Consider the following 103,450-nt stretch of genomic DNA (forward strand, 5'->3'; position numbering starts at 1 on the left):
TAGACCAATCTTTGTAAGGCTAGTTCTTTTTTTTTTTTTTAAGATTTTTTATTTATTTATGTGACAGAGAGACAGCCAGCGAGAGAGGGAACACAAGCAGGGGGAGTGGGAGAGAAAGAAGCAGGCTCCTAGCCGAGGAGCCCGATGTGGGACTCGATCCCGGAACGCCGGGATCACGCCCTGAGCCGAAGGCAGACGCCCAACGACTGTGCTACCCAGGCGCCCCTGTAAGGCTAGTTCTAACACCTTGTTCTTTATTCTTTCAGAGGTATCGGTTATTCTTGGTTTTTGTTATTCCACAGAAAGTAGGACACACAAATACTTCTTCCTGTTTACAAAAGTAATATATTGGCGGGGGGGGGGGTGGCGCCTGGGTGGCTCAGTCAGTTAAGCATCCGACTCTTGACTTCAGCTCAGGTCATGATCTCAGGGTTGTGAAATCGAGCTCTGTGTTAGGTTCCACGCTCAGCATGAAGTCTGTTTAACGTTCTCTCTCTCCCTCTGCCCCCTGTCCCATTCTCTCTCTCAAAAAATAAGTAAAAATAATATGTTTAAAGAAATAATTTTTTAAATAGAGCATTACAAGAAAGTAAAAATTACCCCTGTTAACATTCTGATGTATAGCTTTATATTCTGATATTATGTGTGTATATATATACACATATGTAATGTGGGTTGTTTTTTTTTTTAAGATTTTATTTATTTATTTGACAGAGAGAGAGACAGCCAGCAAGAGAGGGAACACAAGCAGGGGGAGTGGGAGAGGAAGAAGCAGGCTCCCAGCAGAGGAGCCTGATGCGGGGCTCGATTCCAGAACGCCGGGATCACGCCCTGAGCCGAAGGCAGACGGTTAACCGCTGTGCCACCCAGGCGCCCCACACATATGTAATGTTAACCTCAAAAATAAAACTATCAGTTTTACGGGCAAAAATGGGCTTGAGAATAAGAGAATTGCATTTTGGGAATTGCAAGCTGTGATATAAGCCATAACCATAGGCAATTCTAGATAACAAAGGAGAGGTATGCTCTTTTATAGAGAAAAGGAAATTAGGACGGCTGTCACAAACCAAAAGTCCTTTGGAGTGAACTGGGAGTGAACTGGGAGTTCTAAGTGTAGTGGCTTTTCATTGGCTGAATTATCTGTCTCTCCAGGGCTGCGCTATTGCAGGGCTTGTTGGTGGGGGGAGAAAGTCTTCCTACTCCTGGGGTAGCAGTGTGCGCTTGCCAGGTACATCTCTTCCTGTCCATCTCTTCCTGTCCGGTCTGCAAAAAACTAGTGGTGGGGCTTGAGAGCTCCCCCTTCTGGCCTCCTGACTCCATTTTAGTGAGGTTTCCCTTTATTTTTCGCAATATACACGCATGTGTTCACATGCACACATATGCACAAAGTTTTATGTAACTATACACACACTTTTTTTTTTTAATTTTTATTTATTCGACAGAGATAGAGACAGCCAGCGAGAGAGGGAACACAAGCAGGGGGCGTGGGAGAGGAAGAAGCAGGCTCATAGCAGAGGAGCCTGATGTGGGGCTCGATCCCATAACGCCGGGGTCACGCCCTGAGCCGAAGGCAGACGCTTAACGACTGCGCCACCCAGGCCCCCCTATGTAATGATTTTCTGTGCTGAAATTTTATTCATTGTGTTTCACTCTAAGAAGCCTGACCACAGTGAACCTTCTTGCTGCTGTGTCTTCCTGTGCACATGCGATTCCTTAGGAATGATTTCCGGGAGAGGACTGGTTGGGTTACAGTGAGGGCTTCAGTTGTGAGAGGGTGGGATCACTTAGATGGAGGTGGAGGGCTGTGGGAGACAGTGGGACAAGACAGATAGAAAAGAGTAGCAGTGGCAAGGGCTTTGGTAGGAGAGTCCTGATGAAGTGAACATGATGTAAATGGCGGAGGGAGAAGCCAGCAGGGGCCTGTCATCACTGCTGGTTTCTATGATTGATGTTTGAAAGGGTAAGAGAAGAGCAGAATAAGCTGGTGGATGTTGTGGGAATGGAGGACTAGCCTCAGCATGGCTCCCCCAGGCCTTTCCAGGAGTTTGTGGGAGAGAGGAGGTTTTCTCAAGGACAGAGGGCCCCAGTGTCTTTAGTCTTTTGGGAGTCTAAAGAGAATCTTCTGTCGCTCTGCATTAAGGCCTTCCCACTCTGGACCGCCTTAATACTAGCTATGTGGGGACTGTTGGGGTGTGGCATGGTTAGTGGGCATGTCCTCTGGTGTGGGGAGCCAGATAGTCAGCCTCCTTTACTGGGTGCCGTGTGGGATGGGTAAGCAGTGATGGGGAGTGGGCAATTGCAGCTGAGTACGGACATCCCTAGAAGCAGCCCCTGGGATCAGAAGACCAAGATGGTGGCCTGGTCCAGCTCTCTTATTAGCTGAGTGAATGTTTGGACATTCTCTAACCTTCCTGGGCTTCTGCTTCCTCAGCCATAAAATGGGGCTAACACCTGCCTCATCTCATCATTGAAAGGCTTAAATTGGGGCATGGAAAACCTCTGCAGGATGCAGACCCTTTCAACTGCCTAGTAATCGTGTTGAGTAAGTCAGTCGCTCTAAATTCAGTTTCCTCATTTGATAAATAGGGATAATAATATATACCTTGTGATAATTAAATTAGATGAAATGTAGGAAAGGACTTTGAAGTGATAAATCTCAACAGAAATGTTACTGTTCGTGGGCATGTGCAGATGGTTGCCCCAGGTATGTACCACTACAGCCGCCTCAATGTCACAGGCATCCGGCACGGCAGATTTAGATTGTGCTAGCAGAGAAGCGTGTGTGCTGTGCTGGGGAGAGGAAGGGACACAGACGTGAAAGAGCTGGTCATGTTGTAGAATCTCATGCCGGGATTTGATTTCAGAATCAGAGCATGAAGTTAAAATCATATATAGTTAAATTTAATTATCCTTTAAAGTCCCCAGACTTGCTCACAGAGTGTCTCTCAGTAAGTCCAGAGCATCCGCTCCTCTTCCAGGATAGGAACAGATTGCCTTTTCTTGGGTCGGGTACCCAAGAAACCCTGAACTTAGGTTTCAGGACCATGCTAAATTAAACCTTAGCATTGCACAGTGAATGGCACATGGGAACTGAGAGCAGTGGAGGAAGTGGCAGATTCATAGTTCCCATCATTCGTAACTCATGTCTCAGGCTCACTCAGGTCTTATGTTCATTTCAGCTTTCCATCCTTTTACAAATATTTATTGATCACTTACTGTGTCTAATGCTGTGCTAGACACTGGGGAATAGCAATGAAAAAAACCAGACCGTTCTACATTACATTCTAGTCGTGGAGGGAGATAATAAGCCAAAAATTTCTTGGTTTGCTAGATAGGAGTGCTCTGGGAGACAAACAAAACAAGATGTATGGGTTAGGGGGTTCTGGAGTGGCCAATCGCAATTTAAATGGAGTGGCCCGGGAAACTCTGATTTTCAAAGTCCTGCGGGAGAATAAATGAATGCTATGGAATGGCCAGTGCAGGGGCTCTGAGGCAGGTGCTGCCTGCATGTTTGTGTATAGCGAGGAACCCAGTGTGGCAAGTGGAGGGAAGGAGGAGAGCCATGGGGATATCTGATGTTGTAGAGCCGTTATAGGTCATTGTAGGCTGTTGGGCTGACCCTTGGCCTTTTGTCTGGGCAAGAGAGGATTACATTGGAGAATTTTGAGCAGAGGAGGGACGAAATGCTTACCAAGATCATTCCGGTTTCTGTGTTGAGAAAAGCCCGAGGAGGGACAGGAAACTAGTTAGGGGACTGTTACAGTGGTCTTGGTAAGACAACAGTGGCTTGAACCAAGGTGGTGAGAACTAGTTTACTGTGGATATTTTGAAGTTAGAACTACCATTGCATTTACTGTCAGATTGGATGGGGTTTGAACAAGGACATAAGTACAAGGGAACCTCTGAGGGTTTTATTCTTGAGTCTCTGGATAGACTTGCTCTTAACTGAGGTGGGGGAGATTATGGGAGGAGCTTGGGGGGGGGCAGGTTTGGACAGGTTAAGTTTGAAGTCCTACCAGACACCCAGGGGAATGTGGAGTGGGTTAGTCAGATGTGTATGAATTTGGAGCTCGAGGGTAAAAGTTCAGGCTGGAGCTCTGTTTGGGAATCATCAGTTTATAGTTACTTAAAACCATGCTACAAGGCTGAGATCTCCCAGGGAATGAGTGTAGGTAGCTGGGCTCACCAATATTAAGAAGTGGGGAGATTGGAAGGAACCAGCTGCAGAGACTGGGAAGGAGTGGCTAGAGAGGTGGGAAGATAATTGGGGGAATATGGCATCCTGGATGCCGATGTTGAAGGCAGAGAGGCGTGGAGAGAGATGCTCGTGCTGTTTGAGTAGTCATTCCTCTCTCTCTCAGCACTGGAAGCTATATTGGAGAATGTGAAGTACACATGATGCAATTCCACCTTGTCATGTTTGAAAATGCAACATTGCAGGGGTGCCTGGGTGGCTTAGTCCGTTAAGCAGTTAAGCTTCTGCCTTTGGCTCAGGTCATGATCCTCAGGGGCCTGGGATTGGGCTCCCTGCTCAGTGGAGAGTCTGCTGCTCCCCACCTCCTGTGCGTGCTCTCTTTCAAATAAATAAAATCTTAAAAAAAAAGAAAAGAAAATGCACCATTCCAGCTGCCTGTGGGAGTCTAGGAACGGCTGTTGGAAGGAGACAGGCACAGCATACAGTTCCTCTGTTCTGCTCTAAATACAGCTTGAAGGGCCTCTGAGACTTGACATGGCAGTGGCCCGGCCCAGGGAAACTTGGGCATGCATCTAGGCATTGTAAACCAGTTTTCTCATCTGTATAATGGAGATCTGATAACCTCCACCCTAGAACATTTATGAGAATTCAAAGAGAAACTGCACCTGAAGTGTTCAGCCAGGCCCAGGAACTTAAAAAATTCTCTGTAAACGTTAGTGATGCTGTGACTCACCAGGCTTCTGCCGTGGGTTCGAAATGCTTCAGTGCAGGTACCTCACTGTGGCAGCCTCCTGGGGATACTTTGAGCAGATCCACTCACCCCTTTCTTACCCCCCAGTGAGTCACACCACTCTTGTCGTTCCAAGAAATCTTAATTTCTTTATTGTTTGATTTTTTTTTTGACTCAACAATTTTTTTTAAGCTTTTTGTTTTTTTCTGAAACGTTCTTGTTATGAGCCTTTTGTTTTGTTCTCGTTAAATGCACTCGACCCAAAATTGGTTTGGCATATCGAAAAGGAGACCAAGGAGGATTGGGGGGGGGGGGGGGAGGAAGGGATGGGAGAGAGGGGAGGAGGCCCAAATGGACACAGAGAAATTGAGGGTGAAAGAAGAGGAACACATCAACAGTGAGAAAGACACAGGGAAAAGGTGGAGACAGAGAAAGGAAGGCAAGGGAAACCAAAAAAAAAAAAAAGAAATAAAAGCCACCAAAAACACCCCCCCCCCCCAAAAAAACAGGAAAACATTAGATTTAAAAGCAAATGAACTCAGGAGCCCAAGGAAGGGAGTAGGAGAGGAAACCAAGACCCTTCCTTCTCTATACCGTCCCAGCTGGGGTGGGGTGTCAAGGCACCAGGTCTGGTTGGGGTGAGGGGTCACCTGGGCTCTTGGGGGTAGCTTTGCATTAGGCTGCAGTGGTGTCCAACCCCACCAGGGGGCCCTGCCATGCAGCTCTGAGGCCTGGGAGTCCACCTTGGTGATTTTGGCTGGAATGGGAACCTAGGGACCCACCCCGCTCTCTCTCCCCTTGATTGTCAGTGTCTGGAGAGAGAGGAGGAGGGCTGCTCAGGGGCGAGGAAGCCGATTCCTGGTATACCTTCAGTCCCCCAGGAAACTCTCCTGCCAAGCCTACTCTCCTAGCCCTCTTGCTGGTGTGAGAGGCAGCCTCTAGCTCTAGCTGGACTGATGCCAGGCCGACTCCATCATCCCTCCTCTCTTGCCAGCTCTTCACAGACCTCTGGCTGCCCCTTCCCACAGTGGAGTTCCTGGCCTAGTAATGCCAAGGAAGGCCACAGCTGTCTGGGCAAGACTGTCCCTTATCCTTATTTCTCTTCCCCATCCAGACTTACCCATGGTCTTCAGCCTTCTTACCTGAAAAAGCTAGAGATGGAACCCAACCCTGCCTTCTTCCCACACCTGTCTCCCTACATGGGACAAACCACCATCTTTGGTCTGACCCCTTCTCCCCTAACTGATGGGGACAAGCCAGCCCCAGCTCTCCAGAAGGGAGGGACTTTCTAGCAGCAAAAAGGGTTCCTCCAGATACCTACCTGTCCCTTTCCCCCAGTTCCTCCCTAGAGCCCCCCCCCCCCTTAACCCAAAGAAGTTTATGGCAGCAGCAGGCTGAGACCCGAAGATGTTTGAAAACTCATGGCACTTGTGAGAAAAGAGGGAGGGACAAAAGAGACAAGAAGGGGTCAGAGAAGAGGTGGAGGGCCACCCCTGGGAGAATGGCAATGACAGGGCTGGGCTGCTGTGGTGATGGGACTACCCTACTCTCAAAGAGTTGGGGGGCAGGGTGGGAAGGCCAGGGTGAGCGGCTGGAGGAGGGTGCTGGAAGAGGTACTCAGGAGACATCCCCAGCCCAGAGCTTCCGGAGTCTAAGGTTTGGGGTAGAGTGCCTGGTACAGGGGTGTCCTGACTGCAGGCCCTGGTACCTGGCTTTGCCTCCCCCACAGAAGGGTATAGGGTAGGGAAGATGATCTCTCACCTTTGGGGCCCCCCTCCCCCCAAGAAGACAACTGCATCACTCCCAGCCTCCCTGTCACACCTACTACCTGCTGCCTTCCCTTTTTTCCCCCCATCACCCACTCTAGGTGGGAAGTCAGTCCCTTCCTCCTCAGCCGAGTCCCAGAAGCAATATACAAGAAGCAGGAACTCAAAGGGACAGCGCAGCCATCTTGGCAAAAGCATCTTTGGGTGTGAGGGTGCCTTCCCCGGGCCAGTGGGGAGGGGAGGGGGAGACAGGCCCCGGTCCTGGGGCAGGCAGTGAGGTACACGCCCCAGGAGGGCTGACTGATGCCAGGGAACAGGCGGAGCAGGGAAAGAGGCGACAGAAACGGTGCCGGGAAGGAAACAGGTTCTTTGTTTCGCTGTTGCTTCTAGATTTTGTTTTCTGTCTCTGGATTGTAAAAAGCTGCTCTGGCGGCCCGCCCACCCCGGCTGGGGATGCACACATACACGGAGAAGTCCTGGCTGCCAGGGCCCGGCGGCGCCACTCTGCTCCGGAGAAAGCCCCGGGCTGGCTGGGCCACAGGCTCCCGGTGGCTTCAAGTGATGAGATTTTCTTTCTTTTTTTTTTTTTTTTTTTGTCTTTTTTTTTTTTCTTTTCCGTTTCGTTGAAATATTTACAGCAATGGGGGAGGAGGAGGAGAGAGGAAGGGGTAAGATGGCCCCCTAGGGAAAGATCCAAGCCCAGGACCCACTCCCCAGGGAGATCCAGACCCAAAATCTGCTCCCCAGATAGCCGAGCCCACAGGACTGGGAACTGCCCAAATATGGCCACCCCTGTGGGCTGGGGGCCCTGCGGGGAGTTGTGCTTCATCAGGAGTCACCCCAAGGGAGGGGGTCACTGGGTGCACTTGAGGAGGCTGATGGGCAGGCTTGCTGGGGAGGCAAGGACGAAGAGCAGAGGGAAGGAGCTTCAGAGAAAGTTCCACCTTTAAACCAGCAGCAACAACTGCCCATTCCTCTTGCCCCTGGGGCTTTCTCTCGGGCCAGAGAGGCCCCAGTCTCCAGGAGTAGGGAACTGTAGTGTAGGTGGAACCTGTCTGTCTGTCTGCTCCCACTGCTCCTTCCTGGTGCAGCTGGCAGCATTTTTGGCTGCAGAGAGAGGAGCAGCTGACAGGTTCCGTTCAGCAGGGCCCTTGGCCCAGGGAACCCAAAGCCCTCATTTCCCTCTAGGGGGAAGAAAGGTAGGGGACACGGGGAAGTAAAGAGTGGGCTGCACCCATCCACTTTCTCCTTCCTTACTCCCTTGGGGACCTCTTGGCTCCTCCTTACTGCACTTCCCCCAAATCGAGCTGGTGCATGTGGCTGGTAGGAAACCCTGTCTGTGAACCCTGCACCACAGGCCCCCATGGCAGAGCTCCTGAGGGGCCTAGAGGGCCCACGGCTGAAGGGCACCTGGAGAGAGTGGCCCACCAGCCACTGCCTCCATGAGTCTCCCTCTCCCACCGGAGCCCCACCCAGGGTTCCCTCCCTGGCCTGGGCCACCAGCCCCTGGTCCATGAGGTCCCTCAGAGACTGGTGACCAGCTGCATCTGCCCATCCCCATCGGGCCCTGGCCCCTCGAGGCCCGGGGCCGCCAGGTAGCCCTCGTGGCTGGGCCGCCGCACCTGGTAGTAGCCCTGCAGGGGGTTCCGGGCCACCAGGGCCGGTGGGCGCGAGGTGTAGTAGATTTCAGGGGGACCGGGGGGTGCAGGCGGGGGTGGGGGCAGGGCCTCACTGGGCCCCTCGGGGCTGCTGTCCGGGTAGGAGGGCGAGTCCCGCAGGTTGGCCCCACTGGCGTAGAGGGAGTCCCGACCCGGAGGGGAGGATAGGGGCCGGCTGGTGGCCCCATCCTCCGCAGTGCAGCTCTCTGACTCATCCAGATCGCTCTGGTACAGCACCGACTGGGCCCGGGGCAGCAGCAGTGGCTCCTCCAGGGCCTTGTAGAGAAGTTCGATCTCTGCCCGGTCAGCACCCCCGGGCCCGCCTGCTTCTTCCTCGCCACCACCCCCTGGCACAGGTGGCACGGGGGGTTCGGGTGGTGGGGGGCCCTTGGCCCCGCTGCTGCTGCCCCGCAGGTTGTTGTGTACCAGCTCTGAGATGATCATCTTCTCGAAGGCAGCAGCATCGGCCAGGTTCCGGCCTCGGGGTGGCTCAGAGGCCCCGTCCCCTGGAGGGAAATCCCCGCTTCGCAAGGAGTAACTGTTGTTGAAGTTGCCGTTGAGGGGCAGTGTGTCCATGCCGCAGGCTTCCCGGCCTCCCAGAGGGTGCTCTGCAGGCAAAAAGGGGCCAGCTCAGGAGAAGGGTGGGCAGTGACGGGGCTGTGGGCACATGGGAGAGGGGGTGCCTGCTTTCCCCGGGGCTGGGATCTCCTATTCCCATTCTTCCTCACTGGTAGTGGGGACACCAGCCCAGCAGCAAGTTGGAGGAACAGGGGTGGGGACCAGTTCCCTCTAGGTCTCCTCCCACCTGGAGGCTCAGAATCTCAGCAGTGTGAAGAGCCCTAGTGACCAGTTGCATTTCCTGTGCTCTGACCATCACCACCTTCGTTGCCTACCTATGGGCCAAACATAACCCCCTCCGGCTGTATGTGTGTGGGGTCTGGGGGGGCACCCGAATTCTCCTCCCTGATTGAAGTCATCCCAGGAAGCCACTATCACATTCCCCTCCTGGCCTCGGAAACGTTACCAGGCAAGTCACACTTACTGGGTTCCCGGTAGCTCCCTGTAGATGCCGGCCAGGAGGGAAAAGAGAGAAGGTGAGAGTATGCTTGGAAAGTCAAGCCCAGGCTCCAATTCAGGAAGCACTAGGATACCCCAAGCAGAGACCCTCGGGATGCAGACCCCACCACACTCCCTGACCGGGGCTGTCACCCTCTTCCTATACCAGAGTGCTCTCACCTGGGGAGTTGAAGACAGGGGGTGAGGAGGGATTAAAGCCCACCGACTCGGCGATGAGGGTGTTATAGGGGCTGGTGCCCCCACGGGGCTGCAACACGGGATTGGTCAGCAGGTGGTTCCCCATGGTACCTGTCCAGAACATCAGAGGTCACAAGGTGGCCCAGAGACACTGGTCCAGGAATCTTGAGGGATAGAGTCAAGGGCAAGGGACGCGCAGTCTCACCTCGGTTCAGGGTGGGGGTGCTGTTGATGTCGCCTGCCATGAAGGAGGACTCCGTCTGTTTCCTCACGGTGTCATTCCACATCCTCCGGATTCGGCTCTGGGGACACAGCCTGGATGTGAGCCCCTTACCCCCAGGCTACCCATCCTCCAGGATCTTTCTGAGGCCAGTCGCCTGCTGAGCACCACCAGGGACCTGGGCTGAGCGCTGCCCTGCCTCTTGGGCCCTTGGGTCCAACACTCAGCCCCAGGGAGCCCTGCCTGGAGCCCTGGCCCCTGCCTAGGTACCTGGGTCCCTGTGTAGTAGCGGGTGTTGCTCCGCATGGCTGAGGTCTTGAGTGAGCCGTGAGCGCCCCCGGGTGGGGAGCGGATGCAGCAGTAGGAGTGACGCAGGCACTTGCTGTACTCCTTGTGCACCTGGGGGAGGGGGACACGCAGCTGGCAGTGGGTGCCCCTGCAAGCCTCAGAAACCTCGTTGTCTCCTGTCCCCCAGCAACCAGCCAGTTAGGCAGGCACTCTCCCTGCTCAGGCTCATCCTCCTTTCTCTACTTCCACTGAGTTTCTCATTCATTCACTCAACAGATCTTTAATGAGCATCTACTATGTTCCAGGCATAGCTTAGGCCCTAGGGATGGTACAGAACAAATCATTCACACAGCCCTACCTCCAAGAGCTAATATTTTGGTAGACCGAGCCATATGTACGTGCAAACAACAGCACACTGTAGGATGTCTGATGCTGCTGGGCGCTACGCAGACCAATATGGCCAGGAAGGGGGTCAGGCAGTGCTGGTGGGTTGGGGGATGTGGTGGGGGTTTGTGAATTCAAATAGACCAGGGGAAGTCTCACTGAGGAAACATCCCAGCAAAGATCTGAAGGAAACAGGGGAGCAGGCCTTATAGATATCTGGGGAGTAACGGAAACAAGCCCTGAGGAGGGTCCTGTCTAGGTGGTGGTGGTGTTTTTTTCCCAAGATTTTATTTATCAGAGCACACAAGCAGGGGAGAGGCAGAGAGAGAAGCAGGCTCCCCGCTAAGCAAGGAGCCTGAGGCAGGACTCGATCCCAGGACCCTGGAATCATGACCTGAGCTGAAAGAAGACGCTTAACTGAATGAGCCACCCAGGTGTCCCCTCTCCAGGTGTTTGAGAGAAAGCAGAGGAAAGAATGGCTGGAGGGGAGGAAGGGAAGGGAGGGCAGGGCAGGAATCTGTGAGCCTGGGGGCTCCTGTAAGCATGTTGGAAAGGAAACTTTATTACCACAGAATTTGCAGTTTATCTTGTAACTACTGAATAGAAACCTTCTGTCTGGGTGGTACTCAGTCCTCTCCCATCCACACACCTGATTCGTGCCCCCACATCGTAGGTGGGTGGGTGGTCCTCTATTACCACAACCCTGCCCTGTGCTCTCCCAACTCCCCAAATCCATCCTCTCTCGCTCCCCCAGGTTGCCATATCTTGCTCTGTTCCAGAACCCTCTTTACCCCTGCCTAAATCCTCACTGACCCCAAGCCCATGCTCCCCTCACAGCACGCACAGGTCCCACTGCAGAAGGCAGGCACTTGGACCCCTTCCCTGACCTCACCTTCTTCTGTAAGGCGCAGTGAAAGACAAAGATGAAGACCCCCTGGAAGGCGTTGAAGGTGGTGAAGAGATAGGCCATGACCACTGACTCCTTATTGATGAAGAGCAGGCCGAACGCCCAGGTGAGGCCCAGCAGGAAGAGCAGTGCGATGGCCCCCAGGGCCCAGGATCTGGGGGAGGGGACAGGAATGTCAACGTCCTTGCCAGTGGAGAAACCTCCCCCGCTGCTCGGTGTCCCTCTTCAGGTAGGTCTGGATGCTAGCTGCACAGGCCCACCTGGGGTGAGTAGGCCTTCTGGGGGAGGGGAGGTGGGCATTGCTTACACACTGGTACTTCCACCCAGCCTGGGCCTGAGGTTGGGGTTTGGGGTTTTGCAAAGGTCAGTCATTTGCCTTCAGCCTTAGGCCATATTTCCAGACCCTTCAACTATCTTTTGCTGCCAATTTCTCTTTAAGTTGCCTTGAATTGGACTTACCTTTTCAACTTGCCCTTGCCCTAAGAAGTTATGTCCCCAAAAGCACAGACTGGATGTCTTAATGCCATGTTTTCTAATACTTGTTAAGTAACTATACAACAAGCACAATAAAACACCATGTTTGTCCTTAAAATCACATCTTGTGGTAAAATCACATTTCAGGGAGCGTTGGGAGAGACCAGGCCTGGTACGGAGCCGGCAGGGGGAAGTGGGGAAGGGGTGCTCACTTAATGTTGTCCAGGCGACTGGAGTCGGGTTTGAGCACGGATGAGCTCCGGATCATCTTGTGCAGGGTCACCATGAGGAACACCAAATTCACCTGGGGGGTGGGACAAGGGGAAGGGCTAGTCTGGGGGGTCCTTTGGGGTCCCTCCACCTCCCAGTGCAAACTCCTGGCCAAGTCTCCACCTCAACGCCCCCTTCCTCGGGGCCTCCTCTGCAGATGTACCTGCCCTCAGGTGCCCGCTGACCGGTAACAACTGTGTTAATGTGGCTCCTGGTGGTGGGAGGACAGGGCCCACAGCCTGACACAAGGCAGGGGCTCAAACCACAGTTCCTGGATGGATGGGCTTTGGTGCCGGAGCTTTACAGACCCGCTCTGTTCTTGTCCTCTTAGCTGGCTGCTCAATTTCGATGGTTTTCAAACCAGCCCTTTCAGGGCTTGGGGAAAGTGGGGGCGAGGGTCCAGGCTAGTTTGCGTCAAGGACGGAGACGTAGCACTGGGGGTACCACCTTCCCACTTACCACGATAACAAAAGAGACAGGTCCAATGAAGCTCCAGATGAAGTAATTGTCAACTCGGAGCCAGCAGCTGTAAAGGAAGTGGGGCTGGGGTAGACAGAAGCGGGACTGCCCTTCCCTCCCATCCTGGCCCCCGGGGATTCCGCAGATTGTGGCCTTAGATCTCGGGAGCAGGAAGGCCACTGCCCTGAGGGTCCTGGCCCCAGGGATTCTGCTGAGCAGAGCCAGGCAGGAGAGACCCCGGGGGATGAGAGGAGGGACACTCACGCCTTCTCGGTGCCATAGCTGCGGTAGTCGATGGCCGCCGCGATGCCTACCACCAGGGCCGGGAAGCAGTAGCCGCCCAGGTAGTAGTACTTGGTGCGAGAGTACTCGCTCTCAAACACTTCCACCAGCAGCAGGTAGAGGTGCACGCCCTCCAGGCACAGCCAGGAGAAGGCGGCCAGGAAGAAGTAGTGCAGCAAGCCGGCGAAGATGGGGCAAGCGATCTGGGGGCAGCAGGGAGGGGTACCACAGGTGAGGGGCTTCCTGTGCCAGCGCTGGCTCTCCTCCCACCTGCCTCTGCCCCCGACCCCCGGCCCACCTCATACTGAGTCTTGTCTATCCCGACCAGGAAGAGCAGCTCGGCCAGAAAGAGGTTGATGCACAGGTTCTTGTGGATGGTGTTGCGGTCGGTCTGCAACCCCCGCAAGAAGCAGAAGGTGGAGATACAGATGGCCAGGCAGACGAGGGAGATCACGATGCCCACCCAGGTGATGACCGACAGCAGCAGCTCATTGATGCGGCCCTGGTACTGGGGGACAGGAGCACGGATTCGCTTAGCACTTCTGACCTTGCAGCTTGGCCAGGCTCACCCTGGGCTCAGCCAGGTGCCGGTGGCGGACAAGGCCACAGGCCGTGAGCACCACCAGTGCTGCCCGTCTGGCCTTCTGCCCCCTGGCCAGCTTGCTGGCCCCCGCCCTTCTGTAGGTGGCACGCTCACGTCCTCATGCTCTGGGAAACTTGAGGAGAGATGACAAAGGTGACACCAACTTGCTTCTCCAGAGTGCCTTGGGAGAAGGTTGGGACCATGACCAGAAAGAACCAGACATGTGGCCTCCTGCCCCCGGGCAAGACTGGTGCCACCCCCCCATGCCCACGAAGCTGGTCTTCCCTGGCACTGCCCATGCAGCGCTCTCTAGGATGCCATGCAAAGCCAGGCCAGCAAATGGGCCTGCCCAGAGGAGCGGAGCGCCGGCCAGCTTACGATCTCGCGGTGAGCCATTAGCACGGCAAAGTTGGTGAGGTGGCTGCAGGCACACGTGGTATGGGTCTTGTTGGACTCCACCAGGCGGCAGCCCTGGGTTGACCAGTAGCCCAGCATGGAACGCTCCGAGTAGTTCCAGAAGGAGCAGTTAGCATTGAAGTGGTTCTTGGCCTGTTGTGTGGTGGTGGCCGGGCAGTCAGATCCAGGGAGTCCCGTTCCAGCCCCCACACCCAGCTATGGGGATGGTGACAAGCATGAGAAAAGTGCCTGGGGCTCCAGGTGACAGTCTGGGATCTCTGGGGGCAAATGGCCCAAGCTGTTGCGGTGGGAGTTGGGGGGCTGGTGCCCCAGGGAGGGGTCGTAACTTGCTCTTGGGGTGGGTGAACGCACAGTGGGGAGAATATACAGCCTGGGGACACGGAAGATGGTGGGACCCCCAGGGGGGGTGGGGACGCCTCAGTCACCTCCAGGTGGGCCACGGTGAAGATGACAGGGTCCATGAGAAAGACGCGACTGGACTCCTTGTTGATGGACGCTGCGATGACCTGGGAGTTCACCACCAGGGAGGCGCCACCTGGGCCACCGGAACCCGCTTCACCCGCTAGCTTCACCGTGGCATTCTCGGTGGACAAGAAGAGGCCCAGGTTGTTGTAGAGGATGAAGACAACTTTGACCACACCTGGGGGGACAGGCACGGCGGGGTGTGCCATCAGTCCTGAGCGAGCACACCTTCAGCCACACTGGCCACTGGGACCTCTTGAAGCCAGGCTGTGGCCCAGGTGAGGGGGGCTTGGGGAGCCCTGCCATGTACCATCAATCAGTTGTAGGCAGTTCCAAATGGCAAGGCAGTATGCCAGGATACATAGGGACTGTGTCCCCAGCCCCCACCTCACTTGCTGTGTGACCTCCGGCAAATCCCCAACCTCTCCGAGCCTTAGTCTCAAACGGGATAGACCTCCCTGTGCTAGGAGATTCGAGTGCCACTGCACAGGAGTGAACCCTGCAAACTACAAAGTGTCCTGTGCTCTGGGGCTTTGGGGGGACCCCACAAATCCCCTGAAATGTACTGCTTGCTTGAATGGAGAACAACTCTGTGTGTTGTTATGAGTCCCACCCTTCTCTCGGATTCTTCAACCCAATGCAATGTAAGATGTGATGCTCTTCGTGAGGCAGGGATGCCAGCCCAGGGCTTGGGCACTGACCGTTGCGGCTGTTCTGCTTGATGGTATTGGCGGACAGCTGGATGGAGTTCTCGCTTGGGTATTCCTGGGGGAACACCAGCTCCTGCACTTGGCCCTCTGTGTTTAGGACTGTCACCTCCAGAACTGTGGGGACAGGGGACAGCAGGGCAGATGTGGTTAATGTCTGTCCCCAGTCCAGGGGCCCAGCTATGGCAAGAGGCCCAAGGCTAGGGTGTCCCTAGTTGGCAGGCCCCACAGTTCAAGATTTGCACCGGATCATGATCTCAGGGTTGCGAGACTGAGCCCTGCATCGGGCTCCACGCTCATCACGGAGTCTGCTTGAGATTCTCTCCCTTTCCTCCCACTCATGCACATGCTTGCTCACTCGCTCCCTCTCTCAAATAAATAAAACCTTGGGGGAAAAAAGGATTTGCACCTGAACTTGCCCTGGGCACCACGGCAGCACTCACCCACATTCTGTTTGGCAGCCAGGAAGCGGGCGGGCTCCCTGACATTGTCGGCCAGCAGGAAGGCACCCTCCTCCAGCACATCCAAGAGCATGGTGGCTGTATGCACCTGCTCCGTGGCATTCATGTCCTTCCAGGACTCCAGGGCCTCTGGCCGCAGCAGGTTGTCCACTGTCTCCACCACAGCCTACGCAGGCGAGGGGGTGGTACTGTGATTCCCCCCACATCCTCCAGTTCCCTGGGCTGGACTCTGACTCTACATACCCTCCTCTCGAGCTCCATCCCCAGGGTTGCCTGGGGCGTGCCCAAGGGATGAGGGCTGCCTCACCCCCTACATGGCCAGCAGGAACCCTCTGGGCCTCACCTTGATGTAGTCTTTGCAAGTTCTCTCCCGCTTGTGCATCTGGGAAAAGAGAGCGAGGTGCCGTCAGATTCCCTAATGCCAACACTGTCACATCTGGGCCCTGGAGAGCTGGCTTTTCTGCAGCTGCCACCAACCCATGGCTGGGTGTGAGCAGGACCTGTTCCTAAGGGACCCTCAACTCTAAGGACAGTCCAAGGGCAGCTCAGGAGGAAGATCCAGTATGCCTGGGATCAGTCCTCTGCTCTCTGGCCGCCTAGCTTGGAGGTACCAGGCTGGACTCTTCTTGAGCCCTCAGGGCAGTCCCCCCCCCTTTGGCCCCACTGCCAGGCCCCACCTTGTTGTAGTTTTTGCCCGCCGACTCGCGCTCAATGGGCCGCAAGGCCTGTAACTGGGCATCCAGAATATCCAGCAGCTGCTCCATCAGCTTCACGGAGGAGGACACGTCACCCGCGTAGATGGAGCCTCGGGTGTGACGGGCGAGCTCGCTGGCAATGTTGGCTGCATTCTCCCCACTCTTGATCTGTGTGAGGTGGGAGTGGGGCCCCCGGCTATCTCAGAGACCACCTTGCTTCTCACATGTTCCCTTTTCACCTGCCCAGCCTGCTTGGCCCCTCTCCTCCCTCCCTCTTGACCCCTTCTCCCTCCCCATCTGTCTCTGTTCCCTCTGTAGGCCAGGGAGGGGACCCACTCAGTCACGGCTCCCAGACCTGCCCGTTTGTCTTCCCAGTTGCTCTACTGCCCCAGTGTGCCTTGTGCCCGGCCACCCAGGGCCCAGTGTGCAAGCAAATGTGCCAGTCTGGGAGGGACAGCTGCTGCTGGTACCTTCTGGGCCACCTGGTTGACCCAGGGGGAGGTGCAGTTGCTGAGGTCAGGGCCCCGGGGGTTCCAGAGCCCCAGGGCTGGTAGACACTGGAAGGAGGCAATTCCTGCAGGGACAGACAGGAACAGAAAAGGGAGCCACAGGGAAGGAGAGAAAAAGGGGCCATAGCAGGGAAACAAGATGACAGGGGAACAGGTAGGTGAGGAGAGAGGTGAAGGAAACACGGAAGACCGGACATGAAGAGGGCCGGACAGTCAAGAGAGGTGTCACTCTGAGGTGACATAAGCTACCCCTCACTTCTAAGCTCTCCCCTCTTGGTTCTTCTTCCTTCCATCTTTGCCTACCAGAAATGAAACTTTCTAGCGAAGTCCATTTTGGAAGCCTCTTCTCCCTTAAGCCTCTTCAGACTCTCCCTTTTGATCGCTCCACTTGGGAGCACATGGTCCTGGCCCCACCCCGCCTGGCACTTCAGCTGCTTTCTGGACTGCCACTGGCTGCATCGGGGCCTGGTCCAACTCAGCCTGAAGCCGGGGGGCCCAAGTCACCTCCTCTGGGCTCCCTTCCTGGTCTGCCTGGCACTGCAAGAGGGGACAGGGCAGGGAGACTCACTGAGCTGATCCTGTACCCTGAGAGCTCTGCTGGGCTCTGGGAACACAGCTGCAGACCCCTGCCCTCATAAAGCCCATATTCTGGCAGGGGAGACGGACAAGTGCGTCTGGGCTAAGCTGAGGGGTGGGATCTTCCCTGGCCAGACCAGGTGTGGCCACGCCCCAAGCCAGCCACAGTGAGGTGACTGCAGCCTCCGTACTCACCTCGGGTCCCCTTAGGGCAGGGCCTCTCAACCAGCATGCCCTGCTGGGTGGCTGGCCATTGGACCCGCCGGACCTCTCGAGGTTCACAGAAGAGCTCTGGGGACACGTGCAGATTGGGGGCTGGGGGCCGTCGGGTGCTGGGAGCCGGGGCTGTGGCTGGAGGCAGGTCAGGTCCCAGCTGGTTGATGGCGCCCACGGGGTGCGTGGTGAGGGGCACTCGGCGGAGCGGGGTGGTGGCTGCGGGTGAGGCCGTGCTGGTGAGAGGTGTGGGTCGAGCCGTGGTGGTTGTGCTGAGAGGCGGGGAAGTGGCTGGGCCTGGAAGGGACGATGGTATACAAGACAAGGTCATCCCAGACCCGGGGGCCTGCCATGGTGTGCTCAGGCATGGGGTCCTTGGCATTCTAGCATCTTCTCCGAAGTGGGAGGATATCCTGGTCCCCACTGGGTCTGGGAGATCTCCCCTGGCCTCTCTCTGCCCCCAAGACCATCTAAAGCATCAAAAGGCAGTAAAAATTCAATTGAGTGTAGCCTGAGGTCTGAGTATAACCAAAGAGAACGGGCCAGGAAGAGGATGTCTGAACACAGCCACCTCCCATCCTCATTCCACTCTCACTCTGGTCCCTGTAACCTGGCGGAGTCCCTTCCCTGTGCCCCTTCCCTGTGCGGGCCTTAGCTCCCCATTATGCAAACGAGGTTGGACTGGATCAGGCTCCCCAGCGCTCTGGGGCTGCTCAGAGCTGGCTGAGGGCAGCTGAAAGGGCAGATAGAGACTGCAGAGGGGCCCTTGCCCTCAATACTGGCAGCCGGACTTTGTTCTGTTTCACAGGCACAGGCTTCCACCCAGGTTGTGCTGATGAGGGTTCCAGGGCTAAAAGTGCACCGGCCCCTGGGAGAGGCGGTACAACTTAATGGTTAGGAACGCGGGGTCCAGAGTATTCCTCGGAGGAGGAAACTAACACCCTCCCCCCAGCCCTCCCAGGGCCTTAGTTTCTCCATCTGTAAAATGGCAGTAGTGCTCCCTACCTCATAAACTGTGAAAACGAAACGAGTTCACTGAACGGCTTAGGCCAGCCTCCGTCGCGTGCTGCGGGGATCCCCGGGGCCCCCTCCAGATCCCAGCTCTTAGCGCACTGCGTGCTCCCCCCACCCTGGGGCCGAGGGAGGGGGAGCCCATCCCTACCGGCACTGGGGTCGGGCGGTCCGAACTCCAGGCTGTAGCGCACCACGAAATAGTTGTTCCAGACGTAGAGCTGGTTGTCGCGAGGGTTGTAGTCCACGGAGGAGACGAACTGGTAGGGGTTGGGGAAGGCCAGGCTGACCGGCTCCTCGCGGTTGGCGTTGGTGTTGAAGGCGTAGTCCACGCGGTTGCCGGCCGCCTCGCTGTCGTCGTCCACGTACACGGAGCGCAGCACGTACAGGACTCCGCACACCATGAAGGCGTTGGACGCCGAGCGCTTGTCGTAGCCCGTCTCCCACGTGCCCTCGAAGCGCAGCGTGTAGGGGTTGAGCTGGCTCACCACCAGGCGCCCGTTGTTGCCCTCGGTGGCGTAGATGACCCACAGCCCGTTCTCGTCCACAGCCAGGTCGATGTCCGTCTTGCCCCCCCAGCGGTAGGGCGACGTGTCGTGGTAGTTGGCCGTGTTGATGACCGTCTCCCCGCTCTTGATGCGTGTGCGCAGATCGTACTTGACGATGTTGCGCGTGCGCTCCTTGTTGTAGAAGACCGCGCCGTCGTAGACCACAAAGCCCGTGCCGTCCACGCGGTTGGGCAGGCGGTAGGTGGTGGTGTGGCGCGCGGCCACGTAGTCTTCCCACGAGGCGTACTCCGTCAGCGTGTCCGTGCGGTAGGGGATCCAGGGCATGACGTAGATACGGTCACCCGCCTGCAGCGGGTCCTTGCACCACGCGCCAGACTGGTGTTCCGACTCGTGCGTGGAGGTGGGCTCCAACACCTTCTGCAGGGTCCCTGGGCACACGAAGACTGGGCCGGGTGGGTGGGCGGGCAGGGAGGACACGGGGAGAGGAGGAGCAGAGGCGAGGGAGGGGGAGAGAAAGAGGCAAGTTGGTCACGCGCCCGGGGTAGCCAGGCTGTCCCCTCCTGCTGCTGCAGTCACGGTTGCTTGGTAGGGCTGGTGATGGGAAGGGGGTTTCCGGGCTGGGACCCCTGCCCTGCCCAGCTGCCCCTCTCCCTGGAGATGTCAACCCTGGAGGCCATTAAGAGCAGGGTTAGTAGGGGGAGGGGAGGAGGTGGTGCCCCTCTTTCCTTCCCTGGCTGCTAGAGACCCCACAGGCTGGGGATAAAGGGTTTGGCAAGAGCCCTCCCAGACTTCCTTGTGTGCCTTAAGTGGGGGCGGAAAGATCTCCTCACTGCAGCCACTTCTGGCTTTGAAGTTCCAGGGACTCAGTGCCCTGCTCCTTCGCCATCGTCACAGCCCCCTATGGAAGAGCTACGGTCGAGGGTCCCATCCTTCACCAACCACACCAGGACACAGGTTTTGTTTGTCTCCACCTCCCCCCCTGCAAAAATTGCACAGTAGAGTGATGTTTCCGTACCCACTATGGGTGTCAGGAATCCCCCCCTATTCCAGGATAGAGGAGGCACCCAAAGTTCCTGATGCAGCCTGTGGCCCCCCCACACCCAGTACCCACACAATCAATAGGTGAGGAGGGGCTTTTGGAGAAGCCCAGCCCCTCCCCCAGGGTGCCCAGCCCTGCCCCCAGCCGGCAAGGTCTCTCATGGGGTGTGCTCAGCAGCAGACACTACAGTGGTGCACAGGGCGGGGGGGGGGGGGGAGTTGGGGGACATGGGGAAGGATGGGGCTCCCTGGGAGAGTTGGGGAAGGGGAGAGGAGAGCTGCGTGGAGGGAAGAGAGACAAAGTGGGGGGCCTCGGCGAGGTCCTGGCTCCAAGGGAGGCACGCTGGAGACCACCTGGGAAGAAAGGGTTAGTGCTGGCGAGGAGAGAGGGGTGAGCAGAGAATTCACTCCAAGGCCCAGGCCCGACTGAGGGTCCCTCGGGGGGGCAGTCCCAGGTCCAGCTCAGAGGGGGCAAGGGAGGGAACCAGGAGCTAGGATAAAGACCCAGCCCGCCCCAGCCAGGCCCCCCACCCTCCCCTGCCCCGGACCCCGATTTACCTGTGACCATCCCCGGCTCGGGAGGAGGGACCAAGGCAGCGCTGATGTCAGAAAGGTGGGGGGCCCCGCCCCACCCCCCCATTCCCTGAAAAGGAGGAAAACCTCAACTGCATCTCGTTGGCCACCGCTGGCCTGCCCACCCTTGCCCCGTCACATCCCAGTGCCACCTGCTCCTAGCCTCCCCTTACTGACCCAGTAGGGGTCTGGACTTGGGAGTGGTGATGTCCAGAGATACCCCTCCATCCAGGATGGCTGGGCCTCCCTCTCACCTCCCTGCTAGCTGAACCCACAGACAGGCCAGGGTGAGGGTCTGCAGTGAATTCTCTGCTCCTGCTTGGTCTGTCACCAAAGCAGCTGGCCCCAAGGGAACAGGGAGGGCTGGGACCTGGTGTGGGCTTGGGGGGCAGCCCCAGTGGCAAAAGGGTCATGGACAGGCACCACTCCTCATTCCCCCACTTCCAGCCTCACTCTTTGACAGGCTTAGGTGGGGGGATATCTAGCCCTCCCTTCACAGCATCAGGGACAAGGGGCCCCGGGTGCAAGCAGCCAGGAGCACACCCTGTTTTAGGAAGGGGAAGGGAGTCTGGGATCCAGAAGTGAGCAGGAACCAGAGGGATCCTGGCTTGCATCCTGGGCTCCACCATCTCCTTGTCCCCTGTGCCCTTAGGGGTTGGCTTGCACCATGTCCAGCACACCTGGCGTCCACCTTTTCCTCTGTGCCCAGGTCTCCCCTCTCCCCAAGCCAGGACCCCTGCCAGCTCTGTGGCCCCTGAGCAGATATGTCTGTGTGTGTGAGGGGGCGGTGGGAGGTCTCAGAGCCTGACCTGGTCAAAAGGGTGTGGAGGAGGAAAATGTGGTTAGAGGTTACCCTGGGAAAGGGGGAGAAGATGAGGAAGGGTCTGCCTGGGGCCTTTGACAGTAAGGACCCCTCCCCAGCACCAAGCTCCCAACACCTCCTCTTCCCTCCCCCTCCCTCCCCCCTTGAAGAGAAAAGATCCAGGGCTGCGGTATCCAAACCACCACCGGGCCTGTAAGAAGAGTGTCTGGTGCTGGGTGCGAGAGAGACTCAGGGAGAGAGAGAGGGAGAGAGTGGCGGGGCAGTGAGGGTTGGGGCCTGGGCTAGTTGCCCAGGCCTCTCTGAGATGGGGGAGGGCAGGGGGAGGGGAGCAGCTTGGAGGGACCCCGCCCCACCTTCCTCGAAGGGGATGCTCCACAGACCACCGTAATTTCAAGGTAAGAGCATCCTGCAAGGATGGCTCACCCGGGCCCTGCCCCCATGGCCAGCCTCAGGGCTGTCAATGTCCCCGAAATTTCAGGGGAGGACTGGACCTTCCCCAATATCCCACCCTCCAAGTTCCTCCGCTCTATCCCCTCCCCTCTCCAAATGCTGGGAAGAGCTCCACCCACCATGGAGTTTTCCCCTGCTGAAGGTTAACCCTGCAAGAAATTACGGTGCTCGTGAAAGTCCCCTGACCCGGCCTATACCTCCCCCAACCCCCCTCTCCCTGGTCCTCTAACCAAAACAGCCCAGAAGAAACCCTGACTGCAGCTTCGCAAGTGTTTCAGAACCAGAGAAAACGCTCCCCCACCCAGCGCTCCCCCCACCATAAGGCCCACCCCCGCCCTTTGGCCCCCAATTTGGCAGACTGCCCTCCCAGGGCTGGGGACAGCTTTACATCCCTCCCCAGGGCTGGGCCCCCCTGGCCGGTCAAGGATGGGGGTTGGGGGTGGGGGAAACTGGTGCTCCGTGCTCCAAAACAGCTCTGGGCCTTGGAAACGCCAAACCAGAAGGAACTTATGCCACCAGGAGCCCGAGAGATAGAAGGAATCTGCTCCCCAAAAGGAAAACAAAGGTGTCCCCTCCATCCCGCCTCCCCGAGCCAGACACGTGGTACAGAAGTGGGGGCAGGAAGAAGAGGAGAAAGACCGCTCGCCTGGCTCACCCGGTGCACTCCGCCCCCAGTCGGGAGCCAGAGAAGGGGGTCCCTCCCTCCCCTCCCACCCTGGATGCTTACACACTTCTCCTGAAGGAGGCAAAATAAGTATGAGAGAAGGCCAGGTCCCCCCCGCAAGGGCTGGGACTAGGAAGGAGGGACAGCGAGAAAAAGGCAGAGAGAGAGAGAGAGACAGAAGGTCCTGCCCGTGCTCAGAGAGGAGCTTCCTCGGGTGGAGTCGCCCGCCCGTGGCGGCACCAGGGCTGGCCCCACCGGGAGGACACCCGGGGTGGGGGATACCAACTGGACCCAGTTGGGGTGGGGAGAAGAAGGGGCCGAGTGGGGAGGGTGGGTCACATAAGTACGGTACAGGCGAGAGCAAAGTGTGAGTTAGGGGTTAGCATTGGTAACAGTGCGTTTACCTTTCTGCTCCACTTCTACTTTAAGCATCGGAAGAGAGAGAGAAAACAAATTGAAAAAAAATGTGCAAGAAAAAAAGAGAAAAAAAAAGATTAAATTGCTTTCGTTTCTTATCTGGCAACATGCCCCCTTTTCCTTTCTTTCCTCATCCTGGTTCCCCAACCCCGAACGTATCATCAGCTCAGCCCCCGCCCCCAAGTCCCTTCCTCTGGGGAGAGTGTCCGGGAGACAGTCACAGGGAGGGGAAGACACGCGAGGACAGAGACCAAGAGAGACGGGGGGGGGGGGGGGGGGGGAGGTGTACAAACAGGCAGGTGGACGGAGCCCTCAGATGGGTGGGGGCACCCTCAGTGCAGTGGGGGTTGGGGAGGGGGAGCTTCAGCTGGAAGGTGGGCTCTGGTGAGGGGAGCACCAGGGAGGACGTGGCAGGGGTGGAAGAGCCACACAGGTTCCCCCCCTCCGCACAACCCTCCTGCTGCCCTCCTGCTAGAACCAGGGGCCAAGGGGGAAGGGGTTCAGTGCCTTCAGGGGCCTGGGCGCCCCCAGCTGAGAGAACACGCTGAACTCCTTCCCTCTCTGTGCTGGCCTTGCTAGGATCCAGCTGAGCTCCCCCAAGCCCTCACAACCCAGAAAAAGCCAACACAGAGAGAGAGGGCGGCGGAGTGGAACACAGGATGATGGGCGGCGGCGAGGCAGACAGGCAGAGCCCCTGGGCCTCAGAGAGCCGGGCGGGGGAGACAGAGGCAGAGAAGGAAGAGGCTGGGGTAGGGGGACATCACAGACAGCAGGTGGGGGCACAGACACGCTCCCACGCTCCCATGCTCCCCCGGGACAAGCCTGTGGCTCCGTGTTTCTGCCCAGCCCCCCACTGGGGGCCCAGGAGCCAGGAGCTCCCTGCCTGCTGCCCGGCGGGCGGGCGGGCGCACCTGGGGGAGGAAGGGGGCACGGTTAGAATGTGCTCAGCTGCAAGGCAAATCCAGCGTTAGTCGGGCCTGTCTGGCTGTGTGTTTGTGTGTGTGTGGGGGGGGAGTCCCACACACCCACTGCCCCCTCCCTGTGGTGGGCCCCTGCACCCACCCCTGACTCGCCCACACCAGCACTGGGGTCACCCCAGCCTCTGAAGCCCAGCGCAAGATGGCTGCCCAGGCTGCTCCCCCTTCAGGCTCTGTGTCCCTGGCCCCTCAGGAACCTCTGACCAGGGCCTCGCTCTCCTGCCACCTCTCTAGAGGCCCAAGCAGGGAGTTCCACAGGGGAGAGTTTGGCTTCCTTCCCAGCGCCTCGTCCAGGGCCTGGCACACAGGAAGTGCTCAGCGAACACGAACAGTGGGGGACAAGTGAGTGCCCCGCCTCCCTGTTCTCCAGCCTAGCTTCCCTCACCCTTGGAACTCCAGTCCCTCTTCTGCAACCAGGAGCTACACCCCCTCACCCCTGGGTTCTGCCTGCGGAGGGCACACGTGGCCCCACCGTGTCCCAGACACATTCACGGTGTGTCCCACCTCCCCCAGGGCTCAGGCTGGCTGTCTCAGTCCGACTGGGGCTGCCCATGCCCTGGGCCAGCCTGCTCTCCCTGGGCCAGCCTGCTCTCCCAGGGTCATGCCCTGGCCCACACTCCGTGGGAGGGGGGATCAGCTTCAGGAGGTCCCTATGCCTCTTTCCTCCCTATGTCCTCTTTTTTCCTGCTTCTTTGCCCGCATGGTGCCCACTTGCTTTGGCCTCCACTTGGACCAAGGGACGTGTTTCCTGTCCTTTCTCTCGCCTGCCTCAAGAGGCCTGTGCTCATCATGTGTCATTGGTTTGATTTTTCATCACCAACAGCAATAACTGGGCAAAATCACTACGAGTAGTCACAACAAAGGCAATGACTACCAAGTGCCTCCTGCTTCCTCAGCGACTAAGCGCTGGAACCATGCTAGGTCCTTCCCAGGCAGTCTTTCCAGAACCCTGTCTACAGATGGGAAACTGAGGCTCCGTGCAGTTGGCAAAAGTAGGCACCGTTTCTTTCGTAGATGCCTATGGCATGGGGCGCGTGAAGAGCTTTACCCACGTTCTCTCTGTTCCTGGCAGCATGCCCCGGAAGGGACCCCCTTCCACCATCATAGATGAAAACGCGGGCTAAGCTGACCTGGAAGGGCACCCGCACCCTTACTGAGCACACCCTGAACCAGGCTCGGGTCTGGGCGCTGGGGGGTGAGGACGAAGCCACTGCCCTGGGGGGAGTTTACATCCAGCACTCTGCCACACAGCAGGCTCCGTGGCCAGCCCTGGGCCAGGTGCTTCACACGCATGCTCTCCTGGCCTCTTGCCTCCTTTTGCAGCAACTCAGAGAAGTTTAAGTCATTTGCTCAAGTTTCAGAGCCAGGCTGAGCCTCAAACCCAGCCTGATTTCCCTGCTGTGCAATGCTCCCAGCCTCCCGCCTCCCTTCCCTGCTGCCCCAGCCACGGGGGGTGGGTGGAGAGTGTCCCCAGTGCTGTGGGGAGGCTTCAAGGATCAGATGGGTGTCCCCCTCAGGTGGCGGCTGGAGGCCTCAGTTGCTGAAAGGAAAGGGTGAGGAGTAAAAGAAGGTTATGGAAGCACATAAGTGATCCTGTTTTCCCCAGCACGTAGGTCATCACCTGCGAGGAGAAATCAAAGGTTGAGGGGGGAGGCTGGGGTGGGAGGGCAGAGGAGGGAGAGTCACAGGGCCTCCTGCTCCCCTGCCCCTGCCCCCCACACTCAGACACTCTGGTGGCCCTGCCTCCTCCCCCATCTGCCCAGAGGCCCTACCTCCAGGTTGGCTACATGAAGCTGGCAGGGAGAGGAGGGGAATGGATGATGGGGAGAAGGGAAGGGACAGTGAGGGCAGGAAAGAAGGGCCATGTTAAGAGCGGAGTGCTGAGGAGGAGAGACCCTGTCTTTGTGGGCTCCCCTTGGCCAGTTGCAAGAAAGCCAGGTCCCTGGCTCCCCAGATTACTCTCCTCAGGCTTCCTGGGGGCCATCTTAGTCCAACATGGCAGCACTTCCCTTGCAGACAGGAAGTGCTATCATGATCATGGGCACACTAACCAGGAGATAGGTATCTGTGGAAGATGCCCCTAGCCCTTCACACCAGATCTGCCACCAGGCCTCAGAGGGCAGTCTGCCTCTCTACAGGTTTGGAACACAGCTTCTAAGACTGAGAAGGGGCAGGACTGGGAGTACGTGAGAGGTGAGGGGGACAAGAGAAAGGAGAGGGAGTTGAGAAAAGAAGGGGAGTGAGTAAGAGGGAAGAGCGGGCTTGTAAAGGGGTGATCAGAAACGGAAGAGATGTGAGAAGAGAAGGGAGGCAGAGATGTTGGAGGGCAGCAAGGTCCAGGTCCAGGGAACCAGGAGACAGGTAGATGCACCAAGAAGAGTTCTGGGGTGTGGCTTTTTACATGGGAAGGGGCAGGGCTAGTGCGCTGTGGTAACAAGAATGGAAGAAGGTGCCCTACAGATGGGGATAGAGCCTGTGGGGCTGGGGGAGGGGCAGGGACTGACTAGGGGGGGCAGGTCTGGGAGGAAAGAATGTGTGAGGGAGGGAGCAGGCCCATCTGTGCCCCAAATGCCTGGTCCTGCCTTGGCCGTGTGTGTGTGTGTGTGTGTGTGTGTGTGTGTGTGTGTGGTCAAGGTGTCTCCTCCTCGCTTGCTTCTGGGAGGGGGAAGGGCCCATGTCCGCACAAGGAACAAGATGACTCACTGTAGGGGACACAGTCGTACTGCACCTCCAGGTACTTGTAGGTCCCAGGACAGGGGTCGGGAAAGGCGTCAGAGCCGGCAACCACCACGCACTGGGTGCGGTTGTTACACCTGCAGAGAAGAGATGAGAAGCTGGCAAAAGACCGGCCTAGAACTGGCAGGGGAAGCATTCAGGGTCAGGAGAGGAACGAGCACCCCCAAACGGAGAAGGAACTGGGGCAACCAAGGCCAGGGGCCTTGTGGGGGCATCATCTTCTGTGTCCTGCCTGCTCTCTCTTTCGCACCAGAGAGGCTTCTACGCTCGGCCCCAGCAGGGCAGCAAGCTCAGGGCTGCGCCAGAGACCCTGCCCCATGAACTGCTTCCCCAGCTCCCCGTCCTCACATCCCATCTGCGTGTCACTGATGCCATTATGCCCTTGGCATTTTTCCTAAATAGGCTGGAAAGCCCCTGCCTGTTCAGCGAAGAGGAAGACGTGAGGCCGTGCGTACGAGGCGGTGTCCTGGCTAGCACGCCACTTATGAGACGCTCATGGTGCCCGTATGTGTCCACCCCAGGCCGGGTCTCAGGCGGGTGCCGCGCTCTGGAAACACTGCTGTGAGATCTGCACTTAGGACACAGGCAGTCTCTTCACCTCACGCCCAAGCCATCGTCAGGTCCCCCTGGGGAGTCAGAGTCCCCACCAACTTCCAGGAGCCTGGCTTACGTACAAACAAAAACACGCTTCTCCCCCGCCTTCTCCCCCCGCCATCGATCTCTCCAGCCCAGGTCTCTGGGCCCTACCCCAGGCCAGGTCTCGGCAGGGCAGGAATTAGTTAATGAGGATCTGCTCCCCACCCCCTCCAGCCCCTTCTTTTAAACCTGAGCCCTGGCCTCTGAAGGTTAAGCAGAGAGTGGCCTGTGACCCAGGAGCTGCACCCCTACCTCTGTTCCCCAAGGACCCGGAAGCAGGGGCTCAAACAACTGGTTGTACGTGAATGTTCTCAGTGACATCATTTACACAATTGCCCAAAGGCAGGAACGACCCACGTGTCCACTGACAGAGGAAAGGCTAAGCAAAACGCAGTCCATCCACACAGTGGAATATTATTTGGCCATAAAAAGGAAAGCTCTGATGTGCCACGACGTGGAAAAACCCTGACGACACTGCTGAGCACAAGAAGTCAGGCACAGAAGGCCACGTTTCATGATCCTATCTATATGAAATGTCCGGGACGGGCCAGTCTGCAGCCACAGAAAGCAGATTAGTGGCTGCCAGGGGCCGGGGGAGGGGAGGGTGGCTGTTGTAGCTCATGGGGACGGTGTTTCCCGTTGGGAACTAGAGAGACGTGGTGGTTACGCCACACTGCGAATGTACTAACCACCGCTGAATTGTTCACTTTCAAATGACTAATATGTTATGTGACTCTCACCTCAATATCCAGGAGAGACAACGGCTGGGCCCCGCGCGTCCCAGCCTCCCCAGCGGCGGCCAGCACTCGTGACCGCATTCTGGCCAAGGAGGTGAGAATGGGCCCGAGGGGCCTTTAAAAGGACTGGGTGCGGGAGCCTCTGAGACAGAGGGAAGCGAGGGCTGAGGGTCTCTCTCCTCCGATCTGGTTTAAGGTCACTCTAGCTATTCTGGTGTTTCTCCGTCAGAGCAGCAGAGCCGTCCCGAACTAATAGGATGAGCCTCGCCTCCAGGCTAAGATGGCAGAGCGGTGGCCTCTCACTTCTTGAGCCCTCGGAACCACACTGTTCAGTGTTCCCCCTTTTGGAACCGAGAACCCACGAATGCCAGAACTGGGCCAGTTGCCGTGCTGGGCACTGCTGAAGGCAGGTGGGGGGCAGGGAGAAAGCTGGAGGCAGGAGGTGGGAGGAAAGGGATTCCCGAGGAGGGCAGGGCACAGCCTAAGCAAAGACTGGGAAGCTGGATTAGGGCTGCTCATGCTGGGGCGGGGTGTCAGACAGGGAAGGGGGAGGTGGGGGAGGACTGCTGGAAGGGTACACACTGAGGGAGAAAAGGTGGGGGGCAGGGAATGAGGTAGCTCCAGCCTGTCCACTGGTCTGAGCCAAATGATCACCCCCGTCCCCTGCCCGAAACTCTCTGGAGGCTCTCCATGATCCTGCCCAGTGACTTATTCTAGAAACCTCTGCCAACACTTCAGGAGCTGCAGAGCTGGCTCCAGCCCTCCTTTCCTTCTTCCGTTCTATGCTCTGGATCCCGGAGGAAACCTTGCCCTCTCTCAGGCATTTAGCAAAAACTCAGTGAGCGCCTGCTATGTATCTGGCTGGGGACACAGCAGTGAGAGACACAGCACCTTGTCCCCATGGGGCTGACAGCCCAGTGAGGAAAGACAAGCATGATAAAGAGGCAAAATATTCCACAGAACTATGGATAGTAGTCAGGGCTAGAAGATAAAGCAGGGAAGGGGCTAGAAGTCATGGTGGGGGGCTGGGATTTTAGAGAGGGTGGTCAGACAGGCCTCGCTGAGATAGGTAAGAAAATCCATGGGAAGGGGAAGGGATGAGCCATGTGGGTGTCAGGGAACAGCATTCCAGGCAGGGGGAATGGCCGGTGCAAAGAGTCAGAGGAGTCCTGTGGCAGATGGTGCCTGATGTGAGTAAGGAACAGGCAGGGTGGCTAGAGCGTGGAGACGGGGAGGGCCCGGAGCAGAGCACAAGGCAGGGCACGCAGGGCCTTGTAGGTCTCAGGGAAGACAGGCTTTTGGTCTGAGTGAGGGGGGTGCCCCGGCTCAGGTGTTTGCAGGCACCCCCTGGCTGCTGAGGTGGGAACAGCCTGCGGCACGCTGGACGGCAGGAGATTGTGCGGCAACCCCAGGGGGCACTGGCAGCGGGAGGGGCGGAAGGGGCGGTTAAATCCGGGTGTCACGTGAAGGGCTGACCCGCTGTGAGGGGCTGGCGGTGCTGTGAGGAAGGGTTCTGCAGCTCCACACTCGAGGTGCCTCCGCCTGGCAGCACCCCCCCCCCGCCCCGCACTCGCACACAGCCTTGCACGCTCAGGCGCTCACTTCTTCTCTCACGCACACATGCACTTCTGCCATCTGTGTTCATATGTCCCCTCCTCAGGGAAGCCTGTGCGACCTCCAGCTCTCCCTCAGCTCCGGTGATGCTCTCACCCTGTCCTGCTATGGCTTTTACACGGCGAGACCTCCACTCCCTCCCCCGTGAATCCTGGAATGAGCTTCTGGGGTGCCTGGTGGGTGCAGGCTGCCAGGGAAGGGGGCTGGGTCTCCCTGGCCGTTTGCAGGGGCCTGGCACCCAGTAGGTGCTCAGGAAACAGCACCTAGACACATCGTAGGAAGACGGAGGGGGAACAGGGCGCCAGGGCCAGGGAGCACACGGAGGACAGGCATGTACCCAGGGCCCCCTGGAACTGCCTCCAGCCCTCCTCCTAGGAGCCCAGTTTGGGGGGGGGCTCACCTCTGTGACATGATCTTGAAGGCGTCGGGCAGGTAGCACTGCACGTTCTCCATCTGGAAAGGGTCGGCGTCGCAGATCTTGTCGTCTGTGCGCCCATAGTTGGCGTTCTCCACCATGATGACGTCGCTGCCTGGGCACCGCAGCTCAATGGGGTAGCCTTCGCATGCCAGCTCCCGGCGCATCAGCCCGAACGGGAGCCCGGCCCGGCTCAGGCCTACAAGGAGGGAAGACCCCGCTGAGGAGATGCCCCCCCCCCCCAGCTTGGCTGTATCCAGGACGTGGGCTATACGGACCGCAGTTCTTTCATCTGTAAAATGGGCTTCTTGTTGTGCCCACGTGTACGGCAAGGTCTTTGCCCTCAGCTCCTGGGAGGTGCCTCTAAGCACTGGGGGTGTCCTGCGTGGGGAGCGTCTTTGTCTACCTGGGGGCCTTGGGCCAGGCCGGATGGGTTGATGGGTTGAATTGTGTCCTCCCCACCTCAAACTCATATGCTGAAGTTCCAATCCCTTGTACCTCAGAGTGGGACCAAATTTGAAACCGAGGTGATCAAGTTAAAATGAGGCCGGTAAGGTAGGCCCTAATCCAATATGACCAGTGTCCTTATAAAAAGGGGAAATTGGGACACAGAGACACACACAAAGGGAAGGCAGTGTGGAGACACAGGGAAAAGATGGCCAGCTGCAAGCCCAGGAGAGGGCCTGGAACAGCAACTTCCCTCATGGCCCTCAGAAGGAGCCAACCCTGCTGACACCTTGATCTTGAACTCCCAGCCCCCAGAACTATAAGATGATACTATTCTGTTGTCGAAGCCCCCCAGTCTGTGGCCCTCCGTGACAGTGGCCCTAGCAAATGAGCACACGAACAACGTGAGTAGGACTTCTGGGTATCAGTTGACCTCCGGAAGGGCTGGGGACCGAGGTCAGTCATGTGGGTGGTCACCCATGTCTCTACGACCGAGTCCCAGTGAAGGCTCTGGACCCCGGGGCTCAGGGGAGTGTCCCAGGTTGGCAGTACACCATGCATGTTGTCCACAGCGTTGCTGGGAGGGGCGATGCTGCCCCACGCACCCCTCCCCTCAGCTGATTTTCTCTCTAACTGTTCACTGGAATAAACTGTAACCGTGAGTATAACAGCGTGGGGAATTCTGTGAACGCTTCTAGGGAGTCATCAAATCTGAAGGTGGTCTAAAGGACTCCTGAACTTGCAACCGGTGCAGAAGCGAGGGTGGTCTTGGGCACTTCCCTAACTGCACGCCACCCCACGCAAGGGGGAGAGATGGCATGGGCGGAAACGCTCTCCTGTTCGGAAAGAAACCACAGCGCCTGGCTTTGCCAGTCCTTGGCTGACAGGCCAGGCACGTCCGTGGGGCCAGAGCTTCTCGGTGTGGCCTCGGGATCGGCGGCACCAGCATCATGTGGCGGCTGGTTAAGAATGCAGCTTCTGGCTCCCCAGCCCCTGGCCTGCTGACTCAGGATCTCCAGGGTGAAACCAGGCACCTCGGGCCGATGTGCCCGCCAGCGACTCTGACGCAAACTCAGTTGGGACAGCCAGTGCTTTAGCCTCCTCGGGCCTCCGTTTCCAGTCTGTAAGATCAGCACCAACAGCCCAGGGCTATGCCTCAAGGATTCCACGCACTACAGAACGTTCCCGAAGGAAGCACTGAGTATGGCGCCCTGCGTGGTGAGGGTCAGCGTGACAATGAAAGAAAATGCCCAGTGGGGTTGCACGGTCATGATGCTGTGTGAGGGCCGACAGCTTCGGCTCAGGAGCCAGACGACCGGGGTTCAAAGCCCTGGCTGGTGGCCTCGTCCAGTAACCGACCATTTCTGTGGCCCCAGTTCCTTCTCCAAGGAGCTGCCACTCCCACCTCACAGCACCGGGAGGGCTGCAGTAGGTGCGAGTAAGCCTAAATAGTAACATTTGAACAAAGGCCTAAAGGAGGCAGTGAGGTGATGGGTGCTAAGAACTATCGTTGTGATTATTGAGGGGCGCCTGGGTGGCTCAGGCAGCTGAGTGTCTGCCTTCGGCTCAGGTCATGATCTTGGGGTCCTGGGATCAAGCCCCACGTTGGGCTCTGCACAGAGCAGGGAGTCTGCTTGAGATTCTCTCCCTCTCCCTCTCCCGCTGGTGCTCGTTCACTCTCGCAAATAAATAAAATCTTTAAAAAAACCTACTGAGGGAGCCAGTCTCTTCAGGACAGAGTGGGCTCCACGTGGTCCCCACCTGCCGGGTCAGCCACCTTGTCAGACACCGGCCCCAGCCAGGCCTCGCAGGTTGCTGGAGGGAAGTGGGGACACGCAGTGGCTCACAGGCTCTGATGTGCAGACTGGAGCGTGTGGGTGAAGAGAAGGAGCGGTGCCCGAGGGCAGCAGAGCCATGCAGACCCCCTTTGGGGGTCTGCTCCCTCCACTGTCAGGTGGGGGGCCCCCGGGGGATGGCAGCAAGGCCCCTGAGGTTTTTTGGGGTGAGTTGAGTCTCACTTGGGGGAAAGTATTACATGTGTTCCTCCAGCACCATCTGCTTCCCCAGCTAATTTTAGTCCTTCCCGGGCCTAGGAGGGAGGTCGGGGGTGGAGGGCTGGCTCAGATGGGTCTGGGGGTGGAGTGGCCCCTCCTAGGCCAGCTGGGGCGGTGGGGCAGGACCTGGATGGGAAGAGAACGTGGGCGCTGGGGGAGCAGAGGGTGCCGGCTGACCAGAGCAGTGCCAAGGCCCTGGGGCCTGGCTGAATGATGTCCCCTCCACCTTTGCGGCTTTTGGAGTACTGGGCTACAGGAAGGGACAGGGAAGCAGAGTCCACCAACAGGACTCTCCAGACAGAGCTGGGGGGTGCCGGCTGGGGGCATGCCCAGGGCTAGGGGCAAGGCCAGCAGGCCCCTTTTTCCTGCCTCTCCTCTTGCTCTGCCCTTGCCCCCGCCTGGGCCCTCCACGGGGACCATAATTGAGTAATTGGTGGAGGTGGGCGGGCGGGCCCGGGGCACTAATTGCTGCGTGTGCGGGATCCCGGGGCCGGCATAGGGCCGAGCCGGGTAATGAGTTGTTTTTAAATAAACGTCAGCGGGCATGCTTTAATTAAGCCTTCTTCCCAGCGAGAGCCACAGAGATGTAATCACAGAGAGAGACACACACAAGACAGGGGCGCACCGGCTCACCGGGAAGGCCGGTCCTGGTCCCAGGAGGCCACGGCCCGCATCCCAGGCTCTGGGACCCCTGCCAGGCTGGGCCCCGCTGCCCGGGGACCCCTCAGCGGCGCTGGGGGGGGCGGTGCGATTACTGAGTCTTCTTCTGGCTTGGCTCGGCGGCCGTCTGGGACGAGCTGGGGACTCGGTTCTTCACCAAGTGGCTGGGAGGTATTTCAACATTCTCTCTGCCCTCCCAGCCGCCCTTGCAAGGCGCGGCTCCCCCCGCCCCAGCAGCACCTACCTTGGGTGGCCGAGGTGACCAGGACGGCGGTGACGCACACACTCCAGAGCGCGGCGGCCAGGCGGGCCATGGCGGTGGCCGGGGGCGTGTTGGGGGCGCTCAGCGTCCTGTGCCGGGGGCCTGGCCCCGCATCAGCAGGTGGGCGCCGTGGCCTGGCCCACCAGCCTGAGGAGAACAGGGAGAGTGAGGCGGCGGCAAGGCCCGGCAGGCCCAGGAGGAGGGGCGTTCGGGCCGGTCCCCTCTCCGCCTGCTGGTGGCCGAGGGCTTCCCCGCCACGGTCCCCGAGAGGGGCCAGTCAAGGCCTCCCTCGAGCCCGCTGTACGGGACTGAAGCTGCACCCCTGGGCCGGAGGCTGGCCGCCCCTCCAGGCCCTCGGGCTTCCACGGCTCACTCCCAGCCCGGCCGGCAGACAGGCCCACCCATGTGGGCACGTTGGACCAAAGGGGACCTCCCGGAAGCTCCTCCCGTGGTCTCGCAGCCCCCCCTCGGGTGGCAGGGGCAGCTAACTGGGATGCCATGGCTGTCAAGGGCCCACCTGCACCCAGGCAAGCCTCAGATCGTCCATCAAGGGAGATAAAGGCCTTCTGGAAGCCCCTTCTCCATCCCCAAATCCCAACCCTGCCCACTTGTCTCCCTGACCCGGCTTCCTCACTCAGTCCTGCAGGGGGGTGGGGGGGCAGGGGAGGAGGTACCCAGGCATCCTGGCCTTGACTGGCAGCCTCTCAGTCTTGGGCAGGAGTCCAGGCCCCGCCCCCAGCCCTTGCTTCCTGTCTCTCCCGCTCTGGTAGCTAATTAAAATCCAGCTGGCTGGCGCCACAGATCAGGGACCAGGGACAACTGAGTCCCCTCTTTCCCCTCTGGGGGACCCTCGAGGTAAGATGGAGACAGGCAGGCGGGTGTAAGGGAGGGGTGTGCGGTCCCCTAGGGGGCCAGGGGGGCTGGCATTGTGTGCCCTCCCCTGCAATCCTCCCACACATCTGCCCGTCCCTGGGCACTGCAACTCTGCGGGCACAGGGCTCCCGTTCTGACCCATGTCCTCTCCTCTTGGCCGCTCCTCCCTTCTCCTTCCAGTCTCCTCCGGATGCTCTCAAAATTGCAAACCCAGATCTCTACTCCCGGTCCTGTCCTTTATCTGCGCCGTGGTTCTCAAGGGTGGCCCTGGCCCAGTGGCACCAGCCTGGCCATGAACTTCTACAAACACACATTCTCTGGGGAGGGCCAGCACCCGTGTTTTTACCAGCCCTCCAGCGTGTGAACACCCACTCACTCTGTCTTCCCCCGCCATCACCCCAGCCTGTCCCACAGTTTCAATGCCATTGACCAATGAATACCTTCCATATCTATTTTCTGTTTGGAATCTCTCAACAGAGCCCTGATTACTGTTTTCCCCCACCAAACGAAACCCCTCCACCAACCAGTCAGCTCCGCGATCCCATTTCTGCTCAGGCCACTCCTGCCTCCTGCTGTTCCTTGACCACACCAACCCCTGCCCCAGGGCCTTTGCACTTGCCAGTTCCTCCACATGTATCTTCTGCCCACCAGTTACCCACAACGTTGCTGCCCCTTGCCTCCTTTTGGCCTTTGTTCAAATGTAACTACTTAGGGGCGCCTGGGTGGCTCAGTTAAGTGTCAGTCAGTTAAGCATCTGCCGTAGGCTCAGGTCATGATCCCAGAGTCCTGGGATCAAGCTCCCTGTCCGGCTCCCAGCTCAGCACGGAGTCTGCTTCTCCCTCTCCCTACCCCCCTGCTCATGCGCTCTCTCTCTCTCTCGTTCACTCTCTCTGTCAAATAAATAAAATCTTAAAAAAGAAAAAAAGTAGCTATTTATTTCTCGCATGGAATGGCCCCTGCACAGACACGGATCATTGGACTGCTTTGCTCACAGCTAGCCCCGGCTTCTGGAACAGGCCTGGCACACAGCAATGCGTTTGTTGCATCTCAGACCCCAAACCTAGGAATCCACCTCGACTCCCCACCCTTTCCCACCCCTCCCCTTCATAAGCTCCATCAGCAAGTCCTGGCAGCTCTGCCTCCAAAGCACCTCGCCAACCCATCCACTTGTGGCCCCCAGTGCCGCCATCCAGGACCAAGCCGCCATCCTGCTGGATGCTGGTCCCAGCCTCCCTGCCTCCTCCTCTCTGCCTCCCTACCGCCACGCCTGCTGTCCACTCAGTGCTAAGGGATCACTGAATGACGCACAGCCGAGTGTCAGCCTTCCCCTCAGCTCTCCACTGGGGTCTGCGCTCCGCACCAGGGCCTAGAGCTGCCGGTGATCCGGCGCCACCCTGCTCTGTAAGGGCCCCTCCAGTTCCTAGGACGCTGTAGCTTGCTCCCCCAAACCCTCGCCCACTGCTCTCTCTGCCTGGAATGCTCTCCCAGGATCCCCTACACCTGATATGGCTTCTCACCGTTCAGGGCTCAACTCCAAGGCCATGCCAGCAGGGGAACCAATGCTGTCCACCCCAAATATTCCCGCTGCTCCCACTTGCCATCCTGTTGCCCCGTTTTTGACTTACAGCTTTCAACCCCACCTGAAGTTACCTGTAGGACATTACCAGGTCTGGGGCCAACCTTCCCTACTAGACCATGAGCTCCTTGAGGCTTGGACAGCTTCTCAAGAAATAAAGGTGGGAGCAGCACACTCCTGGGCAGGACACCCCCTCCCAGGCCTCAGACTCCTCTTGCAAAATGAAAAGTGATTTGACAATGCGGCCCGGCATGCCTGCGCCCTCCCCAGCCCCAGCCTTCAGGAAGCCCCCCTCTACTGCTGACCCCACAACCCTGACCAGACACGGCCTGTGGCACTTTGCGCTCCTTTCCCAGCATTTTACAATGTTACCTTGGGGGGGGGCAGGGGCTTTCTCTCAGCCCCCCAGCCCCCCACTTCAGCTCCCAGCCGCGGTCAGGCTCCGGAGAGGCACTGACCCCACACTAATAGACACTCCCCTCCCCGGCTCTCCCTGGGGGCACTCAAACTAGTTAGCGGCTGGTTAATGCTGGAAAGGCCACCGATGCCAGGCTCTGGGGGCAGCCAACCCACATGGGTCTGGATCTGACTCCGCCATTCACAGGTGGCGTGAACTGGAGCCATCTCCCTGCACCCAACCCCAGCTCCCTCCGTGCCTCGAACCTGCGGGGTTCTGGTAAGGACAGTAGTCTGCACAGGCGACAGGCCAGCCCGGGACCCATCCGAGGGTGCTGTCCACGGCGTGGCGCGGGTCAGGGCACAGGCAGCACACGTTTGAGTGCGGTGGCTCCCCTCCCCTCTCCGGGCTGCACCCGGACCCAGGACGCTGACACCCCAGGTAAAGTCCCCAGGCCTCCTCCTTCCCCCCCTCACCCCGCACTCCTTCCCGGGGGGTCTAACTGGCCTCATGGCTTTAGACACCGTCTATACTGTGATGACTGCCACACTGGGGTACCAGGCCTGCTTCTCTCTCACCATCTACACCTCCCTCGGGTCTCCAAGGCACCTTCGTCCTGACCAAACCCCCCCCCATATTAGTCCATGGGTCCAGCACCCCCCAGGTCCTTGGGCTGCAAGAAGTCAAAATCCCTGGCTCCCGTTTCCCTCGCCCTGACATCCTGTTCAGGACTAAGTCCTGGGTCTGGACCTCCATGACACCCCAGCGTCTGTCTGTCCCCCGCAACCGCCCTCCAGATAGCCCTGACCTCCTCCCAGCAGCCCCCACCCTTCTTGCTCCCACACTCCGGGCTCCCACCGGCAGCCAGAGAGGCCTTTAAAAAATTATGGTATAATAAATATGTAACATAAAATGTGTCACTTTAACCGTTTTTACGTGTATTATCCACTGGCATTAATTACATTCTCCGTGCTGTGCCGGCCGCTGCCCTGGTCTATTTCCAAAACTTTGTTAGCACCCCAGAGACTCTGTCCTCCGGAGCAGTCCCTCCTGTTCCCCCGCCCCAGCCCCTGGCAATGACCGATCTCCTCTAGGGACCTCATCTACACGGAATCAGGCAGTATTTATCCCTTTATGGCTGGCTTCTCTCACTCGAGGCCTGTCGACACTGCAGCCTGGGGCGGCTCGCCATTCCTCTTCCCGGCTGAGTCATATTCCCCTACAAGGTCCCCTACAAGGCCAGACCGCACCTTGTTCACCATTCATTGTTCAGGGACACTTGGGCTGTTTCGGGGGGGGGGGGCGCTTTTAAAGACATCTCGACATGCCATCGCCTATACAAGCCCCTGCCATGGCTCCTCCTCCCCGGTCTGTGAGGCCACGCAGAATCCCACCACGTGGCCCCAGCCTGTGTCCCCATCTCTGTGGTCCTTAGGTCTCAGCTCAGATGTGCCTTCCCCGGAGATGCAGGCGGGCCTCCCCCGCCTGTTTCAGCCTCTGCTGTGGTCAGTGCCTGCCTGTCCAGCCCCCCTGCCCCGATCCCAGAACCTCCTCCTGGTAAAATGGGGGTACCGCACAGACAGCTGCATGACAAGATGAACTCACACACGTGAGACACTCAGGGCCGTGACTGGCACGTGGTGACTACAAAGTGTCCCCTGCAGCAGCTGTCACTACCATCACCACCCATCACGTCACTGCCTTGTGACTTGACTTGTCCACTTGGGGATTTCCTTTGTAGCCCCAGATCCCCAGGAAAATGCACGCTCCCGAGGCCATCTCCTGGCACCTAGATACACAGTAGGTCCTCAGACAAATATTTACTGAACGATGCAAGGTGACAGTGGGGGGGGGGGCAGGTGGAGACAGATGTTTGGGACCTGCGGGCCAAGCCCGACCCACACAGCCCAGGCACCATTGCCTCAGGGGTGCAGACGGCGTTCCCCTCGGGCTGCCCACTGCTCTCTGAAGGCCAGTCCCCAGAGCAGCTCTCCCCAGAAAGCCCCAGGCACCCCCAGACCTGGCCTCAGCTCCGGGCTGGAGTACGAGGAGCCGGATACTGTGACATCCGCTCCCTCCCCTCTCTTCCAGGCCAGACTGTGTGCCCACCAGCCCCGGACGGTTCTGCCTGCCACCTGGTGCCCACCTGAGTGGGGAGGCAAGGCCAGATGTGGGTAGGCAGGAGCCGTATCCTGGGAGGCCTAAGCCTGACCATCCCTGAGGCCTTGGGAGGGGGTGTTATGGACTAAACTGCCCCTCCACCAAAAAAAAAGACATATTGGAGCCCTATTCTCCAGCACCTCAGAATGGGACCTTGTTTGGTCTTTAACAAGGTAATCAAGTTAAAATGCGGTCATTAGGGTGAACCTTAGTCCAGCAGGACTGGTGTCTCTAGATCAGGGATGTTTCCACACAGACGCACAGGGAGTGCGCCGTGTGAAGATGGACGCAGAGGTGGGGCGGTGCATTTACAAGCCTAGGATCGCCAGCGAGCCCCCAGAGGCCTGCGAGGGGCACGGGGCTGACTCTCCCGGAGCCTCCAGAAGGAACCAGCCACACTTTGATCTTGGACTTCGGCCTCCAGAACTAGGACAATAAGTTTCTGATAAAGCCGTGCAGTCCGGAGTGCTTTGTCGCAGGAGCCCTAGGAAACTCCCACGGGGGTCGGCTGCGAGGCAGAGATGCGGGCAGGGCTGAGCCGCGAAACCTTGGGGAGCCTTTCACAAACCAGGGAGTGGGAGGCTTGCTGGATCTCCAGTCCCAGAACCTCCTGTGATCCCAGGGACAGCAGCTGACACCTCTGTGCCCCATTCCAAGCATGTATACACACAGCTCATTTAACCCACAGGAACTCAGTACATGGGGGGAGGGAGGAGGGGAAGGGAGCAGGGGGAAAGCACATACCTGCGTCTTACAGATGAGGACTGTGAGGACCCAGGGGCACCTAACCGATAAGAGGACTTTGAATCCAGGCAGGCTGGCCCTGCCGGTTGGGCTGGGGAGCCCCCGGTGGTGGCCGGGAGAGTCCCCTCCTCCAGCCTCCCCCCCCCGCCCCCCATGTGTGATAGCATCCTCAGAGCTGGGCACACACAGAGGTGCTGCACCCACAGGGCCAGCTGAACCTGCGTCTGTCCCTACCTCGAGCCTCAGCTTGGCTGACCCTAATTTAATGCATGGGAAATTGGGCTTACTGCCCTCACATGGAAGGGGACTAGACCCCAGGCATGTCTAACCCCCAGGTCATGTGGGCAGTCCACCAGCCCCACCCACACCTGCCTCTGTTTGCTCCTGAGCCCCACGTCAGTGTCAAGTCGAGGCGGCATGTAGCAGGGGTCCTGGAGGTGGGTGACACGGCCCAGGCTCTGTCCTCAGGTGCCCTGAAATGGGGCAGGGGAAGCTGACAGGAGGAGAACCAGCTGCTGGAGGAGAGGGGGCGCCTCTAGTCTGCCCTAGAGTGCAGTTGCCATGGCGACCCTCTGCTCGAGTGGGTGGGAGCCTGAATGCCTGGGGGGGCACCCACAGAGGGGGCTCTGGGCCCCTCATGGCCCTGCCCCTTCACAGAAGAGTCTCTTGCTTCTAGCCCCAAAGCCAGCAGCCTGAGAGCCCAGCTCCACAAGCCTGCCTCCTCCAGGAAGCCCCCAGGCATGGCAGAGTAAGGAAGCAGCAGGCCGGGGCACCTGGGTGGCTCAGTCAATTAAGCATCTGCCTTCGGCTCAGGTCATGATCCTGGGGCTCTGGGATCAAGCCCCTCATTGGAGCAGGGAGCCTGCTTCTCCCCCTCCCTCTGCCTGCCACTCCCCCTGCTTGCGCTTTCTCTTGCGGTCAAATAAATAAATAAAATCTTAAAAAAGAAAAAAAAAAAAAAGGATGCAGCAGGCCCCAGGGGAAGGTACAAGGCCTAGGCTCCCGGGCTGAATCTGTGTGTGGCCTCAGGCTTAGCTCGTTGTCTCTCTCAGTCCATTTCCCCATCGCCCTCGGAGACTAACAGATAAACCTTGCAGACATGGACCAAGTGCCCAGGCAGTGCCCTGCAGGCAGCGCTCCTCTGGGGGGGCACTGTGGGTGGGCTCAGAGAGGGCAGGTCCCCCCCCAAACCTTCCACTCCAGCCCCTTCTTCCCCACCTCCCCCAGAGGGCAGCCCAGTCCTCCCAAGTACTCCTCCTGGACCCCTCTTTTCTTTTCACCCCCACATCCAACCCCAGCAACTCCTGCCGCCCCTCCCGCAGAATCTGCTCACCTCCCACTCCTCCACCCTCTCTGGTCCAGCCCCATCACCTGCTCCCAGGTCAGACCTGCCCCCTCCTCTCATGTCTCTGGTCCTCTCCGCCCGCAGCCTGTTCCTTCCATAGCAGCCAGAGGGTGCCAGTGAGCACCTGGGTCAGGGCACCTTCCTCCTCTGCTCAGAACCTTCTATGATTCCCACCTCACTCAGAGCAAAAGCCCAAGTCCTCCCTGGGGCCTACACAGCCCTGCACACTCTGTCCCATCCCTGCCCTCAGCTCCTCCCACTCTTCTCCTTGCTCACTCAGCCCCTGGTTCCTGGAGGAAACCATCAGGCATAGTCCCGTCTCAGGGCCTTTGCACAGGTTGTTCCCTCCTCTCCAGTTACCCGCAGATTTCTCCCTTGCCTCCTTGAGGTCTTCGCTCCAACATCGCCTGCTCAGGGAGGCCCTGCTGGTCCCAGCACGTCTACATCCTATCCTGGCTGTTTTCTCCATGGCACCCATCGCTAGCACGCCGGCCGTGCATTTTATTGAAGTGTTTGTTGTCTTTCTCCCACTAGATGTCAGTGCCACAGGGTGGGGTTTGATTCGTCAGTTTTAAAAGGTCACTCTGGCTGCCCAGTGGCACTGGACCACAGAGCGGTGGGGGCCATTTCTCCCAAGGCCTCCTCCCTGGTCTCCCCCATCTATCTGCCACTCCCACCCCATCTGCTCTCTACCCAGCCCAAGTGATCTTTGTAAAATGAAAACCCAATCATGTCCCTCCCAGCCTACCACCTTCCATGGCTATTGTCTCAGGTGCCCTAGCACGGCATCTCAGGCTCTGGTCTCCGGCCACCTCGTCAACCCCTTCCCTGCTCTAGCTTCCCAAGGTGCCTGCCCCCCCCCCCATACCTCTCTCTCTCCCTCTCACAGGCACACAGTGCCAGGGCTCCTGTCCCTGCCCCCACTCTTCCTTCAAAAGGTTCTGCCCCCAGACCGCCTGTGTTGGTCTCTCCTACACCCACATTCATGGCACGCTGGGCCTCCCTAATTGGACTTGGGCTTTGCTGTTGAACGTCTATCTTTCCCACCAGCTGGGGACTCCCCAGGGAAAGTTCCATTGTGGGTCAGTCTGGCTCTCTGTTGCGTGCCCAGTCCTGGGCAAGAGCAAGCGCTTATTAATTTGCTTAACGAACAGAGACAAAACAGACCCAGAGAACAGGTCATCCACTCAGCAGATAGTTACCTAGTTCCCAATGGGTCACAAGTACTTTGGAGGCAAAAAGGCCTGAAGGGGCGTGTGTGTGGGGGTGTATCTGTGGGTACAAATGTAATGGTCAGGGAACACCTCTCCTAGAGGGAGACATTTTAGCAAAAGTGTCAAGGAGGTGAGCCATCTAGGTACCTAGGGAAAGAACATCCCAGGCCGACGGAATAGCACATGCAAAGGCCCCGAGGTAGAATCTGCTGGAATGTGGCTGTGGCCCAGTGAGCAAGGGAGAGTGGGAAGAGGTGAGGGCAAGGAGAGGTTAAAGGACAGAGCTAGCAGGGTCTTGTGAGTCAAGGGTAGGACACAGGCTTTTTCTCCAGGTGAGGTGGGAGCCAAGGAGGGTTCTGTGCAGAGGAGGGGCATGGCCTGACTCAGAAGTTCAGAGACTCCTTCTGCTGCCAAGGGAGATTAGACTGAGGGGAGGTGGGGGCTGCTGAGAGCAATGGGTGAGCCCCGCCCCCACCCCTTTTTTCTCCCTGTCCCCTCAGCCGTCAAAGCCAGAATCCTGCTGTTTAGCCCCTGCTTCCTTTCTTCACCCTCCTACCAATCTCCCGGCAAACCATGTCAACTCCTGCCTTTGAGAACCCCCACACCAGCCCATCTCTAATGTCTCAAGGCCCTTTCCAGAGCCTTCGCTTTGACAGCCCACGGTGGCTTCCTCTTCCTGCTGGCTTCCTGGCCCCCCTTCTTCCCTCTGTGGTTCTCTCCCACCCAGGAGCCAGAGAGAACTCATGCTGAATATTCCTATCCTGTCTGGTGGGCCTTGACCCCTCCAAAGGCCTTCCCAGCCCCATGGACACACCTCATGGCACAAACTCAATCCTTCCGCCCCCAAGATGAGCCTCCAGCCTCCTTTCCACAGGCCTGGCTGTTGTAAAACCTCTTACCTTTTCCCCTTTGAGCCACCACCTTCTTTCTGACCTCAGGGCAGGCCTCTCCTCACATTCTCTCTCTCTCCTCCACTTTATCCCTCTTTCCTCCTCCAGGCTGCTGCTGGGAGGCCCCCTCCCCCAGGAAGCCCTCCCTGACTTACAGACTGGCCGGGTGCCTCCTCTAAGCTCCTTACCACAGGAGGCGGGTACGACGGAGGCCTGTGGTCCATTCCACTTCATACTGTTCACTGCCCATCCCACAGCCTTGCACTTTGACCACGACAGAGCACAGCTGAAAGAAGTCGTAGGAGCCACGGCCCAACACAGAGGGTAGGAGGTGGTAGGAGTCTCTGGGCCTCCAGACGCTGGCAGTGAAGGGGCAGGGTGGGGGTACAGAGACCAGAGGGAGGCGGAGAGGATGCCCAGCAGGGCAAGAGGGAAGAGTCCCAGGGTCCTACGTTTGAATCCCAGCTCCACCCACTTCAGGCTGTGTGACGAGGCCCCACGTTCTTCCCCTGAATTCTGTCTCTCCCCAGGGAAATGGGATGAAAGCCTTCCACATTGGCCACAGGGCTTAGAAATAACATATGGCAACCCCACACACCCTTTTTAGAGCACCTGGGTACCAGGCACTGACCAGGAGCTGGACAGATATCCACGGATGGGCCAGACACAAAGAGCACTAAAGAAGCCAATTCTATGATGTACTAGTTTTGTGGAGGAACAGGGGCTGCCTCTGGTGTGTGTGTGTGTGTGTGTGTGTGTGTGTACGTACAATTTAAAATAGGGTGATCTAGAAAGACCAGACACTTCAGCAAAACCCCTCGAAGGTAAGAGAGAAGCCAGACAGGTGTCCAAGGAAGAGAAAAGAGTTCCTGTCAGAGGGCACAGCCTGTGCAAAGGTCCTGGGGCTGGCTGGTGCATGTGTGAGGACAAGTGAGGAAGCCAGTGTGACCAGTGGAGTGAGCGTGGGGGAGGAGGAAGAGGTGAGGGCAGGGAGGTGACAGGGACAGACTGTACCAGACTTGCCATGTCCTCAAGTGCACAACTGTGCCCCAAATGGGGCTGCTCCTCTGCAGAGGAGGGCGCATTCACGCGTGCCCCAACTTCCACCACAAGGGCAGCTGGGGGGCTCTCTGGGGCAGGGGCTGTCCACCTGGGGCCCAGAGACTGTGTCTGCACAGCCAGTGGACTAAGCATGCTCTGGCCACGTCGGAAAGGTTGCGAAGAGGCAGGGGGAAAACATGCATGCGAGCAGCGAAGCCACCTGCCTGGCTCCGGACTTACTGGCCGGCTCTTCATGGACAAAGTCTGCCCACCCCGGTCCTGAGCAGTGGTCCTCAATGAGGGACAATTTTGTCCTCTACCCCAGGCTGTCTGGCAACGTCTGGGGTCCTTTTTAGGTCTCACCCGGGGGTGGGAGGGGTGCTGCTGGCATTTAGGGGGCACAGAGCAGGGATGCTGCCCAAAGTCCTATGGTACCTGGGACAGCCCCCACGAAGAATGACCGGCCCCAGTATCCATACGGCCATGTCTGGGACCCTGGCCTAGAGAGCCGGCCCCGGGCCCCGGGCCTGCCTGCCCCACCTCCCTGGTGGCTGGACACGGGCACCCACTTGGCTTCCTGGCTTGCTCATTCCTGACTTCCAGGGTATTTTGAGCCACTGAGGGAAGGGCCCCGGCTATTTGGCTATTTTTAGCTTTGGGGGGCAGAGCGATTTTTAGCCTCAGCATCTATTTATTGAAATTTTTATCTTCCCCCAATTTTGGAGTTGGGGGTGGGGAAGCAGAGGACTTCTGCTCCACGCAGGGCCCACGTAGGCTGAAACAAGCGTGAGGGTCTCACCCCACGAGGGGGGGGGAGGGGGCTGGGTCAGTGCCCCAGGAGGAGGGGCTGCTCAGGCCTTGACCCTGGGTTTCCTATCCCCCGCATGAGCAGAGGGCCCCTCCGTTTCCCACCCCAAGCTCTAAAGCCCACAGCGCCCACACAGCTCTACGGGCAGGTGGCTCCGTACATACGCCCTCACCCACGGGGCACCCACGAGCCGCCTGAGAGAGGAGGACTCGCCGGTGGCCACGGCAGACAGACGCAAGGCTGGCCTGGTCAGGCCCCCAGTGGGAGCCCTCAATCCCCCCAGAGGGGCAGGGTTAATGGGAGTCCTTGCTAGGCACGGCTGGAGGACTCACCTGGGAGTCTCCAGTCCTTTGGCAGACCCCCTCCCATTCACTCAGGTAAGATTTCTGGAACGCCTACTGTGGGCCAGGTATGAGTCTAGGCACCTTGGGTCCAAAAGCAAACCGAGCGACAAACTCCCTGAGCACCTGGATCCTGGCTGGGGAGACAAGTGATAAATACAGGCACAATAAATCAAGAAACTACAGTGTGAGAGAAGCCATCCGTGCTAGGAACAGTCAGGAGGTAGGTGGGAGGCTGCAATTTTAAACAGGCCGCATGGGGTAAAGGTTACTTGAGGGGGGAAGGTGACATTTGAAGCAGGTAAAGGAGCAAAAGCCTTGCAAATATGTCTGGGTGAGAGTCCCAGGTGGAAGAACAGCCAGTGCAAAGGCCCTGGGGTGGAATCGTGCTTAGCATGTTTGGTGGAGCCCAAGGAAAGAGGGAGTGAAGGGGATGAGGTAATGGGGAAGATCATGCGGGGCCTAACCCCAAGATGCCCCACCGCCTGAACCTGCTGGACGCAGTGCCTGGACGCAGGGGCCGCCCCCTCCCCAGCTGGGACCCTGGCCACTCCAGAAAGGAGACACAAGCTTTCTCCCGAAGCCCTGTGATACCAGCCTCCTGACTGAAATCTCTGTGGGCTGCCAAACTATGAGTTCCATGAGGACAGGACCAGGGCACGGTCCCCATGGCATCGCCAGCACAGCGCCTGGTAGAGAAGGCGCTTGGCCTGTGCTCACGGACTGCACGAAGGGGCGCACCCAGCACGTACACACCCTAGGCACACGGCCGCAAGTGCACGTAAGAGGCAAACCCTGCTCCTGTGCAGACCGCAGACACGCGCAGGGCCGCCGGCTCTGCCAAACTCACAGCACAGCACACAGGAGACCCCTACCAACACAAGGCTAGCCTGCTGGACACATGGCCACACACAGGCGTAGCCGGGTCGCCATCCAAATCACACACAGAACACATACAGACATCTGGCGGAGGACTGGATTCGGGGGTGGTGGAGCCCCCTCCCCCATGGCTCTGCTCAGCAGCAGCCTCCCATCCTGGGACCCTGCTTTCCTCTTTCATGGGGGTGGCCAAGACCCAGCCCAAAAGGAAGGCTGGCTTGCTGAGGCACCAGGTCAGGTTCCAGACCCAGGGAACCCCCCCCTGTCCCCCAAAGAGGGGTCTGGAAGAGGGGAAGTGTCTGGCGTCTGGAAATCGGATCCTTGAGAGGAGCCCACATAGAAACCAGAGCCTTGTCCTTGGCCGCACAGCTGGCTGGAGAGGCAGGAGGAAGCAGAGACCTGGAGCTCCAGCGCCCCACAGCCCCCCCCCCAGCCCCCCAGCCAGCGGGTGGGGACCACAGGGATCCCCCTCCTCCTCTTCTAGCTGAGCAGCACAACCTCCTGAGAGCAGCACCCCACCCCCACCAGATGCCCACGCTGGGGCCCCTCATGCTCTCCCACCAGCCAGGGCAGGGTGGGTGGCGGGGTGGGCACAGGGGGCTGCAAACTCCAGACGCAGTGGCTCTCACAGGTGGAGGCACCGGGCCCAGAGTCCAGACCACTTGATGCAGACTCCAGAGCAGCCAGGGAGCCTGCCAGCTCCTCCCCCACATGTCTGGAGGGTTCTCCTAGATCCCCCAGGAGAAAAGGGGCTCCCCAGGGTATGCTGGGAATAGAAACAGGGCTTCATGAGTCTCCCTTCCACCTGCTCCCTACAGGCACCAGGGCCCAGGTACGCTGGTCCCCAGCTCCCCACCCTCCCCAAGCCTGGGTAGCCTCCAAGCCCAAGATCAGGCATTAGCAGGGGTGAGCGTGCCTTAAGCCAGCTCTCCAAGAGTGGGGGCTGGGCTGGGTGCCCTGTGGAGGGACGGCCTAGTGGGGCATCGGAGGGCAGGAGCAACAAGCATGGGGCGGACTAAGGCCCTGCGGGAGGTCACTGAGGGAGAGGAGGAAGGTGGCCATACCAGCGGGGGGGGGGGGGGGGGCTGGCGCTCACATGTGAGTGTACACGTATGTGGCTCGGTGCATGGGTGCCACTGCCGCCAGCCAGGGATCGAATTAGTTCCCTTTTCCGCTTTCCAGATGATTTTTCATCTCTGTAATTAATGGGCAAGTCAGTTCTGAACGGCATGGCAGGCAAATTGCTAGTTAGGAAAATCACGGATAATTTTCTCGATATGATAATGAAGGTTGTATTCCTTCTCTTATTCTCCCTGTTTTCATCCTACTTTTAAGTAATAAATTTGGCATTAGTGGGTGGGGAGAGGGGAAGAAGGAGAAGTCACCTGCCCCCACAGCTGGGGCCTGACCCAGGCCCACCCTGAGTCCTGAGCCCCCGGCCGTGGGGCAGATGGAAAGGATGAGCGATGGGGTCCCTCCATGGGGCACCACAACACCCCAAACGATCAATTCTGGGTGTCAGGCGATCAGTTCAGGGTGTCAGGCGTAGAAGAGCAGGTTGGAGGGCAGGGAGCCCCCAAGCTGTTAGCTGGACTGAAGGGGTTGAGTCTAGGGTCAGGTTACAAGCTCTTGCCGGCCCCTGGGGTGCTGGAAAGAAGAGCAGAGAGAGACCAACGGCCTCTCTTCAAGAAGCAAGCAGCATCGAGGTCAACAGGCCTAGAGCAGACATCACCCCTAGGAGTCCCCCACACCTGTTCCCACACTGTCCAAACCCTTCTCTGCGGTGACTCCTGTAGCAGCTAAGGGAACAGAACAAGCAGAAAAGGGAGAGAAAGAGAGAAACAGAGAGAGGCGGAGAGGCGACCAGCCATCTTGGCAGCCATTTTGAACCCCTCCCCCTGCTCCCCCAGGCACACCACATGTTTGGATGTGGGCAGACAAACCTAGGCTCTGGGTCCTTCAGAAGCCGGGAGGAAAGGGGGCCCTGCCTCAAGACTGGGACGGCGGGACACCACGCAGCTGCCACGGCTGGGGAGGGTCATGGGGGGCGGTGGTTATGGCCCAGGAACGTACAGTGAGGTGCTGGGCGAGGATGGGGCTGGGTGCTGACCTAGACCGGACGGGTAGGGACGGGCTGTGTGTGGGGGGCTGTGCAGGCAGGATGCTGTCTTCAGATGGGTGCCAGGGGTGCACTGGAGCAATGCCTGCAGGGGCATTTTCTGGCCGAGGCTGAAGCACGCACGGCACTCTCCACCCTCTTCTGGTCCGGACTTCTGTCCTAGGACCCTCAGGTGCGAGGATGACAGCCGAAACCCCATAGCTCTACCCGATGAACACCTGGGGGAGAGGGAGGGCTCTCCCCCTCAAAGCCCGAATCGGGGTGGATCAAACCCAACAGCTTCCCATGCTTAACCGGGTATCACGGGAGAGAGAGAAGACGCCGCCGGGCTGCACACCTCCTGACGGCGGTGCCCCCCGAGCTGCACCCGGCCGGACACCCAGACAGACCCCTCCCCATCCACCGCGTCTCTGCCTCCGGGAGAAAAACAATCCCCGGCCCAGCATCCTGCGGTGCCAGCCCCCGACGCAGCTCCTCCGGGGGCCGGGGCCCGCGCGCGGCGCGCACACGCACCCTCTCCGCTCACACCCAGACACCTACACAAACAGGGCGCCAAGCACCCGCGCGCACACGCACCGGGGACACGCAGGCACCGCCGCGCCGCTTCCCCACAAAGGCTGGCGCGCGCGCGGGCACACGCAGCCACGCGCGGGCACACTCGCGGTCCCCTCCCCCCGCCGGCACCCCGCGGCCGCCCATCCGCACCCCCGCGTCCCCAGCGCTCCGTGGGGGCCGCCCCTCTTGACCCCTAAGCCGGTGGGTATGAAGTGTAGGCAGTCCCCGACTCCCCTCCCGCTCAGGTGCGGGGAGTCACGGCTCCAGCATCCCCTCCCCCTTCGCGGCCCGAACAGGCCTCGGCTCCAGTCCTCCCCCATCCGCCTCGGCCCGCACACCTGGCCCAGGTGCGGCGTCCGCCTCGTCCTGGGCCCGCAGACACTCACCTGTCCAGCGCCGCTCTGGGGTCGGCCCTGCGCGTCTCTCCTGCGGCTCCGCGAACCCCGGCCCCCCGCCCGGCACATCTCCCGGAACCGGGGCGGGGGGAAAAAGGGTGAGGGGTGGCGGGGCAAGGGTGGCCTCCGTGTCCCCTCCTTCCCCCGGCCCAGCACCGCCGCCACTAACCAAAAATTAAAAAAAAAAAAAAAAAAATTAAAAAAGAAGCGGATTACACAGCTCCAAAGGCGGCCCCCTCGCGGCAGCGGAGGCTCGGGACTGGGGGCGAGCGGGTCCGCGCCCCTCCCGGGAAGGGGGAGGCGGCGGGGCGGGGGCGGCGTCAGAGCTCCGGGGGCTGGGGTGAGGCGGAGCCCCTCGAGGCGGCGCCGACAGCGGGCCGCATCTCCCCCGCAGCTCCGCGGCCCCGACGGAGGCGGCACGTGTGCGCCCAGGCGACTTCCCAGCCCCCTCCGACGGCGGCGGCGGCGGCCGAGGGGTTAACGGGCCAGCCGGAGCGCCCCTGCAGCCCCCCGCCGCCCGGCGGCGCCGCTCCGGGGCCCGCGCGGCCCCATCCGCCGGGGCCTCCTCGGCAGACGGCGGGGCGGAGGCGCCACAGCGCCAACAGCTCCCGCGCCGACGGCTTGGGCTCCCCGCAGTGGCCGCGGGGGGCTCGGGTTGGGGGCGGGCGGCGCGGAGCTGGGGGGGCGCGGCTGGAGGCGGGCGCGGCGGCGTCGCGCCCCCGGGGCGGCCGGAGGGGGGGCGCCGGGCCGAGCCCGTGGGCACCGCAGGACGCGCGGACCGAGCCGGCGCCGGGCACCAGCAATGACAAGCCGCCTGCTAGCCCCTCTCCCCGACGCACCAGCTCCGGGAGGGGGGCGGCAGGCGCGCGCAAAACCCGGCCCGGAGCCGCCGCCGGGGATCGGCCGCCGCAACCTGCGCGAGCGCACGGGGGGCCGACCCGAAAACCCGGACTGGACTTTCCTTCCCTCTGCCGCCTCCAACCTCTCTGGAAAAGCGGAGAGAGGGAAGGAGATGTGCAGGGTCGCTGCGTCGGAACGGGGAGTGGGGGAAGGGAGACGGGCGCAAGGAAGACCCGGAGAGGATTTCGCCGGCAGTTAAGTAAAGGAAAGGCGCCGAGCCCGGCGAAGGGAGAAATGGAGGAGCTCTGGAAGGGGTATGCAAAACCCGGATTGGATTAGACAGGGATGGGAGGAAGGTTGGGGCGGGTAGCTGCGACAGGGCCAAATGCACCCGGGGCACGCAAATTTGGGGCCGGATTCATCCTCGGGGACGGAGTAATGCGTCATGCCTAATGCAGTGGGAGCAAGCAAGACCTGGCCTAGAATTCCCAGACCTGGGCTCGCAGGGGGACTTCAGGAGGGGGCTGCTTAGTGGCTGAGGCGGCACGGGCTGCCCCAATCTTTTTGGCAGAGATGTGCAAGGGGGAGGGGCAAAAGGAGGGCTGGACTCTCGCACGAAGGGATCCGGATCGCTGGCTGCAACGAAGCAGGCTGGTAAAAGCGGCTTCAGGATCTAGGGGCGTTGCGAAGGGAAAGCATTGAGGAGGCCGCTACCCTGGGAGACCAGACCTACAATAAAAGACGAGGGAGGGACGCAAAGCCTGGACTGGAATCCCCATGACAGGACAAGACCCCAGGAGAAGATCCTGGGCAACCGGACAAGGGCTTGCAGCTGACGGGGGCAGCAGGAGCGGGGAGGGGAGTGTTAGGTGGAGGTTGTGTCTATAAACGCCTCAAGTCTCTCTTTGGGGGGGGGGGGGGAGGGACGGGGCGGGGGGACAGAGGAGGGCGGAGAGAAAAAAATTGAATTTTAGGTTCTTGGCAAGAGCAAAAACCTGGTACGGAATTTCACAGCCCAGCAACTACACTGCAGCTGGTGGACTTGAAGAAGTAGGGCAAGGAACCAGAGGGTTTGTAGGCATCTGGCTGAGTGAGGTGAGGGGCAGGTTTCAGGCTGAAGCTTCAGAGGGAGCCCTGCACCCCCTCTCCAGGGTGGGGAAGTCTGTCCAACCTGGCTTGGATCCCCAGAAGCAGACTGTCACTGCCAAGACCCACAGTGGGGGCTATAAAACCGGGCCCCAGGCCAAAAATAAGCACTTCAGCAGAATAGATAACTCAGTGCCAGGTGGGGGCTGGGGGAAAACTGGAGGGGTGAGGGCTGCTGGAAGGTCCCGAGAGGTAAGATCAGGTTAGGATCTCTGGAGATGGGACCTGGAAGCCTGGCTGCTGGCTCAGTTTTATGAAAGATGGGTGCAACTCTAAGACTGTTCGATGGGGAGGAGCAAATCCCTGGCTTGGATCCTCAGGTAAGGGAGTCCGTCCAAGTGAGGCCTGAATAGTAAAGCAGCCAGTGCAAGCAAAGTCCAAAGTCCTGGCTGATTCTTGGTGGGTCCAGAGTGGGCATATGTACAGTGAGGTGTGGTGGAGAAATAGAGCAGATAAATCCGGATCTGGATTATAGAAGAAGGGAAAGGACTGAGGAAGGGGAGGAGGGCAAACCCCTGTTTCTGTCTCCTGGAAAGAGAATGCATTGCCACCCAAGCTTGGCTCTGCAGAATGGGTGATGAATAGGGTGGAGGTAGCAGTGGGAGGGTTTGGGGTGGTAAATTCACAGAACTTGGGTCAGACTTGGGTGGGAACTCTGAGTATCTAAGAAAGCCTAAATTGAATATCTGCAAACAAATTGACCTGGCCTCTAAGAATCCCTTCCAAGAAGCATATCTTGGTGGCCGAACATAGGGGAAAATGGAGACACCAGACTTCCAGGCTTGCTGGGTGACCAGGACAGCCTCTGTGGCAACCTACTGCCCTCCACCCCCTTTTATGGAGAGCCTTCATTTCAGAACTAGGCAGGGATTTTCATAACCCAGAACCTGAGGGCAAATCAGGCCCCAAAACTTCCCAGGGGAGAGAGGGTAGGTGGACCACCTTTGCTCCCCTTTCATGCCCAGGATTCTATGGCTGTAGAGCTCAGGCCCTGAATCCTGATGGTGAGGCGGAAGAACTGGATCTAAGAGAACAAATGTGAAGGAAGCAGAGCTTGGTCCATGCAGAAAGGATTCCATCTATCTGTGGTTCCTTGACTTCGGGTCTGTTGGGTGTGGGGATGGGGGGGGGGCGTGTCTCACCTCTCCGCACCTCAGTTTCCCACTTTGAGCTATATCGATAGCACCTGATGGGACCCATGGAAGGTTTTGGTGCTGGGGGGGGGGGCAGTGCCAGCGTTCTATAAACCCAGCAGGATTGGAAGGGGGCAAGAACTTGCGGCTCAGAGAAAGCTGGACATCTCCAGAGCCCTCTGGCTCTGAGACTCCTCCCCGCCCCCCCCCCCAAGCCCCCCCCCCCCAGCAGCCCACCCACCTCCTCCAGCAGAGCAACCCTGGGAATCTATGAGCTTGAGGTGATTCTAACTTGCGTTCTCCATGGACTGCGAGAGGGGTGGCTTTTACTTGTATAAAACGAAGGGGTGGCATGCTTTAAGGGACTCCCGGCTCAGTTTGAAAAAATCCCGGCCAGGACCCCCTCCCAGCCCCTCCTCTTTCTCCTGCTGCTCTTGCTTTCAGCCGGGATCGGTTAGCCAGCCGCCATTCCATCCCAGTCTTCTGCCCTCGCGGGCGAGCGGCTCTGGAGGCAAAAGATGGGGGGGGGGGGGCACTGGGGGCGCGAAAGAGCCCTGACGGCCCCCCCACCCCCAACCCTCGGCTGCGCAGCCGCAGTGGAGGCTGCGAGAACTGCCCGGCTCCGGGAACCAACGCGTCGGCGCGAGCGCGCAGTCTTGCCGGGCGCCGCGTGCCCTACACCGTGCAGGTCGGTCCCTGCGCACCGGACGCCGACTCTCTGCTCCCAGGGTGACTCTCGCTTCGGGCGTCCTACCGTGCGCCGCGGTTCTCCCATGCCCAGCGTGCCCCGCGCCTTGGGTACCCCACGTTCTGTGCACCCTATACCAGAAAACCCCCACACCCAGGGTGTCCCGCGCTGAGGGCAACTCACGTTCAGATCCTCCCATCTGATCCTCACAGTCTGGGGGACTCTGCATGTTGCGCACCTTAGCACCTCGGGCACCCCGGCTTCAGACATGGCTCAAATCACCCGTGCCCTCTGTCCCCACCCTGTGCCCCCCATGTGTTGCGTCCACTGCCTCAGATCCCCACGTCCGCGTTCTGCGCCCCTCCACCCTCCCCTGTCCCCGATGCTCTGCGACCTTGGCCTCAGGCCTGGAGCCTTTGGTCTCAGTGTCCTGCCTCAGGCTCCTTAGGTTCTGAGTGCCAGGCCAGACCTTGTAACACGTGCGAGGGGTGGGGGCAGACGGTGGTTGGGGATGAATCGCATTCCTGGACTCAGGAGGAACTGAGCAATGCCCAGACCTCCACCGCTGGCCAGAGGCGCCCACTGGGCTTTTCCTAGAGCCTACTCAGCACAGGATGTGCAGTCCTGCGGTCATTTTACGATTTGGTTCATATATCCACTCCTTCCATTTATTCCTCAAACACAGAGCACCCCTTACATGCCCTTAGTGCAGGCATGGGGCGAGGTATTGAGGAAGACCCAGTGCCCCCAAGAACAAACCTTGAAGCCCTCTCAGGGGCATTCTGGTTCTAGTGGGTAAGGGAGACACAGGAGGCATGATTAAATTAGCCTGGAAAGTGAGCAGGGTGCTAGGGAAGTGGATAGCAGATGCGTCCAAGCCTTGAGGGGTGAGCAGGTGGGGCTCTGTTTGCCCCTGGCCCTCCTGGAGGCTCCCTGTACCACACCTTGGGCAGTGTTTGAACCCCATCCCATCCTATGCCCTCACTCAAGAGAAAAGCAAGGTGAAAAGGTCTCAAATTTGGGCCAGGAGGATAGATTTGGGGGGAGATTAACATCAATTGCTGTCTTTGGGGGTGAGAGGGTTCAGCTAATCAGCAGACATCTATCGAGCACCTACTGTGTGCCAGTACTGTACCAGTTGCTGGGACACAGTGGTGAACGAGGCAGAAGAGATTCTCTGTTCTTGGAGCTGACGTTCTAATCAGAAAGACAGGCAAGAAATCAGACAAGGAAAAGATACTGGATGTCAGATGGTAAGTGCTATGAAAAAGATTAAGGAAAGAAGACAGAGGGCATGCTGGTGGCTGCAATTTCAGATAGGGGGAAGTCAGAGAAGCCTTCTCTAAGAAGCTGGGATTTGGATAAAGACCTAAAGTGAGGGAGGAGTCATGGGGAAGGATGTTCCAGGCAGGGGGAATAGCCTGTGCAAAGGTCCTGAGACAGAAATGTGCTGGGTGGGCAAAGGATCCATGACTAGGCCTGTGTGGCTGGAGGGAGGGAGTGAGAGGGAAAGGAGGTGAGGTGGGGAGGTGATGGGACAGATGGGGGGGGGCTTTCTGAGGAGGAGACAGTTGAGCTAAAACCTGAAAGCTGAAGAGCCCATCACGTGTGATCCAAGAAGAGTGAACAGCAAGTACAAAGGCCCTGCGGTTGCAACAGGCCAGACTGTTTGAACAGCACAAGGGCCAGCATGGTGGGACCATGAGGCACAGCCTCAAGGGCCATGAGGAGGGTCAGGATTGGATTCTCAGTGACAGGGGGAGTCAAGGGAGGGCTATGAGTAGGGGGATGGCATGTTCCCATTTAAATGTGCAGCAGATTACAGGTGTGGTTCCCCAATAAATACAACATAGAGTTTCCACATGACCCAGCAATTCCACCCCCGAGTGTGTACCTGAAAGAATTGAAAGCAGGTACTTGAATAGATACGAGGCCACCAATGTTCACAGCAGCATTATTCACAAAAGCTAGAAGATTGAAACCACCCAAATGTCCATCAAAGAGCAAACAGATAAACAAAATGTTGGCTAACCATGCAGGGGAATACTATTCAGCCATAAAAAGGAATGAAGTCTTGACACACGCTGCAATGTGGATGACTCTTGAAAACACAACGTGAGTTAAAGAAGCCAGACACAAAAGGCCAGCTATTGTATGATTTCATTTATATGAAATATCCAGAAGAGCTAAAATCCATAAAGACAGAAAGCAGATTAATGGTTGCCAGGGGCTGGGGGGAGGGGGGAGGCGGACTGACTGCTAAGTGGTACAAGTTTCCTTTTGGGATGATGGAAAGATCTGGAATTAGATAGAGGTGGTGGTCGCACAGCACTGCGGACGTACTAAATGACAATGATATGCTCACTTGAAAATGGTTAGTGGTTAATTTTGTTATATGGATTTTACCTGTTAAAACAAAATTACAGGGGGGATTTGAGAAGAAGCCAGGAGACTAGGAAAGGGGCTGCCAGTTGAGAGGCGACAGAGGCCTGGAACAGGATGCTAGGGCAAAGTGGTCAGATTTGAGGCATAGCCTAGAGGCAGAGCCAATAGAACCCCTTAACCTTTGCACTCCCCCCCCATCAGGACTGATCGAATGTCATCTCTTGACAGACACACCACTGAGAACTATAAACACCCCATCTGCCTCACTCCAGAAAACGAAGCGTCCAGGAAGCAAACGGGGTCCAACCTGAGCAGCGGGCAGGCGGGAAAGGTGCTTGGTTCCCGGTTAGGTACGAACTGGGAGGGGCGCCCAGCTGCGCTTCCCTCCCCGGCCGCTAGGGGCCGCTGCCCTGCTGCTCTGCGGCCTCCAGGTGAGGAGGCCCCGCCCCTTCCCCCCTAGGTGCGCGGGAGGCGCGGCCGCCGGGATGTGGGAGGAGGCGGGGAGAGCAGAGCTCGCGGAGGAGCCGGAGGGCGAGGGGACAAAGTGGGAAAGAAGGGAGCGTGTCTGAGGTGGGGGCTGCTGAGAGGAAGGAGAAAGCCAAGGGGAGGTTGGAGGTGTGAGAAGATGAAGGAGGAGGAGGAGTCAGCAGAATGCTTGTGGGAGAGGAGGTGTGAGCAGGGGACAGCTGAAGGCTCTGATAGAAGAGCGGAGTTGGGAGGAGACCACCGAGGGCACAGAGCAAAGCTGGGGGAAGGAAGGCAGGTGAGCAGGTGAGGAGTCAGGGAGAGTCCTAGAGGTGAAGGAATTGCCTTGGGGACTTGACTTAGGGACATTTGGACAGTGTTAAGGGACGGCTGGGATGGTTGGGGGTGGGCCGACCTGTGGGGAGTTAAGGACCTCAGAGAAGGGGCCCTGCGCTTTGCCAGCCTTGACTGTTATGTACTGGGGGCCGGCGAGCGGGCTGGGGAGACTTCTCAGGCCCTGACCTCTTGGGCCAGCCATGGGGAAAGAGCTTCTGAGGATGAGATGTGCCTGCCCAGCTCATCCTAGGAGCCCAGCTTGCTTCTGCAGAGGGTACAGCTTGGTAAGTGGTTTATTCCACCTGGCACGAGGGCTCTCCCTCTCTCCCCTTTATGCCCCATGCCCCATGGCCAGTATTCCCTGTGCATTGAGCCGGTGGTGGGCAAATGGCAATGAATAAGACAGACGCATTTGCAGTTGTCTGGGAGCTGACAAGGACTTGTCAATGCAAATGTGAGCCTCGGAAGACAGGTAGGGACTGTAGGAGAGTACCCTGGGAGGCCCTCCCAGCCAGAGGACTCAGAGAAGGCTTCTCTGGGGAAGTGGCCCGTCATCAGAGAGCAGGAACCCACAAGCTGAAAAACAGAGGTCTATAGGGACTGCAGGCTCCGTGAGGTGGACTGGTATTGGGAAGGGGATTGAGAGGGAGGTGAGAGTCCCATGAAGGTCAAGGCATGGCCACAGGAAGGTAGGAAACGGTTCCTGACCTTGTACGGGTCCAGGACAGGGGCCACAAAGCCAAATGCTGGCCAGGGAACAAAAACAGAGAAATGAGGCAGGTGTGAGGCAGCGAGGAGGGAGGGTGGCAGCTGTGGGGAGCTGGAGACGCACCCCCCCCCCCTTTTAAGGCAACTGCCACTTGCTACTACTTAACTCCAGCTGAGTGCTACCAGGTGCAAAGTCAGGCTCGGAGTTGCCAGAATAAATTCTTCAAGAGAAGCCAGAAGTCAGGATTTTCTGCAAAATTCCCTCAGCTTTAACTAGCGCTGACTAATCTACTAAGGTTAAATAAGCTCCAACCCAACAATTCCATTCCTGGGTTTATTCCCAGTGGGAACAGGCACTATTCTCACCCAAAGACACACACTCATCATCGTCAGCCAAGGGGCCATCAACTGGCAAATGGAAAGTAACTGTATATGTACACCATGGAATACGATGCAGTGATGAAAAGAACGAACTAGAATGTGTGGAGAGCCTTGTGCCTGACGAACTTCAAGACAACATTGAGCGGAAGTACAAGACACAATCAGGAGGCATTGCATGATTCCATCCTACAACGTTCGAGGACAGGCAGAAGTAATCTGTGGCGTCTGGGGACCCCAAGTTTTCCTACCTATAGACCACTGACATTTGGGGCTCCTCCTCTGCTGTGGGAGACCTAGTCTCTGCATTGGAGGGTGTTGAGAAGCACCCCTCGTCTCTCCCCACTAGATGCTAGTTGTGACATGTGTCCCTTGTGTGAGGAGTGCAATCACTTTCAGGTGAGGGCTGCTGGGAAAGTGATACTTTAGGGTGGGCCCGTTCACCGGGAAGTGGCCTCAGGGAGCCTCCAAGAGGCCAGAATACTCTGTGTTTTGAGCCAGGTGGTGGCGACAAGGATGGAACATTATTTTTTCAATTCTGTATTCTTCAGCTATCTTCTTAAGAAGTATGTGCTTCACAATAAAAGAGTTAACCCTACAACATGAATGACCCTTGAAAACATTATGCCAAGTGAAAGAAGCCAGACACAAAAGGCCACAGCTTGTATGACTCCATTTATAAGAAATGTCCAGAATAGGCAAATTCAGAGAGACAGAAATTAGATCAGTAGTTGACCAGGGCTGGAGGAGGGGGAGTGGGGAGTGACTGCTCATGGGTATAGGGTTTCCTTTAGGGTGATGAGAATGTTCTAGATCTAGGTACCGGTGATAGTCGCACAACACATGAATATACAAAAACGCATTGAGTCGTACACTTTAAAATGGTTACTCTTACGTTGGGTGAATTATACCTTAAAAAGAAATTATAAGAAAAAGAGTCAACTCACACAGGCTGGAAAAGACAGGGCCCTGGGCCAGCTGGCCATTTTGCGTCAGAGGGAAGGGAGGTATCACTATCCAGAGGAAGGCAGCACAGGAGCTGTGGGCATTCTTGGGGAGCGAGGGCTGCAGCAGCTTGGAGCCAAACAAGTCTGCCTCAGCTCAGGGGAGCGCTCCCTCTGAACCCGACCTGTCAGGCCTGGAAAGAGATGGGCTGCAGGTCAGAGGCCGGCCGGCAGACTGTTGAAGGGAAGGGAGAGTTCTGGCCTGCGAAGGAGAAATGACAGCCACTCGGCCCAGCCTCACACCGAAGGGACCAGCACTGGTGCTTGCCGAGTGTTCTCTGCAAGCTTGGGGGAAGGTAGGGGGCTCACCCCAACTTTTCGGCAGCCCACAGAGAAGCAGCCTTCCTGAGGGCTTGGCCTGCATTGGAAACAGGGCCGTCAGCTGGCATTTGGTCCTATGTCTCCCCGCCTGGCAAAGAAACCACCCCCCTTCACCCCCCACTGTGGGCCAGGGGGCAAGGAGTGGGTGTCCAGGGTCTGGTTATCCACTGGCTTCCAAAGATGGCGTAAGTGAAGAGAGAAGAAAGCAAGGCGGGGCTCCAGACAGCCGTGTAGCCTCTCCCGCCCTGAATGGCGGCCCACAAGTTATGTCCACCCAGAACCCGCGAGTATGACCTTATCGGGAAAAGGGGTCTTTGTAGATGTAATGAAGTCAGGGATCTTTCGATGAGATCATCCTGGATCAGGGTGGGCCCTGAATCCGATGACAAGTGTCCTGAGAAGAGGAGAAAGGACGCAGAGAATGCTGGGTGGAGGCAGACGGGGAGCTTGGACTGCTGTGGTCACAAGCCAAGAACCAGAAGCCGGGAAGGGCAAGGAAGGGTCTTCCCCTAGAGCTCGTGGAGGGAGCGCAACCCTGTGGACCTGGGTATCAACTTCTGGGGGCTCCTGGGTGGCTCAGTTGGTTAACCGTCTGCTTTTGGCTCAGGTCATGATCCCCGGGGTCCTGGGATCGAGCCCCACGTCAGTCTCCCTGCTCAGCGGGGAGTCTGCTTCTCCCTCTCCCTCTGCTCTTCCTTCCCGCTTGTGCTCACACTCTCTAAAATAAATAAAATCTTTAAAAAACAAAACAAAACAAAACAAAAAAACCAAAAACCAACAAAAGAAAACCTTCCAGTCTCCAGAACTGAGAGAATCAGTTCCTTGTTTTAAGCAGCCCCGCCTGTGGTACTTGGGTACGGCAGACTTAGGCACGTTATACGGGCCCTGAGCCCTGATACTCGATGCCACAAACACGTGGGAAGGCCCTGCAGGGGCCTGAGGATCAGTGGGGAAGGCAAGCCCATGACTGGATCATTCCAGTGTGCCGGGATCACCGTCAATGGAGAAGAGTGTCGGGGTGGGTGTGCAGTGGGGTGGAGGGCTGCCTGGGAACCCCTCATAGCAGAGGCGATGACACAGAGCTGAGCCACACCCCGTAGGAGACAGCAGGTCATACAGACATGCCAAACAGCCAAGTCAAGACCAACCATGTCAGCAATGGCTCAGTGACCCTCAGCTTCGGTGCTGGGGAGCGAGTAAGGGGTGGTAGGGACTGTACTGAAGAATGATGATAGTTGTTAATATGTATCAACCCTTGCCAAGCCCTTTCCTTATACAATATTAACTCATGTAACCCTCACATCAACATTAGAAGCAGGTATAATGGTTATCCCCATTTACCAGGTGGGTTAACTGAGGCACAGGGGCTGAATCAGCCGCCCCTGGCAGGAAACACATGATACATTCAAAGTGGGTAACGTAAGCAGAGTTCAATGAGGGAACAAATTTTCGAAGTGTGGACAGATGTGGGAAACCGTGAGAAGTAGCACCACCCCTTGGGCTCATAAAATTGGGGAGCTCTTAGCACCCTTAGGTCTGAGAGAGGAGCCGAGGAAGTTGTCAGAACCTGGAGACATCACAGGTGATGTGGACCTATGACAAGGACACAGCTGGCCCCCAGGGGCCACGCAGGGCTGAACCGGGGAATAAATACCCTCTCTCCCCTGTTCCCCTACCTCAGGGGTCCTCAGTGGCTGAAGCTAGCACAAGCTGGAGGACCCGGGAGCCCACTGGTGAAGGCCACAAAGCTCAGTCTCCTGGGACACCGGGCTGGATGGAGAAGTGAGGAGAATCGCTCCAGGTGGGCACGCGGAAGATTCCAGAACAGGAAGGTTAAGTGATTCCAACCTGGGCAGTCTGGGTCCAGAGTCCCCTTAACCACTCACCACGTGAGAACCACCGGAACCAGCAAACCCGGGCCATCTCCTGAGGGGACCGCCCTTGCTGAGCGCCACCCCCTGCTGGGAATGTGACCTCAGCTCCTCAGCGGCTGTATCTTTTGATGAAAAGCCAGGAATACAGATTTTTATGCAACAGTTCCCTGATATTTAAAAGCTGGCAAGTCATTACAATTTTTAAAAACCCTGCATGGGCCCAACACATGACATTGGTGGGCTGGCTTGGGCTGTGGGTGTCAAACCCCAGGGCTCAGGAGGTGGACACAGAGGGGGCAAGGCACCCAGGCACCGGGGTGCTCAGAGAGGCGGCCGCACAAAGCATTCCGGGTGAGATGGGGACCACACATGGACCGCTGGGTTTGACTAGAAGGTTCCTGGGGTGGGGACAAGGGGGGCCGGACGTTGGGGGGGATGAAAGCCAACAGGTACTTGGGGTCTAACCTGGGAAGGGCCAAAGGAGCCAAGCTAACAGGTTTCAACTTGAAGGAGAGAAGCCACCGGTTTTTAAACAGCTAAATGACTCAGTCGTGTTCGTCTCTTCTCCCCACCACCCCAAAGCTGGCTGTGGATCAGGCTTTCGTGGAGGGGGCATGGATAAATGAGTGAAACAAATGAAAGAGTCCCCCCCTTCTTTCAGTGTGCTCCCACTTTGGTGCGGAGGGCGGATGCATAAATAATGTCAGGGTATGATGCACTGGGTCATGGGGGGGGCGGGGTTAGCCCATGTCTCCAGACATGGGAGCCACTGATGTGTGTCACATGCCAGGGACGAAGGGACAGGGCATGGCCCTGCCTTGGAGGAAACGGCCAGTGGATCAGGGAGGAAATATAGGGGGAGGAAAATTCCAGGTGGTGATAGGAGAACGTAAACATTAAAGGAAGGGGCTCATGCCAGGTGCCTGCCAGCCCAGGAGACAGAGTGGGCCGGGGACAGGGGGACAGGGAGGCCCCTCCTCCCCTGGGGCCCAGCAGCCTGGCCCAGCCTCTCTCTCCCCTGTCACCCCCATCACACCACCAGGAACAAACCCACGGCTGACATGGATTCCTAACACGGAGCCTAAGCAGGGGAAGAGAGGGGAGAAAAAACACCCATCTGTTCTCTCTCTGATGGAACACGATTCTTCACCCAGTGCTTAAACCCTGCGCTTCTCTTCCCATTTCCTCTCAGCAGCCGCGGTGACGCGGTATAAATCGCTGCAAATGGGTTTTCCCGCCGGTAGCCGTGTTGTTTTAATAATGGTTCATTTTCTGCTCCAGGAAAAATATTCCGTCGAGAAATTGGGGACAGGGGAGGGGGGTGGCTCATTCTGTGTGTGTGCATGTGCGTGTGCACGCACGCGTGTGCATGTAAGAAGATTCTGGAACATCGTGCTGAGACACCAAGTGACCTGTCTGGTTGGGTGATGCTGGTCTGAGGCCCAATGCATCCCCCTCACTGGGACAGAGGAATTTGTTGGGAAACCTCCTGGGCATATTTATTGAGCACCTACTGTGTACCATGCCTGAACTAGGTACAAAGGGACACAGTGATCTCCTGGGTCCTGCCCTTCCCAGGCTCACATTCTAGAAGCGGGGAGAGGAACATTTATAAAAACCCCAAAACTGTGCAAAACCATGTAATACAATTATGGAAACTGTTCACAAGGGAGCATCAGGTGAGACGAGAATGGATAACAGGATCTTGGTATAACCGAGGCTCCCGTGCCCCCTGCCCTAAACTGCAGAAGGGACCCTCAAACTGAAACTTGAAGGACAGATGGATGGAGTTGCAGGAGAGAATGCCATTTGGGTGGAGGGAACTTCCTAGTCAAACATCTGAGACCTCATTTGGAAATAGGGTCTTTGTGGTTGTCATTAGCTAACATGACATGCCATGATACCATGCCAGATCGGGGGGGGGGGGCTGGCTGAATTCAATGACAAGTGTCTTTCTAAGAGGAGAGGACACACAGAGAAGACAGAGGTAGAGACTGGAGCAATGTGGCCACATGCCAAAGAATGCCAAGGAATGTCTGTAGCTCCCAGAAGCCAGGAGAGAAACAAGTAAGGGTCTTGCCCTGGAGCCTTCAGAGGGAGCATGGCCCTGCTAACATCCCGATTTCGGACTTTTAGCCTCCAGAACTGTGAGATAATACACCTCTGTTCTTTGAAGCCATCAGGCTTGTGGTAACTTATTACAGCAGGCCCAGGAAAGGAACACAATTGGAATCTCCAGGAGAGACACCCAGATCTGAGTACAAGTGGTTTAGCTGGGAGGCAATGGTGGGAAGCCCTCGTAGGGGAGAGGGGAGGCAAGATAGGGAAGGGAGGGGACCCAGTAAAGACTGTGTTCATGAGCAGGTCACACTGGGATATCTTGGGTTAAATCTATGGAGACCTATGGGACACGCACCCCAGAATTACCTTGTGAAGGTGGTGAGGGAGCTGGGTTATTTATCCACCAACATCCAGCCTCCATTGGCTGAGGTATGCTAGCAGGGACAATGGATCCTCTGGAACTCACTGCCCCAGGAAAGCCTGAGCTGCCTCTGCAGCCAGAGAGAGCTGCCAGGTGAAGAGTTACAAGTACTGGCTATATGAAGCCATTGGATGGGTGTGCATGGTGAGGTAGCAGCCTCGAAACAGCCTCCAATGATTCCCACTCTGTGTGATCCCTTCTCCTTGGGTGTGGATGGGACTCCAGGACTTTCTTCTAACCAACAGAATGTGCCAAAGGTGATGGGATGTCACTTCCAAGATTAAGTTCCAAAAAGACTGTGACTTCTGTCTTAGGTGCTCTCTCTCACTCTCTTTTTCACTTGTTTCAAGGGAAGCCAGTGCCATGTTGTGAGCTGCCCTGTGGAGAAGCCCACATGGTGAGGAACTGAAGGAGGAGGAACGGACCAACAGCCAGTGAGGGACTGAATCCCGCCAGTAACTCGTGAGCCTGGCAGCAGATCTTCCCCAGTCGAGCCTTCAGATGAGACCATGGCCCCAGCCACCATCTTGGTTGCAGCTCTGTGAGAGACTCTGAGACAGAGATACCCCGCTAAGGCTATACCTGGATTCCTGACCCGCAGAAACTGTGAAGGAATGAGTGTGTATCGTTTTGAGCCACTAGGTTTTGGGGGTAATTTGTTATAGGATGATAACTGGAGATGCCGAGCGCCACAGGGATGTGGGGAGGGCAGGGATTGGTAAACTACCTACTCAGTTGCTTTAGATTCTCATCTCTTTCTCGTGCCTCACATCCAGTCCACTAACAATCCCTGTCAACTTCACCTCCCAACCAAACCCGAATCCATATACATTTCCCCACCTGCACGGCTACCAGTTCATATCAAGTTATCCTCATCTCTCACTTCCATTAAAGCCAGGGACACCCTTCCCCACAAATCTCTATCCAGCTGGTTCTCCACAGTCAGGGACGGCTTTCCAATCAGTCATAAATCAGATGATGGCACACAGTAGGTGCTCAATAATGATAGAGGGAATTCAGGTATCGAGTCAGGCTAGACTGGGTCTCTCTCCTAACCCTTAGGGCATCCCCTTGCTCTTCTGGCACCGGCATAAGGAAGGGAGTCACATAGGAGGAAGGTTGTTAGGCCACCAGCACTGACCTTCCGGCCCTGGGAGGCAGCTCCCTGGCCTCCCTTCTTCCATGTCCAGTCATGGAGCCTACACTCGTTAAGCACTTACTGTATGCCCCTGACTTCTAAGTACCTGACAGGTATCATCTCATTTAATCCTTGAAATGAGCCAGAGGAATCCCGAGAAAGAAGGACAGAACTGGAGGCATCACACTTCCTGATTTCAAACCATATTACAAAGCTATAGTAATCAAAACAGGATGACACTGGCATTAAAAACAAAAAAAAGGACACACAGGCCAATGAAAGAGAATTAGGAGACTAGAAACAGACCCATGCATATCTGGTCAACTGATATTTGATAAGCGTGCCAAGAATATTCAGTACAGAAAAGACAGTCTCCTCAAAGAGTGGTGCTGGAAAATTGGATATTCACATGCACAAGAATGAAACCAGATCCCTCTCTTTTACAGCACTCATAAAAATGAACTCGAAATGGATTAAAGACTTAATCCTCAGAGTGCCTGGGTGGGTCAGTTGGTCAAGTGTCTGCCTTTGGCTCAGGTCATGATCCCAGGGTCCTGGGATAAGCCCTGCGTCAGACTCCCTGCTCAGCGGGGAGTCTGCTTCTTCCTCTGTCCCTTTCCCTGCTCATGCTCTCTCTCTCTCAAATAAATAAATAAAATCTAAAAAAACCAAAAACAAGAACAAAAAAGAACCCCTTAACCCTCAAAATTGCCCTACGAGGTAGGATTGTCATTGTCCTATTTTACAGTCAGGGAAACTGAGGCATAGAGCAACAAAGCCACTTGCTTAAGGGTGACTCAGCCAGTCCCAGGCAGGGCTGGGATCTAGACCCAGGCAGTTTCAACACTGGGGTCTTCATTGAGATTCAGCTCATATGTCCCATGTGTTAATTCTCTTGCTTTCAACCAGAGGGGCATTGCTGAGTGCCTGGAAACCTAAGCCAATGTACACCCCTAGGGTTTGTCCAGAAGGTAGTTCTGTCTTGCACAGTGAAAGGGCCATTCCCTGCCCTCAGGGAGGCCCCAGCCTAGCTGGGGAGCCAAGGGCATGGATAACCTGAAATCCACAGTAATGACAGCAGTCACCTCAACACATGCTGAGCCCCTGAGAAGCGTTAATTCTGGGGGGAGATTCTGGACAGCTGGAAAGGCTTCCAGATACTTGGGGTGCTGCTGTGCCCATTGATGGAGGACACGCCTTGTCCGTGTCTGCGCCCTGGGTCTGCAGAGGGGGCTAAAGCACGCAAAGGCCAGGAGTGGGCAAATGCTTGGCTCCAGGTTGGGTAACTGGAAGCTCCAGGGAGCCTTGTGCCTTGTGCCTTGCTCTGGCCATCCCTTCTGTACAAAGGTCCTGTGGCTGCCAACACAAAGGGCCACAAACTGGGGGCTTAAAATGACAGGTCTCGTCTCACAGTTCTGGAGGCCAGAGGTCTGAAATCCATCAGAGGGGCCACGCTTGCTCTGAAGCCTCTAGAGGGGGACCCTTCCTTTCTTCTTCTACTTTCCAGGGGCTGCCAGCCGTCCTTGGTGTTCCTTGGCTTCTAGACACATCACTCCAGTCTCTGCCTCCGTCTATATTATTTTTATTTTTAAAAGCTTTTATTTCTTTCTTTGACAGAGAGCGAGAGAGCGAGCGCAAGCAGGGGGAGCAGCAGAGCCCCCGCTGAGCAGGGAGCTTGATGCGGGCTCCATCCCAGGACCCTGGGATCATGACCTGAGCTGAAGGCAGGCGCTTAACAATTGAGCCACCCAGGCACTCCTCTGCCTCCGTCTTTATGTGGCATTCTCCCCGCATGTACCCGTGTCTGCGTCCTGTTTTTTAGAATAAATTTATAACCAGTCATACTGGATTAAGTGCCCCCTCCAACTTCAGTATGACCCCATCTTAACTAAATTTACCGGCAACAACCCTATTTCCAAATAAGGTCACATGCTGAGGTATTGGGGGGTCTAGACCTCAATATATCTTTATCTTTTGGGGAACACAATGCACCCTATAACATTCTCCCTTCCTTATAGACAGTCTCTCTCTGGGCTGGACCTAGTTAAATGCACCCACTCCTCCACTTTTTTATGCGGCAGTACCCGAGCCTCATTCTATATTCTAACTTAAAAAAAAAAATCAACCAACAGCTACTCTGCCTGGAGCATTTTTAGAGATCCCGGGAAATTCAGTATCATCATTCGGAGGTGCACTGGGCTGCAAGTATCAAAACACCTAACTGCAGTGGTTTAAACAAAGAAGTTGCTTGTCCCTCCACGAACAATCTGGAGTTGATGCCTGGTGCTGTGGGAGGCCAGCAGCTAGGTGGCACCAGGGCCAGGACCCCCTAGTTCCTCTGGTCCCCTCGCTATCCCTCTGGGTCACTTATGAGACCTTGACCACAGTGAGTTGCTGTTTTGTCCCCATTTTATAGCCGAAGCAACTGAAGTTCGGATAATCACACGCTTACCTTTCCCTGAACCCCCTGCTGACAGACCTCTGCTTGGGTCTCATCAGCCAGATGAGTGCCACTCAGCTACTTCTAGAATTTTAGAAGCGAGGCAGGCTGGAAGGCATGCACAGAGCAGGGCACATAGCCACTCAACGAGCAAGCACTGTTTGCAAAGGAAGAAAGCAAGAGCGAGTGTTGGAGGCAATAAAATGTGTCTCCCACAATTCTCCCTGCCTCTAGGTCTAGATCGGGTATACGGAGGGCCGTCGCAGGAGGGGCATTATGCTACAGGCTGTTTGAATCATGTCTATAAATGAAAACCTGCAGTATTTAGCTCATGGAATCCTAAACATCTGTGAGGCACATGCTATTAGCATCCCATTTTACAGATGAGAAAACTGAGGCTCAGACAGGACCAGTAGAACCTCGCTGAGATACTCTTTTATCAAATATTTATTGAACATCTACTGTATGCCAGGCCTTTGGGGCACTGAAGATACAACTGAATAAACTGAACACGTCCCCTGCAGTCTTAGCCCTCAGGAAGGGGAGGAGGGAGAGGGGCGTACCCGGAAATAAGACAAGTAATATTCGTTCTGGGAATAACACCTAGTGAAGGCCAGGCACTGTTCTGAGGGCTTCCCGTTTACGAAGTCACTTATTCATCCCAATGATAGAATTGAGGCTCAGAGAAGTGAAGTAACATGCCTAACGTCACACAGCCAGTTACTGTGAAGTCAGGATTTGAACCCAGGTTCCAGAGCGTGAGCTTGCGAACGTAATACAATGTCAGGAGGTGATAATACAAGTGAGGAGGGCTAAGTGGCCAGGGAAGTTCCTTCTGAGGAGTGGACATATGAGCAGAGACAGGAATAAAGGGAGGAGGAGCTGTAGGGATATCACAGGTGGGACACCGGTGTGTTTGGGGGCTCAGTGAGGGGCCAGTGTGGCTGGAGCAACAGGACTAGGGGCTGTCATCCCCACTTTACACATATTATCTCCTTTCAGCATCATAAAAGACTCCTGACATAGGCTTTTGTAATTATCCTCATTTGACAGAAGGGGAAATCGAGGCTCTGAACAGTTACTGAGCCGCCCGGTGTGTGCGTGGGGGCACATAGCCAGAAAGAGGTGAGGCCCAGATAGCCTTGACTCCATTGCCCAACCACAGGAGAAACAGTGAGGAGCAAATGCCAGCAGGCTTGAGGGCTGCCTGGAGGAGGTGGCTGTCACCAGGACTTGAAGGGAGCGGAGGAGCAGGGAGGGGAAACGGAGGGTACTGCAGGAAGACTCTGACTGAGCATAGCACATGAATATGTTCCTGGGGGCAGTTCTTCGAGGACAGATTTCCAGGCACAGCCCTGCCTAGGCCTCCCCCAGGCCAGCTCTGCGAAGAAAAGGGAAGGCAGCAACAGGGGCTTCATTAGCACCTCAGAGGCCCCAGGAGCCCTGGGGGGATGAAAAGGACCCGAGAAGGGAGCCATCCTAATTTTGGCACACCTGGCAGGGGGCACAGGGCCACTGAAAAGGAAGCAGCTGGGGCTGGCTGGGCAGGCCCCATCATTGTTCCAGCTGGATCCGCTGTCAGGGCTTCAAATGCAAAACCAGAGTAAAGGGGGTGGGGGCGCCGGTGGCCTCTGCTCCTCCTTTAATAGACCAAAGGACCCTGGCGGCTTAGCTCTTTTTCCTAATTTAAAGATATTTTCAGGCGTTTGGGAGCTCCCCTATGGTGAAGCAGGAAGGTTGGAATGGGGGTGCCTTGAAACTCTCATCGTCGTTGCCAATGGAGGATGGGGGAGCAAGCAAGGAAGATGAGGGACTCAGGGTGGTTTGGGGCCAAGGAAGGGACCCTTGGGGAGTAAGGAGGTCACTATGTTCTAGGCTCTCTTCTGCCTCGGTTTCCCCTCTCTGGCACCTCAAGAGGCCTGTCCCGGAAATAGGATCGATGCAGATGTACCCAAGCATCCGTCCCTGCTAAGGAAAGGGGGGGCTCTTCGGGGTCCACACTGGAGGCCTTGAGTTGGGACATGGTGGGGGTCTTGCCCCAAGCCAACCCCTGGGCAGGGCAGCGGGGCCACAGGGGTGGTTGTCAGAAGGCTGAGAAGCAAAGCAGAGGGAGGAGGCCGCCCATCTGCCCAGGAGAAGATGAATGGGGGAGGTGCGTTCCCTCTCACTTTGGCACTTCTGGTACCAGGGCAGGAAAGAGGGTGGGGAGCCAGGCCAAGGGGGGGTGCAGCCACCTCCATGTTGGGGGATGGGGCTCCTTGGCTCATCTCCACGGAGAGGGTGCACAGGAACCAGGAGAGGGCTGGCCAGGGGCCCTGGCTGGAGGGGACGGTGTAGCCTAGGGACCAATTGGGGTGGGGGGAGGTCCATTCCCTTCAGTCCAGGCTCCCCTCACTGCCTTTTTCTTCACACCCCCCCACGCCGTTTCCTTCCCCTCCTCTTTTCCTCGCTCACCCCCACTCCAGCCTGCCCCCCCCCGCCCTTCCCCTTCACCTTTCCCCTGCCTCCCCCCTACCTCCGTCCCCCTCCCAGCTCCCTGGCCAGCTCTCCAGCCTCCTGCGGTGCCACCTCCTTGGGCTGCCTTTCTCTTCCCTCCTCCCGGCTCCCAGCCATCCCCTCCCCCCTCCCAGCCCGCCTTCCTCCCTCTGACTGGCTCCCGCCTCCCCACCATTCTCCCAGGCCCCCCCCCTTCTCTCTCTCTCCCTCACTCAGTCTCTCCCTCTCTCCCCCTTCTTTCCTTCATCCCGGCCTCTCTTCCCACCTTCCCCAGCAGGAGAGAGGGGCCGCACTCTCCCCCTCCAGCCCCCTCCCCGGGCCGGCAGGCTCGGCTCCGCGCCCTCCGCTGGGGCCGCCGCCATCTTGCAGGATGCTGGGGAGGGAGCCGCGAGCAGGCAGTGGAAACAATGCATCTTTTATGAAGCCCCCGCCCCCCCCCCCGACCGCCTGGAAATCTTACATTAACGCGACATTGATTTCCCTCGGAATAGAGGGGCTGGAGGGCAGGGCGGGACTCGGGGAGGAGGGGGGCCGTGGGGGGGCGAAGTCTGCCCCGGGCTGCGGGCCCAGCAGCCGGCGCCCCCACCCCCGGCACCCCGGATCCCGGGGCCGCGCAGGGGCAGCCCCCGGAGGTGGTCTGCTCGGCGGAGGGACGCAGCGGGCTGGTTCCCGAAAGGGTGTCCGGGAGCGAGGCTTCGGAGTAACTCCTGGACCGAGGGCGCCCGGCGGAGTCCCTCGGCGGCCTCGGCGGCCCCTGGGCCCGCAGTTTGCGGCCGAGCCCAATGGGCCGCGTGTCCCCCCCCCCCCCCCGCAGACACCCGCCTGGGCTCCCTCTCCCCTCCCCGCCCGGTTTCCTTCCTCTCAACTCTCCCATCTTGCCACCTAACTCCCATCCTTTCCAGTTCCCGCCTCCCTCCTCCTCCCTCGTTCTCTCCCGCCCCCCTTCTCCCTTCCCTGCTGACTGCTCGCTCCCCCCACACCCCCTTCCCTGCGTGCTAATGGCCCGGTGGCAGGCGGCTCCTCGGCTCTTTCCGGGGGAGTCGGCTCTTTCCGGGGGAGTCGGAGTTTGCAGCCAGGGGAGATGCTGGAGCGATTGGGGTGGGGGGAGAATTATACACACATAAATCTGGGATAATGACGGCGGTGCTAATGGGGATGGCAGCCCCAGCTCCTAAGCACCCCTCCCCCCGCCCCGACACACACACACACACACACACACACACACACACACACACACACACTCAACAACCAACCAGGGGTTCCTGGCTGTCGATGGCCCATGGATCCTTGTCATCTCCGAATGGGTCCTGCTGGGTATACAGGGCCCAGGCTAGTCTGGGACACCTCAGGCCACACTGGGTCTCAGTTCAATTTGCAGCTTCCCACTTGCCTGCCCCAAAGCCCAGAGCAAGTAGGGGCCACCATAAAGACAGGTAGATTTTTCTGGCTCTGCAGTCTCCCCCCAGCTGCCCCCCACCTTCTAGAATCCCCATATCTCTAGGTTTTCTAAGGCCATGCCACCCACAGCATGACATGGTTCATGTAATTGAAAAGTCAGACTATGATTTCCTTGCCCTTTCCCCATTTCTTAGATGTGTGACCTTGGGCAAGTCACTTGACCTCTCTGAGCTTCGGTTCCCTCTAAGTTGAGGATAATAATAACCATCTTCAACTAGAACCTGAAGCACATTCTCCCAGGTCCAGTGTTATGTGAAAGACACCAGACAGAAGAGGGCATGCAGTATGGTTGCATTTCTAGGAAATTCAAGGACAGGCAAAACTCATCTATGATGACAAAGTCAGACTGGGGGATATGGACTTCCAGGAATGGGCATGAGGGTGTTTTCTGGAGGGACGGACTATGGTGGATACACAGGTATATACAAGTATAGAAACTCATTGAGCTAAAACTTGATCTGTGCACTTCACCTTATCCATGTAATACTTCATTTAAAAAAAGAGAGAGAGAGAGAAAGAAGGAAACAGAAAAGAAAATGTCCACTAGACATCATCCACTTCTTCCCACTTCTATGGTCCCCACGCTAGTCCTGCCCCCATTATGGCTCACTTGGGTTATTGTTGCTTCTGCCCTGGATTCCTGCTTCTGCCTTCACTCCTATCAGTCTTCAGGGGTTCAGAGGGGTCTTTGAAAAGACAAGAAGTTCATGATGTCACTCTGTTCAAAACACTGCAATCGATCCCCATGACTCTTAGATTCAATTCAAATTCCTCACTCAGCCTCTCCGGGATCCCTCTCCCCAAAGCTTCCTGCACATCAGCCTCACGGAGTCTTCAAACTAGCTGTTCCCCTTCCTAGAACACCCTTCCCGTAGATTTCACATGGCTAGCTCTACCTCCTTCTTTGCATCCCAGCTCCACGTGGCTTAGTCCCTGGGACTTTCCCAACCACCCCCAGTCACTCTATCCACCACCTCTCTGGCACTCCTCCTCCCTCTGCTATGGCCTTGATTATTTGTCTGCATGTTTACGGTCTGCCTCACCACTCCCCACTGGAACACAGTCTCTTTTTAGACCTTGACTCTTGTTCTCAGTGTGTCCTACAATATCTGGCGTCTATTAGATTTTCAAATATAGGTTGAATAAGTGAATTAAATAAGAATGTAACTATTTTAGGATATAACTGTTGGAAATTCCTTGGCATGTCATAGGCATTCAATAAACCAGGGCACCTGCCTTCTTCATGAAGAAAGAACAGAAAAAGAATAATCGGTGCTATTTGCTCTTGTGCCCTCTCCTAGTCCAGAACTTGGGGAGATAATCTGGAGTAGGAAATACTCTCCCAGAAGGAAGATATTTGTAATAATATATCTGACAAAGGACGCATATCCATAATACATAAAGAGCCCCTACAAATCAGTAAGGAAAAAACAACCAAATTTATAAAATGACAGAGGACTTGAACAATGAGCAAAACAGAGTATCAAAATAGTCAATAAGCACATGAAAAGATGCTCAATGCCATCAGTCATCAGAGAAATGCCTATAAAACCACAATGAAATACCACAACACAACCAACTAGAATGGCTAAAATGAAAAAGACTGATGGTACCAAGTGTTGACAAGGATGTGGACAACTGAAACTTTTTTTTTTTTTAAGTAGGCTCCATGCCCAATGTGGGGCTTGAACTCATGAACCTGAGGTTAAGAGTCATGCCGTATACCACCTGAGCCAGCCAGGTGTCCTAGAACTGTTTTTTAAATGTATTTTTATTTTTGTTTAGTAATGTCTACACCTGACATGGGGCTCGAACTCAGAATCCTGAGATGAAGAGTTGCATGCTCTTCTGACTGAGCCAGCCAGAGACCCTTGGAACGTTCACCACGCTGCTGGTGGGAACGTAAAATGTTATAGCCACTCTGTTTAGGAAAACTGTTTGATGGTGTCTCCTAAAAATGCCTGCATATCCGCCCAGTGACCCAGCAGGTGCTCTCCTGTGTATTTACCCAATAGAAAAGTACGCTCACGTAGAAGAATGTTCATGGCAGCGTTATCACAAGAACCAGTCTGTAAAAAAAAAAAAAAAAAAAAAAAAAAAAAAGAACCAATCTGTAAACAATTCAAATATCCATCAACAGTAGAATAAATAAATAAATTGTGGCACATTCTTACAATGGACTATTACACAACAAAGAAAAAGGACAGAGTAATAATACTTGTGATGGTAAGTTCAGGTTCGGTGTCATGTCAAAGGCACCAGACAAAAGCGGGCGGGCGGTATGGTTGCATTTCTATGAAATTCAAGCACAGACAAAACTCATCTATGATGACAAAGTCAGTTCGGGGGATACAGAATTCCAGGAAATGGCATGAGGGTGTTTTCTGGAGGGATGGACATATTTTCTCTTGGTTTGGGTGGTGAATACACCGGTATATAGAAACTCATTGAGCTAAAACTTCAGATCTGTGCCGTTCACCTTATCCATGTAATACCTCAGTCAAAGGGGGGGGGGGAGTGGGAAACAAAAAAGAAAATGTCCCCTAGAGCTGTGTATAGACCATAGGCTGTGTGAACCCTGATGTGTTCCTCCTCGGAGGCTTCACAACAGTCTTCCAGGGTGGACACAAGTTGGAAAATTTAAACAGCTGCCCCAGATTCAGGATAGAAGTTCAAGGGTAGGAGTACCCCTCCCTGTGTCTCTGGGGTGATGAGGGCTCCTAGCCTCCTCTGGCACTGGCAGGTGGGTGGTCCAGTCTGCGGGCAAGGGGATGCCCTTGAGGTCTCCTTCCTACCCCTCATCCCCTCCAGCCCAAGCTGTGGGCCCAGCCTCCTCCTGTACCAGAAACTGCTAGTGAGTCTGGTTGCTATGGCAACAGGGCTGCAAGGCCCCCAGGAACCCGCTGCTCTGCCTCATTGCATGGGGAGCTTTCCCCCCTTTAAAGTGAAATGGGAGTCGGGGGAGGGGGAACCCCCTGCCTCTGATCTTGAAGGAGATGCTTGCCCCAGCAGCTTTGTCCCGGACCCCCAGTTTGGAGAGGAGGGTCCGGGTGGAACCCAGACAGTGGTTAAAGATGGAAAGGGGAGGGGTATCTACTCCCTGGGTTATACCGCCCCTCCTAGTCCTTTAAAAGCCCAAGAAAACGGTCTTTCTCTAGCTTCTTTTCCTGTTTGCTCATTCATTTTTTTGCACAGGAAGTGTGGGGTGATGTGTAGAGGGAGCACTGCATTTGGAGTCAGAAGGAAGGTCGAGGGTCTGGCAGCCTTACTGTGTGACCTTGACTCATTCCTTAACCTTTCTGGTTCCTCTTTTACAATATCGAGACAATAATTGCTCCTGCTTCATAGCTTATTGTCAGGACACATGTGGATTCACACAAGAAAAGCACTGAAAACAACTTCTGGGGTGTAGTTGTTACTCGATACATCTGTTGCTGTGTTTATGTGTCAGGTCCTGTGTCAGTCACTTTCATGTGTCATAAGGTATGTAACCCTCACAAGCAGCTTTGTGGGATAGCCATTCTCATACCCATTTCATAGATTAGGTAAGTGAGGCCCCAGTACTCTTAGAGAGGGCATTCTCTAGGCTCTCAGAAATCCCGGACCCTTGAGCCACCCCAAGGCCTCGGCTCAGTTGTAAATTGGGCTGGTGGTTCCCTGCTGAGGGCAGACAGAGGGTATCCTCTACCTCCCATCTTCCTGCTCCCTGTGCGTGTTAAGACAGTCACAGCTGCTTCAGGGCTAGTGTTAGGTCAGCAGTAAGTCGTGAGTGCTTCTTGCCCCTCCCTCTGTTACGTTCCACAGGGGGTGCAGAAAATCCCTCCTTTTTTTTTTTTTTTAAGATTTTATTTATTTATTTGACAGAGAGAGAGAGACACAGCCAGCGAGAGAGGGAACACAAGCAGGGGGAGTGGGAGAGGACGAAACAGGCTCCCAGTGGAGCAGGGAGCCTGATGCGGGGCTCGATTCCAGGACCCCAGGATCACGCCCTGAGCTGAAGGCAGATGCTTAGCGACTGAGCCACCCAGGCGCTCCCTAGAAAATCCCTCCTTGGGGGAAAAAAATGCACGTATTACGGACGAACCCTCCTGTCCCCCATCCCCGCTGCCTCGTTAGAGGACCTACTGTTGTCTGTTCGGGGTGTATCCTTATAGATTGTTTTCTGAACGTTTACATAAATCTATACTCTACCCACCTATACAAATGCAGTCTTTGTGTGATGTCTGAATCTGAGTTCCTTCAAAGACAACGACTCTGAGACAAGCAAAGATTTGGGGGCGAGTTGTTGGGTTAGGAGGTGATCCCAGGAAACAGCTGTAGGGGATTGGAGAAGTCAAAAAGGAAGGGCAGGTTGTGATTTCCAAAGATGGCCACCCCTCATATCTTTCACCTTGTAAGGCTCTTTTTACAGTACATGGAGGCTCCTCTCACAAGAGGCGGGGTCTCTGCACCTCTCCTTGAATCTGAGTGGGGTTTGTGACTGCTCCCACCAATGGAGTATAGAGGAAGTGATTCTGACAGGCTTCAGAGGCTGGGTCACGGAAGGTAGGATGGCTTCCACCTGGCTCTCCCCTCTTTCCTTTGCTTTTCTCCTCCTCCCCCCATCCTCCTCCCCAGCCATCAGCCTCCTTTCCCCCTTTTTCCTCCCCCCTCCTCTTCCTTGCCCCATCCTCCTCCTCCCCCTAGCCTCCTCCTGCCCCCATCTCCCTCCCCCCCTTCTCCTCTCTTTCTCTCAATGCTTGCCCTTGGAACCCAGCCATGTTGTAAGGAAGCCCACATCCCACGAGGGGCCACATGCAGGTGTTACAGACAACAGCTCCAATTAGGTCCTCCGGCAGCAGCCCGCAGCAGCCCCCAGTCCTGCAAGGAGTGATACCCTTCAGATGACTCCAGCCCCAGTCTTTGAGGCTTGCAGCTGGGGTCTCAGACATTGAGAAGCAGAGACATGCTGCTCCCCTCATCCCCTGTCAGAATTCCTGATTTGCAGAAACATGAGAGATAATAAATGATCATCGTCTTAAGCCACTGAATTTGGGTAATTCGTTAAGCAGGATTAGATAATTAATACAACAGGGAAGGTAGAAAACCAACAGGGTGGAGCATTAATGAGCAGGTGACCCCTGTGGGCACCTGGGGCTCATTCCTACCAGGAACCTCTAGAAAACTCTGGGCATTGATTGTACATCTGAGTTGTCCACACCCACCCCCCGGACCGCCAGGTGATGGATTGGGGTATATCTACCAGCTCTCATCCCTCCCTGATTGAGGGCTGTTCCTGGGGCCAGGAACAGCCTTGCCCACCCTTAAGAAATGCCCCCCAGGTGGGGATGTGGCTGCTTGGGGTGGCGTGCTACAAGCCTAAATGGAAACTGTCCACTAAAGCTTCAGGTGACCCCAGATGGCCCCAGGGCCATCAGCAGGGCATTGACCACAATGCTACTGTGTGCTAACGGTTGTTTTTTAAAAAGATTTTTATTTATTTATTTATTTGTTTGTTTGTTTGTTTGTTTGTTTATTTATTTATTTATTTATTTGTCAGAGAGAGAGAGAGAGCACACAAGCAGGGGGCAAGGAGCAGAGGGAGAAGCAGGCTCCCTGCTGAGCAAGGAGCCGGATGCGGGGACTCCATCCCAGGACCCTGAGATCATGACCTGAACCAAAGGCGGATGCATAACCGACTGAGCCGGCCAGGCGTCCCAGTTTTAACATAGATTGTATCACACTGCACACATTGTTCTGAAACTTGCTTCTATCACTGTATTAGTTTCTTGTGGCCGCTGCAAGACACAGCCACAAACTGGGGGGCTTAAAGCAATAGGAATGTGTTCTCTCCCAGTTCTGGAGGCCAGAGGTCTGAAATCAAGGTGTCAGCAGGGCCACACTCCCTGGGAAGTCTCTAGGGGAGGATCCTTCCTGGCTTCTTCCAGCTTTTGGGGGCTCCTGGAGTTCCTTGACCTTCTTCCCCGTGTTTCTCCAAATCCCCTTTCCTTTTCATGTAAAGACCCCAGTCCCTGAACTTAGGGCCCACACTAAAATCCAGAATGATCTCATCTTGAGATCCTTACTTCATTGCACCTGCAAAGACTATTTCCAAATAAGGCCCCATTCACACGTACTGGGAGTTAGGACCTGGGCATGCTTTTTTGGGGGGAGGGCTCAATTCAATGCACTACCATCACAATAGATTTGGGTGCTTTTTTGCACCACTTTTTTTTTTGGTCTCCTTTTCCATAGTAGGGGCCAGAATTCCCTTCCTAATTCATCATTCCCCATGGCTATATCTTAGCTGGTTACCAACTTCTGTTCTTGCCAAAGTCCTTGTCTGTACCATCTTGTGCAGGAGAATAAACATTTCTCTAAAAGGTGTTTCCACCAGTGGAAGAGCTGGCTGCTTCTGAATTCTAAGTTAAGGAGGGTAGGATAAGATAGTTCCCATGCGGGCCTTAAGATTGACGCTTAATTGGGGCGCCTGGTAGCTTCATTGGTGGCTCAGTCAGTTAAGCATCTGATTCTTGATTTTGGCGCAGGTCATGGTCTCGGGGTTGTGGGATCGACCCCCCGTGTTGGACTTCACCCCCAGCATGGACATTCTCTCCCTCTCCCTCTCCCTTTGTCCCTCCCCCCCTAAAATAAATAAATAAATAAATAAACAAACAAACAAACAAACAAATAAATAAAATCGAGCTTTCACCCTCCCCCACCCCGCTGGGGGTGCTGGGGTGGATGGGGGCTCTCAGGTCCTCTGGCTTCCTCAGCTTTAGCCAACGGGAGGGTCTGGTAGAAGATGGAGGGCAGGAGGCATGTGGGTCGGCTCTGAGCCTGTCCTGCAAGCTGGTCTCTCATCTGAGCAGGACCCCAGCTCCTAGGGGTGGTAATGACTCCCCACCTCCCAGGGCCCCAGGGTCTCATATGCTATAGCTTCTCTCATTCCTATAACAGATCTCAAGTCACCTGCTTAACAGAGGGTTTCCCGTGGGGACCCTAACCACAAAGTGTTTTTCCTTTTGGGTTTTCCCTCTCACCTAAAGGGTTATATTTAGAAAGAATTTTAAAAATATTTGGCTTTATTATTATTGTTCCTAGCACAGGCAGGAAACACATGGAGAGCGCACCAAGAGACAATAGCCTTCTCCCACATTTCCAGCCTGGAGGATATCACTGTTGATCTTTATGTGTTTATTCTTCTAATCTTTCTTGGGGCAGGACTTTGGGGTCAGAGAGAGCTGGGCCTGAGTCCCAGCCTTGCTGCTGCATGCTGTGTGATCTTGGTTAAGTTACTTAACCTCGCTGATTTTCGGTTTCCTCATTTATAAATACACTAATCATAGTACCCACTTCATCGGCTTGCTGGGAGGTCCAAATGCCCAGGGTTGATAAATATCAGCTCTTATTACATATATCAGTGTTACAGGTAGTTCTTCAAACCTCCATTCAGGCTTTCGATAGATAACAGGATCTCAGCCCTCTTTTTTGTGGCCCAGACAAGTTCTGCTCTCATTTCAACAGTCCCAGAACCTGGCAAGGTTGCTCCTAGGCTGCCATGCTTTTGTTTTTTGTTTTGTTTTGTTTTGTTTGTTTTTTGAGGTCTTATGTCTGTGTTTATAGTTTTTCTGCTAGCCCCTAAAAAATTCAAGTTAATGTTTATCTAGTAATCGGTAGGTACCAGGCACCATGTTAGACACTTGATAATAATTTTCTGTAACCCTCCCAATAACCCATTTTACAGAAGGAAGAGTGAAGGCACGGGTAGTTAGTGGAGGAGGCAAGACTCCCTCCCGTTCCTTGCCTTCAGCACTGTTGGTCGGTCCCCCCTGAGTAGCTCCCTGCACCCACGTAACCTGGCCAGTGTTGTTATTATGTCTAAACTAGGAGTGACCAGGCTGTAAGTAAAGGCCATGACCATCAGTCCAACTCAATTCCACAAAAATATATTGACCACCCACCACATGCCGGGTGTTAGGCTTCTGGAGACAAGATTAATGGGATCCCCCCCTCTTTCTGGAGCTTATCCACCTTCTGGGTCACATGCTTTCATCGATGCCCAGACTCTGTGTCACGTGCTTCGGTTCATAGCGTTTTCCCTTGCATGGGGATGCTCTGTTGAGTTCCAGGTGGTTAAAGGTGTTGGAAAAATGACTGGGGGACTATACGTTGGTGTTAACGGTCTTGCCTTGCCTAGGAGTTAAAGCCAGTTGTGTGGGGAGGCGGGGAGTCAGGGGGTGGGCAAAGGACTGTAGTCCAGAAGGGTAGGGGCCCAAGCTCTGGCCCCCAAATGCCTGGATTTGAATCCCAGATTCATGGTTACTTGTGGTGTGACCTTCGACAAGCCCCCTCATCTCCCTCTGCCTCCATTTCTCCACCTGCAAAGCAGAGCAACCTGCCTTCTAGAATTGCGGTGAAAAATCAGGGAGCTCTACAAAGCTTTAGACAGCTTCCGGCAGAGAGCAAGCACTCCCAGAGTGAGAGAGACTATGACAGTGATCCCTTCAGGCTCCTCGGGGAGGTCGCTGGGGGAGGACCCTGATTCTGAACGTGCAGAGCTGGGGTGGGCGACTAAGAGGGAGCCAGGACCCCAGCCCCGGCTTTGTAGGGGCTGCCAAATAGGGTAGAGGTGGAGGTGAGGGGTCTGGCCGGCCGCAGCCAGCCTGTTAATTACCTCTCAGGGTCACGGGTCTTAAGGAGCCCCTCAGCGGGATCTCACCCGGCCCTCTGTATATTGATCTCATCTAATCTCTCAGCAGGCGGGCGGGTCTCTAAATCCTCCTTAACTCGCCTTTCCTGCCCTCGCTGGGCAGGGAGGCCCCAGGCAGGGCTTAGCTCTCAGCGAAGGAGGGCTGGGAAGCCGGAGCGCTTTGGGGGACATCTCTGCCCATCATAGCGGAGGATGGACAGCGCGATGTGTACGCGGGGGACGTCCCCCGGGTGGGGGTGGGGCAGGCTGGCACTTCTTCCCCTCTGCCCGCCAGTGCGCCAGGACACCGCCCACTGCTCCCCCCAGTCTGGGAACCCACCGCTGTGGCTGCGGAACCTGGGGAAAGGCCCCTCCTGGGCAGCCGTGGCCTCCCACTGTCCCCATGGCGGGGGGGGGGGGTGGGGAGGGCTGGAGGACGTTTGGGGAGCTGGCGAAGGGCACTAATTTGCTGCTCCCTTCTCCTTGCAGAGGCCAGAGCTGCTGGAAGACGCCGCCTGGAGCGGGCCTGGCTGGGCTCTGCTGGGGTGATTAAGGTCTGTGAAGGGCTCCCGGCTTTCCCGGAGTTGCCAGCAGCCCCTTTCTGGCCCTTGGGCGATTGTTCTCGGGGCTCCCTGGGTGCCTGGGAGGCCTCGGTTCCCACCTTTGAAGTGAGCTCTGGTTGGATGGTGGGGAAACCAGGGGTTCCAGAGCTGCCTGGCTCTCAGGGGCGGGGTCCAGGAGGGAAGGTTGGGGGAGGCTGGTGGGACTTGTGGGGAGCTAGTGGAGAAAAGGGGGTGCAGACGTAGGCTCAGAGAGGAAGCATGGTGACATATTTTAAAGCTAGGAAGATGAGAGCAGCCTGGGTTTGAATCCTGCCAAGACTTTTTGCTGGGAGATCCCGAGCAAGGGACTTTGCCTCTGGGGGTCTGTTTCCTCACCCGTAACTTGTCACCTCCTCTGTTTGGGTCAAGAACTGAGGCAGTGAAGTGGTTCTGAGTGAATGTTCCTCCCAGCCAAGAGGAAAGGTCATCACCCAACAGATACATGAAGAACAATGAAGGGTGGCAGCAGGCGGGGGAGACCTCCTACCTTCTGGAGGTCCGGGCTGCGTGCTGAAGCTGACGCGAGCACTTGCCCTTGCCCTTGCTGGGAGTGGCATGCATGGCACGGGCATAAGGTAGGTCTCTGTGGGGGCGGGGGTGCCTGTAGGAGGGTCTGGACAGGCTCCAGCTCACATGTCCCTCCCTGGAATGCATGAGGGAGCTCTGTGGTCTTGTCCGAGTTCAGGGTCAAGCATGGATGTGCCCTGACCTGTGCCTCAGTGGTTGGATGTCCCTGGCACTCACCTGGCGCACATCTTCCAGGCTTCCAGCCACTGGTCCCTCTTAGTCCTGCTCAGTAAGCATCGGAGACCTGGGTGAGGTCACTTTTCCTGGTAAAACACAAAATCAGGAACACATAAAGAGTGCTTGCTGTATATGCCAGACACTGTCCTAAGCATTTCACATTCATTACCTCACTTAATTTTTAGGACAACCTGTTAGTTGGAGGCCCATCAGTGCTGCTGGCCAAGAATTGTGCTTCCTGCCCACCTTGGGGAGGAGGTCACATGACTGGTTCTAACCAATGAGTTGTGAGTGGAACTGCCACATATCATTCCCACCTAGGGCATTTCATTGCCTGTGCACAACCTTCCAAAGCTCTTATTTCCTTCTGGCGTGATTGCAAGCAACGTTCTAGAATGTTCCAGAGTGTGACTGCTCCACCAGTGACCATGATAAGCAGAGCCTCCCCGCAATGACCTTTGGGTCATTGTTTTGACAGACATGAAGCATGAGTGAGAAATAAACCTTGTGATTTTTAGTCACTGAGATGCTGGCTTTCTTTTGTTTCTGCAGCCTCGCCTAGCCTAACCATTAGAAATTACACCCCCATTTTACAGATGAGAAAACCGAGACATAGACCAGCTAGTCGGTGACATAGTCAGAGTTAGAATCCGGGCAGTCTGACTCGAGAGTCTATGCTTTTATATCTAAACTGTCTCTCTGGACAGGACACAGTCATCCTGGGGGGCCTGGAACATATGGAAAATTGTAGTGACAATTGTAGTGGATTCTGGGTGAGTTTGGCTTCTGCTAGCCTGTTGCCTCCTATTGTCTGGGGCTTTTTGGGTTTTTTTTCTGTCCTGAGCACAGGCTTTCCAAAAAGGTCCCCTCCCTTAGCTCCCTTGCGGCAGACCTGGGAGGCAGGTGGGAGAAGTGGGGCACTTTCCTCTCTTCCATATCTCACTTAGAAAGTTTAGCTCCCGGGCGCCTGAGTGGCTCAGTAGGTTAAGCGTCTGCCTTCCTGCCTTCAGCTCAGGTCAGGATCCCAGGGTCCTGGGACTGAGCCCCTCATCTGGCTCCTTGCTCAGTGGGGAGCCTGCTTTTCCCTCTGCCTCTCTCCCTGCTTGTGCTCTCTCCGTCAAATAAATAAATAAAATCTTTAAAAAAAAAAAAAAAAAGGAAGAAGAAAGAAAGGAAGGAAGGAAGTTTAGCTCCTGCTGCTTCTCCTTGCCCCCCCCCCATCAATTCCCCTTCACCCCATTCCCCAGCTCCTGCTACACCCTGTCCACAGGAGCCCAGCTCTCCCTCCCAGGCTGTCCAGAAGAGAGGGAGGTCAAACATTGCAAAGGAAAAAGCCCTGAGGCCTGAAAGCAGAGCCCTGAGCTGAGCTTTCAGAAATGTCCTCTTACCTCTTCACCTCAGGCTGCTTCCTTTTCTCTCCCGGGATCTCTGAGGTCCTGCTGCAGCCCCCAGACAGCCAGCCCTACAGCAGCCCCTGCCCTTGGAGGCTCTCGGGGAAAACCAGCCAGGCAGGGCTCAGGACACCTCCGTGCAAAGCTCAGCTCCTCCTGCCCTGACCAGTTAACTCGACACTTACTCTACATTAAATAGCAATTGGGCCAATTTTCTGCTGTAATTAAAACCTCTGCAGACGTGTTCCCTGCTCATCAGTGATGAGTTTATTAACCTCCAGCTCTGAAGGAATGTGGGGCAGGGAGGAGAGAAGGACAGAAAAGTGTTCGGCTCCGGGCAGGGGGCAGGCAGCAGGCGGCTGGCCGCCAGCCGCATTTGCAAAAGTGTCAGCATCTGTGTGTTGGCTGCTTTTGTGGCCGAGACTCAGAAATGTCTGTCCCTGCCATGCTGACCTGCTGCAGGCCTGGGCCCTGCTGTATCCCAACTGCGTGTCTTTCAAGAGCCCCATTTCCCAGACTGCTGACAAGCAGCATGTCTGGAACCTGGAAACACAGCCTCTTCTAGCTCAGCAATCTGGGCTTGTTTGTTACATGGCATAACCGAGACTGCATCAATTCAGTCTGCCGTCTACGTTAGGGTTCGCTCTTAGTGTTGCATGTTTATGGGTTTGGACAGCTGCAAGATTTCATGGATCCACCATTTCAGCATCATACAGAATAGTTTCGCCCCCTTAAAAATGCCCTGTGGTCCACCTAGTCCTCCCTCCACCCTCCCCCGACCCTGGCAACAGTGGGTTCCTTTGACTGTCTCTACAGTTCTGCTTTTTCCAGAATGTCATAGAGTTGGAATCATACAGTGCGTGGCTTTTTCAGACTGGCTTCTTTCACTCAGCGATATGCATTTAAGCTTCCTTCATGTCTTCTTGTAGCTTGATAGTTCATTTCTTTTGCTCACTGAATACTACTCCATTTTTACTTTTTTTTTTTTTAAGATTTTATTTTTAAGTAATCTCGACACCCAACATGGGGCTCAAACTCACAGCCCCGAGAACAAGAGTCACATGCTCCATGGACTTAGCCAGCCAGGTATCCCTCCTATTCTTTACTTTTAAGTACCCCCTTTATCACCCAGGCTCTGTATTATCATCTAATTTTTGTTGCTTTATAGGGAGGAACACGATCCAAGAGCTGCCTGGGAAGGAATGGCCCCATGGAACACAGGGGCTGTCTTGCCTGTGGAGTGGGGGCCCACCCTATGGCCCACGATCACCCTAACTCCTCCTCACCAGCATGTCGCCAGGTCCCAAACCCTTCCAGCCACCGTCTCCATGGTCCACCTTTTTGGGTCTGCTCAATTGTCTGTAGCAGCCCTGCACCTCTTTTGACTCTCCAGTGAACCTCAGGGGCTAGAAGTCTGAGAACTGCATGCCTAAGGCTCCCTTGTCAACGGGGCTATTGGGTGGAGTCTACAGTTGAGAGGCATTCGTGCAGGATTTGTCAGGTGGATGAGAAACAGAAGCCATCATTTGTCCTGTCAATGGCAAGCAAATGGCAGCTGTGAGATTTGCCTGTCACCTTCTGGGCATCGTCCTACAAACAGTCTATTTTGATGCTGAGAGCAGACACTTGAAATCACCAAGCATCAGCAGTGATTCTCCACAGTTCCTTTATACACTGCCTTCCTGGATGTTGGCAGGACTCCCTCCAGCCCTCTCAGTGGGTTTGCTGGCTCTGATTCCCCGTGTTCAATCTGTCCCTATTGAAATACCTAGTCTGGCTTCTGTCTTCCTAGCCTGAGCCTAACCGATGCAATGGGATTTTGGGAGAATATCAGACTACTTGAGGAAAGATCTCCAGTCTGGCCATGCTTTCACCTCTCAGTTCCTGGCCTGTGTCTGGGGTTGCCTGTTCTCTGCCTGTAGTGGCCACCAGACCAATGCATAGAAAAATCCTGGCATTCCTCCAGGCCTACTTTTATAGGGTCAATAAATGTCGGGTTTGGGGGGTTCTCCATTTCTCCCCAGACCACCCTTTCGTGCCCATGTGGTTAAGTCATGACTGCTGCTCTCCAAATATTTCTAGTTCTCCTCCTTCTGGGAAATCACATTTCCTGGCATCCTTGTGTTTGAGTGGAGCCACATGATGAGTTCTGGCCAATGAATTTTGAGCAGAACTAACACGTGTCACTTCTGGGCTGGATCATGTCATTGCTGGCAGGGGTGCCCTCCGGAGTAATCTTTCCCTCTGGCATGGCAATTGGCAACATTCAAGATGGTGGCTGCTTCATCAGTCTGGATCCTGGAGTGCAGATGGAGAGAGTCATACCCTCCCTACCCCTTCTATTGTGTGTGTGTGTGTGTGTGTGTGTGATTGCATTTTATTTTCATTCATTCATTCATTCATTCATTCATTCATTCATTCATTCATTTTAGTAAGCCTAGTAAGCTCCAAGCTCAATGTAGGCTTGAACTCATAACCCCAAGATCAAGAGTCACATGCTCCATTGACTGAGCCAGCCAGGCACCCCATCCCACGTCCCTATCCCCTTGCCCTACCCCCTTCTGACCCATCATGGCCATGTAGTAGGAGGAAGAAATGAAACTTTGGTGTTTGAAGCCCCAGAAATGTTGGTCTTATTTGTTACTGCAGCATAACCCAGCCTGTCTTGACTGATACACCATAAATGATGACTGTCATATTTATATTCCTGAGGACTAGAGCCCCATCCAACTGCCTTGTCAACATTTCATTTCAATGTCTCAAAGGCATCTCAGACCTGCCATGCCCAAGTCCAGATGAAATCTCTTCCTCCACACCTCCACATCCAATCCACCACCAAGTCTCATGAACTCTACTTCCCCAAAAGGGTCCTGTGGACTCTACCTCCACAGCCATCCCTTGAATCTACCTACATCTCTCCATCTCTATCAACCCTCCTAGTCCAAACCATCATCAACTCCACTTGGATGACTGCAATCGTTCTATTGCTCTTAAAATGAAGACCAAGAATTGTAACATGTCCCACGAGGTCTTGAGTGATTTGACCCCTGCCCACTGCATCACCTTCCTACTGCATTCCTCTACCCCTCCTTGTCCTCTCTTCCAGCCACCCTGGTCTTCCCACTGTTTCGCACATGCTCCAAACCCTCTTCCTGCCTCAGGTCCCTTGCACATGCTATTCTCATCATCTGCAAAGTTTCTCCCTCTCCTCCAACTTCCTCTTGTTAACACCTACTCATCCTTTGTATTTGAGCATGTCCCTCTAGGACACCTCCTCCCCGGTCCCATCTATGTCAAGTTTCGGCTGGTTTAGCCTCTTTAAGAATTGGTTCTTTTCTCTGGAGCCCATATCTCAGTATGTAATTGTACTTCATTAGAGTGTTGATTTCATCCACATCTGTCCCCTAACTAGGTTTTATTTGTCATGAGCCCAAAGACCAGTTTGGGCTTTGCTTACTATTTTATCCCCAGTTTCTGGCACATGAGGTGCTCACTGAACACTTCCCCATCCATTCAACAAATCTGCAGTCTCTCCCCACACTATGCCAAGCTCTTTCCTAAGCCCTTGGTGCATATTCAGTCGTCCAATCCTTCCAATTGCCCAGTGTTGTAGGTACGGATGGGTGTCCTAGGGCTGCTGTAACAGACCCATTACCACAAACCGAGTAGCTTAAAACAATAGCAATGTTCTTTCACAGTTCTGGAGGCAAGAAGTCCAAAATCACTATCACTGGGCCAAAAGCAAGGTGTCCCTCCAAAGCCACCTTCCTTTGCCTCCTCCAGCTTCTGGGGGCTCCAGGCATTCCTTGGCTTGTGGCCACATCACTCCAGTGTTTGCCTCCATCTGGACATGGCCTTTATCCCTCTATCTGTCCCCCTTTCTCCTCCTTACAAGGACAGTCGTCCTTGCTGGGGAATTAAAGTCAGACTCTGTGGGTGGGTGAAAGGGCTCTGAAAGAGGTACAGCCCCTGCAGGACACCCTGGCTAGAGTCTGGCATCCAAGCCCGCTGGGGACCTCCAGCCTTTCTCAGGGCTGCCCCTAATTTCTCACACTTGCCCTTTCCTCCTGTTCACCCACCCCTTCCCACTCCCTCCCTCTTCAGCTTCTGTCTTTCTTTCTGTTCTCCCTCCCAGGCTCCTCCTGCCTGCTCCTCCCCTGCTCTCTGCCACTTGCTTGCCCCAGACGCGGGGATGTGAGAAAGTTCCGGCAGAAATTGCAATCTCCTCTCCTCTCATGTGGCTCCTTGATAAGACAGTAAAAATCCGATTTTCAGCAATTTGCTTCATTTGTGAGCTCTCCCTCGTCTCCCTTTCTCCCCCTGACACCAGCTTAGCAAAATTGCCTGGGCGGAGTGGATATTTTTAACCACTTAGTAGTCAGGGGAGGATCATAAAAAGTTTTGCAAGAAACCGGTCCTGGCCCCTTGCAGCTGGTTGCTGGCAGCGTGCTTGAGGGGTTAGCAGAGGAGCATTTAAGGAAGCGAGGTGGGCAGGTTGAAGGGAACTAACTAGGCAGGAAGGGGCATGGGGAGGGAACAGAGTTCCCAGAATGAGACAGGGAGTGAGCTGCGGGAGAGGGTCTGCCAGACAGAAGCTGTGGTTACAGAGGAAACCAGCCTGGGGGATAGGTTTCTTGCCTGGCAACAAAAGCCACACCAAAGGAGCTTCCCCGGCAGTTTGGGGAGGGCCATGTCCTTCCCCAAACCCCAGGCGGCGGTGGTGGGGACACAGCGAACATTTATTGAGCGCCTTCTGTGTGCCAGGCACATGCTCGCGGCTTCACGTGGATTCCCTCACTGAATTCCCATAGAGGTCGATGAAGGAAGCGTTTTTCTCCTGTGGGTATTAGTTAAGGCAAATGTTAGGCTGCTGTAGCAATAAGCCCCCCCCCCGCCCCCATGCAGGTCCCCCTCACCGTCCAAATGCTCACTATGCAGTGTCCACCACTGCCTGAGTTTGATACCCAGACCCTTGCCATCTGAACACAGGAACTGAAAGCATGCTGATGGGAGAGAAGTATTGCGGCTTAAAGGACACAGGTCATTTCTGACTCACATGGCAGCCACAGCTGCAAGGCTCGTGTTCTGTGAAGCCAATGCTCTCCCTGGAGCTACAGGCTGTCTTCAAGGATCTCACAGAAGCCAGGTGGCTTGGTCCATGTGGACTGTTATAACAGATGACAATAGACGGGGTTGCTTATAAACAAAAGATAGCTATTTCTTGGTTCTGGAATCTGGAAGTCCAAGACCAAGGAGCTGACAGATTTGGTGCGTGGTGAGGACCGGCTTCCTCATCCCAGAAAGAGAGAAAGTCATTAAGGGCTCGTGGACGGCTGTCTTCTCAATGTGTCCTCACATGGTGGAAGGGGCAAGCAAGCTCTCTGGGGTCTCTTTTAGAGAACAGTGATCCTCATGACTTAATCACTCCCAGAGGCCCCACCTCCAGTAACCCTCGTGTTGGGGGTTCTGTTCCACCTTCTGAGTTTGGAAGACACACTTCGGTCTATAGCAGCAGGCTACCTAACTATTTTGTCCCTGTGTGACAAGGGCCACCAGCTTCCCAGCCTGTCATGTGTGATTCCTCACCAGCTTCCCATCCACTAAGATAATGCCAGGTATTTTAAATTCTATTACCAAATTGATAGTTACCATATCATTTTGGCCGCTGGAACAGAAATCCAACAGTCCAGTGGCTCAAACAAGAGATACATATTTTAAGCTTATTTACTTATTCAAGTCATCTCTGCACCCAACGTGGGGCTCGAACTCACGACCCCGAAATCAAGAGTTGCATGATCTTCAGACAGAGCCAGCCAGGTGTCCCAACAGATAACTTTATTTAGTATTTACTTAGTAGTCTGGGTGTAAATGGTCCAAGGCTGGGGTGGCTGGTTCTATTGTGGTGAAGATGTAGGCTTTTTCTGTTTGCTTTTCTGCTACCTCCAGGGTGGGCCAAGATGTCTACCAGCATGCCCACTTTCCAACCAGTGGGAGGAGAAAGGGCAGGGGTGGCTCCACTCCTCCCCTTCAAGGGCATCGCCCAGAAGATGCACAGGTCACTACTGTCCACCTGCCGTTGGCCAGAATGAAATCACATGGCATAGCTTCAAGGAAGGCCGGGAAATGAAGTCTTTTTCCTGGGTCACCATGTGCCCAGCTTAAAAATGGAGGTGCTGGGGCTCCTGGGCGGTTCAGTCATTAAGCATCTGCCTTTGGCTCAGGGCGTGATCCCAGGGTCCTGGGATCAAGCCCCGCATTGGGTTCCCTGCTCCGCTGGAGCCTGCTTCTTCCTCTCCCACTCCCTCTGCTTGTGTTCCCTCTCTCACTGTGTCTCTCTCTGTCAAATAAATAAAATCTTAAAAAAAAATAAAAATGGAGGTGCTTTATCAATACAAAAGACAAGGAAAATTGAGGGGAGAACAGCAAGTGACCACCTAATGACTTAATCTCTCCATGCCTCAGTTTCCTTGCCAGAAAGATGGACACTTATTTTTTTAAAATCAGCCAAGGGAAGAGGTGCATGCATGGGTCAGGATCAAGGAAACACCAGGCCTGAGTGTCCAGGTGTCCCCTCCCAGTGGAGTTGTGTGAACAGCACTAACTTCTTCCCGCAACAATGCATGACAACACTCAGGGTGTACTGCCAACCTGGGATGCTCACCCCAGCCTTTGTGTCCGGAGTTTTTATTGGGTCTACGTCATAGAGACATGGTTGACCATCCATGTAGCTGACCTCAGTCTCCAGCCCCTCCAGAGGTCGAGCTGACAATGGGTGGCCCAAGGTCCCCACCATAAGTCACACTGTTAGAATAGACTGTCTGGCCCCAGGCCCCAGGTAAACAAAGATGCTCTTACTGAGCAAGACATTCCAGGGCTTAGAGGTCACCTTCCAGGAGCAAAGAGAGACCAGACCTCTCTTTGGGTGAGGTTAATCCTTTACTTCACACTTCTACAATGTCTCCCAGAATTCTCCTGTGGGATGGAGGCTCAGTTGCTCACAGCAATAATCTCAACAATGTGCCCATTCTTGTCTTCCTCATTTCCTCATTCTCCTTCTGGGGTTACTTCCCAAATAAATGATTTTCATTTGAATCCTTGCTTCTAGGTGAATCCACTGCTGCAGACTGAATAATGGCCCCCCAAAGATACTAGTTCCTGAACTCTGGAACCTGTGAATATGACCCTCTTTGGCAAAAGAGATTTTGCAGAAGGGATTAGGTTAAGGCTCTTGAAATGCGAGATTATCCTGGATGATCTGGGAGGGCCCTAAATGCAATCACAGGTGTCCTTAAAAGAGGGAAGCAGAGGGAGGTTAGAAGATGCTACACTGTTGGCTTTGAAGACGGAGGAAGGGGCCATGAGCCAAGGAACACAGCAATGCCGCTCTAGCAGCTGGAAAAGTCAAGACAACAGACTCTCCACTAAAGCCTCCCAAAGGAGCAGGGTCCTTACTGTAAGGAAATAAATGCTTAAGCCATCAAATTTGGGGTGCTTTTTACAGTAGCCATAGAATACTAATACACCAGCCGAGACTCTGGGTCCTGCTGTGGTAACCCCAACATCTCAGCGACTTCAAAGTTTATTTCTTGCTCATGCTACATGACCATTTAGGACCACAAGGGGCCTCTGTTTGGGTCATCATGGCAGGATAGAGGCTGATGAGGCGGCGACTATCTGGAATGTTCTTTGTCACTGCAGCAAAGAGAGCAGAGGGTCGACATCGGCAATTAAATGCGCCAACCTGACACTGACGTCATCACTTCTGCTTGTAGCTGATTGGCCAGAACTCATCACATGGTTCCAGCCAACCACAGGTAACCCGGAAGTGCCACCCTTCACGTGCCCGGAAGGTGGAGAGCTGGGAATATTTAGGGAGCAACATCAGTGGCCCCCAGAGTTGGATATTACTGGAGTAACAGGATGCTAAGATGGACATTTTCATTCGGGCCCCAAATAAGTAGACACCATGACTAGTGAGAGTCATCAGACCACGGCAAAGATTTCCAAAGTCGGTGGCTCACAATGGTTTCACGACTCTCACCTTGACCAGGGTCTAAAGGACTTGGGGGAGGCAGGTTTGGAGAGGATTTTATGAGGAGGATTTCTTTGGAGGAGGCTGTGCTGTGAGCTGGCGACTGCCCTGGTCAATCAAAACACAGGGTACATCCAGGAGGGCTTCCTGGAGGAGGTGCTAGGACTCCAGCTGCAAATATGACTGGTTTCAATGGGGGAAAGAGTCAGGCTGAGCAGGGAGCAGGTCCTAAGGGAGAGGCAGGGGCTGGGTGAGAGGGTTCCTTAAAAGCATTTACAGAAGGAAGCCTGGGCTCTAATCACCTGCTAGGCCCAGGAAAGGCAGTATCCCCCCCACCACACACAGAGCCAGTTCCACCAGGACCAGCTGCCCCCTCGTGTCCTGGGGCTGCCACAACAAAGGACCACAAACTTAACGAACGCAGTGGGAAATTATTCTCCTTTGGCGCTGGGAGCCACAATGTGAAATGCAGGTGGGGGCCAGGCCAGCCCCCCTAAGAGCTCCAGGGCAGAATCTTTCCCGGCTTCCTCCAGTTCCAGTGGCCCCAGGCGCGCCCTGGCTTGTGGCTGTACTGCTGCAATGTCTGCCCCCCCCCCCGCCCCCGCCATCTTCCCCAGGGCTGTCTCTGTCCTCTCATTTTCTGTCCCTTATAGAGACACTCATCACTGGATTTAGGCATCGCCAGATGATCCAGGATGATCTCATCCCAGAATTCTTCACTTAATCCCCTATGAAAAGACCCTTTTCCCAAATAAGGTCACAGTCAGAAGTTCCAGGGGTGAGGACGTGGCACCTATCCTTTGGGGACCACTACTTGAGCCCCCACACTCCCCCTTCCCTCCCTGAGCTCCGTTCCTGAGTCTTGACTGGTCCTCAACCTTGGGCTTCTCTGTATCCTTCCTTATAGAATCCAGTTTTAGCAAGAATCCTGCTAAGTCAGTGGAGCTAGAACCTTCCCTTCCTCCTGATGTTTGCTCCTAGTAATTTTCCATCCGCTGCCCCTGACCCTGCTCCTTGGCTGTAAATCAGAACTGAGCCCGGTTCTACCCTGAGCTCTCTTTCCCTACTGCAATAGTTTTTAAAAAACAAAATTCCTCTTCATTGCTTGAACATTTGTCCAGCTCTGGTTTTCTTTAAGTGTGACAAGAAAGGCGAGGAAGGGAGGAGAGAAGGATGGGTCCCTGCACCACTCCGGGCCCCCAGAACCAGGCCCTGGGGAAGGGGGAGAATATTCAAGTCTAAACCACAATCCAAGCTCAGATCTGGACATTCTTGTCTTGAATCTTGCCTAAGCTGGCTTGTGACTTAAGGCGACCACAAGAGCATCTGTGATCTGAGATGCGTGGAACAGTCAGGAAGCTGAGAGTTTGTCCGGTTAACCCCCTGCCACCACCTCCCCTCTGTGAAAGCACGTTAAGGAGCAGCAGGAAGCGAAACTAGATCTGCATTTGATCCCACCCCATGAGTACGATGGGCTCCATGCTGGCTCATTTTCCTCACAGTGTCCTCTTGACTCCAGGATTCTTCTAGAAGGTCTCTTGCTCCCCCCCCCCCCCCAGTGACCTCTCTCCACCTGCCCCTCCTGCCTTCCCTTGGGCCCCTGAGTCCTCCTTCACACTGAGGCCCTGTCTGCCCTTCATTCCATTTGACAAACACTTCTGGAGCAACAGCTGGGTGCCAGGGGCAGGGGTGGGGAGGCACCGTGGAGTCAGGAGAGAACAGCAGAGACAAGGGACCTCCCTGGGGGAGCTGACATTTGGGTGGGAGGGCCAGACAAGAGACAAGATAAGCGAGTAAAGATCTGTGGTATATCCCAGGGCAGTGAGTGCAATGTGGAAAAAGAAAGCAGCAGTGGGGGTTTGTGGTTGTTGTAAATGGGGGAGGGGGAGGGTGTCAGAGGAGGCCTTCCTGGGGAAGGGACATGGGCGGGGAGACTTGGAGGAGGTGTGGGAGGAAGCTGACAGATATCTGGGAGGAGATAATCCAGGCCCAGGAGATAGCCTGTGCAAAGGCCCTGGGACAGGAATGTGCCTAGTGGGGAGGGCCATGTGGCCAGAAGGAAGGAGGGGAAGAAAGTGGGGAAACAAGGCCAGGGAGGTGATGGAGGACTTGGGGTTTTGCTCTGAGTGAAGAGGTTGGTAGACAAGAGTGGCCCCTTAAAGATGTCTACACCTTAATCCCCAGAACTCCTGAATGTGTTCCCTCACATGGCAAAAGGAACTTCGCAGATGTAAGTAGGATGTAAGGGTCTTCAGACAGGGAGATTATCCTGATTATGGGGTGGGCCCCACCTAATAACACGAATCCTTAAATAAAGAAGCGGGAGGCAGAAAGGGGGTCAGAGAGACGCCACATGAGGAGGACTTTCCCTACGGGCTTTGAAGGTGGTGGGAGGGGCCACAAGCCAGTGAGCGCAGGCCACCGTTTCAGCAAGAAACTGGGGGCCTCGGGGCTACAACCCCACGGAGCTAAAGTCTGCCAATGTCTGAATTAGGCGAGGGCTCCTTCCCTAGCGCCTGCCGGCCAGCTGACACCTTAGGCCAGGGAGGCCTAAAGCGGACTCTGACCCCAGAACCTGAGATGATACGCGCTTGTTGTGGGCATTTGCGACGGCAGCAACAGGAAACCAATCCAAGGTGGGGGCCGGCAGAGCTCTGAGCAGAAGAGAGGGGCACAAGCCTGCTCGAGTGTTCCCTAGCGCCCCCTGGGGGCCGAGGGGGCATAGGCCTCCAGGGTGGAGGCGGCGGCGGGTCCGGGTGGGCGATGCTGGGCTGGACCCGACTGGGTGGGGCCGTGCAGGTGGGAGAAGTGACGTCCGAGGTTTGGATGTGAGCGCAGAGTGAGACTGAGAGAGAGACAGGAGTCAAGGCAAGAATGAAAGGAGGCTTCTGACCTGGGTACCCAGCGCCCCCAGTCCTCTCCAGCCACCTGCTCCACCAGCCCCCAGGCCCCTCCCTGCCCCCCCCCAACCTCTGGCGGAGGCCACATGCTGCCCTCTCCTCTGTGGCTGCGACTGTGCCCTATGGCCTCTCGCTCCTGGCATTTGGCCTCTGCACTCTCGAGACATGAAGTCAGCTGAGGCTGGTGAGGGGCTGAGGCTGCCAGCGTCCTGACCACTGGCCCCCCACCCCCACCCCGCCGTCGGAGCCCAGCCAGACCAGCTCCCATTTCTCCCCTGGTCGGCGCATCTCTCTCTCTGGAATTTTCGTTGTCTTTATGGTAACCGAATTATCCCATCTCTGCCTCTTGCCGGGGGGCCGCCCAGGGCGGCGTGGGCGAGGAGGGCCCGGGTCCCAGCTCGAGCTATTAAACCATCAATCACCCGTCACTGCCGACTCGCCCGCACCTGGGACCCTCTGCCAGCTGGGCCGTGAGCCCCGGGACCAGGGGCAACTGAGACACAGGCTTGGAGGCCTCCGGACCCTACAGGGTGGGGCCTCGGAAGAAACTCACAGGCCTAGCTCACCTGGATCCACGGAAGGCCGTCCTGGGTTCAAGTCCACCAGCTGCCTCTTGCCGACCTGGGCAAGCCACTTCATTGCTCTGTGCCTCAGTTACTCCACCTGGAAAATAGAGATAATAACATTTTAAAAAAGATTTTTTAAAGTAGTCTCTCCACCCAGCGTGGGGCTGGAACTCACAACCCCAAGATCAAGAGTCGCGCACTCCACGGACTGAGCCCGCCAGGCACCAGAGGTAATAACATTTTTTACGTCATTGCGGTTGACTGTGAGGATTGCATGAGTGAATATGATGGTAGTATCCGGCACATAAGAAGTCCTTCCTAGGGTTTGTTGCTGTGATTGCTGTCCCGCTCCTAGCGTTCGCTGGGGATCATCAACTGCTGATAGAAATCCAAGACTTATGGCTTCGTTAGGGGGTGGGCGGTGTGTTGGCTTTTATGGGGATCGTGGCTGTGCCATCTTCCAGCAGGTGCCTCATCCAAGTCGGAATTGGACATTTTTTTAAAAGCCTCTCGCAGAACCTTAACTACTGCTGAGCACCGCACCTTTCGTGGTACTCAGTTCAGATAACAAAGCTCAATGCTTTGCACTGGCTGTTCCCTCTGCCTGGAATGCTCTTCCGCCACGTGCCATGTGACTCCTTCTTGCCTGCTTCAGAGCTTGGTTCGCAAGTCCCCTCCTCAGTGAAGTCACCCAGTTAAACTTGCATGCAGCGCTCCTGCTGTCCCCAGCCGGCCCCAGCCATCTGGTGGTAGGGCTTCCACAGCGCGCATGCGCGCCCCGCAATGCCCTGTAGGCGGTGTTTGCTGGGTCTGTCTGTCCACCCCTCTAGAGTGTCAGCCCTAGGACAGGGGTGTATTCCTTCACCGCCCCGCACTGCAGCTGGCATGAAGTAAACACTCAGGAAATATTTGCTGAGTGAATGAACGCATTCCGAGGTTGTTCCGGTCTGGGCCTGTCGGCAATCGTGGGCTTTTGGGGGGACAGGGAGTGTGATCAGTCCTGTGCAGGGACCCAGCTGGTCTTCCATCCTCTTTATGTGGATCTATTTTTCTTCCTTCCTCCCTCCCTCCTTTCCTTCCTTCCTTCCTTCCTTCCTTCCTTCCTTCCTTCCTTCCTTGAGGTGAAATTCACCTAACATAAAATCAACCATGTTAAAGTATACACTTCAGTGACATTTCGTACCTTCACAATGTTGTGTGGCCACTACCTCTACCTGGTTCCAGAACATTCCCATCACCCCAAAAGGAAACCTGTACCCATTAAGTCACTCCACAATTTTCCCTGTCCTTCCCCCCCCCCCCCCCCCCGCTCCTGGCGACCACCAATCTGCTTTCTGTCTCTATGAATTTACTTATTCTGGACATTTCACGTAAAAGGAATCATGTGTGATCTTTTGTGTCTGGCTTCTTTGAGCATAACATTTTCGAGTTTTGGGCACATTGTAGCATATGCCATCATCAGTAGTACTCCTTTTTAGGGCTGAATAATATTCCAATGTAAGGATGGACCACATTTGCTCATCCATTCATCTGTTGATGGACGTTTGGATTGTTTCCACCTTTTTTGTGGAGCCTTAAAAGGCACCCTTTCTGGGCCAATGAAGGGTGTGGTGAGGGGAACAATGGACATTAACCCTTGCTCTGGCTTCCGTCTGGCACTCTTGTGCAATGAGCAACCTGCACAGCTGTTCATGGCAGCCCTGACGGTACCAGGCACATCCCGACCAGCTCAAAGATCCAGTAACCAGGACCTGCACCTCTCACCTAGGCTTTCAGGTGGCCAATCCCTGACCTCTATGGCCTGCTTACCCCTGCGGAAGATCTGCCGGACCACTCTGGGTGGTGCTCCAAGCCCCCTCTTTCCTGTTGCCCCTGGCTGGGCGTCCCTTGCCTCTCCAGAATCTAGGGACCCTCATGCTCCACAGCCCCTCCCCCTGTCCTCCTCTGCAGGGCCTCCACCCTGCCTGGAGTCCCACACCGGCCGAGTTCTCCCAACCCTCTCCTGTGTCTCCAGCACAGTGGCTATTTTTATTTTCCCTTCTTATTAAATTTCCAACTTCTGCAAACACCATGGCCCCTGCCTGGCCGCCCCCCCCACCCTTTCCCTTGGAGCGGATTTGATTCACTTGCGTTTTATTAACAGATTAAAAAAAAAAAAAAGCACGCAGCTGCCACCACACTGTGCCTTCTCTGCTTTCTTGGAGGTTTGGAGAAGCTAGAAGGAGGAAAAGCGGGCTGCAGGGTTCCTCCGGGGTTTAAATCCACCCTCCTCCCCACACCCCAGCATATGTAGACCCTTCCATCACAGCCTGAAGGCTGAGGGGGGGAAGGGCTGGGCGTGAGGCTGGGCCCTTTCCTGAGTTGGAAGGATAATTTGAGGGGTGTCAGGCCCGTGTGATCCCCCAGCCAGCACCTTGTCCCAAGGTGGAATTGGAAATTTAAAAAAAAAAGTCCATATGGAGGCCCCGCCCCCCCCCCCCCGACACTGGGTGGGGAGCTGGCAGCTGCCCAGGTGGGCCTCAGAAATGGGGTCTTAGATTTGGAAGCCCCTACACCAGAGCTGGGGTTGCCTCCACCCATTCTCCTTTCGGATAACTGGGGGTGGGGGGCAGACACAGAAAGTTCCGGGCTCCCTGACACCACCCACCCTGGCAGAGCTCTCTCAGCTTTTTCTCCCCAGGAGATTCTGATCCCAGTCTCCCCCCCACCCCCACTCCCAGAGCTGAGAGTGAATTGCTTCTTCATGCCCCCGGGGTGTTTTTCCCCCCAAAATTCTTTGTGGCAGTCACTATGGCAACCAAGAACCCAGCTGCACTTTATTTCCTCAGGATACAGGATAGGGGGTGGGGAAGTAGATGGGTGGGTTCAACTGGGACTTTCCTACCCTCTTCTTTCCACTTTTTCTGATCCTCCTCCGCCACAGGGCCTGGTCCAGCCTTGGTCCACAAGAGATTAGGCCTCCTGTCTGGGTTCCCATCCTGGCTTGCTGGGCTGCAGCTCCCCACTGGGTCCCTCATCCATTTGAGGAAGGTTCTTCATCTAGCCAGAGTGCTAAGGGTAAATGGTGCTCTGGATCCCAGTGAAATTACTTTCCCCTTCTTTTTCTCTTCCCTCTTCCTCTCCAATCCCATAATCAGGGTTGGCTGGAATGGTTGGGCAGGTTGGACACTGCACAAGGGGACACAGAGTGAGCTCTAGCCATGTTGTGAGTGCTCCTTTCTCTTTTGCCCTATGGACTAACCTCTCTCCTGCTGTAGCTGACACGGACTCTCAGTTCACTATAAAGAGAGCCAACTATTTCAATAACAAATTTCAGTTCTAGTCACACCCCAAAGCAGAGGAGGAAGGCAAGCCATGTCAGAAGTTTGAGGTTTTAAACAATACAAGCTACAGGTTCTTTGAGACCTGAAGAGAGCAAACATGGGCAGGAGAAATTCTAGAGGGGCTAGAGTTGGAGTCAAAGACCTTAGAATGCCTTGCAGGTAATGAGAGAGGGACAGGGAGTGATTATCAGAAGTCCCAAAGAAGTAATAGAGCTCGTGTAGAATGACTGCCAGACGGACCCAGCTCGATGCCCTCACAGTCTACACTCTGTGCCTCAGCACTGAGTAGCCCCTGCCATCAGGAAGTGAGGCCTATTTCTGTACCCCTTGAATCTGGACTAGTCTTGCGATCTGCTTTGGCCAATCCAATGCAAAAGAAGTGCCCGGGCGGTTCCGAACCTGGGGCTGCGTGTTTCTGCTCATGGGAAACCCTGCCTCTGTCACCAGACGAAAGCCCAGGCTAGCCCGTAGAAGGGTGAGGGACATCAAGGGGAGCTCTGCCATCTGAAGGCCATCCCAGACCAACATATGGCAAGCCGAGCCCCAACCTGGGTGAATAGAGTCCCTCCCGGACCCACAGCTGACCAAAGACTCATGAACAAGCCCAGCCAAGACCAGAAGAACTGTCCCGCTGATCCATAGATGGTGGGGCCATAATCAAGGCTGATTGACTAAGCCACGGGGCTTGGGGGTTGTTTGTGACACAGCATAAAGGGCAATAGATAAGTGACACAGGGTCTGACTGGCACATGGGTGCATAAGGCGTAACTGGCCCTTCCTCACAGAACTGGACTCACATCTTACAGGCCTGGATTCGGTGACCATCTCCTTCCCTTTCTTACAAATTCTTCCCTGTTCCTTCATTTCCTGGTCTCTAGCCACATGTCTTCACTCTCCTGCTCTCACTTCCTTCAGCCACATCAGACGATGCTTACACCCTCCAAGCTTGTACCCATTTCCAGGCCTTTGCACCTGCTGCGCCCGTCTCCCCCGCGAACTTCCTCCCCTAGATCTTCATGTGGGTCCCCGCTCATGTGGCCCCTCCTTTAAGAGGCCATTCCTACCTCAGACAGGCATGCCGCCTTCTGGCGTCTCATCAATTCCTTCCTCTAATTTTTGTGGTTGTTACTCACAGCACTGACCACTACCTGAAACTGTCTCCTTCCCTTCCTTGTCTCACTTCCCCAGGCCCCTGCCCATGCCTCCGGGGGCCACCTTCCAAATAAACTAGGCCTGCTCTCAAACCCTTGTCTCGGGGTCTGCTTCTGGAGGGAACCCAACCCAAGACAGCCAGGGAAGATTCTAGATTTGGGACAAGGACACTCAGTAGTGCTAGGTACTTCTGCTGCTCCCACCAGGAGCCACTCGTGTCCAGCTGTGCCACATTTAGGGACGCTACGGTTGACCTGGGGCTTCAGATGGGGGCAAAAGAAACTTCCACCAATATACTCCTCATCTGCCTTTTCCCCAGTGATTTCACCGTCCACGGACGAGCACATCCCAGATCCATGATTTCATTACCGGTTGCAAAATGGCGCTATTCCCAGTCTATTGGGGCGTTTTCTCATTTATACGTCCGTCTCCTCCACCAGGCTGGGAACCTCCTGATGCCAGCGATAGAGCTCCTGCAGTACCAAGGAAACATTTGCTCAAAGTACTTGAATTCTGGAGATGGAAACCATTGGGGAAAAAAATCAAACAGACAGGTATTTGTTTTCCAGAGCAAAGAAACCTGGCACCACTCCTCTTGCTTCTGGGATCAAAGACCGCCTGGCTCCAGCCTCCTCTGGACTCCAGGCTTGGCCTCCGCCCACCTCCATCGCCGCCATCATCCGATGGATTCGGGAATCGCTGGGGGCTTTGGGGAGAAGAAAGATCATCTGTCTAAAGGCATCAACATCGCTTGCCTTTAAAAAAATTTTTTTTTTATTTTAAACCTTCCCACAATTCAAATGTTTCTCTTATTATCTTCTGCCGAGGGAAAAAATTAATAACACGGCGCAATATAAAACACTAAATTAAAGGCATTTTGGAACCAGCAATTATTTCATAAGCTTCTCTTTTATTGCCGCGCTAATGTGCCTAATTGCTGTCTTAATGAGGACATTAATTTCTAGCTAATGTGATGTTATTATAGAAATTGCAGTCAATCTCTTAAAAAGGGGAAAGTGCTAGAAAGCTGTCCCACGAGGCAGGGGTTCTGGTCACCCTGGGGCTGAGGGGCCAATGAGAGGGGAGGGGAGGACACTGGAGCCCAGGCTGGGACAGGAGCAGCCAGGAGCCAGGGAAGGGGGAAGGCGGGGGAGTCTCGCAGGTAGTGGGCAGCCCGGGGAGGCTCCGGTCAGAGAACCAGCTGTTCTAGGGACCTAGGAGATGAGACCGCATAGAGGAAAGCGTCAAAACAATAGTAAAACCTAACATCAGCGGCAAGCATGGTTGGAGCCTCTTATTTATATCTTCCTCCTTGCAATAACCCTATGAAATCAATAGCGTGGTTAGTTTCATTTTATGAATGCAGAAACTGAAACACAGAGAGGTGGACTGACTTACTGGAGGTCACACAGCTAGCAAATGGTGGCGGTGGGATTTGAATCCAGCCCGCCTGGCTTAGCCCTTGAGCTGAGCTGCTTCTTGGCCAGTGCCCACCATTGTCCATGATAATAATCTCAAACATTTATTGAGAGTTTATTAGGTGCCAGCACTGTACCAAGTCCTTCATATATCATCTCAGCGTGGGCTCCTCTGAGAAGACGGGCAGGTCAAGCCACATCTGAGCCCTCCCTGGTAGAAGAGGGAGGACATACTAAGGCTCAAGGCTGGGGTCTGCAACTGCACCCCCCCACACACACACATGGGAATAGGAAATCCAATGTAGGGGGAGGGACTTCAGGGCCCAGGAAGGGGAAATGTCTTTGCCCTGAGTCGTGCCTTCTGGCAGTTTACCATGGAGGGTCAGAGTGGGCTGTGAAGTCAATGGGTCTGGGTTAGAATTCTAGCTTTCTCACTTCCTGTGTGACGTTGGGTATGTGGCTGGCCCTCTCTGTGCCTCAGTTCCTCATCTACAGATCGGGGATAACAATGGAACCTATCTCAGAGGGCTGTTTTGGAGCACTAAGCAAGTTCAAATGATACATTAGTCAGAATCAGTACACCCCAGTGGCTGTGACAAGCAATCCCCAAACCCCGTGGCTTGACGCACTACAGACTTATTTTGCAGTGACATGGCAGGTAGCTCTGCTCCGCTTGGAAACCCAGCCTCCCTCTGTGCCATGACGCCACCCCCTCCAGTGCCTCAGAGCCTGGATGGAGACTCTGTAGACCCACACTTGACAGAAGCAGGTCAGAATGATGCGGAGTGGGTGTGAGGGCAAAAAACACCACCAACCACTTTTACATTCCAACAGCTACTTACATGCAAAGCAAAAGGAGAAGCCCCCCTGAGGCCCGTATCCCACACTCAAAAACCCCAAAAAACCAACCGACCAAAAAAAAAAAAAAAAAAAACCACAGAAACCCCCCCCACACACACAAAAAAAAACAAAAAACCACAACCACAAAACAAAAGGGACCTGATTGGCTGCAGCTCAAGCCTTTGTGGGTGCGGCTTACGGAGACGCACGGAGTTGCCGGGCACCATCGCAGAGACGCCCCCCTTCATGCCTTTTTACTTTATTTACAAAATTGACTTTCCTTTGTTTTAAGCAAGTCCCTCAAAAAGGACACTTCTCTCATATGTACACGGAGAGAGAGGTTTAAGAAATTGGCTTTTGCAGTTGTGCAGGCTGGCAAGCCCCAAATCTGCAGAGTTGGCCAGAAGGTGAGAGACCCAGGGAAGAGTTGCAGTTTGTGTCCAAAGGCAGTCTGCTGGCAGAACTCCTTGCTCTGGGACATCAGTCTTTGTTCTCTTGAGGCCTTCACCTGATTGGATAAGGCCCACCCACACAATGGAGGGTAGCCTGCTTTCCTCAAAGCCCATTGATTAAAACGTTAACCTCACCCAAAAAAACCTTGTTGGAGAAAATTCTCAAATAACGTTTGACCCAATATCTGGGCACCATGGCCCAAGCAGGTTGACATAAAATCCCACCATCACATCTGCTCAAGTCCAAACTTCTGTTTTCTATTACAGTTAAGCAAGTATGATTGGTGCTATTTCTATGCCCCCTTGGCCCATACACCCTGTGTCTGTCTGCCTGGGGCTTTTATACAAGCATGTGGGGTCTGCAGGCAGGAAGCGCTGAGAGCAGACGCTCCCAGGAGTGACCGACCAAGAGACAGAATTTTGGAGGATTCATACCCCAGCTCTCTCCCCCTCTGGGGAGAAGACTCTGAAGTATTTGCTCTCTGCTGTCTCCTGGAGGTCCCCAAACGAACTGCATCCCAGTTACCGCATTGGGAAACTGCTCAAGAACATACCCTGCACTGGTTGCCTTGCCTTTCTTGCCTCACTCCCCACCTCCCTCTACCTGTGTTTCTTGGAATCACCTTGCAGATTAAACTGCTTGCATCTGAATGCCTGTCTTAGGGTCTGCTTTGGGGAAACCCAGCTTATGGAATTTCCTCTTTAACCTCTTTCCTATCTCTACAGCAACAAAGCATGAGTGGGTGGGAGAATGAGTTGAATTTCTTTTCTCAGAAAGGCAATCCATACTCACCATTAAATGAAAAGAATGCAAGCCCTGTCAAAGGGAGAGCACGTTGAGTCCCTCTCCGTGCTCTCCTCATTTGGCCTCCATATAGCCCTGCTAAGACCGCCCGGTGTATCCGCCCTGATGTTTTGTATTCACACTCCAGCATCTGCATGAACATCGTCTGCCTTTCACAAATGGGGATCATTGCAGACGCACTGTTCCACGCTTGCTTTTTCTCCAGTTAATTATATAGCTTGGACACCCTCCCCAAATCGGCACATCCAGACCCGCCTCAATTCTGCTTAATGACTGCAGAGTATTGGAAGATGTGCTTTCAGAGAAAGAAAGGATTTGTCTGTAAGGCTCCGCCTGGAAGTCCCAGACCTGAGCTAATGAGATGGAAGACCACACTCCAATTCCTCTCCCATCTTTTCCAGCTCCTCTGTGCCTCGGGAAACCCACATGGACCCAGCGTCTGGTCTGCCCCACCTGAGCGGGACGGACAGGCCTGTGTCCGGGTCAGGGTGAGAGTTTCAGACTCCTGCTCCAGCTATCAACCGTCCATGCAGAGAAAAGCCAAACCAAATCTCAGAGCCCGGTGCCTGCTCTGTGGGCCTCAATGCTGTGAGCTCTTGGCGTCTCCCCCCAGGCCTTGAACGCCCCCGACCCTCCACAATCTGGGAAGGTATAGCGGCCAACCCATTTGCAGGGGGAGTGGTCATGTGCTTTAGGAGCTGGGCCCTGATTGGTCCAGATCCATCGGGCGTTCCCTTCCCCTCACCGATGATTGGCTGGGGCATGGCACCTGCAGCATCCTGCTATATCCGCTTAGGGCTGGCTGTCCAGCCCGCGGCCGACGAGGTACGGCTTGCACCCTGTCTTTGTCAATAAAGTTTATCGGTGCACAACCATGCTTATGTGTTTACATATCTTCTTCAGGCTGTTTTGTGTACTGGAAGGGCAGAGTTGACTAGTTGCAACACAGACTGTCCCACCTGAAAAGCTAAAAACACAGAGTTTGTTGACCGCTGGGCAAGTGTGTCCTGACAGCATTCTTAATCACCTGCAGCTCTCTACCTGGGGCTTTTCTCCTGATCGACGTGGGGACAGGTGGGAAGTGACGCTGGAAGCAGCCCTCAGTCTATGATAGATGAGAACCGCAGGATCGATTTGCAGGTCGCTCCACTTGAGTGCGACATCTCAGACTTATGTGTCCACCGTCTCTGCAGCGTATCCCAGTGGAACTGGACCCCAGGTGCCCTTGGCAGTAACTGCTTATTTACACCTTGCATCGGTTGCGCTCCTTTTCCTGTATCATTTCCCTTCTCCCCACCAGTGTTACCTGGACTTAGTACCCAGATAAACTACTTGCACTTGAATTGTGCCTCCGAGGTTGCTTCTGGAGGAACCCCAAACCGTGACAGCACATGACAGATCTCTGGTTCGGGAGAACCAGGAAAGGGCTCCTTCCTCTTGAAAAGAGACACATTTAAGAGGTGGTCTCTTCTGCTGCTGGAATTGGTTATTTTCTGCATATGACACCTGGAGTTTTAGAATCTGTCTTGAGACCATGAAGAGAGCCTGTTTTCGGACAAAGCTAAGATGCAGGGAGGGCAGAAAGAACTTGAATCAATGGCACCATCAGTTCCCTGAATTAATCAACCCAGGACCTGCCCTGACTCTGAACTTATTGTTCTATCAGATGGTGACTATTATTATTGTTTAAGTTAGCTTCAGTGGGGCTCTTCTTCCTTTATAGAAGGAAAGTGCTGGAGTAGAAGGGGGGCGATCAGTCTAACGCAGTAAACACTGGGCTATCACCCTTGGGTGAGGTCAGAGGTAAAGTCTTTGCAGCTGCCAGAACATTTTTTGTTTGCACATAAGAAAAGCCTTAGCTGCCATAACTTATTCAAAAAGAGAAGATATTGGCTCATACCACTGAAAAAGTACAATAGCAGTGTGACTTCAGGCATGGCTGGATCCAGGCGCTCAATGATGTCACCAGGAGTCTGGTTCTGTCCATTTCCTAATTCATATTTCCTCTGTGTTAGCCCCTCTCTAAGGCCAACTCTCAACAAGTGGCAGCAAGATGATCCCGAGCATTCCTGACTTACAATCCAACAACGTAGCAGACAGAAAATACCTCCTTCCCAACAATTGCAGAAAACGTCTAAGGACTGTCTCTCATCTACTACCTTGAGTAGGTCCATTCCTGGACCAACCAGGAAGGGGGAAATGTTCTAATTGGCCTATCTTGGGCCATATGCTCATCACTGGAGGTGAGGGGGATTTGACCCTACCATGGGGTTCCACATTGACCAATAGTGGACTAGAGGTGGTTCCTCCAAGGAAAACTGTAGAAAAGGAAAGGGTTGCCACGGAAACATCAGACTTCTATGAGCCTAAACTCTGTAGGCTGGTGATGGAA

General features: G+C 55.6%; 1 protein-coding gene and 2 long non-coding RNA genes across 8 annotated transcripts; 1 reads left to right on the forward strand and 2 right to left on the reverse strand.

Moving 5' to 3' along the window:
* Positions 1-5,054: 5,054 nt before the first annotated feature.
* Positions 5,055-60,124, reverse strand: ADGRL1 (adhesion G protein-coupled receptor L1). Of its 4 annotated transcripts, none has more exons than XM_048226964.2 (23): positions 59,951-60,124; positions 33,516-33,680; positions 30,096-30,309; positions 26,676-26,785; positions 18,673-19,473; positions 17,493-17,807; positions 16,683-16,786; positions 16,195-16,380; positions 15,861-15,899; positions 15,500-15,683; positions 15,051-15,173; positions 14,313-14,527; positions 13,849-14,019; positions 13,186-13,395; positions 12,870-13,090; positions 12,606-12,672; positions 12,089-12,180; positions 11,388-11,556; positions 10,094-10,222; positions 9,809-9,905; positions 9,586-9,714; positions 9,392-9,409; positions 5,055-8,957 (listed from the first exon to the last, which is right to left on the reverse strand). In XM_048226964.2, the coding sequence occupies exons 2-23, from the start codon at positions 33,583-33,585 to the stop codon at positions 8,215-8,217; spliced, it is 4,407 nt and encodes a 1,468-aa protein (XP_048082921.1). In that variant the 5' UTR covers positions 33,586-33,680; positions 59,951-60,124; the 3' UTR covers positions 5,055-8,214. The 4 variants fall into 4 exon arrangements, with proteins under 4 accessions (XP_048082921.1, XP_026343816.1, XP_057167549.1 ...); XM_026488031.4 differs by lacking the exon at positions 59,951-60,124 and adding an exon at positions 48,862-49,034; XM_057311566.1 differs by lacking the exons at positions 9,392-9,409; positions 59,951-60,124 and adding an exon at positions 48,862-49,034.
* Positions 60,125-60,368: 244 nt separating this feature from the next.
* On the forward strand, positions 60,369-64,394 carry LOC130543670 (uncharacterized). Its single transcript, XR_008959168.1, has 2 exons — positions 60,369-60,499; positions 62,981-64,394. It is a non-coding gene; the product is annotated as an uncharacterized LOC130543670 (long non-coding RNA).
* Positions 64,395-71,655: 7,261 nt separating this feature from the next.
* LOC123000438 (uncharacterized) lies at positions 71,656-101,694 on the reverse strand. 3 transcript variants are annotated; one of them, XR_008959066.1, is made up of 5 exons: positions 101,047-101,682; positions 97,913-98,016; positions 93,069-93,165; positions 80,180-80,265; positions 71,656-72,231 (listed from the first exon to the last, which is right to left on the reverse strand). It is a non-coding gene; the product is annotated as an uncharacterized LOC123000438 (long non-coding RNA). The 3 variants fall into 3 exon arrangements; XR_008959067.1 differs by lacking the exon at positions 71,656-72,231 and adding exons at positions 73,987-74,211; positions 74,358-74,476 and having other exon boundaries at positions 97,913-101,694; XR_007191787.2 differs by having other exon boundaries at positions 97,913-101,694.
* Between the last annotated feature and the right edge of the window lie 1,756 nt (positions 101,695-103,450).

The sequence above is a fragment of the Ursus arctos genome, unplaced genomic scaffold (genome assembly GCF_023065955.2).
Source record: "Ursus arctos isolate Adak ecotype North America unplaced genomic scaffold, UrsArc2.0 scaffold_14, whole genome shotgun sequence".
In the NCBI taxonomy this organism is placed as follows: domain Eukaryota; kingdom Metazoa; phylum Chordata; class Mammalia; order Carnivora; family Ursidae; genus Ursus; species Ursus arctos.

Bases quoted from the DNA above. Each gene is read 5' to 3' on its own strand.
- ADGRL1 (XM_048226964.2), bottom strand. From the start codon at position 33,585: ATGGCCCGCCTGGCCGCCGCGCTCTGGAGTGTGTGCGTCACCGCCGTC. The intron at 16,787-17,492 runs GTGAGTACGGAG...CTGTCCCTGCAG, and splicing joins CTGCCCTAAGGGGACCCGAG to GAATTGCCTCCTTCCAGTGT. The intron at 12,673-12,869 runs GTGAGTGTCCCT...CTTCCTTTACAG, and splicing joins AGCTATGGCACCGAGAAGGC to CTGCTGGCTCCGAGTTGACA.